The sequence below is a fragment of the Chironomus tepperi genome, unplaced genomic scaffold, assembly GCF_022539635.2.
Source record: "Chironomus tepperi strain 1889 unplaced genomic scaffold, CSIRO-AGI_Ctep_v1 contig_450, whole genome shotgun sequence".
Taxonomy (NCBI): Eukaryota; Metazoa; Arthropoda; class Insecta; order Diptera; family Chironomidae; genus Chironomus; species Chironomus tepperi.
In genome coordinates, this window is record NW_027226572.1 from 707,228 (window position 1) to 850,467 (window position 143,240).

Genomic DNA, 143,240 nt, shown 5'->3' on the forward strand with positions numbered 1-143,240 from the left:
AATAACAAGCCTGAAGAAATTTCAACACAAAAAAAATCCCCCAAAAAAGAAGCAGCAACAGCAATGAAGTAAAATATCGTGAGATTTCAAGCAACTAAGCATGCAAAAAAATATTATTTATATCATAGTAGGTGAATATTTATCATTTTAATTAACCAAGCAGCATGCAACAGCAGGTAATATAATTTCTATTGTTGTCGTGCTTTCATGCCACAATCGCAATTTCATTTTTCAACGCAAACTGTAGCTACATATTTACCATCTCACTCACTCGACAGTCGAGAGAAGCTTAAGCAATGGGAAAAATGCCAAATGCGTCCTTAAATATTTGATGTGATTTATTCAGAGATTTTTTTTTTATTTTATTTTCTGTGGAACTCTCATTTCAACATTCCAATGGCTGTGATGTTAAGTTATTCTGTAAAAATTTCAACCAAGTGGAGCATCATTAAAGGCGTCTCGTTCACAGCAGCAAGAAGAAATTCCCGAAACATTTTTGGCATTCAATAGCCAATTTTCAAGCTTGTGAAAACATCTTTCGTGCCGATGTCCCATTCCCTCCAGTACCTTATTATTGCTGCTAAAAATTATGTGTATCTAATGGTACTTTTCAACCCACAAAATCGTACATCCTAAATTTCCTCTTTTTTCCTTTTTACCGTATAAACTTCTTCAGGCATGAATGAGCACGAAATGGTGTCATCATTTTTATGATGGTTAATCCGATTTTTTTTTACCGAAGCAGTAAGGAAATTTATTCCGACATGAAAGATTTAACGTGAAATTTACGGCATTTACATATATTTCGTTTTCTCTTTCTTACTACTGACTGCCACTGCCTGCCTGCCTTGCTATTAAAGATTCCGTTTTTTCTCTCTCAGTTACAAATTCACTTTACGAACTGCGAATTTTCATTTTAATGTGATGTGAACGATGATGGCATTTTTTGGGTATGAGGTGAACTTCCTTTTTAACATTTTACCACCTCCGCTTGCCACCTCATGTAAAATAAAATAAAAAAGATGAAATTTAAAACTTTTTACTTTTAACTTTATTTGGCTGGTTCTTGTTTTTTGGGGGTTTGGATTGAACAGGTACCTGTTAATGGTGGAAATAGAAAGGTTTTCTTCTTGGTATTTTGTCTTATTTTTGGCATGATTGTTGGTATGGGGAAGTTTATTTTTTTGGAAACTATTTTTTTGGCTTGGATTTTTTTGGAACATATTTTTTTGGAATTTAATTATTTGGAACATAAAATTTTGGAATATATTTATTTGGAAAATAATTTTTTGGATTTGTTATTTTTTGGAACGGATTTTTTTGGCATTATTTTTTTGGAAAATAAATTTTTGGAAAAACCTTTTTTGGAAAATATTTTCTTGGAAAAACTTTTTTTGGAAGAGATTTTTTTGGAAAGTTCAAATCTAATAAATTTTAGCTTGTATTTTCATTTGTGAATTATTTGTTCGGCGGATTTTTTGCAATTCAACAGTACTACATTAATGTACATATTTTATATGAAAAGTTCTCTAACTTTCAGTAAACAGAACAAAGGTGACTTTTACATTACTAGATTTTGGTTTTGGATAGAGTATTTGACTGCGATATTACTGGATCTTTTGTTTTAAGTTTAAAAATGACTCGGATTTAACTGGATGTTAATTTTTTGGTCTATAAGTGATCAGTATCTTACTGGATTTTGTTTTATGGTAGGAAAACTGATATATATTAGTCAATTACAGATCGCAGGTTCAAAAATGCGCATAAGTCCCTCGATCGACGACTTTTGCAATTTTTACAAAAGTTTCATGTATAATAAAAATAGCCAAAAAGATATTATGTCTCGGTAGCGTATTTGTTATTCTGCTTGGTTGAAAACTCTTAAATTTCTGTGTTCAAACATAGGCATGAACCTAACTGACTTTTTATTTTCCAATCTTTATTGTTTTATCCTTTTTTAAATGATGAAATGAAGGACGGTCTACCTTAAACTTAAACACAAGATCTACTAAGTCACTTGTCAAATACTCTGCCAAAAACCAAATCCAGCAATGTATAAGTCACTATTGTTCTCTTGACTGAAAGTTAGAGAACTTTTCATATAAAATACATTAATTTAGTACTGTTGAATTGCAAAAAATCCGCAGAACAAATAATTTACAAATTAAAATACAAGCTAAAATTTATTAGATTTGAACTTTCCAAAAAATCTCTTCCAAAAAAAGTTTTTCCAATAAAATTTTTTCCAAATAAAAATTTCCAAGAAAATATTTTCCAAAAAAGGTTTTTCCAAAAATTTATTTTCCAAAAAAATAATGCCAAAAAAATCCGTTCCAAAAAATAACAAATCCAAAAAATTATTTTCCAAATAAATATATTCCAAATTTTTATTTTCCAAATAATTATGTTCCAAAAAAATAAATTCCAAAAAATTCCGAGCCAAAAAAATATTTTCCAAAAAAATATAGTCCGCCTGTTGGTATTGGTAGTGAAGTGCATTTTAGGTAGTTAATGATTTTGATGAAGATGACTTGGAGTTGTCGTGGAGCTCATGGCATGGGCGTATTCTTCCAACCATGAAAAATCCACAAACCCTTCCTTCGCTCCATAATTTTTGACACTACGAAGTCAAAGTAGAGCGGAATATTCAGGCACTTTTAGGATATCTAGTATATCTAGGGTACCGATCAGTATTTAGACGAATCTTCAAACGCGAGGATAAGGCCTTTATGGTCGAATGGTTAGGCAGCAGTCAAGATAGCTTCAATTCTACCGTCTGTGAGGACATAGGTTCGAATCCCATGAGCAACCCGACAATACTCTCAATGCTTGTGAAATTAAAGATCAGGGCAATCTGTGTCCCGAGATACACTAGTAAGCATCCAACACTTTTTGGAAATGCCACGAATTTTATGCTTTGTGTGGTTTCGATCATAGCAGTCACACCAAGGTTTGTTGAGAACAATGAAACGTTGCGCACCAATGTTATGGATACTATACTTAGACATTAAAATCAATCTAAGCCTAGCGTCTACTATATTACAAGCTAGGATCTTAGACACTAACCATGGTACTAACCCACCAATCCACATCACCTGCTCTCCTACATAAAGTATATAAATATGTGAGAACAAAAAATTTTTTATTCCACTCTGACATTTTGATGCAAAACGAAACTTTTACAATGTAAGTGTATGATGATGATGACTGTGATGTTGGTATTTTTACTCCGTACGATAATAATATTCAAACATGTGTAACAAATTTACATGCCTTCCAGGATTTATGCACGTTAAGAATTAAAAGAAGTTAAAAATTATTTGTAATTTTTATTTTGTAACATATGAAAAAATTCTTATTAAGATGAAGAAGAGATGGAAAGTTTTATCATCTCTTCTTGTCATGCTCTTTTTTTTAACGTGGAGTTTTATATTGTTTTTATTTTATTTTCTTGTGCAGGGTTAAAGGATGTTTGAGCATAATTATTAGGAGTTTACAGGTTAAATTAGGAAATTTAGTCAAATTTCAAAGTTGCATATGATCTCGAGCTGCATAATGAAGTCGCTAGGTAGCCGTGTTATTGAGCAGACCTGAAGGTGCCCTGACAGCTGACTTCGACCCACTTTTACGGGAAAAAAGAAAATTTCCGTATCATGCTATTCGGGGTTTAAGATAAATAGAACTTATGCCTTCAAATTTGCATCTAGTTGAACTATAGGTAGATGCAGCCACATTTAGTATCTGAAGATTTGTTCAAGATTAGAACCCATGATGACTGAATCACTATCAAAGCAAGACAGTAATTTCTTAATTCTTTAAATTAATGATCCGCAAGCCATGCTTCGCCGCACATAATCTTACCCAAAATCTTCAGATGTATCGCAAAAAGTATACAAAATTATGCACGATTTGTATAGTGTGGACTATTTTGTGCTCGAAATAGTTTCAGAAACACAAAATCAGACACTAATACAGAACATAATCTGTTTTTTGATCGATTGGTCAGGCAATAGACCATACATCACTTTCTTGCAAGTACGTGGGCTCGATTCTCGATTTTTAAGACATTAAAAGCTTGACTAAACATGCTTAGTCCTCAAATTTTCAAAAACTTCAAAAAATGTAGTCCAAAAATCAAGAGTTAAAAGCATCTATGCAGTCAACACCCCTGCCTGAAATTTAATATATTCTGTCTTTTGGCTGTGAAAGAAAAGAGGATTAAGATGTTTTGTAATGAAGCATGTATGTGTACTGTAATAAAGCTTTATATTCATAACAACAACAACAACAAAAAAAATATAATAAATCTATATGGAAACGCTGCGACAGAGAGAGAGAGAAACTTTTCCTTTCATCTTGTGTGCAGCCTTTGTAGATGGAAATGATTATGACATTTTATAAGGACAAACATGTTTCCTGAAAATATTCCTTTGTGAATGACAAAATTGAAATTCTTTTATAAAGCAATTAAAATTCAGTAAAAGTTGAAAATATTTAATTTCCATTCATGGAGCATAAAGTTATTGAGGAATCGAATTCTTTGCCTTATTACAATCTGAAAAATTTATTGCCTTCGAGCTGAGATTCTCAGGAAAATTATCTCATTATATATTTAATATATTAATACTAATTATCATAAATTTTCATTGCAAATTTAATTAATTAAGGAAGTATCTAACAAATACCTTAATATTCACGAAAAAAAAATGAGCGAATCTTCTTACTCAATCCTAATTATTTTTGTGCCATTTACAATCTCATCCCACCCAAGTCATTCAGATATAATGTTGGTAAATTAGTTGAATATATACATCTATACATGATGAGAAAACATTGTGTCTACATTTATTGTAATATATTTCGTCATGACATCGTCTTGGATGTATACATAAGCTGAAGCAACAGCAGGCGGTAAGATTTTATTCTCATCTCTATCTCTTCCTTGATCAGTTTGCATGTATGCTTAGAAGAAATGTTTTAGATTTGAGGCTCATTTTGGGTTTTTGAAGAAGTAATATGGCAAAAGCGGAAAATATGTGGCTGGAGCCGCACTTAGCTTAACTCCACCGTGTACTAAACTCACCTTCACGAGGTGGACCAATCCATATTGTGGGGCGGAGTCAAACTAGGCTCTGTTAAGCTTGAGTTAATGTCTGTAATAACCTGTGTTAATACAGGGTGCATTGGCCCAGCAAGCCGCTATCTTTAACCACAAATTAAGAAACCAATGGAAGGTCATGGATCACAACTGATCTGTACGACAAGGAAAGTAAGTTAGTAGAAGAAGTAGTGGAGGAAACAATGATGGTGTCATGGTTCTATGAGGACATGCTTTTTGTCTGTTAGGGAAACAAATTATTTTAACTTCGATTTTAAATGATGCATCGTCTGACCCGATTTCTAAAGCTGTGTATCAATTTCGAAATATTTTTTTCAGTACCATTGGTGATATCAACTCCTAATTAGGATTATGAAAGTCAAGTCTCAGCAACTTGGCAAATCGGTTGTTATCGCCAAGTGGTTCTAAGTATACTTGCTTAGACTTCTGTCGCTTCGTCGCCATGGCAGCAACATTTCAATATGATTGGGTGATAATCGGTAATATAGTCTGAGAGGATTTATTATGGGTCAATGAATACTCCATATAGGAAATGGTTTAACTAAATATTGTGCAGTGCTTTCTAACAACCCTCGGTAGTTCAGTAGGTAAGAGCACTTAATATGCGATTGAGAGTTCGTAGGTTCAAATCCTTATCAGGCTATACCTGTAAAGTATATTTTCTCTAAAACCTTAGTACTAGTAAGATTCTGATCAATGCATTTGTTATACCTTCGGCGATGCAATTGTGCAGAGTCGTAAAACAAGCTGATTGCAATAGTAGAAAATGAAAATCGTATCAACAGTACCTGCAATGCAGAGTCATGTATAAAGCTATAATGAAAATGTATTTTGGAGTAAACTTCAAAATCAGCTTCTTACGTTAAAGCCATTAAATAACAATTTTTATTAGATCAATCATCAATGATCGTCTTACATTGATCTATAACCACAAAATGGAACAGCATTAAGCATCCAATAAATTTGCAGCATAATAAAAAAACATCGCTTCATCCATTCTAAGTCTTACTAAACAATGTACTTATTTCTCCGTTTATAACAAATATTATATTAAGGATATGTATGATGACATGTGTACTACTTTTATTTTGACATATTTTATGCTGTTTCTACAGCAAATATTTGCCTGTATATATTTATTATGTTTTTTTTTTCTCTTCCTCTCCCTTCCCTTCTCGTCGTTCATTTTTATTGTCTCGCTTAGCTCTTTATGCTTTTTTATTGTTATTTGCTGTCAACATGAATGAATCAATTTACGATATAAATAGATAATTGAAAGGCAGTCGATAAGTGACTAAAGATTGAAGTGTGTTAGAATTAGTATTGTTATTTGTGTATTTAAGGGCTGACATGCTGTTAAGTGTAGTTATGGGTTTGAAATTATATGGCGGTGGATTGGTGTAAAAATGAGAAGTGGGAGATGAATTTAAAGCTTTGGGAGGAATTTGTGAAAAAATATGTCATACAGCAACCATCACCACCCACTTCTCTTCTCCACTTCTCAATTTCTACCATTAAAGGTGTTCATCAAATTGCTATTTTAAAGAATTTTTGAGACCTTAAAATAATTAAAACATTGAAAACATCTGTTATTATATGTCATATATGACGTAGGATGAAGATGTAGACGTTAATATCATGGACGCATTTCATCATGTGAACTTCAATAATGAATATAATTTAACAATAATGAATAAACCCGGTTTAATATTACTGAAAATTCTAATTTAATTGTAAATTTCATTACCAATTGAAACTTCTATGGCTTCAAAGGACGCAAATTCACACAAATTTTAACCATTAATAAAAGACAGAGATTGCAGCTTAAAGCATAGAAACAAACTGATTCTATTTTTAAATTTGTTTACGATTTTTTCTCATTTCCTTACAAACAAGACTTAATGCTTGAATTAAAGATGTTCAACTGATTTGTTTCTAAGGCACAAGACATCAAGCATGCTATGATTGAGCTCACTAAATTGAGCATCATAAAAATGAGAAGGAAACGGCCACCATGTTGCCTCTACATCTTGACGTAAACTCTGAGGCAAACAGTGTCTTAGGGACTAGGTAGTGCTTATATAGCGCCCATATACCGATTACAACACTATTCGGTACTTAAAGCATTTCAAAGCCTTCTGGACCTTTTAGATTGTTTTGCATATCACAGGCTCAAATTCTATCAAAAACATTTTTTTTTCTTCAGAAAACCAGAACTAAAGTCGAGTTCTTCAATACAAAATTCAACTCAAGTGTTCAAGCTCTCCCGACATCAATCAATTAATTCCTCAATAATTCATTCCAAAGAGATTCTAATCAAATAAACATTGACAGCTATTATTGAAACATCACATCTGATTACCCCTTAAATCATCTCCTAAATACAAATAAAATTTATTGCATCCAAAACAAAAGGAAGAAAAAACTTTATTCCAATCCATAAATCTTTCCACATGACAGAGAGCATCGTCACTTATGTTAAGGAATTGACCTTAATAACCGCTTGATTTTCCCTCCTTTCTTCTGTTCATTACACAGAAAAAAATATTCTAAAAAACTTTCAACTATGGATAAAAACTTTCAGGAACTCATTTAAAATAAATCAACCGTACCATACTTAAATCATAAAATTCCCATAATCCTCTTAAATTAATTTTCACCAAATAAATTGCTGTAGTGAATTACGGAATATTTTTTAATAGTTTTATGATCAAAACTTTTTATTTTGTGAGGAAGCCAGACAATGGAAGTGAAATTTACGTAAATTCTAGATCCAAAAGTCAACGATAAGAACGACTACCTTCAATGCCTGCACAAGAACTGACAAATAAACTCAATTTTCAATTTTCATTCATAAAACAGCCTTAACAGCACGCAAACTCACCACAGCTGGATGATCGTGCTTCATAGACACGAAGCAGCTTTGTTCTCTCAAAATACCCGACATCCACATGTCTCACAGAACATAGGAAAAGAGTTTCTCTCAACAACAACAGCATGCTGCCTCAAAATACTCTTTTTTTTGTTATGTATTCAAGTGTAATTGTCATGATGAATAAGAGGGGAATGGAAAGGCAACAAATAAATAAAATGAAACAACAAGTCTCATGAATTTATTATTCATTTACAGAATGAAAGGAAAAAAAAAAAATTATATACTTTTTCTCTCCTCATTTCGCTTACTCACTTATTCGCAATTCAATTTGTATTTTGTGCTTATAACAATTTACATTAAGCACCATTTCGTTTGACTTTAGATCAAAATTTTTTCATTTTACTGTTATGAAATTATTTATGAGTTCTGTTTTTTGGTATATTTTAGTTAACTGGATGGGTAATGGTGAGCGGTGAGGATGAAAAAGAGGTAAATTAGTTTTGGTGCGTCTATTTGGATGGGATTTTTGTGAATTTTTGACTCTATTTTGACTTTACCAGTTTCTTGTAGTCGATGACTATTGATTAAAGGTGTTTTTTGACAATATATTGCTGACAGCGGTTTACCATCTTAAGCATTCGATTTTTCAGTCTCAATGTCCAAGAACAAAGTCGTAAGGTAATACTCGAGCGATACAATCGAAGAAGGCTACGTCAAAGTGCTTGTTGCATTTATATGGCTGCCAAATAAACGTAGCTGGCTTCCATTTGGTGTTATTAAAAGAGCTTTTGCGGAAATGTGAAAGCTTCATGGTGGTGTCACTCGGGAAGCACTCGGGTAATCATGTTGCATAATACATAGGTTGTAATCATAATTATGTTTTCTCCTACAACAGGTTCTATGCTGGTCTATATGATTTCGATATTAGTAATAAAATAGTATGTAATAAAATCAACTAAGCTCTAGACACTCGAAGAAGGGTAAGGTTCTTATAGACATCAGGTACTCTAGCAGGCAAAGAGTAAAGTAAACTGATGATGATTGTTTCCTATTGATCCACTGTGAATCGTAGGGCGCTAATAAAGCGATTGAACAGGTCTCTGTTCCGGGCTATAACGGCTACTTCTGCTAACTTTTGTTGTTGTTCTGCCTCCTTCTCTACTGTTGTACACCAAGTAATTTTCCTTCTGTAAACTGTGTGCATGCTTAAATAGTATATTTAAATAGAACAAGCTCTAAAAAGGATGCTTTTACCTGTCACGGTTAGTTAGACTTTAAAGAAGACACATGATCACTTGTTGTCTAATTATTTATCGGCGAAAAAGGCGTAAACTGAAATTTTGGGACGAGGAGGGTGTATTTGGAAATTATGAATATGGGACGCCAATTTTTGTTTCCAAAAACCCTAGCAAATTGGAGAATTTTACCCGATAAGGTTGATTGACACCCATGTATCCGCACACACCCCACTATCTCCCTGGATACGTTCCTGTTCAACGATAAAGCTTGCTTCAGGTGCCATCTAAGTAAAGTCACTAGCTAGTAAGTCCAACGGTAACAGGAAGTTCACCTAGCATCAACTGGGCTAGAATATCTCACAGAATCTTAAAATGCGCCTCTTTCATTATTTCCTGAATTGTAATTATATTCAATCTTATTTTAAATGCCTCTTATTTCCAAATGTTTATAATAACATCATCAGCATCATGTCAACAAAATGAAGAAGAACACAAGCAAGCACACAGCAGCAAAAAAAAATAAACTATTTTATTCTGAATAATTCAACAGTAAACCTTCATTTGTTGACGGTACTATTCAACAATAGTACAAAATCATCTCATCAGTTAACGGAGGGGTTTTGTGTGGATGTGGAAAATTAAAATTAGAGGGGCGGAATTACGTAATTCAACATGACAATTTGAATGATTTACATTTGAAAGGCATTTGAGATAATTATAAATGCAAGCTTTTGTTTCCAATTTCTAGCTTTTCATTTTGACATGTGTGAAACTTGTTCATTTTGTTAGATGTAAATGCTTGAATAACTTGAAAAACATTACAGAATGATATGGTTACATGAATTGAGATGAAAACAATAAAGTGTTGATTCTTTGTTTGACTTTAGTATTATTTTCACCTTTTGTTTGAGTATAATTTGGTTATTTGGTGGCTTTTTGATGGAGCAAATGAAAATTTGGCTCGATAATGAGCTTAGTGTTGAGCTCTTGAGAGTAATATTGATTCTAGGAAGAAGTTGGAAGCTTCTATTCATAAAATTTGTTTCCTTTTACATACTCCATATGATGATTCAAAATAGAATTTGACAAGGAAATATATACAGCTTAAGATACACATACAAGTCGTAAAATTAGAGTAAATTTGATTGTACTTGATACCAACTTAGCTTTATAAGCTCATATATTTAAATTTTGTCATTTCTTTTTTACATGCTTTTATTTGACTTGCTCTGTCTGTCTTTCTGTCTTTCTGTCTTTCTGTTTAAGTATTGTAGCTTAATTTAAAGAAAATGGATCAAAATAAAAGACTCTTTTAAACAGATGGCAAGTCTCGTGGCAGCACAATACAATAAGCCTTACTCTTCGTTATAAAAAGGGTTAAAAATCATCCTCCACGAAGCCGTCAGGGCAACTTTGCGTCTTACTGGTCTGGTGACGTAGCACTGCCCTTATGAACAAGTTGGGCTATTCGGAAGTTGCTTCTTTAATTGGATATAAATACTACAGACAAGAAGTCAGAAAAAATAAGCTAAATTTATGATGAGTATGCAGACATATCAAGAAAGCAGCGGAAAAGCGGCAACAGTCAAGTGGTTAGAGCGTCGGACTACCGTTCTAACGATCCGAGTTCAATCCCAGGGAAAGTCTAGTTGGATTCATATGCTTTTTTGCTATTCTAGTCACACCAACTAAGTTTGTTTGATTCGCGACACAAAAATCATGGCTAGGTACGTTGCATGCACCTGGGTCATGCACCGTGCAGAGTTAGGGAATTTAAACTGAATCCTATGGCAAGACAGAATTACTCCGCCGACCTGGTGCCGAATTTTTGATCCTTTAATCAATTTGTGCTTTTCGGCAGAGCTTTTGACATTTAATCACGTCTTCAGACATCTTCAACTAAAGCTTAATTGCTTCTAACTCCAAAAATCAATTCAAATCCACTCAGAAAAAGCTATCTCCTGTAAAGAAACTGAATATCTCAAAAATTACACCCTTTGAACTTCAATTCAATTCATCTGACGTCAATTGTCATATTACAGGTGCATCCAAATGTCACAAAAATCTCAAAATGTTAAATCGTTGAATAAAGACAAATAATAGAATTCATACTAAGAACGTGAAAGTCAAATAAAAAGAAATTTGTTATTCATAACCCAATTTGAATTTTTCATGTCTCAATTACCATAAATCTTCAGCACGGATTTTTTTTCCTCTTCTAACTTATTGTGCAATCAATGTTTGTGGAAAGAAATTGAATATTGTGAGGAGAAAAAAAAATTAAAAAGTCAATGTTGGAAGGATGAAGGAGGACAGAATGCAAGAAAATATTGAATAGGATCAAAAAATTCTTTCTGATTTAACTTTAATTGGACAATTCTTTTTTTTTTTGCTTCCTGACTTTCAATTCGATTCATTTGCTCGATTTTTTTCTACAAGCTCATGTGCTTGGCAGCAGAGTTGTAAGGCTGGCAACTGTGACAGGCAAAATCCGTACAATTTCCTGATAATTTGTAAGGATTCGTACGAAAAACCATACAAATTATCACAAATTTACACGGTTTTTGTCTGTCACAGGTGCCAGTTTGCAACTCTGGCAGGATATAAAAATATACAAAAGAGTCATGAACAGCAATTGAATTTTTTCTTGATTTGAATTTAATTTGATGGCTTTTTTATATCTATTTCATTTGTTTTGTTTTGTTGTTTTTGTTAAACATTTGAATAATTAATGTGTAATTAAGTCTAGCGGGAAAATTAATTTATTCAGGGACAGAAGCATGACTGGATGTGGTTTTATGAGGGAAGTCTTCCTTTTTATACATATGTGTCAAAATGATTATTGAAATGAAAATAGTCAAGCGAGCGGTACAATTTGAACCAAGAAGTAGAAAATTTGAAAAAATCTAGTATCATGCCGAATTACTCTTCCGAAGACAACGTGCCTTGCGAGGAGACAATATCCATGTCACAAGTGTATTTAGGGAGGTTTTGGTATCAGATCTTCCCGCATCCCTCTTTTTGGCAAAAAATTCTTGAATTTGCTCTGGTTTTTCATGAAAAATTTCCAAAACCAGCAATGCATTTTCCTCTGCCCTACTAAAAAAGACTTTCTAGCAACACCCTTGCTCAATCGGCAAATCCGGTTGTTTTCGCCAAGTGGCAGCCACTTGGCTTTAAGTATACTGCCACCTCGTCACCGTTGTGGCATCATTTCAATATGTGCCGATCGGGTTGATTCCATTTGAAGAATAAGGGAACAGTATGATGAGAACCAAGTCCCCTTGGACCGTACCAGTTGCTCACTTCAAGCTGTTTCGATCCCACTGCTGAGCGTCCATTTATTTGTTCTAATTGTGCTGTCTTCCAGTTTCCTTTATTTGTAGACAATCTTTCAAAGCATTCGTTAAAAGCTCCGTCCTTCTTGATTTGAGTTACTCGGGATAGAAATGTCATCATCAAATTCAATGTAGCTTTTGTATGTTTGCTATAAAATTTCACATGCTTACTATACCAAAGTAAATAATTATATCACTCGTATTAAAATTTGATGATTCTAAGTTGATGATGCAAGCACATAGAATCTTTATAATCACAATAAACTCCAAAAAAGGTAAATAAACTTTTTCATTGACATCTAAAACCTTTAAGCATAGCTTCAAAAAAAATTGTCTTATTTACAAAACTCCATAAGGTGCAACATTGTGCAACATTTTCTCGATGAATAAAGACACTCATCATGTCTCGTAAAATTAAACATAAAATATACACAAAATTTTGTCATGAGTAAATGCAAATAAATATGCAGATCTGAGGAGGGGGATTTAAGGTATAGGATATGGAATATAATATTAAATGGTAGAAATGAAGATGCAATTTGTATAAACAATACATGTTCATTGAAAATAATTTAGTGTCCCACTTGACTTCCCACTCAGATCCATCCTCATGAGCATTGAATTTATGAGACCAATTCTTTTTATATAAATATATATTCCGTAAAGGTAGACTGCACTTAATACTGAATAAATATTATCCCTTAGATGCTTTTCAAAATCAAATTTTACTATCAATATATCATGCTGTGCCAGAGGCTCAATTCTACATCCTCTATGCTCTATTTCTCCCATGTATTTTATATCTCTAATGTGAATATAGCTTTCCGGGGATTGTGTCAGGTGTATAGAGAGTGCTATGGAGATTTGTATTAAATGATAAAGTACACATTTGTGCACATTTTAAGAGAGGTAAATTGATACAAAATTGCATTAAAATTTTGATTTATGATAAGTTCTAATGAGCTCTATTTACTATATTTGCTACATTGTATATCTATGTTATGTCGTGGCTTGTTATGAGACATTTATATTGAAATTTTCTCGTAAATATTGAGTATATTGTAGTGAAATTTCGCTAAAGGCTTTGTGAGAAAATCCATTGATAATTTTTGAATAGAAAATTATGTGGATACATGGAATCGAGTGTTGCATGTTCATAAATTAATTTAAGATAAAACTAGTTTAATTTAGTTATGTCTTGTAACTCATGCAACAGCTTTAAACATTTATTTTGATTTCAATCTTGTAGATTTGTTGAGTAAAGCTCGATTTGTGTAGAATTCCTTTATCCCGAGTGGCACATAAGAAGAGGCCACGTTGGAGTCACCAATTATGGCGAACAGGTGGTGACTGTACTGTCCAACGGATGTCTGAATGTGCTCTATAGCATGAAATTGAACATGTGCATGAGTACCCTATTTGCATACGCCTTAGGCGACTGTCTATGTTACAGCACCGCCACGGAGGTTTTAAGGCTCCATTAAACCTCTTTTTATTAGCACCAAATGGAAGTTGTCTATTTTTGGCAGCGATAAGGACTACAAACGAGTTTCATTTTGTAATAGACAATTAAAAACTGTTGGATCTTAAGTTCAGTTTTAATGTAAGCTCTCTCGTTTCAATTCTATAGTCAATTACAAAGTATCCAGGTCAATTTCATCCACAAAAGCCCTCTAGGGTGAATTTACAGCTCTAGTTTCAATTCTCATCCTAACTACATCAGTCATGATCCGTTCTAACATTTTACATTGCCTAATTCAATATTCAAAAAGCTCATGGGATTACTGTGTGAGCAACGACACAAAAGTGCTGGGAATTAGAAACTGGCAGAAGTTATCTAAAGACAGATCCAGCTTTCGACGAATTCTAAATGCGGCAATGGGCCCCCGTGCGCCTTCGCCAAGGAAGTAAGTAAGTAATTCATAATTCCCGTCATTAAACTGCTAAACTTAAGAAGTTGAAGTCAGAGTTGGTAGGACTTTGGTGTCCAAAAAGTCCGGACCACAGTGGAGGCGCCTCCACATTGGAATCGTGCCAACTCAGGCCGAAGTATCTAAACTACCGAAAAATCAATTGGTCAGTGATGGGTTTCGAACCTGGGAAGTTCAAAATTCATCAGCTCCTTTAATGACCCGCACCATGCCTAATTTATCTATCAAGTTCTAATCTTCTATCAAGTTAAAAATTGTTGTATTTTGGCATTTCAATTTTTAATTATTTATATTACCTATTACATCATTAGAAAGTCTTAAGACACAAAATAAAGAACATTATAATGCATAAATCATGTCAAGTTGCTAAATAAACTCCGTGAAAAAAAAAAAAGAAATTGAACAATTTCTAAACAAATTTCGTGTCGAGACTTTCAAGAACCTCAAACTCGTTGAAAAACTTCTTCAGCAAGTAAGTACAGTACATGAATGACAAAATCAAATTTTCTATCGCAACACTGCTCCAAAAAAAGAAAGTTTCCCAACATCTCACGAGATGAGTACACGAAGGTAAATTTGTGCATCATTTGAATTCATGTGCTTTGATTTGTCATGTAAGTAAAACATCAAAATTGAATCTAGAAACATAAGTAAGCATAGAATAAGAAGTAGTGTAGGAATTAGTTGAGATTGGCAGATGAGCTTTTTAGATACAGACAAAATCTGGATTCAGGCAGAATCTAACTTTTTTCAAGGATTTGATCTCGAATTCAAAATCCGGCACCAGAGCAGCAACCAGTCCGGCTTGGCCTCGGTGTTGCACCGGATTTGCCCACTGACTTGAAACTTACAATGAACATGGGGCAACTCTTTTGATCATTTTTCCGCTTGTAGTTTACATAGAAGCATCTTCATACAAGTCATTTGATTCCAATCGATTCTGGTCGGTCTTGTGCTCCATATAAATAACATTTTTTATTCTTATAAATAACATTTTTTATTCTTTTTTTTTTTTCTAATTGGTCTTTTTGTAAACTTTTTTTTGACCACATTTCAATTGCTCAAAGCAAACATCATGTCATATTACGAATCACTTTCCATTAATGTATTTGATTTAAAACCGACGAGGTTGATATCAAGTTAGACTCTTTTTTGTTCCGACCTATGTACTGAAGTAAATAAAGGATTATATTATTATTGTGCTCCAAAAGCAACTTGGCGTAGAACAGTAATGTGGGAATGTCAATTAGATGTAAAAACAGAGAATTTGTACAGACTTTGTGAGGTAGCCAGTAACAGAGTCAGATGGGAGGCCTTTTGTAATAACCAAGTCGGAGTATGGTTCTTGAAGTAAGTAAATATGATTCTGGCATGGTGCTTGATTTAAACCCAATCTCGTACCAAGTCAGAATCATGTGGGCAGGTCTGATGTCTGGATTTGGATTAATCAACCGACTTGTACCATTCGGGCTGCAAATGTCAAGCTAATGATCGCTTGATCGGCGTGCTGAAGGTGTAATGATTAAGTTCCGAAGAGCGAGCCAATACCCTACCAAGTCAGCAATTTTGGATCAATTGGATCCCACTTTGAACCCGACATAACATGATTATGATAGACAAACAGCCAAACTACAAACAATAAAAATTCAATTCCTTTTAAACAAATACGCTTAAAATTACACAAGATTTTTTCCACTCATTCCACCCTTCCATTTCATGCATGAAAAACTTTTTGTCAGTACTCAGTCGAGAAAATGTTCAAAGTTGTTCAAGTCTCTTTTTTTTTCCTGCTCATCTTTTGCAATTTAATTTTAGATGAAAATTATTTCAAACCTCATCATGTGAAGATGAGATAAAAACTTCACACATCGTTCACATCACGCACCTACCCAAATGATGGTGAAAGAGAGCAACACAAGAACAGAAGCAAAAAAAAAAATCCTGAAATCTGAATAACGAGCATTAAAAAGTTCCACACCGTATAAAATCCTATCAGACATGATTCAAATCTAATTTCTCATCAACATTTTTGCTGTTAACGTTGATGTGGTGTTAAGAGTTCATGAGCTTTCGACAATAAGAGGCTTAAAGTATCAATTCTTTCTCACCTTTTTGCACGTATTATTTAAGATTTTATATTGTTCAATTGGAAATTTCTTTCCTTCTTTTTTTGGCAAATGTGTCAACGGGAGGATCTTAAAATTTGTAAAATGACATTAATTTAAGCACGTTTCTTAATTCTGTTCAATTTGCTTATTTATTTGCTATAGCTTTGCTGATAGGCAGAAACTGGTGTTAATAGCTTATGGAATCATAAGACAATGATTTGATGTACTTACGTAGTTCTTACGTGATGGAGGTTCAATGCCAAATAAAGTCTAATTTTCGAAGCTCTTTTTTATTTTTCCGTTCTAGTTCCAAAGCAATGATTGTGTGCAATTTTGTGGTGATTGCCACATAATGTGTATCCATTTCTAGTTATGTCCACAATGATACTTTTGTAATTTTTGTCAATGTAGTTTAATTAAAACGATTTCCTCACGAATTTATACCTAAATAAATGAGATGTTTATTTTTCCGAGTTCAAAAATAGACTGAACATTATACCTTTGTAAAAAGGGGGTTTCAACTAAGTACAATAAATATTATTCAAATATCAAATGAACGTTATGAAAATGAACAGAAGTAAGGAAAATCAAAACTGCAACTTTTTATTTGTTATTAGGTATTTTAAACACAAATCTATTGAACAATTTACTTCCCGAGTAGACAAAAATACATTAGAGCTGGACAAATTCACATTTACCTTAACATTTTGAATCGATTTCCTTTTTAATTTTGTCAATAGATGTTGGAGGGTGATTCATACTGATACAATTATTATTGTCAAACCGAGCATCTCTAATGTTGACAATAAAGTTGAATATTTTTGAATCAATTTTGTTTAAATTATTGCTATAAATCCACAATACTTCAAGATTAAGATTTCCAGACAAGTCTTCAAATGTCAATTTTTCAATTTTGTTTTCAAATAAAAACAATTGCTTCAGCTTAGTAAGTCTTTTTAAATTTGGAATGACTCGTAATTTGTTGATTGAAAGCGAAAAATATTCCATATTGGTTAAGTCATCAAACGTGTCATAAGGGACATAGGTCAAATCGTTCCTTGATAAAGACATTGTTGTCAAGCCTCTATAATTTTGGAACTCATATCGACTGATGTGTCTTAAATTTGCATTGAAAATATACAAGTCAGTCATTTTTGGAAAATGATCCATAAATCCAGTTGGAAGATAGTTGCTAGTGACACCATCAATTTTAACAGCTTTTACTTCACATTCACAATTTTGAGGTTTTCCATTAATTTTTAGCACATTTGTGTTTTCTTCATTCACTTCTCCTGTAAAAGATGCAAAACAGGTTTGCTTTTGTCCCCAACCATTCCAATCATATCCTTTATATTGACAATTAACATCAATTGATGTTATTGGAGTTGCGATTGCAACTAATACAGCAACTATACATATTCCTTTTAAAACCATGATGATACTTCTAAAGATTCTACAATGAAACTGATTCAATAAAGACTTTATATGCAAAATTTATACAAAAATGTCAAAAAGAGAGTTTTACTGGAGTGATGAGATGATAAGAAAACAATTGATGATGAAATAAAATTTTAATACAATCTGAACTTTTTTCAAAAAAAGAATTAACGATTATATTAAAATTTACATATATGTTCATTCCAGAAGCATTATCGCGCAATTTGAAAAGAAAAAGTATTAATCATACAAAGTCATCAAACCTGACAGCTAAAAAAGTCAGCTTTTAGGTACCATAAAAGCATGCTCTTTGCCTGTCAGGGCACTTGTCTCTCCATTTGTAATTTATTATCGGATATCAATTATTATAGAAATTAACAATTAGCATCAAAAACAATTCTTCTAAACAATTTCTCAAAACTTGCAAATGAGTCAATGTCCAATGAATGTTCCTTTCCTTCAACCAATGTTTCACAGTAGTCTTCAATTTTACTTTTGGATATAACATTCAAATAAGCTTTCTCGATTGCTCCTAAAAAGGTAATAAATTATATCAATTTAGGTATTGGAACCAAGATCAACACATGTATTTCATGTCAGCCAGATGAAGACCACTGTGGCCACCAAGTGGCAGATAACATGAAAACTGCAACATGGATGCCACATGACCACCACTTGGCTGACATGAATAATTTGTGTCGACCGGGAACGATGAATGGACAAAAATACGTTATAAGTTATACGGCAAGTTAACATCCACTAGTTGATGACTAGTTCTATCGTATTTTTGTTCACTAGTTAACTCAGTGTACAGTAAGGATATTTACTTTTAATTGATATTCCCTTAGTAGGTTCAAAGTTGAATGTTGAGTCGTTAATATTTTTGCAGACTAATTTTATCGTAAATGCTGTTGGAACTAATGACACCTTATTGTTAGGCTTGTTGTCAACATTGAAATTTATGTTAAAATCAATCAGCATATTTTTAAATTTGGCTGTAAGTTCCCCTTCAGTGTCAATTTCTTGCGGGATGTTCAGATCTTCAACACCAGACATCTTATCATTATTCTTTGTGGTAAATTTAGCCTTTCCATGACTCACTATATGAAGATCTGGGATTGAAAAAGTACCAATTGCAGAACCTGTTGTCTTGTCTGGATTTACTGACATTTTTACATTCACGATTGATGCTCCCAATAAATTGCTTATTTCTGTGTCATACATTGTGGCTGATCCTTCAGCAATATCCACATTAAAATGCATCGTCTTTTCATCAGCAATCTTAATTGTATTAAACGAGTTCTTCTTTTCCATTCGTTGAAAGATTTTCAAAGTATTTCCAAATTTCTCCTTGATGCATTCACTATCACAATAGTTACAAGGACCTCTGGTACTTTGTACTGCAGAGATGATGGCAAATAATAAAAGTGCAATTTTAATGACTGGTACCATCTTCACGAATTGGGCTCTGAATTGATACTGAATATGCCTAATTGAAGTAGATATTAATAGTCTTTAACATATTGTTTGAACAGGTGAAATATTAATGACGTAATCAATTATTATTGAATATTGAGGTAAGCCCGAGTAGAACAGGCTGGGATTGGTTATTCTTATGCCTAGTTATTAATTTGATATTTATGGAATTTGCCATAAAATATGATTGTAACTAAACATACAGCCGATCAGCTATACGGCTGTAACTAGACATTCGGTCGTCTAATTTTACGGCTGTAACTAGGCATCCAGTCGTCCAATTTTACGGCTGTTACTAGACATCCAGTTGACTAATTACACGGATTCAACTAGACATACAAGAGTCTTATTTAAAAACTGTAACTGTACATCTAGTCGACCAAAAACACGGCTGTAACCAGACATGCAGTCGACCAATTACACGACAGGACTTTAACTAGACATCCAAACAACCAATTGCAGCCTGTTGCTACTCAGAAAGTCTGTAACTTCTACACATGCATTTGTTCATGATGTAGAATTAAAAACAGACATATTGAAACAAACAGATCAGAGTGCTATATTTTTGCAATATTATTGATTAAGTTACCTCCTGTTTTCAATTTTATAGTTGTCCTTGTCTTTTGTCTTTTACTGGATCTTAAAAAAATGGTTAAAAACTGTCCACAAATTAATATTGAGCTTAATTGATCAATTTAAATAATTTTTAATGATTAATTACCTTTGTTAATGGCAGTGAATTATAGTTAATGCTTATGTTTGTAGTCTAAATCATTAAAAGTTGAATTAATTTAATCACACAAAATCTTAATTGTCCTGAAGTTGGCTTCTGTATCTTGAAGTTGGCCTCATTTTGTATTTTACTCAGATTTTCAAATAAAATTTGACTGTTATATTTTCAATTTTCTACTTGGGAGTCTTAAAGCAATAATGGTGATCTCTCAATATGGAAGCAATAGATATCAACCTTTTCAGACTTAAGGACAGTCAATAAACCTTTTCAATACCTTCATTATATGAGGATCATCTCAATAACGTTCATTCAATTGTCACAGCTCTCCATAATCCTCTATCTGAATAGTTCGCCTAAAACTATTCAACATATGATCTCATTTTCATTATAGAATTCTATATCAAATCAATAGTTCATATGCCACTGAATAAAATCACATTTATCATCCAGATGAATTCTATTTTCATTATCCTTTATTCACCTTTTTTTATTAAAATCTAAAAAGATGAGAATGTACATGTGGAGCAGCAGCTTGTAAAAATATTAAGAGTATGAGAAGAGCAGAAGAAAATGCAATCAAATCAGTGATTTGCACGTGCCAGATGTGAGCAGTTTTCGCTTCTTTTGCTATCAGGTATTTTATGTTATTTAAAAAAAAGAAAGAAGGAAAATGAAAAGAAAATTCAAGCTTTTTCATCTGTTAGATACGATAAAATATGTCAAAGATCTATCGAAGTTCATTGAGTCACTTGATGGTATTTTAGTCATTTTTAGGATCAGTTTTTGTGATGCTTGATAGAATGTAGTCGATTTAAATGACTAAGGCTTGATGAAAAGCTATAAAGCTTAAAAGCTCGAGACGCATTTAAAAATTTCAAAATAACGGTTTTTGTAAAATTCAAATTTAAAGTTGAAAAAAATGTATTTTAATTTAAATATTACAAACTCGTTAAAATTCAAAGTAACGATTTTTCAAATTTCAAAGTAACGGCTTTTGTAGAATTCAATAAATTACTTCTTGGCCATTTGAATTTTACAAAACCGTTAAAAATGGAATTTCTTGATTTGCAAAAAATAAGCTCCAACATGCACCGAAGTCTTATTTGATGACTTCATTACATTCTTCTTTCTGCAATTTTAACCTTTACAAATTTGCAAGACTGAAAGAATGTACGAAAGACGAATTCATGTTCGCATCGTCACTAAACTAAATTGAGCTGTCTTGTTCAGCATGTTTCTGTGATATAAAAATTGTAGTCGATGAGAGAATGTTTCATCACGTTTTATTCTTTCATTCTCACTAAAAAAGATGAACGTTAATTACATTTTCACTTTACCCCCCTTTTTTTCACAAAACTACCCCACGTTTCGATGGATGAATGAAAAGAATATGGAGCACAAAAAAAAATGTCTTCATCATCAACTTTTTTTTTTCTACGACTTCGAATGAACGTGAATCAATTTAATTAATTTTTTTTACTATGCATCATTGCATTGCATTCCATTGAATTGTCAGTATCATTCTCAATTCTTGTATATGTATATTATGGGTATGTTATAGACTACAGTACATTATTTGACTGTGGTGCATTGTCCTTTGAGAATTGAAAAATTGAGCTGAAAAATAACGGATTTTTAAAATTTGAAATTTAACGGCTTTGTAAAATTCAAAATTTATTGTATTCTCTTTAAATTTTACAAAACCGTTAAAATCTTTAGAATTATTAAAAATTCAAATTCTAGAAAACCGTTAAAACTTCCAGAATCATTAAAAATTTAAATTTTACAAAACCGTTGAACTTCCAAAATCTCAATTTACTGCCTCAGTCACCCATATCATGCACGACTCCCAAGAACTGTAAAAAATTGAAAAAGACATGAACAAGAAAAAATCTTTGATGTGCAATGTCATCAGTTTTTATTTTAAAAAACCTTTTTTTTTATTTCAAACTAAAACTAATTGATGGTTCAGTGTCTAAAGATGAGACGACAGGAAGGAAAAAAGCAGACAAATGAAATCATTAGAAATTAATTAACGGCTTCCTTCTTCTCCTTTTCATCGTTATCATCGTCAGCATCTGCTTCCTCATGATCCTCTTCTGCTAACACAGCAGGTTTCTTTTTCGATGTAAATGTTTGTTCTTCCGGCACGTATTCGAATGGATTAATTTTCAATACCTCATTGGATGGTGGACTTTTAAGGAAGACACGAGTGATGAATTTACCTTCTCGTTTCGGTCTCATTGTATTGATATCCTTTAATAGTTGAACTAAATTATCTTCTAAATGCTTCTCATCCATATCTAATGTGCCAAATTGTGTCGTAATTTGTGCAAAATTTTGCTGATTTTCATCTTTTAATGCACTGTATGTTATTCCGTTCATGAATTTCTCAATCATTTCCTTTAAGTCACTGCCTAATGTACCACTCTTTGGATTTGGAAAACGTCTTTTCATTAAACCACGGACATGAACCAAATCAGGAAGGATGTTATTATGGGCAATTATATATTGATACTCTTGAATTGAAAGATCTCCATTCTGAATACTCTTAATTAATCCAACATCACCGACTAATGTTGCACCTGCGTTCTTTGCGATATCGATGTTTTCTTGCCCTTTCGCCAATACTAAAATCGTTCGTTCCTCGCCGTGATCAAACTTGTGATTTATTGGTGCCATTCGATGGAAATTCTCAACAAATCTTGTCGGTTTATCGCCTTGCATGTTTAACTGAATTTCAGCTATGAGTCCTGCATTTGGAACATTGTACATTGTTGGATGATGAGTCTCACGATGGAATTTTATAGCATCTTGAACTGAAAATACTGGATATTGACAATATTTTCCAATCCAGACATCATCTGTGGAAATTGGCTTCCATGAATCATCAACATGCTTATTTATTTCTACTTTAACTCTGAAAAAGTTATGTCATCATTAATTTGTGCCTTTAAATAACAAAATTTGTGATTTTTCTTACTTTTTTCGCAAATTATGTGGAATGAATCCAACTTTCTTAATTTCTACCTTAACTTTCTTCTTGCGTGCCTTCTCACGTGTTCCTTTACGTGCCGCCTCATTTGTGGCACTCACATACAATGTTCTTACATTCTGTCGCACTTGATTACTTAAATTAATTGCATTTAATAAATTTGGTAAATTTCTAAGCATGTTTTGACTTTTTTACACGCTTTTTAGTGGATGTTTAATGACTGGATTTTATGTTCGAAAAAGATAATTAATATTTCGAACTATTGTATTTGTTTTTGTGTTGTAAATGTTGCTCAATATGCTGTAATTAATAAAAATATGATTGAAGGAATAAATTTTAGCCAACTTCAGGTTGTTGAACTTTTCAAAAATTCAAAATTCAAAAAAACGTTAGATCTTAATTTATTAAAATCGTATTAATTAAAAATTTTGTTGGCTATACTTTAGATGTCTAGTGGTTGTTGTAGATGTAAATTAATCAAATAGGATTATTAGAAGCGTATTCATAAAAGCCGATCAGAACTTTTATTGATTTTCGAAAAGGGGTGTGAAATATTTCGAAATCAGGGTTGCGAAACCGTCAAACTGTCAAAAAAGTCATCATTCAATACATATTTATTCATTGTGCTATCAAAAGTTAGCAGATAACGTATTAATTGTTCAGCATATGAAATCCAGAAGCCTGTCATAGTCAGGAACATCATAAAACATTGAAAATATGAAACAGTGTCTGTTCATTTTCCACCCCTGAATGTCAATCGCCAACAAAACAAAAGTTTTTTGATCTCTTCCTTAAAAAAAATTAAAATTAGTAAATTTAAATAGAATATTATGGCATCGGTAAGTTAATTATAGTTTGATGCATACAGCAAATTTTGATTATTCATTTTTCTTGTAGGTTCCATTGCTTGAGGATGAATTTGGCGAAGAATTCAATGATAACACATCATCAAGTCGATTGAAGTAATTTACAATAAATTTTTATTGCCTAAAAATCGTCACTAAATAATTATAAACTTTCTTTCCAGACATCCATACGTCACATTTTTTCATATATTTTTCAGATCTTTAGCCATAGTCTTTTATCTATTTTCATCGTTATTTACCGATAGTTTTATAACAAGTTTCGTATTTATAGTCCTGCTGCTTTCGGCTGATTTTTGGACAGTAAAAAATATTACAGGAAGGATATTAGTAGGTCTTAGATGGTGGAATTATATTGATGACGAAGGAAAATCCATTTGGGTATATGAATCTAGGGTAAGTGCTGCTAATTTGCATTTCAATGTCGTGATTTTGTTGTTGCTGGATCTTCTGTCTCACATTTTCAAGTGCAAATTTTATTTTTGCATTTTTAACGGATATTTTAAATTCAAAATATTAGCGTTTGATACAAAAGTGTACCAAAACACTATAAATGTTATTGAAATTATATGGTTTTCAAAAATTCAAATTCTAAAAGTTCGTTAAAAACCGAAATAAATCCGTAACGTCCGTGCTATCTAATGCTTCTAAAACTGTAAACTGTCGTGACATTAACATTATTATCAATTAGTTTATACCAAACAAAACTATCATTAAAGAGCCGGCAAACAATTTCCGACACGATAAAACATTTTCTAATGTCATACATTTTTGCAGGATAAAGCACAGCAAATAAATCGACATAATCCAAGAGAAGTGAGAATATTTTGGCTGGCCCTAGCAGTTGTTCCAGTTTTATGGGCCTTTTTCTTCATTGTGGCACTTTTCGGACTTAAATTTAAGTGGCTTGTTCTAGTCATGATTGCATTGACACTGAGTGGAGCAAATCTCCACGGATATATAAAATGTAGATTTGGAAGTAACTTAAAAGATGGTGTTAAGGCATTCGGACAACGTGAATTGTTGAGAAATTTCTTAAGTCGAGCACAGCCACCCGTAAATCAACCAAATAACACAGGCATTGTGTAAAGCACATCAGTAATAGAAAAAAAGGGATGATTTATTATGCATTAATAATATTAATAATATTTAAAATACATGTAAAAATTTTTATCAATTCGTAACTGATTTGAGATATTCAGAGTATTTAACTTCTTGTTGTTGCTGTAACTTTTTCAGCTTCTTCTGTTGTCCTTTGCTGATTTCCTTGCCTTCATTGTCGTGTGTTGGCAAGCCTTCTTCATCAAATGCTGAATATTTATCAGTTTGTGACTTGAACATGTCTTTCGGATTAATTTTACGCTGTTCCTCGCGTTCCTTGTCTTTAAGACGTTGAGCTTCGGCTTTTGCAAGCTGTTCTGCCTTCTTTTGCTCCTCGCGTTTCTTCTTCTCTTCCTTTTCTTTCATTAATGTCTCACGATCGACAAGCTTAATGACTGACTTGCCTTCTTTATCCTCTAAACGGACACTTAAATTTGGTAAAATTTCATCTCTTAATTCGTCGCATAATTGAAGGATTTTTGTAGCTTTTACTTCCAATGCACTTTCACGTACGACTTTACGGAAATCAGCAAGTGCTGACAAATATGGAATTAGAATTTCCTCCTTATTTTCACTCTCACCATCAGCTGTTTTTGCTGGAAATCCAATAAACTTTTTATTCTTATTGGAAATTGCACCGAAAATTTGAAGCAGTTCTGTGATGTAAATTGCAATTTCCTCAAGCAATTGAACATTGACAGCTGATTGAATGTCACGGATGTAAATATTTGCATGTGAAATTAATTCACGGATTGAATCAAGTGCTGATTTTGTATCAATATTGTCACACAATGCAGCATGAACAGCTTTTTTCGTATCAAAGAATTTATTACTTAAATCCAAGTCACGTTCAGTGTACTTCTTCATTTCCTTTGTTTTGTACTGACGAGCCAAGTCCTTGACATTAAGGAAGAATTCATTAAGAAGCTTCTCATATCTTATGGCAATTTCCATTGTATTTGCACTATAATCAAGTGTATCCTTCCATGAATGTAATAAGAATGCAAAGCGAATTTGTGTTGCTGTATGTTGCTTCAATGCTTCCTTAATTGTGATGAAGTTCTTTAGTGATTTTGACATTTTGCATCCAGAGATTGTCAAGTGACCAGTATGAAGGAAATACTTGACCCAACCGCCTTGGTCATAATGAGCTTCACTTTGTGCAATTTCGTTGTCGTGGTGAGGGAATTTTAAATCAACTCCACCAGTATGAATATCCAAGTCACCTGAAAAGATTTAGATCAATTAAATTTTCAATTCCAAAATAACGGTTAAAAATATTTTGAATTTAGAAGGTTCAAAATTTGATCTTTGGATTTAAATTTTACAAAACCGTTAAAAATGATGAATTACCTTTAAAGATTTCAGCAGCCATAGCAGAGCATTCAATATGCCATCCTGGTCTTCCTAGTCCGAATGGACTTTCCCATGCTGGTTCACCTTCCTTACTATTCTTCCATAAAGCAAAATCATTTGGTGATCTCTTTTCAGATCCACGATCACCGCTCAAATCACCTTCGCCTTCTTGCAACTGTGCTGTATCACCAAAAGCTTCAGGAACTAACTTAGCGTAATTATGTTGCTTTGCAGCATCGAATTTAGCTACATCAAAATACACAGAACCGTTTGATTCGTAAGCATAGCCATTAGCGATAATCTTTTGGATGAATGTAATAATTTCAGGAACATATTCAGTAACTCTTGTCAGTACGTTTGGTGGCAAAATATTCAATGCCTCCATATCTTCATTATACTCATTTTCCCAGAATCTTGTGAGCGTCTCGAAGATCTTCTTGTCTCTTACAGTAGCACCGAATTGAGAATCTAACCAGTCACTAATTGGTGATTTCGCTGCTTCCTGCAACTGTACTCTAGCCTTTGGAATTTCTTCATCATTCGCCGACTCGACTGCTTGACGTAAACTATTTTCGGCTGCTTCTACGCCTGCTAAAATCCTATCCATCATAATTGCCTTATCTGGATCTTTATTTTCGGCTTTTTTATTACGAAATATTTCCATTGATGTATTAACATTCTCGATAAATTCCTCGAGTGATACATTTTTCTTTACATATTCTTCAAACAGGAAGTTCTGCCTTGCACGTCTTATAATTTTATCATCAATATCAGTTATGTTCATCACAAAGTAAATTTGATAGCCGAAATAGTCAGCAAGGACACGGCGTAAAATATCAAAAGAAATGTAAGTACGGGCGTGGCCCATATGACTTGCATCATATACTGTTGGACCTGTAAATCAAAGTCATATATAGACATTACTGGATCTTTTGATTAATTCCAAGAAATTTTTTTTTTCTTACCACATGAATACCATTTTACAAGTTTTCCATCCTGTGGATTAAAAACCTCCTTCTTCCTTGACAAGCTATTATATAGCCTTAGTTTAGGGATTGTATCCTCAGGAGAAATCCACTCTTGCTGCTTCCTCGACATTTTAATTCAATAAATTAAAAAATTTGACTAAATAGTAAATCACCGCAAGTAAATGTGTTGCTGACGAAATCACTGGGTGATAGATTGAAATGTTATTAGTTATTGATGCTCACAGCGCAATTATGACTCATATAAGTAATTAACTTTAACTTGTTTTGTTCAAATTTTATGTTTGATAGAGATTTGATTTTAATTGATATTTAACTGTCGTTTCAAATTTGAAAATTGACTTTTGAAATTTTTCTAACGTAATTTTCGGAACCAATTTTAACTGGCTTTTTGATAGATTTTCAGCTTTCTAGGATATTCATAAAGTAGTTCAATGCTATAAATACAATATTAAGTTGCTAGAATTAACAGAATACAGCTAAGTAATTAACTTTGGACAACATGACAAAAAGTTGCACAATGGAAATAAATTTCACATAAAATGCTAATTTTAAATTTTCTACCCCTTATTTTTTATAAACAAACCAAGTTGCATACCCCTTTCTCGAAAAAATCAGAACACTTTTATCTGTCTTATAAATAATTATTAATTATAGCAATTATTCGGTTCTTTACAGTCCTAATTTATAATTAATCTAGTTAAAATGAGTCGAGAGCTGTCACTCGCCAATTTGGAAATATATTTGGGTACGTAAATTCAATAAAATTCAATAAAATAATAATTTTCACAAAACTTATCATTCAGATCAAGCAACAGATCCATTAATGGACGAATTTAATTTGTCTGCTGTGGATGCATTTTGTTTATTGGTAAAAAAAGAGCCGGAATTGAACGTACATGCCACAAGAATTTTAGCAAACAAAATTCAGTCACAAAATGTCAAAGAAAGCCTTTATGCTTTAGATTGCTTAGAAGGTAAATATTTTACGGCTCAATTAAAACATGATTTATAGCTTTGTATCCTTTACAGAATGTATGGATGTACTTGGAACAAATTTCCAAATTGAAATCAATAAATTTAAGTTTTTAAATGAATTGGTAAGTATTGATTATGGACAAAGAGCTTTTTTTCGGCGATAACAATCGATTTTTCTCTTTTATCTTCTTCTTCCATAGATTCGTTTAGTCAGCAAGAAATTCCTCGGTGATAAAACTCCGCTGGAAATACAAAATAGAGTGAGTAATGTCACTTTTATGACTTACTATAATTACGATAATAACATAAACATTTTTACAGATTTTAGACATTCTATTTACATGGACTGACAAGTATCCTGAACTAAGCAAAATAAAAGAAGCATATACAATGTTGCGTACACAAGGCGTTGTTCATGAGCCACAAAAGAATGTGATAGCACCAAGTAAGAAGTCAACAGACAGCACATTAAAATTAATGGAATCAGAGAAATTTAAGCGACTTCTTCAAAGTAGAAATCAAAAGGATATTGAGGCAGCTAATTTAATGATTCAAAATATGGTACGTGATAATGACAGACGTATTCAGATCCAAAATCGTCGACTTATGGATCTTCAAAGTGCTAACGAGAATGCACTTTTACTCAAGGAAATGCTCGATGAAATTGACGTCAATAATGCTAGCGATGATATGCTAAGTACAATTCAGGAAATATACAAAAATTGTTTAAAATTGAAGCCAACTGTTTGCCGATTAGCTGAAGAATCACATGATTCTGAATCCTTTATGAATAAGATTTTGGAAACGACTGATTTAATGAATCGAACGATTGAAAATTATACAGCAATTATTATCAATAAAATTCCAACTGTAAAGACAATGAAAACTACAACAAATTTACTCGATGTAGCTGAAAGTTTAGGAGAAGCTCCAAAAGTCCAGGAAACATCAAATGGAACGCTTAGTGAATTAAATGATATATTTTCAACATCTGAAACAGCATCTCCATTACGTGCTCAAATTGATAACATTTTATTGACACCACAAGTCATGACGTCACAACAAGCTTCCAATAATAGTAACATTGATATAATGGCACTGATAAATAGTCATAAACCGGCAAATAAGACAATTAGTGATGATTTGTTTGGAAATTTTACGGATTCGTCAATTAAAAGTCCTACAAAACCAACACAACAAAAAGTTAATGAGAAGCCTAAAGCAATGCTAAGTGAATTGGATTCAATTGTTAGTGGGATGAAGACAAAACTCCTTGTAGGATCTGAAGAGGAAAGTACCTCACCAATTGAAGAAGTTCCAAAGCCTGTCAATGACGATGATGTGAAAAATTTAATTTGTGAAACTCCACAAAGTGAAGTTCCACCTTTAATTGCAGAAAATTTATTTGTTCCGCAGCCACCACAAAAGGCTGCATTAAAAGACATTATTATAGATTTATCTAACATCCAGCCAAGCGAGATTGAAGCACCACGAACAATTTTAGATGAACCGAAAGGCCTAAAAGTCGTTGTCAATTTCACTAAAGACCGGCCAGCAAAAGACGTCGTTGTACTGGTCATTTCAGTCATGAATCAAGGAAGTGTTGCAATTAATAACTTTACATTTGATGCAAGCGTATCAAAACCATGCAAATTAAGAATTTTAGAAGCTTCAGGACGAGACTTGCCAGCTGTTAAGCCTTTTAAGCCACCAACAGAAACTATAGATCAAGTAGTATTATTACTAAATCCAACACAACAACCTGTCAATATGATTGCTATACTTACTTACAATATACAAGATGACGAAGACGAAGAAAAAGTTTCAATTGAAGTTAAAGACATTCCATTTACTAGTTAGACAGTTTTTTTTTTTTAAATTATTATTTTTTTGTATGCTTCATATTCGTCAAGAAGATAAGAGAGCATTAATTGATCATCATGCCTGAAAAAATGACTTAGTTAGTGACTGAAGAAGAAAAAAAAACATTTATTATTATTATTTTATCTCTGTCTAGATGTGTTTTATCTAATAAAAGAACCAATTATCATTATTATAACTATAATGTAGTAATTATACAATTATTTTTTCAGGAGTTTGAAGGTCAATTGAAAAATTGTTAATTTGTAACGGAAATATTCAAAAATTTGTGAATTTGTATGGTTTTTGTGAAATTGGAATTGAAAGGTTTTGAAACATTTGATAAGATTTTTTCATTGTTTCATACATTTCAAAACATTTGAAAGGTTTTAATTTTCAAATTGTTGGAATTGTATGGTTTCTGATTCAAATTTTAAAAAGCCGTTAAAACAAAATTTCAATTTTCAATCATCAATCCACAAATTACCCAAGATTTCCAAACATAGTTCAAACCAACAAACATCCATTTGACCTTTTTTGTCTACCAGATTAATTAAATTAACCATCCAGCGATGGGAACATAGATACAGCTTCACAAAGATTTGCTTTTTTTCATTAATTATATTCACTTTCTTGTTTCGATAAAAAATGATAAAAGAAGAAGGAAGGAAGGAAAGGATTTAATGTTTTTAGTATAATATATGCCTTTATGGTCTCACAACCACGAAAAAATGTACAGTACGATAAAGTTCATTGACACTCGAATTATTTAAAATTCGGAAAATGTTATTGATCGGTTCCATTGATCCACAAACTTGTGAACCAACATTAAGAATTTAGGACGTAATTTGTGAATGACCTCCCAAAAATTTAATCACAATTATTAACAACTCTTAATCTTTAGTACAAATTTTGATTAATTTATGACTTGTAATCAGTTTTTGGGGATTGAGGCAATCAATACTATTGTATAAGGGGTCCTCGGTTTGAAAAATTGTGTAAATTTAGAAATGTCCCTTAAATGACCCCGGTGTCAATGCATGAGACCATAATCATTTGTCATTATACCTGAACAACTGTAGTTACCACCAATAATGTATAAAAGTTAGTTTTAATCAAATTTTTTCCTTAGTTTTTTCGTTTCAATAATTATCGCACTTTTTTCATATTTTTCTTTATAGCAAAATCCGATTAATTTGTCAACTTTTAACTTTTAAATGCTGTGGAGCGTCCGCATAAGTAAATTTTAATCTAAATGCTTCAGCCACCAGTACGCTAATGTGAGAATCAAGCCAATTGTGTGTTGGCAGATTTTGTAAGAGAAGCATTAAGCCCTAAAATGAGATAGAAGTTTAGTTAATTCTGTCAGGATTCAGTAAATATGATTTAAATCTAAGGATTAAAAACTAATCCAAAGCATACCTGAAAATCTTTTTCCTGTAAAAGCTGTTCCCTCCAATGCAATAAGAATGCTGCACATACATACAATTGAAATACAGCAAAGCCATCGGATTCAGCGAGATATGTGTCCCATAGTCGAATTGTACAATAAAGTGGAAGTTCCCGTGTCAGTAAATTATTCATCCAGCGAAATGAGAATTGCAAATAATCAACACCGTGACTTTGCAAGTGCTTATGTAAAGTTACTGCAAATGGAATTTATGGCACAATTAAGTTAATTGCATGTATTTAAATGATATGGATGTGCAAATTTACCGTCAATTCTTTGTATTAATTCCTTTAATTGATTCACCTTCTCCTGTATGCCTAATTGCGCGAATATGTAATTATCCTGAATACAATCGAGGAATTTACTAATGCACCAAAATGAATCAGCTTCAATTATGTCTCGTTGCTCAATCGGAAGATCCTCAAAACGATATGTCTCTAAATCCTTTTCAGTTCCGAGTTGCTCTTGCAGAAAAACAATGAAAAATGGCGTAACTAAATCATTTATACCTTGAACATATCCAGAAGCTGGATGTCTAATTGCCCAAATAAAGAGAATTCTCTCAAACATTTCCTGTACGAGTTGTTGTTGAAATAAAGGAACATGGGGGTTCATACGTGGTACATCGATGTGAATTTGTCGAAATGTATCTTGTTGAGATTCATCTCGTGCATCAGCATGAAAATATTGCTTGACTAATGCTTGATAATCAATCCTCTTTCTTTCTAATACCGAATTACGTCGTTCTAGTGATGTTGGTAAATATCCCGAAAGTAGTCTCCAAATTACAGCCCTCATCTTCCTTGGCACTCCCGACCAACTTAGCTCTTTAAGAGCTTGCAAATTTAACAAATCTGCTTCTAAAATTGCTGAAAATTTCTCTAATTTTGATTCTGCGTCGTCTTTAATGGACATTGATGTAAATTTTAATAATTGTGGTCGACCTGGGTATGAATTGAATCGTTGCCGTAGACGACTGTTAATGAAAAATAATATTGTGTTAATTTGTATGTATATATTGATAAGAAACTGCTAAGTTCATCGGCCGTTTAGAAACTTTTTAAAAAAATAACCGTCATTTTGGATTTGAATTTAAGCTTTTAGATCGGTGAATTTTAAATATATTTTGACGGTTATATCTTTAAATTTTCAAAAACCGTTAAAAAGCTAATTATAATTTTAGTAGCTTAGTATAAGGAAGCAAAAATCAACAATACCGGCTAGTTTTCATTCCTTACACATCATAAATTTATCATATGACTCACCCATATTCTATATTAGATGTTTTATTATTTACAGAAGTTGATGCATTTTCATAGACCGTCGATAGCTTCCTCTTATCATTCGTGTCATCAGAATTGTGTAAATCATGATTATTGGCATCAATTGTGGCAGTAATAGTGATGTTATTGTTTGATGACGTAGAAAAAGAAGAATTTGCCTTATGAACAACAGCAATCTGTTGTGGATTTTTGTGTGTTCTGGACGAATTTTGAGCTGATCGTCGGGCTAATTTTGGATCATCAGTTGACAAAATACAGTATTCCTTAGTCAATTCATCTTCCGACAATGTCCATGCATCCGATACGGACTTTTGATAATTTTCAAAGGATGCCGACGAATTTGACGTGCCTCCTTTGCCCTTAATAAGTTTTATGTCCTTTTTCGGCGACGGTCTACCAGGCACAGTCCTATTACTACTCTTCCAGAATGAATTCTCATGATTAGATTCCATTATTAAATTTCATAAAATAAAAGTTCTTCTGAGCAACAGGAGAAAATATTACGAAAATGAAAATTTTTACAACAAAAAAACTTATTTAAACACTTTTTCTTCAAAATCCGAACATCGGACGATATCAACAATAATTAAAATATGTGTGGCACTATCTATATCATATTATTAAGTTAATTTAAATGTATTATAACACGAGAATACTCGATTTATTATTAAAAATTTTATTTTAATCTTTTTTATTTATCAAAGCAAAAATTGTCTAAATATATATGGACATTGCCGGATTTTAGTTGACTGTGGGAACTAATAGATTTCTATAATTTCACTGCTGTATGAAGATGTCATAAAAGCTTTTGTGCTTTTGCTGAAGTTTAACTCAAATTTTATTTATTTCTTTAACATGCCTGCTGTGTTAATTATTCAATTCCTGAAAAATTCAAAAAAATCATTTAAAAAAAATTCCTTATTTTTACGGACTTGCCATATTTGAATTTTATTTGACCGTTAAAGATTTATGAGCTTTTTTAAAGCATTTATTGCGATAGTAAAGCAATTAAACTTAATTATCGGAAGTGAATATTAGAAAGTGCACAGCAATCATGAAATTAAATGCGGCAACTGCTCTTTATGACCAACTGCTTTTTATGACCAAAATCAACTTATTAAGTATTGATTAAAAGCTCAATTAGAATCTTATAAGAACCAAAAGCTCATAAATTTAAAACTCTTAAATATTTTAATTTATACCCTAAAATTCTTTATTAAATACAAAAAATTTACACTTTCTGGTCATTTTGAGTATCTCGATGACGCTTTGCAATTTCCACTTGCTTAACTCTCGCATACGCAAAGCTTCCTAAAAGCACAATCAGGTTTGAAATCCACCACAAAAATGACTTAACTTCATTAAACCAGCTTGTTGCCAGTATTGTCTGTGCACATGCCTTTGCTGTTCCTGAGATATTGTGAGTCAATGGCGATGTCACCTTAATTTGTAAAGAAGTCACGTAGCCTATCAAAAATCCACAAATTCCGCTAATTATCATTGTGGTCCAAAACCAAAGCTCACCAATAAATTCATAGTTCAGAACTTCATGCAATTCACCATTAATAATTATTAATGGCATAAATAGGAAAACGGAATAAACATTATTGTAGTAACTAAGCAACCAGACTTCCCCGTTCACAAATGGAAGTGTCTTCTTCGTATAAATTGAAAACATTGATAAAGCAAGAGATCCAATAATTCCAAAAATAGTTCCAATTAATGAGAATGAGTCAGTCAGCGACTCTTGATCTACACCTAAATAAAATCCAGAAATTATCACAGTACAGCACAAAATGCTTTTAAAGCTTTGCTTCTCTCCAAGCAGGAAATATGTCAATATGACATTAAAAATTGTCGTCAACGATCGTCCAACATAATAAAAAGCTACAGATACATATTGTAGACACAAATTGTTCGTAGCAATCATTGTCGTAAATAGAATCGACAGCGGCATCACATTACTAATTGTATCGGAATCAAATGGACGTGCTTCTGGTAGATCTAATCGAATTACCGACGGAAATTTGTGACTTAAATATGTTGTCGTGGCACATATCACAGTCGTCACAACACATTGAAACCATGTCACAAATAGTGTCGCATTCAGCTTAACTGATTGTCCATTAAAAAGCTCTTTGTTGATGAAGACTGTTGTGATTGATATTATCCTGAAAATTGACATTATTAGTCGTTCCTTAATTCAATTCAATAATGTCAATGACTCACCAATATGCAGCAACAACGAGAAAAATTCGAACATATTTCTTCAATAAACTTTCTCTTGGCGCTTCCAATAAAGAATATTTGGCACTGCTTTGATCCATTGATAAGGAATAGTTTGTGTATATAATTCTGACGTAGCTTAAACCGCAAGTTTATTGATAATAATGCACACCGCAGAAAGCTTGACTTTCTATTGAAATTATTGTTTACTTTAAAGCATTTCCAACACATTTGTCACGATAAAAGGGTATCACGACCATAAAAATATTAAATAATTATCGTGACTTTGTTTACTATCCAAATTCTGTCATTGCAAGTAGGCTTGAATATCAATTTGCTTAGTTCCGTTCAATCAGCCTTACTATCTTATCATTGGTATGTCCTGATAAAGAATTTATACGTGCTATAAATTTAGTTGATCTAATAAACATTAAAGCTACAGTTTAGTTATCAAAAAAATCAAATAAACTATATTTAGTGACCATCTAATTTAGGTAATATAAAATTAAATTTAACATTAGGTAGTTATATAAAAAATACAGCACAAAAAATCATTGGTTAATGATGCCTCAGATCAACTGTTATTATTTCCTGGCTATATCCCCGAACAGCACAATGTGTTCGCTAGTACACCGCTAAGTCATCATATAAGCGACAAGACACAAGGTTGCTGTGATGTCACTGTGACAGTTGATTTCGATTCATTTTTCTAGCAAAAAATGCGGTTCACCGCATTGTGCCGCTCGGGATGTATACATACTTTAAACAAAAAAGAGTTGTGCACTCTAGCGAATTGAATAGAAATCTATCCTATATTGTTTCTATTATATGGACATATGTCGCGAAATATTAGCATACGTGTTATTTTGTAACACATTTCTATGCCTTCTTAGATCATCTTTTGTTAATGATTAATTGAGTTTTTATTGCTGGGAGTTTGAAATGTGTTTGGAATTTGATGTTTTTGGAAGTTGTTTTGTGGATGTCTGAATTTTATATAATATAATGCATTTTGAGCCGATTTCTAAGGTTTAACAGCCCTAAAGGTACACGATGTAATAAGGAGAAGAATTATCCCCAAGCCGGCTTGACGCTGTAATAAAATCGGATTCCGAACCACGACAGTCATACCGGCAAATAGACACTAAATGTCGCCACTTTCCATCGTGTGCCTTTCGGACTAAAACCTTGAAAACTGAGTCATGCACTTGATAACTTTCGGTAGTTGACACATTATGCATTTTATAAGTTATTATTATTAATTTCCGGCTTTTACTTATTTGCACTATCACAATCACTAATTAGGCCTTTCATTTCCTTTTAAAACTCAATAGAGGTAAGTAGATATGGAATAGTTCTAGTGCTATATACTATTTCTTCGTCTTTAAATGCAGTGTTCGTTTATAATTTGGTAAAATTTAATTGCTAGTCAATCTGAGCCATCGAATAGTGTTACTTAAAATTTAAAGCTTCTGTGAATTATGAGCATCTCTGTGACGTTGAGCCATTTCCACTTGTTTAACTCTTGCATATGCGAAACTACCCAAGAGTACCACAATGTTCGAGAACCACCAAAGGAATGACTTGATTTCGTTGAACCAGCTTGTTGCCAAAATAGTCTGTGCACATGCCTTTGCTGTTCCTGAGATATTGTGTGTTAATGGTGATGTAACTTTAATTTGTAATGTTGTTACGTAGCCAATCAAAAATCCGCATACACCTCCAATAGTCATTGCCATCCAAAACCAGAGCTTTCCGATATGTTCATAATTTAATACTTCATGTACTTCACCGCTTATTACAATTAATGGAAGGAAGAGAAAGATTGAATAGAAGTTGTTGTAATAGCTAAGTAGCCAAACTTCTCCGTTCACAAATGGAAGTGTCTTCTTAGTGTAGATTGAATACATTGACAGTGCAAAAGATCCAATGATTCCAAATATAGTTCCAATAAGTGAGAACGTGTCAGTCAATGACTCTTGGTCAACGCCTAAGTAGAATCCAGAAATTATCACAGCACAGCAAATGATACTTTTGAAGCTCTGCTTCTCTTTTAGGAAGATGTAGGATAAAATAACATTGAAGATTGTTGTCAGTGACCGTCCAACATAATAAAATGCTACTGAGACATATCTCAGACATAAGTTGTTCGTGGCTATCATCATAGTAAACATAATTGACAATGGGATGACATTCTTAATTGTCTCCTTCCTTAATGGATAAGCTTCTGGGAAACTCAAAGGAACTAACTTTGGGAATCTTCGACTGAGAAAAGTTCCAGTCATACAGATACATGTTGTCACAATACATTGAAACCACGTCACAAATAATGTTGCATTCAGCTTCACATGCTGTCCATTAAATAACTCTTTGTTAACAAATACAGTTGTTATGGAAATGATCCTAAAAGAAAGTTGGATGACCTACTTAGAAATCAATAAATTTGGCAAAAAAATTATGCAAAAATCTTACCAATATGCAGCTACGACGAAAAATATCCTTACATACTTCTTCACTAGACTCTCCTTTGGGCCTTCAAGAAGCGTATACATGATTAATTAATTGTTAGAGCCCAATTCTTGTGTAATCGACTGTCTATTTAATTAAGGATTTTGATACTGTGGCATCTTATGAATTTTTATCATAATGTAAACAAAACAAAGCAAGTTGTGAGGTTATTTGTTCTGGATGATGCAGGCGCTGTTCCAAAAGCTTAAAGAATCGCACGGAAAATTGCTAAATATTATTAAAAAGACAGATAACTTCTAAAATCAAAGTAACCATTAACAAAACAAACTAAATTAACTAACATTTTGTAACAGTCAGACAAAAATTTGAAATAACACCACTTTTTCCAAGAAACATGCTAAATATCGGCAAAACAAATCATTATCCGAACATTCCCGGGAATATTTCAAATCCAAATAAGTCGTTACGATCAATCCGACCGATTTGTTTACAGTTGTTTACAATTTTGGTTCAAGATGAAGTGAAAGTTTTTTAGTCACTAAAAAAATTTGTTAAGTGCGTATACTCAGTGTATTACTGAGAGTTATATAAAAAATTTGCATGTATTATGCACTGTGATAAGATAAATCATCCATTTCATTTCAAATTCATACAGTATTAATAAATTTATTGCACTCGATTGGTAAGTCTATGCATTAAAACGAGTTTAGAAGAGAATTCAAGGTCTTCAGGACATTAAAAATCTTATTTTTGGCTACACGTAGACACGGGGCAGACGTATTAGCATATATTTTGCGGCAAGTGACAGTTTCGCGTGATCAAAATAACAATAATATTAAAGATCCAGAAAGTTGTTGATTTATATAAATTCAGGAAGTTGGAGGCAATTTGTCTACCTAAGCAGAACATTCAGAAACTTATTTTATTAATGTAATGAATGTACGTGTAATTATTAGTCTGTATATACCGTGTAAACTAGTAAATTTTAAGAAACCCCACAACATACAGTGTAACATTAAGCCTTATCAAATTTCATAATATTCTTCTGGTCCGTGACCTTACTTCTACTAACGTTCTATAAAAGACTATTTCGCTGATAACATATTATATATTTAGCTTAATTTTATTATTTCATAATCATATTCTATTCTCTCAATCAGTGGCTGACAAATTTTCGTGCAATAAAGATGTGGAAACGTGAGAAATATTCTAAAGTGAACGGTAGTTCAGAAGAAACTATGGAAACTGGAAAGTCTGACGTAACTGGAAAAGAGAAGGCTCAGGTGGCATCAACAAAGACACATCCAACAGTTTACATCGTATTTTTCTCACTTTTACTTGATTTGTTGGCATTTACGATGATTCTTCCATTGCTGCCGTCATTACTAGAACATTATAGAGTTAATGATAAGGATGGACTTTATACGACATTATCAAATAGTATAAGCTATTTTACGCAAATGGTTGGCGCTCCAGAAAAGTATACGTCAGTTCTATTTGGTGGATTTCTCGGATCTATGTTTAGTTTACTCCAATTCATCATAAGTCCGTTGGCTGGTGGATTATCAGATTATTATGGACGTAAACCAATTCTCCTTGTCACTCTCTTTGGTATAATTGGATCGTATGGATTATGGGCTATTTCAAGTAATTTTGGACTTTTCGTATTGGCACGTTTTGTTGGCGGATTAAGTAAAGGCAACATCAGTTTAAGTATGGCAATTATAACAGATGTTTCAAGCAAGGAAAATCGTGGTAAAGGAATGGCACTTGTTGGAATTGCATTCAGTTTAGGATTCATTGTCGGGCCTGTAATCGGTGCAATATTTTCACGTTTTGCTGATAAATCATCAACTGATTGGTTTGCATATCCTGCACTTTTTGCAATGTGCTTAGCAACGCTCGATGCACTTTTCGTCATGTTTTGCTTAAAGGAATCATTGCCAGCGGAAAAACGTGCAAAAACTGTTATCAACTCTGTTTCACAGGCACTTGAACACATCAGCATTCCATCATTGTTCCGATTTGATGCCGTCAAGAACTTATCAAAAGCTGATGTTGCATCATTGAAACAACTTGGTTTTATTTACTTTTTCTATTTGTTCATCTATTCGGGATTAGAATTTACTGTTACATTCCTTATGTTCCATAAATTTGGATACAATTCTATGGATCAAGCTAAAATGTTCTTAACAACTGGTGTGATAATGACAATACTTCAAGGTGGAGTTGTTAGGAGAATAAAATTAGAACGTACTCAACAAGCAGCCGTTTTCGGTCTAATACTCATTGTACCATCATACATAATCGTTGGATTAAGTGAAAATAGTTTTTGGCTCTATGTCGGAATGATTCTATACGCTATCTGTAAGTAATTATTTTCGTTTTTGTCGGGGCTAAGCCGTATTGTTTTCAATTGTCGGTAAAAGTCTTGATTTCTGAAAGTTAATCTCAATTTTTAACGGAAAAATATTTAAATTCTACAAAAATGCTTAAATTCAAATTTTACAAAACCGTTAAAAATTTCAAATCCAACAAAACCGTTAAAAATTGAAAACATCTTTAAATTTTTTTGAACTTATTTTTGCGGCTAAGCTCATTTATTCTTTATGCTTTATAATACTTCAAAATTTTCATATATTTTTTTAACTCTTTCTACAGCAACCGCCTTCGTCGTGACGTGCATGACAACGCTTACATCGAAATATGGTAGCTTCGATCAGAAAGGCACAGTTTTGGGAATCTATAGATCTCTCGGAGCTCTTGCTAGGTGAGTTTTATGACTTACATCCATTAAAGTTGATATTTTATATTTGGAATTTTTGTTTTGTTTACTCTCGCAGGGCATTCGGTCCAATCATTTCGTCGACAGCATTCTGGTCGATTGGTGCAACAACGACATATCTGATTGGTGGACTTCTACTAATATACCCAACCGCTAAATTATACAAATTAAGATTATCATAAAAAATAACAAAACTTTTGTGACTACGAACAAATTAACATCAAAGATGTTAATCGCAACTACAAATCTCTACTATGTGCTAAATTTTATTAAAAAAAATTGTTTTATATTCATGTTAATCAATAACAGCAAGGAGGAAGAAGATCAATTTTCTCTTAAGGAAGAAATAAGTCTGAAAGACTATAATTGAATGCAAATGAGTTTTGTATTGAGATGAATATATGTATGTAAAGTGATGAAATGTGAACGTTTTGTGTCTATAAACAAAAAAAAAATTTAATGATAGTGTTTTGGATTTAAAGCGAAACTCGTGTGATTTTTTTGAGGAAAAATTCTTTTTTTTTTGTTGGAATTGAAGCAATTTGAGTTGCTTTTTTGACCTAGAAGTGATGAATTTTATTTTTTTTAACAATTTTAAAATATTACATCAATCTAGGTATTGAGGAAGTCACTATTTGAAAGATTTTCCCACGGATATTTACGGTTCTCTATAGAAAAACCATTCAAATTGCTACACAGTGTCAAAATTATATCATATCTTGTGTGAACGTAGATATTTTTAATGAACAAACTTTCAATTTTTTTTAAAAAAAAATAATTGCTCAATTGTCATTAACTTAGTTTGTATTTTTAAAAATATAATTGAATTTGAAAACATTTGTATGGTTTTGTAGAAAACATTTGTAATGTTTTCGGGCACTAATGAGGTTGTAACGTTGTAAAAACACTAAATTCGCTAAATTAGAACCACACAACAGCTTTTTTTGTAAACATTTGAATAGTTTTAAATCAAGTATCATTCCATTTGAACCGTACAACATACATTCCAAACTCAAACAATTGTAGGGTTTTAAACTCAATTTAAAATTGAAAATTTAATTTAAAATATTTTTAATACCGAACATTTTCGCATGTATGTAGCCTCATATCAGTAATTTTAAGCAATCACGTGATTTAATCACTTTAAATCCATGACACTAAAAAATAATAATAAGTAATAAGTAATGACGACAATTAATGTTTTTTTATTCAAATGATAATTCCAATTCTTTTTAATATATATTTTGTATATTTTTTTTTTGTGATTTTTGATACATCAGAATTTTTTAAGAAATAATAAATAACAACAGAAAAAAATGAGTTAACCATAATTATAATTATAATAATTTATTAATAATACTACATTATATTCTAAATGAAAATCTACTTAAACTAGAAATTATAGTTGTTGTCACTTTGGTTAAAAAACATATTGTGGGAATACTTTACACAACTAACAAGAAAAGTATAATTTTTTTTACTTAATTTCCTTTCCATCTGAGAAGGTGATTTCTACACTATTTTTTTTTTGTTAATGATCGTAATGATCATAATTTTTTATATAATATTATTTTTTTCAACTTTTGTTTATCGCTTCCGAAAAAATGAAAAATTTTCAGATATTAATAAATGAATGAAATGCGGAATAGTAAGCAGGAAAAAGAAGAATAATACAAGAAGCTCCCCGATTTATCACAAAAAATTTATATAAATTAAATACTTTTTTAAGTATATAAATTCGTTCGACTTTAATTCAATTCTTTCTTTTTTGTATGTTTCTTTTCATGTTTGTGTCGAAATTTATACTGTCGGATGAAGAAACTAGTGGAAAAATTGCCGAAGTAAAACTTTTGATTGGATGATTAAGGCGCTTGTTTCCTCTACTAACCGATTTGGTGTAATTGATCTTATGTAACTGATGCGGTTGGAAGTTTATATTATCTTAGTGTTCTTGATGCTTATAGATCGTATTTGGGATAAATAAACTATGTGCGTTGGATGTGAGCCAATAGAACATTTTCAATTGAAATTTATATTTTTGAATTTTGACGCAAATTGATTTTGCATCTTTTTTTAACTGAATGCACTTTGGATGCGAAACTCCTTTGCATCTTTTATTTACTGAATGCAGTTTGGATGCGAAATTCCTTTGCATCATTTTTTTACTGAACGAACTTTGGATACAAAATATCTTTGCATCTTTTTTTACTGAATGCACTTCGAATGCGAAATTATTTTGCATCTTTTTATTAAACTAAATATTGTTACCCTTTTTGGCATGCTTCAGATTAACTGCTAATCATTTCTGCATCTTAATTTGTCTAGACATTTTACTTTCATTTCTTTTGTCAACTTTAATTAATTTTGCATAAATTTTCAAAATTTTCCCATCATTTCCAAAAAAGTTGCACGCAATGTTTATTTTTCTGCACACCTCCGTGAAATGTTAGACATGACAGCATGTCGCAACTGACAAAAATTGAAAATCACCCAATTATAATAAACCATAACTTCCAGACAGACAAAATAATTATTCAAGCTCATTGTATAATAAAGAGAAAATGTGATAACAAAAGCTATAACGAGAAATTGGAGCTTGGCTCCCATATAAAAGGCAATGATTTATGGGAAAAATAATGAAATAATGAACGAAAAAGTCATGAAATAATAAAAAAATAAAAATTAGATTCTTCTATAAAAGCCTCAATGAAGTGAATACTATGAAAGCGACTACTAGGAAGCTAATTTGAACTTTTTGGGCATTCGAGCAAAATTTATCACGAGTTTCGTGAAAGCCTTCATCACAAGAACATCTTTTATTAATGCAAGATGAGTGTGCTATAACGCAATTCTCATCTGATTCGCATATTCCATTAAGTCGAACAGATGACCAGCATCTCTGGAAGAAATTGAATGATATTTCAAATGTCACGAGTTCATCATTCGTTGATGAATCTTTGATTATCCTTACAGCATTAATATCATGATGATCTTTTTGGCATACGCATGTACCATTTGTACTATCACAAATAGCATTTGGTATCGATGAACATTGCATGTCCTGTTGACACGATTGATAAATTGATGTGGCAAGTGGAAGGCACAATTGATCATTATCTTGACTACGTATATGAGTTGGTCTACACTGACATGTTCCTGACATACAGTGAGAATTTTCAACAACACATTCATCATCTGTAAAACATTCCTCATTTAAATTAATATCTCGTAAACATTTGGATTTATTTAAATTCGGATGATGCCGTCTAAAGCAACGACATTGACCCTGTTGACATGTTGTCTTATCCACTACACAATTGCTTGTTAGTCGGCAATATTCACCTATTCCTATATATACATACATATGAGAAAGAGATGAAAATGTAGTCATAAACATGCTTGATTGATTGATTATATCCAAAAATATGATGTTTTATGACTTACTTGATGAGTTGAAGCATGCATTTTCGGTTATGACATAATGGGAGTTAGATTTACATGAGCACTGTCCATTATTACAAAATGATTCCTTTCCCAATCGAAATTCACACTGCTCATTCATATAGCATAGTTCCCCATAATCTGCTATTTCTATGCATTCTCTCGTTTTGCCAGATGCCTTCATAAAATATCCATTACGACAGACGCATTGGCCTTCCATATATTCGTACACACCTCCACTACGTGGCTCACAGATCGCATTTGTAGGGCATTCTGAGGTGTCGCGGCACACATTACTTGTCCCTGAAATAAGAAATAGCATAAAGTGTAACTAAATATCGTTTACTTTTTATACAGAAGATAAAATTTGTGGTTTTTTGTAAGGTAGTGAGCGCATTATTGGATATTGTAGATTGAGGTTAAGGGACGGGTAAGAGTAGTATTCAAATTACAGGTTATGGCTTCAATTTTTCAATAAAATTATTGCAATTTTTGATATTTATAATTAATATCAGGTTTAGATGATTATTGTGTCATATGGTTGCCACTTTTATGTGCCTAATTACTTACTTCTAAACTCGGAAATTTGCTTAATTAAAGTAAAAATCCTAAAATTAAACTTGAGGTGAAGAAAATTTTGTCCATGTGCTTTTTGAAAAATTCAAATCTGTTAAAAATTTCAAATTTTTGGGGATTTTTAGCAACAAGTCTAAGTAAGAAATTCTTTAAATTTAAATAAAGACTCAGAATTGAAATTTCTGCAACATCAGTCGCCAAATTCTCAAAATACCAACAATACTTTTTTTTTGCATATCAGTACACAATGTTATACATAATCAACATATTTCAATCGATTCAATGCAAATTATTAAACATTTTCTTCAAAAATTTAAAGTCATGAATGAATTGACGAGTCAGCATGACAATTTTAATATACTTATGCACGTATTTCACCTCAAATGAGTACAAAACAACTCAATAAGGTACATACACACAATTTATTCAAATTTGTTATTCTTCGAGATCACATCGTCCACATGTGAGAAATTGAATTTGATCATTCACATTTGTTCTCATTGTGTTTACACAGCACATTTGGTTTTCAATGAAATTCTTTTTTTTCTTTCAATTCATTTTCCTTAATTTGCGCTTGACGATTATAAGAGTATCAAATTATATTTTGTGTGTACCTATATTCAATAGAGTAAATGTATGTGTGCTGGTTACTTTTTATGAGGTTTTATAGAATAAATGCTTCAGTTTTGGGTTCTATTGATGACTGGATGTGTTGAAAGATTTTAATCTTATTTTATAGTTAAACAGTGGCTTTTAGTTGCTGTTGGCTATTGAGAATGACGTTTGCCACTTTTTTGAAGTACATTTTGTAATTCAGTTCATTTTACATGGCTTACTTAGAGAAAAAATTGAAAAATAAAATCCGAAGTGAAGAAAATAATATCACGTGTTTTTCAAAATTAGATAATCCGTTACAAATTGAAATTTCTCAAACGTAACTTCCGATTTACATTTAATTTTTTAAAAAGCGCCACAAACGACCTCAACAAGAAAATTTCCAATAATTATTTTTGTATATTTCCGTGAAATGTTCATGACATATTAAATTTCTATTGTCTTATGATGTACACATGTTTCAAGTTGAAGAATTTACAGGTGGGATATAGCAAATAAATATGTACATGCACAATATTTTTTTGAAACAATACAGACAGCCCCAGAAAGGGATGTGATAAGAACACACAAAAAATATAAAAATAACAATAAAGAAAATGCAAAAAAAAAAATGTTGAGTGAAACGAAAGCAGTCAGACATGCTGTAAATAAGCAATAATAGAGGTATAATGTGACAAGCTAATCGGCTTTTGCGACCAAAAGCAGGGGAATAGCAAAAAAAAAATAACATTTTGGTGAATCCATTTAAATTATCTTTTTCTACAACAACAAACTATATGCTTTATATTTATATTTTTTTAAGGGCATCAACTTTCACCTTGAAGTTTTTCATGTCACGACAATCAAGACTCTTTCTTTGGCGCTTTCATTTAACAAAAACAGAAAAAAATGAAAAATACATGAAGCATCATCATCATCTGTTTTCTGTTTAACATCATGCCCGATATAATTTTTTTTTATGTACTAAAAATGAAGAGCACAGCATAAACATAATTTTACATACATTTTTTTCTCACTTAAGTAAAGTTCAAAAATATTTTCTTCGCACGTATTTATGGAAACATTTTACTTATTTATTTATTTCCATTTAATTCACGCACACAGTTCATTTATTTATTGCATTTTTAATGGAGGAATTAGATGCTAATGTGTATGATTTGTCTGTCTGTCTGACTATATGTTGTTAAATCTAAGCCAAATTAAGCTATATCAAGAAGGTTTATTGTTCAATCGATGTGTGCTATGCTTTAGGATAACAGGACAGAAGATCTTTCTGATTGATTGGTTATTCTATTAGAATTAGCTGAAAAACTTTTTGAAGTGGGTTACGTAAAGGTTACGTTACGTAAAATTACGTAACATGAAATTTTAATGCTCTCAATTTTTGAGCTATAATTTAATTAAAAAAGAATCTAATAACGTGTTAAAAAGGTAATTAAATTCTATACTTTTCAAATGCGCCCATGCCATTCATAAATGATCACTATCTATGCTAGTTTGTTTTGTTTAGCATGATGTATGATGGGAATATATGGGAATCGAAATGAATGATCGGCGAAAAAATTGTTTAAATTCCATAAATGAAATTTCATTGTCGATACTGATGCGTCAAGGGATAGAAACCTAAGAAACAATTGGAATTTTATTCAAATTAACGTTATTGACGACATGCTGTTTAGCACTTTTTAATGCTAATTAAATTTACAGAATATATTTATTTGTTTAATTATACAGAAGCATGCGCCACGAATAAGTTGTGATAAAATTTCTTCAAGCTATTAATTAATGGAAGGTCAATAGATATAACGTTTCTATTCTTAGCTAATACTAGGAACTATGAATCATGAAATTAGATTAATATTATTTTATTGATGGGCTTTATTTGCGAGGTCTATGATCAGTTTGATTTATTGTAGCGAATACATTTGTTTTGAAAATTTATGGACCCTAGATATGCTCTAAAAACGGAGGCTATATTTAGTCATAAAATAGCTTTTATTATAATTAATAGTTTGTCTGTGAAATATTTGACTTTTGAGCTGAATGATCTGTATCTATAAAAGATCTGTGTAGATGAACATTGGTTTCTCAGATAAAATATACTGAATGAGTGTATGAATGTCATAAGTCAGGAAGAGATTTCGTAACTGTGGTTGGATGTAAATGTAATTAAGAATTCCTTACGGATTTTATTTCTTTATTTTTTGTTTATTCTTTGGAGTTTAAAAACAGAATGAATTTTTATATGAAAAGGGGTCTTCAACTATGTAAAATAAATATTATTCAAATCTCAAATGAACGTTATAACACTAGGCATTAGAGGATCGTTATTGGTATTGCTCAGCATTTTATGGGAGCCTTAAATACTACAACAGCTAAATATCCATAACATTCCTTCAAATTTAAAGAAATTCCAAAACCGTTTCTTCCTCAACCCAATATATGCCAAACACGTGACTGACGAAAAACATACAGTTATGAAATTCCACGAAATACCTTCGAACGATATTTACGTTAATTTTTTATGTAAAAAAGATAAGGAAGAACTTCCATTCATTTAAAGGTCGTTTCGAAAAAAAGAATTGGTCAAAGAGCACGCAATGTTATTGCTACCTAAAGAATACCTGAGTGTTATCAATATGAGGAACAAAAGCGATCAGTTTTTAAAAGGAAGGAGGAAACTTCCAATAATACCCACTGATTGAGTTAAATTGCCTCAAGTATTACTTTTTGACTACTGTATAAAAGTAATAAATGCATGTCGATGAGTGCTTTTTGAGTAGCATCCCATCCCACTCTTGAATTTATCGCTTGAAAGAGATCGTTTAGATATAATGTCTATGATTGTTAGCCTGAGGAAAGACTTGGCTAGTATTTGAGTTCGGAATTGGAGGGAATTGAACCCATGACACCACAACAGGAGGGGGTAAAGGGATCTGGTCTATTGCTTAGCAATTCGGCCACAAAGTCATTAATATCGTTTTGACAGATTTGCCTATATATGACTCAAAATTCTAGATTTGGCTATATGGATGTGGCTTGTAATATTACATTTACATGGCTCGATACTCATGATTTGTTTATATACGACTCTATACCCTCCGATTCTACGGTATTCAAAGGAATACATATATGTTATTTAGATTTAAAGATCAGAGGATGTTTATCATAAGCAAAGAGCACATTAGATCACCTTGGTACCTAAGATTGATAACAGATAGATAAGAACATCTAATAATCATACATTTTAGATGGACTTATATCTACATCACTTATAAACGACTCCAAAAAATAAATAATATATAAAATATTTTGTATTATGCTAAAACTTACGTCGTTTGCTATCCATTATTCCACGATCATCATAAGTTAATGACACGATGACGAATTGAAGTAGAACTAATAATGAATTCAATAGCGGAGACTTCATCTCTTTACTTCAATTACTCTTCTTATCTTATTTTTCTTATATATATTTCTCTCTTTTTCTCGTTTAGTTCACTTAAACTTCCAAATAATTTCAACTACATTTTTCAGTCTCTGCTTGGGCTTTTCTTTTCTTCTCGCTTATTTCTTCACTTTTTTTTTTCACTCAATTCAATTTGACTTTGTAAAATGTTTATTGACCGAATTGATGCTACATCCTCTATTGCTTGCTTTTAAAAAAAATTCGTGTATAATGTAAGAAGCATTAACTCCGTTTTTCTTCTGTTCATTCCGCTCGTCACTTACTTCAATAACACAAAAAAAGAGATTTTTTTTTTGTTAAAATAACATTAAAAATACAAATTTTGAGACTCTTAGATTCTTTTCTATTAGATGTATAGGAATTGGGGAGCACTGATGAAAAATTTATGAGTGCCTATTAAAATAACGAATTTTAATAATTCGAAACTTCATTTTTACGAATGCTTCATTTTTCCGAACATATCATTTTTCCGAATAATTCTTCATACAAATCTTTATAATTTTTAAATTTTAAAAAACCGTTGATGAAATCAAGCATTTTAATTTCGTTTATAATATATTTTACAATCAAATTATCTACTTCTACACCTTAAAAACGATTAAATTAGCTTAGTTCTTCAAAATAAGAAGATAATTTAAATGTAAAATATATTTTTGACGAAAATAAAATGCTTGATTTCATCAACGGTTTTATAAAATTTAAAAATTATAGAGATTTGTATGAAGAATTATGGGTGTTTCTTTGGATAAATTTTTTCAAAATTTTCGACTTTGAATTGGTTTTTCTCATAATCTGGTAATTTTATAGCTCCATTCTTTCTACACACTTACGGGATTTGTGCAGATCTTTATTTATGTACAATTACTTTTTACCGTCATGCTTTATTTAATTAAATATTTCAATTTTTATGCCGGTTTCTCGGAATCAAAATATCAAATTCCGACATTCAACATGAATTTTTTGCACTTTATTCTGCATGTCACTATGGTTGACTTACTATTTCGAGTGTAATTCACCTAAAACTATCGTTTGTTGCTCTTTAAACGCTGCAAAAATCCTTAATTAAAGAGAAAAATTGAAATTTTAGTGATTCCGAGAAACTTTTTTCCTAATCCGTGAGAAAATTCATTTTTTGATTTTATGTTTTTATAGGAATTATAGACTAACAATACAAAATAAAGACAGATTGAGATATTATAATTAATATTATAACGAAATTAAGAATTAGTTAATTTGTTTAATAAGTTAAAGTAATATTTTTCTATGAAGCAAATTTTGTAGTTTTTGAGACACGAATTAGACGAATTTGACTTATCCAGAGAATCACCCTTATTCGGAAAAATGATATGGTCGAACAAATGAAGCTTCGCAAAAATGAAGTTTCGAATTATTGAAATTCGTTATTTTAATAGGCACTCAAAATTTATGCTTGTCAGCTGTTTTGCTGTACAAAATAAAACCTTGATGACATCAATTGATGTGAATAATTTGCATTTGTACAGCTGAGCTTAACTGAATGTTGTTAATGTGCAAGATTTTACACCTTTTTTCCCATTATAATCTTAATTTAGAATCAAGACTAGTCGTATAACTTTCAACTAGCTCTACATGCTAATAAGACCTAATTAAGTCATAAACATTATCTGAGAATTGCTCAAGTTGAAATTACAGATGTTTCACTCTATGACATCCTATATTGCCCTATATGAGCAGATAAAATAATACGCAGTAAGTTACAGACGTTCAAATTGAGGTTCGGTCAAGAACCGCAGACCTGCAATTGCTGCATCTTTAATGCACAGACCTGCAGTTTCCGGCTGTTATTTATAGTTAGTCTAAGGCTGCTGATGTGCAATTTTATGCAGGTCTGCTGTTTTGGACGATCCTTAGTTTAAATTAAATTACAACTGCTTTTTGACATTCAAATTTTTCCCTAACAATGCTTGCAAAAACATTGAATTTTTTAAATTGATAAATTACAGAAAATCTGCCTTATTTGATGAGCAGCACGTGACTGATGTTAATTACAGTATTGTTATTTATATGCTGCATTAAACTCACCCATTAAATCAGTCGTAAAACCACAATTAGCTTGAAATTAATGAAAACTGATAATTTTTGTCGAGCGAAAAATCGACAGAAAAATAAAATTCAAATAATTTTAAACCGTTAGACCAAAATTCCCCAAATTTTTCGTCAGTGTCCCACAGAGATTTTAGATTTCCGATAGAAGAAATAGAAATGAAGAGGACCACGAGAAGAAGACAAAAAAAAACTTTTAAGTACAAGCTAAATAAGTAAGTAAGACAGTGAGCACATCAAAGTCTATGGGATTGCGCAATAATCACATTTTTGTATTACGTTTCATTCATTAACAATGAAATTGATTTAAATTCTCCGTGGAGATTTTTTTTGTCAGTGCGATTTATAGTTTGCGATATTATTTATTCATTCATGCAATTTTTATTTTAGCAAAATCGTGAAAAAAGGGAAAAATAATAACAAAAACTGCCACTCACGTTACTTCTAATCGATAAAACAACAAAGGAAAAATACTTTTTATGTACACGGCAAAGTTATGAATATGCACTTGTATGAACCTTGAATGAATGACGATTTGCGACAATACAGAACACGCAATGCGTACGGCTTTTTTCTCTTTCTGTAAAGGCTTTTTCTTGCGGAGAATCTATTGATGCTATTTTTAGCATTTTATTTGCACAACTGAGTTATTATGGTAAGTTTGGTTTTGGTGGGCGAATGGAATGCTGGATAAATCCATAAAAAATTATGAAAAACTAATATTGTGATTGTAAATCTGTAAATGGAGAAAAGCTGCTGTATATGGGCGACAAAAGCTCATCTTTACCGGCTTAATAGTAGATGAGTAACATTAAATTAGGTATTAGAGGCAATGAAATGAATTTTTATTGATTTATGATTTTACAGAACCGATAAATTTTCAAATCTTACAAAATCATTGAAATATTCAAATATTACAAAACCGTTAAAATATTTAAATTTTACAAAACAGTTCAAATATTCAAATTACAAAAAAACGTTGAAATTATTCAAATTTTAGAAAAGTGAAAATTTTCAAATTTTACAAAATCGTTAGACTATTCAAATTCTACAAAACCGTTAAATTATTTAATTTTTAGAAAAGTTCTTCTGAATGCGCGCATCGATTCTGTATCATCGGCGAGTGTCTTTGCATCTCATTTTTTTACATTTCTTACAATTTGGCTAATACATCAATAATGAATAAAAAAAATCTTTTTCACCGTTTTCTTCTCTTTATTCTCGATTCTCACTTACTACTTACTTATTATTGCTATTTTTTTTTTTGGAAAAATTAGACGAGAAATGATGTGGAAAAGAAAAGAAAATAAAAATCTCAATGAAACAATAATAATAAACAGCAGTAAAGTAAGTAAGCTAATTTCGTGTGGGAATATTAGAAACGACAATTGAATTAACCGAAAAACATAAAAATTGTAGTCTTTTTATGTACTATAATTAACTGCTTGTGTTCATGAACTAGTTTCACCTTCTTTTAACTCCTTGTCGATTTTTTTAACAAATTGTCGTGAATTCACTTTTATGTCTTATCAATTATAATAATTGGGGACAGTTTTCTTCGAGCTTTTAATTTAAAAGCTCACATATTTATGAATGATTTCATGTTACGCGCGATTCCCGTGATTCTGAGGTAGTGTCAAGTTATTCTTTTATTGCCTCAAAGACACATGCTCACGATAAAATAATAATTGCGTAGTAAGACCTTTTTTTACGACTAAATTGTTTCAAGCACGACCAGAGACTGACTGTTTTTCCTTTGTGTAGCATGGAATTTTTCAAAATACGCTTTTGATCCCACTCTGCTGCATGCTGTATTTGTATCAAATTTCAAACTGATTTTTAAGCTGTTTTACTGCATCTGATGTGGGTTTTATACATCAATCCTTATTTATTTCATCAACTAATTTTAATTGCTTCATAAAAAGTCATTAAAACACTCTAATTAAGTAAATAGAAAATCACAAACTCAATCAGCCGCATTCACAAAAATAACGAACTTTTTTCAAATTTTTTAACAGTCGCATTCACACTGTTTACCTCTTTTCGGCGACTACCTTTAACATTCTTCTATAAATCATTTAATTTATCCAGAATGCCCAACGTTCCATTGATAGAATCAGCAGATGCTTATAAAGCACAGTTCAAGTGAGTATCTAACTATAAATGTGACTTGATATGCTTAAAAATTGATGTGAATTTTATTAAAATTTGTTTTCTTTGAAAATTTTTATAGTTCTGGAACCAACCATGTCGTACTTTATGGTGCTGAGTGGGCCGAGCAATGTTCACAGATCTTGGCAGTAATGGAGCAACTTGCTAAGCAAGATGCTTACAAGTCTGTCAAATTTCTTAATGTTGCCGTTGAGGAATTGCCAGAAATTGCCCAACAACATGAGATTGAAGCGGTTCCAACAGTAAGTAATACTATTTTATCATGTAAGCTTCATGCTTAACTAACTTGCTACTTTGCACCAGGTCATTTGCTTCAAAAATCAAAAGGCTGTTCACAGAATCGATGGAATTGACATTGCAGACTTAACAAATGCATGCAAGACATTGGCAGGAGTTTCTAGCACAGCAGAAGACACAAAAGGTGGATCACTTGAAGATCGTCTCAAGGCACTTATCAATAAGGCACGTGTTATGATTTTCATGAAAGGAAACAGAGAAGCTCCAAGGTATGAATTAGATTTTCATTAGATTAGAATCATAAGGTCATAAGTCATTAGAAGAAGAAGATTTGTAGCTTATTTTGAATTTAATGTTGTGCATTAATGTTCAGTTTGGTCATTAATTGCTGGATCTATTTCTGAGAAAATGCTTCATTTTGAAAACATTTGGATGGTTTTGAAGCACATTTGTACGGTTTTATGTTGAATTTTTATGGTTTAAAACGGTTTTAAAGTTCAAATTGTCAAATTACGTTAAATTTCTTTAAAAATAATTTTCATCGTACTTAATACTTTACGTGATGCGCTTTAACATGACCGATTTTTGCAATTGTTGTTACTTCTACTAATTCTTATGCCGCAAACTATTTTCTATTTTTAGATGTGGATTTTCAAGAACTCTTATACAGATCATGAATGAAACGAAAGTAGATTACGAGACATTTGATATTTTGCAAGATGAAGAAGTCCGACAAGGACTTAAAACATTTAGTGATTGGCCAACATACCCTCAAGTTTATGTAGATGGTGAGCTTCAAGGCGGCTTGGATATTATCAAGGAAATGCAGGCTAGTGGTGAATTGATGAAGATTCTTAATCCAGAAACCAAGTAGATACACAGCATCGACCTCAACAATATGCATTTTTTTCTCAGTAAATCCTCCTTAAATGAATAAAAAGGCTTCAATTTTTTTTTGGTTTTTATAATTTATTAATATTATTAATGTTTCTTTGATCAGTGATTTTTAAATGAACAGAATTCCTTTTTTTTATCAAAGACAATGCATCAAAAAATGGAGGAGAAAATATTAAAATACATTAATAAAAATAGAAAATGAACGAAAAAAGTGAAGCTGTTAATTATTTTAACTCTCTTGAGGAAGTTGACCCTTCATTTGTTGCAGTTTAACAGAAATGACTTCACAGATTGCATCACGAATTTGTGACTTTTCGTACCCGAGAATCTCAATTTTTTCTATTTGTTCACCTACAAAATCGACTTTACGCTTGAAATAATCCTTAGCTGAGTCACGATCCTTTTCAACGTAATATCCAGTTCCGATATCAACAATTACATTATCAATATCCTTTATGCGTCCTGGTACATACCTAAAATATAATCAATATTTAGTATTTTTCATAACTGGATGTGTTTATAACATTACATAGATCCAGTAAGAGGAATCAAAGTAGTTTTTTCTTCAAAACCTTCCTTGAATTGCTCTAAAGATTCCTTACTTGCGGCAAATTTGCCTTTTGCCATCTTCAACGTCGCTAGAGAGTCTTGAAAGATTTGTAGTTCCTGTAATAAAGGATGAAAATTTTATCACATGGATCAGATGTCCAAAAACTGCCCCGAAAAGCATAAAATTCACATTTTTTAACTTACTGAGTCTAATTGATTCTTTAATTGCGATAACTGTTGAATATTAAGCTTCATCAAATCAATCTGCTGCATGTTAGCGCCTTCATTCTGTGAAATTGTTGCCATTTTCCTTAATTTATTTAAATTTTTCTCCTCAAAACAAATTTTTTAATGCCGAACTTCCCGGGATAAATTTAACGGTTGAAATCCCTAAAAAGGGGCAGCCAACTAAGTTTTATATACATTAAATTCATAATTTTTAATCATTTTAATTTGCCCAAAAAGGCCTATAAAACTTAGTTGATTTACTGTTTCATGGCTTTATTTCGATCGTTCTTAAAAAGTGGTAGCAGAATAATATCAAGAAATATAAGAATGTCTGCGAATTTACATGAAAAAGCTGCAGAAGCTTTGGAGAAAATGAAGGAAGGTAAATATCAATTTTCCACATTAATTACACTATGATTACATTGATTAATCAACTTTATAGATAATCCATACTTCGATAAGTATGCAGCCAAAATTGCAAAACTCCAGCAAACATCACCAGAAGAATTTCTGTCAAGGATCCAGAAGAAAGAAGATGAACTAAAGAAAAAGGAGGAAAAGGAGAAAAGAGATTACTCGGAACTGATGAATCCTAAGAAAAAGATTGAGACAAAATCGGAACTGCCATATAAGAAAATTGAGGACATTATGAAAGTCGAATTATTAGAAGGAAAGTCAGTCGATGAAATTAAATCAATTTGGATAGAATATCACAAGCAAAAGGATACAATTGCAGCGGCAATTCCATCTGAAGTGTTTGATTTAATGATGGAAAGAGCTAAAAAGTATCCAATCTTTATCCTTCCAATTCCTCGATCGCAAGGCTTTGAATTCATCATGTTCCAGTTCGCTGCCAATACAATTCATTTTACTCCTTTACTTTGCTATCAAGTTCATAAAGAAAATGCACCAGAATGTCTGAATATCGTTCATTACACAGAGTTTAAGGATAAAGGTGTCGTCTTGATGCGTGGAGAATATGACTCAAAAGTCTTGACCGTCCAAGAAGCTCAATGTCTTGCAAATCAATTTAAATTGTACTATTCGGACAATAATCCAAAGAAGCTGGAACTTCTGGAAACGTTCACAAAGACACCTGATAAGTTTAAGCACATGGATGTGATTAAGGAACTAGAAAACTTGCAAATTGTGTAGTTTTTCAAAAATAAAGTTAAATGAGTTCTGGAGGAACTAGAAGTAGTGACAAATACTGAAAATATAGAAGTTTCAATTGACTTCGTTGCTATAAGATTGATGTCCCATGATGGCTTTCTGCAGATTTCGGATCAAATTCGTAGAAATTTGGGTCAAATATCCTTCATGCTACTTACAATATTCAAAGACATATCTCTTGAGGTCAAAATCAATCAATTTCAAGCTATGCTCAAAAAATTTCATTCACTATATATCAATTCCTGTGGATAGCAAGATTATTCAAGAATGTCATAAAATACGTCAATATCAATTGCATCAATTTTAAAGATAAAGTTCCATATAACTTTTTTTATTGAATGTCATTTGAATAGTTCAGCAATTATTGAAACATTACATTTGTTTAATAATAGTTATATTATAATTATTAATTAATGAATGAATTATAAACATATTAGGTTCAAGTTTATATCCAGATCCAGCCCATGTATGAGAGAGAAAACAGTAAGTAATGATTTTTATGTTTTGTTGCAATTTATTTAAACTGTTCAGCTTTCTTGTTGTTGAAGATGCTGAAAGTACTGTAAAGAATATGTAAATTAGACTGATAAAACTATGAGATGGTTTTGGGGACGTTCACAAATGACATGTTATGGTGCAGGGGTAGAGATGTGTCTAGAACTGTATATCGTCATTGTTTGTTGTTGCTGAGGATTCTAGGAACCTCAATTCATGATCTACGTCATTTATGAACGAACCAAAACACTTAATTTAATTAAATCCCCAACTCATACCTCAGGATTTTCCAGTATGAAGCGGAGGACATTATTAGTATATTCCTTTGTCAAGTAGTCATTATTTCCACGCTTTCCGAATCTATATAAATTAGATAATAGCACATTCTCGTTAATTGCCATATAAAAACTTTATAACGACAGAAAAAAAATAGTTTCTACGTGAAATGCCAAATAAGCATTCAGACAACAACCCATGCGTCTACATTATTTTTTTATTTAATTTAATGTAACGATTTTTCCACTAAAAAAACCAAAAATTAAGCAACGAAAAAAAAATGAAAAATTTAACAAAATGACCACCTTGGTGTTCTTGCATGTTTGCGATCTAACTGTTCGAGCATTTCTAGAACAAAGGTTATAGATACTCCATCATTATGCTCATAATGTCTGTAAATGTAAGAAAAAAGAAGAAAACAGGAGAAAAAGAGAGAAAAAATCATCCACCACGTGATTTTCATTGTTTTTTTTTTAATAATTTCAAATTTTAAGTTTTTTTATAAAAAAAAAGTCTTATTGAGAATTGAGTGACCTGTTAAGCTGCTTTGTATGTATCTAAATATTTATGATACACTGTTCATTAAGTATAAAATAGAAGCTTTTTAAGTACATGAAAGCAAATTGGATCTCATGGGGGATAAAAGAATCTCATCAATTTACAAAAAAAGGCATTCAAATTTCCATTAAAATTATTGCCAAAGTCCTGACTATTGTTTTGTTATTTTTGGGAAATTTGCAGCATGAAATTAAATTTCATGATATTCGATATAGCATTTCCACAGGGATTTAAAATTTTTATCACATGCAACAGTGCGGTGGTAGACAAGTGACACTAAAATTTAGTTTAAAAAAAGAAGCAAAAGATAAGTTTAATCCTTAATTTAAAAATGTGCATTTCTACAATTGGTGATTAGGAAAGTTTAGATGAGAGTTGGTTGTGCTTGATGTCTAACTTAAAATTGGTATTTGCCATTGATCCTTTTCCGAGTGGACAAAAATACGTAAGACTTGTCATTAACTAGTCGTAACGTATTATTATCCACTCGGGTTTGTAATTGTCCATTGGTAATTGCCAGCTTTAGACACCCATTGGTAATGGTCCATTGGTAATTGCCAGCTTTAGACACCGTCTGAGGTAGGCCATGAATTGATCTGTACCGTCAACGAATTAAGTTAGAAAAAATGACTCGTCCAAGAATTGCAGGGCTATATTTCTAGCATTTTAGAATTATAAACCTGTAGCTTTGGACACACTTTTCTAAAAGACAAACTGAAGTGACTTGGACCCTTTTTTCTCATTAATGCTAAATTTCAAAAACAATCAACTAAATTAAACTTCCGATTTTTTTTGCAATAATTGAATATATATCGTTGTTTGGCATTTATTGTTAAGTTTCTTGTCTAAAATTTGCAATCGGAAATTGAATTTCAAATTTCAAATTTTAGTCAAAACGTAGCAGAAGTAAGCAGATTTCAATATCCTGCTAATTCAATATCAATTGATTGTTTCTGAGTAAGGGAAATCTTTGTTTATGGCTATTATATAGCCATGGGAAATTTACTAAACCTTAGCATATCACTTAGACATTTTTCGGCTCCCAATATCTCAGTATTGACAGATTTTGATGATGGAATATTATATCTAAGCCTTTAGCAGAAAGTCTAACGTCTGAAGCTCCAAGAAATGAATTTTCTCCTAAACCTTTCCTGAAGCTTAAATGTGCTGCCTTAACAGACAGAGATCATGCTTTCATATTACAGAAAAAACAGTCTCTGCCTGTTAGGGTTGGCTGATCATTCACGTACCATTAGAATTGTTGTTGTGTATAAAACTAAGAGCAATACATTGTGTACAAAAATGAAATTCTAACTTCTAAAATTACCACTCAAAAACCATAAAATTAATTAAAATTTGCATGCTTTTTTCCAACCTTCATACATTTTAAAAATGTAATCAAACAAACTAGTCAAAGGAAGGTCTAGCTATCGCAAAAATGCACAAAAATAAATTTTCCAGGATGTAAAAACAAAAAAATAATGAAATACATAAAAAAGTGTGAATTGTGGATTAATAAATAATGAAAAGTTTTCGCTTTCATCATTGATCAACGGATAAATAAAAAATAAACATTCTACACTCATCATCGTGGCTTTAGACGGGTAGATGTGAAAAACAGAAGAGTGCAAAATGAAATATAAAAAAAAAATATTTTTTACCGCAATGAACATTGCAACTTAATAAAAAATTCATTACATAAAATGGTAGTAGGAATAATCTACATTTATAAAAAAGCAACAAACATTTCCGGATATATATTGATTAATAATGAAAAAATAAGAAGATATATATATTGAAATGTATACCTTGGCCTTGCAAATTGAGCATGCTTTGACTCAATGTCTTGTAGATATCGTAGTGCATCGACAACATTGACTGGATCACCACTGTGGTCTGGATTTGGATTGCCTGAACTTTCCATTATTTTAATGGAAATTAACAAGACAACCATAACTGCAATTGATAAACGTTTTGTGGCTAATAATGACTGCATCTTTTGTAGGTTGCTTTTTTTGTATCCTATGAATAATGTAAAAAGATAATGGAAAGTTGTTCATATGAAAATTGCACGTGACATGCAGAGTGACAAATTGAATTTAAGTAACATATATTGTGGGTGAACGGATATGAATATGAAAAAGGTGAAAAGTGATACACTTATGTATGGTACAACCATAGAGTTATAGAAGTAATGTAGATATAATCTAATCAATATCAACTATAAAAAGTATTACTGTCTTCTTATCATGTTTGAAATGCATACTAGAATAATATGATATATTATTGTTTCCTTGAATGTAACAAGAAGCTTGTATCAAGTCAAATGGTAAAAAGTTGAGAGTTTTTATTTATTGTCAATTACAAGGCTTGCATTTAATATTTAAGGAGATATTTATTAAAATTCATAGTATCATCCTTCATTCCTCTTGCTTGATCAATTGGAAAAGTGCAATTCTATCTCGAATATGCTCAAAACTTAATTTTGGTACTGTACTATAAAGCTTTCTTTATAGTCTTTGACTGTATTGCAGAAAAAGAACGTTTTTCCAACACCTTGTTCCAAATGAGTATCGAACCCGCGTCCTACGATTTCCGGTCGTATGCTCTTACCTCTAAGCTATTAGGGATTATCCGAAGTGCCTGGCAGAATGCTAATGTAAACTATTATTATATTTTAAAGGCTTCTAGACAGTGTTTAATTCTTTATAATTATTGCGGCTTTTCATGAAAAGTCCAACAGAATATGAAATGGACTCAACCATACTTGAATAATTTTGAGACTAAAAAAGCAATGTCAGTTGTAATTTATCTTCAAAATTAAGTTTAGCAGATATTTTCAATTACTTTTATGAATTTTTCTCATAATATTAAGAATAAATTTGACCTTATCATCACGCCTGATTGGAATACGTGACATTTCAACAACTCTTGATACATTTTTTCAAAAAACTTCTCGAAAATTGGTAATTTGAATGATATTTAAGCTGATTGTGGTTTGACATTAAATTTTTCAAATAATTATCCTCGTTGATTTTCCATGAAAAATTTTTTTTCACTTCTTATTATTTAAAAACCACTTGATTATCAAGTTACAATGAATATTTTAATTACAATTAATAATAATTTTGAGAATTCGTGTAATAAATCGTCATTCATGAAGTCGTATGGAAAATAATCAGGTTGTGTGAGAATTTATTGGAAACTTTAATAGAATATTTATTGATAACCCGAGCAACAAGATACAGTGAGTCACATTTGTCAACGGAATAATGGGTTCAGGCTCCGATGGGCGGGACATGTTGTTAGAAACCCTGTTGAAGCTGTTCATTCAGCTTCTTTAAGTCAAATATTATTCATGGCAAAAGAGCACGAGGAAGGCTCAATATATTGTTGTTGATAGAGATAGCAAGGCATTTGGTATCGGTAATTGGCATACGGAAGTAAGTTAACTATAGAGCCAGCTTTAGGAGATGTCTAAGGGAGATCATGGATTGCAATTGATCTGTACGATTAACGTACTTTAGCATACACGTTTGTTATGCTGTTCGGGTAACTAGCTTATGCAGATTGTTAGAAGGAAAGGTCATGTTTGGCATGCATTTAGGATTATTTCTAGAATTTCTGTGGTATGCATTTAAATAATCTATTTTGAAATAAGAATCTTTTAATTTCAATGTTATGAATTAAAACATTTATAATCTTTAGTAAAAGGTCATATTCTAATTGAATATCTAGTTGTGCTCGTATTTCCAATGCAAATCTTATTCTAAGGTTTCTTAATATTCAAATTCACTTTGATCTAGGTCTTTCTTCATAATTCAAATTCATAAATTTTCAAAGAAAAACCCAAATTAAATTTTTACACTCAGGTCATTGCTTTTTAATTACAGTAGATTGATCAAATTAGAGCAAATAATTAACACTTTTGCTGTTCGCAATTTGGACACAACCCTTAATTTTCATCATTTATTTTATTTACTATCGCCAAACACGCAGATCCAATAAAAGCCTCTTTTTCAACATATAGGCAAACAACATAATATTCCGTAAAAATAAATTTTTTATTGCAATTAAAACGATATTATGTATATATTTGTCCCATAAGCACACCGGCATTTATTGTCATAATTGTACAAAAATGATTTGAAGCTTATCGGTTGGCAATCAATGAATCAATTAATATTTTGAATAAATTGTTTATTGAAGATAATGTTTGATTTATTGATAGCAATTTTAACACAGGTTAAATTATATATTATTTTAAATTATTAAAAAATGGTTAATTAATTTTGTCGGGCAATAATTTTGGGAAATCGATGAGGTTTGGATGTTTAAATTCGAAGAATAGCTTATCCAATAGAAGTGTTGGTCAGAGTGGACCTGAGGGTATGGCACTATACAAGAGGGAGGAATTTGAACATTCACCTCCATTTACGTACATTTGCGAACCGATAGAAGATTGAAACGAGAGCCTAAATTTATTCGAAACCTAGTTATGAAAATTGTATTCTTGATCTCAGATCTCGAAGTAGACTCGGATTTTGTTCGAAAAATTCGACAAAAATCCATATTAATGCTCGAAATCTACTCGAGTTTTTTAAGGAGTCGAGTCGGCTTAGTTCGACTTTTCCATATAAAATTAGAGTCGACTTCCATGTCTCCATGATCCTACATCATAGTCAATATGAATTATGTTAATAGTTTTATCTACAAAATGAATTATTCCTGACAGTAACGTAGACTAATAAATACAATTCAACATAAAGTATATTCTAAGTTCAAACTTAGAACATACATTTGACCTTTCCCACATTTATGTATGCATGTTGCCATACATAAATAATCCCTAAAGTTTGAAGTTTTTATTTATTAATATTTTATATGATATTCTGGTCAGCATAATGACGTTGGTCAAACTGTTAATGACGTTAATTATTTGGAAGAAACATGAAAATATTAATTAATAAAGTTTTGACAAATATTAACAGTGGGGAGGCTAAGTACATGACTATTAACAGAACTAGACAGTTCTGAGATTTGATGTTTGAATTTAGTTTGTTACGTACAGCAATTGCTAAGATATTTCAAGAATTGACAGAATTTAAAGCTTTTAAGCTTTAGTAACACCAAAAACTTCTTCTACACTGTCCTTAATTCGTGTACCAAAATGTTTTCCAAAGAAGAAATTGCTTAACGCAAAATAAATTTTTCTGTGTTATTTAAACCAAAAAACTTGACAAACTTTCTGCTGTGCCTCTTCCTACATCATATTCTCATAATCCTTTACCATAAATGTGGCATTTAAAAGCTTCTTATTGATACTTTTAAAAGGCATTTTTGCGGCTTATAACTGCTTTTAATCACAACAGATTAGAAAGTTTTAATAGCCGAGTAAATTAATTTTATTTTTTAAAAAGGAAACAATAAAGTTAACAGTTCAATAAATACCCTCATCAGTCCATCGAGGGTGAATTGTTTAATTAAAAAGAAAAGAATTCTTTTTGGTCATAAATTAAGCAGAATTATGCTTAGTCACTTTATTTTTTACAATGGAATTTACATGGAAAGTTCTTGTTTGAAACTCTTTTCTTTTTTTGGGGTTGATTGCATGACGCGCGACTGTTAAAGGAATTTTTTTTTATGTACAAGTTGTCTAAACAGATGGCTTTATGGCTGTAAAAATAGTTTTACGCAATTTCTTGTGAAATTCGTCACTAGAAATATATTTTTTTACGCTAGATTTCCTTTTAAACTCATTCATTGCTTCTTCTTGTTGAGTTAATTTTTATGAATGAATCTGAAGGACTTCTTAAAGGTTTTGGGGGAAATGCTTTTTGGAAATTTCATGTAGATATAAATTTAAATGTTTACAAAATAGAAAAATGAGTACTTTTTTGAGATGTTTGCATAAATTTAAGAGATTTTTAAAATTCTGATGAAAAGGTTAAGCATTGTTTATCTCAGTTTTTATTGCTTGTAGGTAAAATATCAATTTCGAATGATTGATTATTCATTAAACCTAATCAACAAAACAATTTTCACGATAGAAAATGTAAATATTGTATTTCTTATGAATTTAAGGTTGATGTCTGTGAAATGAATGCAATAATCTAAAATCGAACTCAAAACAATGATAAACAATTTTCTTATTCTGTTCACAGGGAGTTTCTGAGAAAATTCGGCACATTTGACAGATTACCTAATAATGCTTGTTATATCAACAAACAAAATATCAGTTCCTTCTGTCTACCTTCTGTCGGCTTTTTAAACATTATTTCATAATTTTGATTAAATTTGGAAATTAATTGTTGAATGCAAGGATTTTTCTGCCGATTTAAATCAAAGCTGTTAGGAATTAAGGCTTTTTCTTTTTTTAAGAAAGCAAACTATTTTCACTTTTCAGATCATTTAAACTAAGAGCTGTATTAGGTAATTTCGCGACTAATAATTTGTATACTAGTGAAAGTGTGCTAGAGCTTTGCATTCAATTAACCATCATTTTATAGTGAAATCAGAATCATTTTTTTGATATCATTACTGCCTGTAGCCCACAAAGAAACTTAGTGAGCCGCGTTTCCACTTCATATGATTCGAAAAAGGACAAGATGAAAATTACCTCCTGTCGAGTCTCAAACCAATGATCATAAGGTCGGTTTTGTAATAGTAATTAGGTACCGAACAATTATGCTACTGAGCCACTACAACTCATCAAAATATAATATGCTTCAAAACTCATGCTAATGACATGTTTTCATGACAAGTCAAATGTGGGCTAATGTGATACAGAAATATCTTCATAAATGGTTAATGTATGATTCTACAAACATTTTAATCGGATATTTTTAGTTAAATTTTTAAAAAGACATTTTTGAGGTTAAATACAGAAACATTTTCAAGTCTTTGAAAAAAGTTATAAAGTTAAAAAAGTTAATCTATTAAAAATGAAAATACATCTGAATTATTTAAAAGTTTAATAATTTATACTTCTAGTTCTTTCTTTTTTTATAAATTACAAATTCTTTTAATTACAAGAATTTTTTTCTTTTTTTAAATTATAAATTCAAATGTTTCACAAGAAATCAAATGCATATTTCTGAGATTTTCTTTCTTCGTAGTGTCTTAAACATACCTAATCGATAACTGATAGTGGGATGATGAATTTATTATCAAAATGAGTTTTAAACCTTTATAAAAAATGTTTATTTAAATGATAAAAGTTGGATAATTTGAAAATTTGCAATTAATTTCACAATATTCATTAGAAGATTAAACATTACAAATTCATATCGCGTAGATTTTTATCATAATTTTTTTTGACACCTAAAGACTAATTTAACCGTAAAAAGTGTAATTTCATAACGGAATAATTTATTGTCACAGGTCAACTAAACAGCAATTAACAAATTTTTATTCATTACTTTTCATTTACACGTTATGAATTTTTCATGAAAATTAATTATTTTTGCATTTCTTACTTGCTTTTTATACTGAGGGGTTGAAATAAATTAAAAAATTATTAAAATTTCACTATTGCTCTTTTCTCACTTTTTTTTAAAATAAATTCTCTATGTATTTTTTCGTATTTCTGTTTTCTTGTGATCCTTTCACTATCACTGAATAATTTCAACTGTTGAACATTTCCTCACGATACGGCCAATTTATAGCATATTTTTTTTTCACATTGCGCTTTTTTCCGAGGGTGGTGGTGAGTGAAAATAAAATAAAAATTGTGGATGATAAAGACGACTGAGCGAGCGAACAGAATGAAAATCGATGTATGCGTGGAAGTGGATTGCTAACTGAATTTTTTTGTCATATTTTTGGCATTCGTGGCTTATTATTATTTATTTTTTGCGAGTCAAATTAACATGTAAAAGTAAATGATCTGAATGCTCCTAAGATAATAATTAAGATGAGGGATGGCAAGCGACGCCGTTTGGGAATATAAACAATTTATTTTTTTGACTAAATCGCTTTATAGTCAATAATATTGGGAGTTGGCTTGTAAAGATGCTTATTGATGACGTCGGTTGGATGGTGTTTGAAGGCTGTGAGAAGCTTTGAGCTTTTGGCTTGTAAATGAGATTCGTTGATTGGTAGGACGGATATAGACAGGTGATACAGCAAGTAAGGACAATGTGCAACCTGTGTGTCATCAACATTTTTTGGAAATGTGATGAACCATATATCGTGTATGGTTTCGGTCGAGGCTTAACACCAAGGGGTACCGCGAAAAATAAAAGGATTTAGGGTATGGTAGCAACTTAACTCGCTGGTGGAAGTTATAAGATATAGGGATGATAAAAAAATGCAACAATAGACCGGCGTGACTGAATTTGAGTCAAAATATGTGCATTCAGGACTCAAGTCAGACTTACGCTATCTATACTATGTGTCTTTCGGGACTACGTCAATGCTAGATTCATATTAAAGGAATTTTAGGCAAGAACTTTAGGCTATTTTAGATGCACTTTAGTGCATTTTAGATGCACATGCCTGCAGATTTCGATTGTACCTTATAGCTCGTACAAGGATGCAGATCTGCATTATTTGTCTGCACGCCTGCATTTTTGGACGAGTCCTTATTTATATTAAAGTAATCTTGGATCAAACTTCAATTTTCTTAGCATTTTACCTGGAGTGTGTTGAAGTTATGCTCCTATGAATCACCTTCACATGTTAATGACTTGTAGTTATTTACAAAATTTAAGAATCTTCGATTTACACATTTAAAAACATGAAAAAAATGTGTATAATTGATTATATTTTCTTCTTTTAAATGCTGTAGTTTTTGTATATAGGATTTACGGATATAACTGCTACAGTCCATCAGAATATCAGATTTTTCAGTAAGAAACAAATTCAAATGATTAAAGTGTGAAATCTACGTAGGTAAGCATGTCTCGTGACTTTCAATTCCTATCACGCCCTTTAAGACAGTTAAATATCGGGTGCATGTTTACTCGTGCATGCTCAATGTTTTTTTATGCCGAAAATTTTAGACTTTTTATTGGGAAATTTTCAATTTATTATTGGCATTTAAGAAGAATTATTTCATAATAGTAATACTTTTCCCAGCAAGATATCTGACCTTTAAAATTGAAATTATAAACAAGTTTACGATACAGACGCAGTACCTTTTTTTCAAATTTACTACGGATCACTTTTTGAAATTTAATTTTCTATGAAATCTAAGTTATATAATGTAAAATATATGTTTCAAGCAGATAATATCTTTAGGTATGAACTGCTTATGATAAGAATGTCGATCTACTTGACCCAGTTTCATTGATCAAAAACATGCCTGATTATCCTGTCGGTTCATTGCTCTTCAATTAGTTAATTTTGATTTAGAAATCATAAGATTTGCTTTTAATATTTTAAAAACTTCAGATTAAGGTGTCTTAGAGTTTAGTTGTGCCAATTTCTGTTTTTGAGAATAGAATACACTTAAAGTCATTTTGATATAAAACCTGTTCAATTTGAAGTTAATGAAAAATATTATAGTTGTTAATTATTATAATTTAAAACCTCTTTTTTGTTATCTAAACAGCATAATACTTCTGTCCCACCGACACAAATATTTGACTTTATATTACTGGCTCAGGTACATGTAAAAGACAGAAAACATGTGTGTGCTAGTATATTGAACTTAGTATGATATGACAATGATGGATTCAGGTAGTGGTGGGCAGCATGTGAGCCACCAAAAGCTTTTGGAAATGGTTTGAACCGCATGTCATTTGCGATTTTTGTCTAAGTTTACCAAAAAAGTGTGCAACGAAGTTAAAGATTGTCCACCACTAGAGTTAGGGTACATGATGAACTCCTTTTCATATCCAGTAGCAAGGTAATGGACGTGTCCTTGTATATGTTACTAATATTTTCTAAAGAGTCCGGTTTTCGGAGTTCAACCTTTGTCCTGTTTTCGGAGTGAAAACTCCCAAAATGGACAAAAATAAGTTAGAACTAGTCATCAACTGGACATTAACTAGCTAAAGTGTTTTTGTCCACTCGGATTTAAGTAAGTTTTCTAACTTCTATATTTTAAGGGCTTCTGAAAAAAGTATTAAACTAATCTAGCTACCCTCCTGGATAACCTTTTAAACTTTCTAAATAAAATACTATGTTGGGCGTTACTTCCATGGTTTGATAAATGTTGCATCTTGATGTGAATATGTAACAAAAAAAAATCTATTGCACTGCACATCTTGCGTCAATGCGATTCTGTTTTTTTTTATTACTACAGATGCTTTGTCTTAATCTAATAGTTTATGTTCAAAATCAATATATGCATTTGAATCCACATCATATCCTTTTATTTGAAAAGGAAAAAAACTAAGTTTTTTTCGAGTAAGTTCTAGCTTATTCCTGATTTTAAAATAAAAGGTAGATATTAATAAAATAAAGAATTGTATTTATATATTTTCTCATGTCTTTTACAGACATATGTTTCGTAGAAAATATATACAGCGTACTTTTTTTTGGTGTTAAAATGAAATTCATGTTTCTGGCATGAACGTTATGATTCCAGATGACTTTATAATCTTTGGCATATTATTCTGGGCAACCTGTTTTGAGTAAGGGCACACCTCAACCATATTACGTCAATATAGTAAGCTGTCGATAGAGACAGTAGTGCATTTAAATCTAATTCGGAATAATATAGAACCAGCTTTATGCATCATCTGAGGGACCTGAATCACAGCTCGTACGGCTATCAAAGTAAGTAAGCAAGTGTACAAACTTAGAATCTTCACAAAAAATCTTTTTTTAAATTTTTCTTAATCAATTCTAGGTTAACCATTATTCTGGACATGTTGATGGAAACCTGTGGAAGCTCTATTGAAAAAAGTCTTTTAAATCAAATTTCGTTGCCAACAAAAGAGTGCAAGGAAGGCTCAAGCATCTTTTGGAGAGAAGCTGTCGATAGAGATAGTATTGCATTTGGTATCAGCAATTGATGGCCAGCGATAGAGTCAGCTTTAGAAGATGCTAAGGGAGGTCATGGATGGCAATTGATTTGTATGACCAGCGGAATAAATAAGTAAGTATTCAGATTTCAGAATATCAGTGCCTCGACACACATGTTGCCCACCACTGAAATCTATATGAACTAAATGGCTAATTACTGCAACTTCGTATTTTTTAATAATCCAATCCAAGTACGTCATTTGAAAAATTACCGAGATTAACAAAGAAGTTTTGCAAGAAAAAATCTCAATTAACTTCAAAAAATTATTAATTTGACGTCATAATCTTTACGTAGGAGAAAAAACCCAAAAAAAAGTTGCAAAGAGGATTTAATTATAGCTTTTTTTGCTGCAATGAATCAATTATCAATAGACTTATGTGAGACAAATGTGGATACGTCATTAGAATATTACAAAAATACTCCAAACATTTAAAATAGGTCATAGACTACAATCAATATTATGAATAATTCAAAAATTTAAATTAAAGTTGAGATTCTCCTTATTTTTCCAAAATTATCAAGTAAGACATTTTCCGATTTGCATGAATTTTACTCCTTGCAATTCAAATAAATTCCAAATCATTGAATCAAAAACTTTTTAGGTCAAAAAGCACAATTTATCGGAATCAAATTGCGTTATTTAACGTCAATACCTTTTTATCACAATTATTATTATTATTTTATTTTGTATTTTCTATTACTGAATTGCATAAACTGTTTGATTTACAATTTTATTATTATAGCTGCAGTAAACATGAGTAATTTCGAGGCGGGGATATTTAATGTAATTAATTTCTTATCAGAAATCAATTTTAATTTATCTCAATATTCATTTCCGGGTTTTTCATACGTTTGTGCCTTTTGTTAATGATAAGGAAATGTTGGATATGTGGCGCTATCTATAGAAAAGCTCGGGAAAGTTTGGCATAAGATGGAAATTTTCAAAAAGGAAATTTCGTTACGGTTTTTCATAATTTTCGTTTATTTTTGTGTAAGGTAACCTGAACAGCACAAAACTGTTAATAAGTCCAAAATCCGGCCACAGAACAGCGTGACTCTTACTTGGAGTCGAACTTAGATTCGATAACATCCAGATTCACCGATCCAAAGTTACTAGTACCGGATTTCGGATTGATTAACCGACTTGTCTTATTCGGACTATTGAGAAATGTTCATTAATTTGGCTTTTTATCAAACAAATATGCAAAGTGTTTCATCAAACGTCATAAATAAGCTGAAAATAAGCTCCGTATCCAAATCAATAGACAATAAAACTAAATTCAATTGAAATGAGGTTTCGTCCAAAAGTTCAACATTAACAAATTGATTTTTTGTCTTTCCCGTGCTTTATGCGCAGACTATTTATGAATAATTTCGAAGAATTATTAAATTTAACGATCATTAAGGAACATTAGCTACCAAAAAAATCTAAATTCTAATGATCAAATTACCTTTAGCTTCCGTTATGGATCTTTATGTGATCAAGTTTTATGGCCATTCAATTATAATCAATTTTTAAGGTTCAACACAAGACATTAATGAAATGTTTTCTTCATGAACTTGTATTTTTGATATTGACTTTGTGATCATCGGATATATTTTGCACATAACCTTAAAAATATTTAATTTTTTAATGATTTAATTGTAATAGGAGATTAAAAACTTGTTAATTTTATTGTAAGTATATTTACATTGTACTCATAGGTGATAATGCTATCGGCTGATTCCGTAAAGTATAAAACTTTATGATAATTTTATTAATTTTTTGTTGTGACTACTTTGATTTGAGTCAATTACATCAAGGTAATTATTCGATGACTTTAAATATTCAGGATTAATTTATATGTCATAAGACTTGCTGGGAATTTAAAATAATATTAAAGAATAAAATTTAGTTTGTCATTATTCTTAGTAAAATGATGCGTAACTTATTAAAATATAATTTTATTGAATGAAGATGTTGCAATGGTAATTATGGTGAAATTTAAAAATTCAAGCTTTGACATTTTTAAATACCTTGACTCTAAAAACTTAACGTTTTTGTAGATGGTCATAAGAATGTCAGAGGGAATTTCAATGATGGGAAAGATCGCGAGTTTGTTACACCGTCAATTGGTTTGCATTTGCCAGATGAATCCGCAAAGGAAAATATGCTTCAAAGCTACATGGTACTCATCCCCTAATCATAACTAAATCACGAGCCATAATTTGCATTCTGTAACATAATTTTCACACATCGCACATGTGACATGTCCCCATTCCCACATAATCGTGGCGTAATTTCCAAACGTTTCTCAAATTTATTTGATTCATTATCACTTCAATTTATCAAAATAAGTACGTCTAATATTTTAAAAAAATAAATACAAGTGATAATTGTGGAAAATATTTGGGGAATCAACATCATTATAACAGCAATGATCGCATCAAATATCTTAATCATCATTTCTAAAATTTTATATTGAGTTGATTAGAGGCAGGAATGTTCAAAATGAGCTCGTCAGCTAGTTGAACACTCTAAATCAGTGGTGGACATCATATGTGCCCCCAAAATGTTTTGGAAATGTCATGAAGCTCATGTCTTATGGGGTTTTAGACGAGTTCAACCAACGAGGTGTGCTTCAAAATACAAAACGTTGCCTACAACTGCTCTAGATATTTGAACTTGTCAGTTGTCAATATCAGGTCTCGTTTCAATCATTCACTCTGTTACTATGTTGTAACTTACAATGTATTCTTCTCGCTTACTAATTACGCGATTAATGACCCGTATCATCATCTCACGTTTCCCCAAAACTGTTATTCTGAGAAGCTGAATTATTTGAATGTCTGAAAAATGACTAGTCTGATGGTGAAATTTGAATCCAAGAGTCAAAATTCAACAACAACTTTTATGATTCGCATCTTGCCAACTGCGCTAAAGTACTTTATTTTTTTTAGTGATGTACTTGAAATCGACGACAGATCTTTAAGTCTGACTTTTTAGATGACAAGAGAGCATCTAAAGAACTCATGGATAGAAATAATCGATCGAGATAGTATTGTGGATTGGGAAGTGGACACCAGTGATAGAACTAGCGGGGGAGGTCATAGACCACATTTGATCTGTAAAGCAAGCAAAGTAAGTAAAGAAGATACTTTTCGACCCCCCTCCAAGTCCCTTCCTAAATGCACTAGGGCATGGCCGTCTCGAAATTCCCACTCAGTAATTTGAAGTTAAAGGCATTTTTCTCCTTAGTACGACTTTTAAGTATCCATTTTGATAGCTATTATTGTAGAAATTTATTCCCACTAATATGTAAGAACCAAATGACACCTCAGACATTCTTAGGTTCTTATATACACCTCAGACACACCACAAGTCAACGAGACAGATAAATTAAACTTATTTTCTCAATGAGAGCTTTATTTGCCTACGTGATTTGCCTCAAAAAATCCGTTCCACACATAAAACAAAAAATTCCCATCACATTTGCGTAAATCTTCTAAATTAAAATAAAACAATTAGATTCTTCAGAATCAGCCGTGTTTATTACTCAATTTTTTCAAATAAATCATTAGAAACCAAGAAAGAAAAAAAGAACAGCAGCTCCGCGAGAATATGCTACGCGTGTTAAGCTCTATTGACTGTAAGGATGAACGAAAAGAGAAAAAAAGCTCCCCGAGAATAACAAAAAATTTAAATGAGAGGAGAGTATAAAGCAGTCTCTCAACTAGAAGCGCATGTTGGCTTTTCGTACGAAAAATTCATTTGAGATTATCGCAAACTGCAAATACGATTGATCGTTTAGCTCACAAGTCGATCATTCATCTTTCCTCTCGTGTGTGTCGTATGCTTTTTAACTTAATTTTCTGTAGATTTTTTTACGGAGCAAAAAAAAGCACAAAATTGAGTAGCAATGTGAGTTTTGTTGATAAATAAAGAAGAAAAAAAAATTATTGTGTATACTGATCATGAGAAAAAAAATAGCGCAGTTTTGCAGCAGCATTGAAGCAATAAAGATTTTTTTTTTGCTCTAAGAAATATAAAAAGCCGGTGAAGAACGATCGCATCCTACCATAGTATCTCGAGAGTTTAAATCGACAACATCTCGCGAATTTCCTTGTTTTTTTTTTTGTTCTTAAATTAAAATTAGAATTGTTCTTAGTGAAATATTAAAAAGATTTAAAAGTGACAAAAAATAAATTTCTATCAGTTTTAAGATTGAAAAATAATTTCAAATTTTAAAAAGTTTTTGAAATTTAAAAAAAAAAATATATTTCAAAAAATTTAAAAAACATATTTTAAAATTAAAACTAAATTAAAGTTTTACTAAAAAAATATTAAAAAGTTAAACTGTTAAAACTGAAACTAGTGAATTGAAAATTATTAAATATCATAGACAGTTAGTGATTGTGTAAGGATAAAAATTCGACAGAACTTTGAAAGTTTAATTTGCAAAAAATGAAATCGTTTGAAAAGTTATCAATAAAAGTTTAAAAATTAGATATCATTAAAATTTGAATTAAGTAATATTCATATTTTTCTGCAATTGCCTTAAAATTATTGAACAATTTTTTTATTTTTATAAAAACAGAATTTTTTAAATAGAAAAACTTTTTTTTAAATTTGACTAAAATGAAAAATTTAGACAAATAAAAATTTAATTATTTTCAATCTATTTTTTTCAAAAATTTTAAGATTTAAAAAAAACCCTTGAATCAAAAATTCTAAAATTTAAAATTCTGAACTTTTAAATTTAACTTTCTAAGTTTTTAAATTAAAAATACTATTTTCTTTTGAAATTTAATTCAAACTAAGTTTCAAAATTTATTTGATTTTTCTTTAAAAAAATAAATAAAATTTTGTTCTGAAAGTGTCAGAATTTTCAAAGATGTTCTAACATTTTGGTTTTATAATTAATGTCATTAAATTGTATTTAAACTCTAAACAATGCAGCAATGTTATTTGATATTGTCAAATTAAGTCTTAATCTTTAAAAAGAAACAAATAATATGATTGACTAAACAAAAATTCCACGAAAGAAGATCAAATTCATGCAAAATTTATGCACTTATTTTTATTAAGCAATCATAAATACTTTTGAACTGATTCAAAATTTTGTGAACTATTTGACAATATTTTATTAAATATTGATGATTTTTGGGGAAATCCCTATGAAGTATAATGCCATGCCATTCCATGAACAAGTGTGAATCAAGTTCATCAATAATTTCAAGATCATTCAGTTAATTATGTGAGAGTGTTTAAGAGATAATATAGCCAAATATTTCTCCATATCCTCTCTGCAAAAAATATTAACAACGATTAGTAAACAAATAAATTAAAGAAAAAAATAATTGCTTTGCGAACGCGTAAAAAATTAATTAAAATAAGCTTGAAATTTAGTTTTTTAAAATTTAATGTTGCAAAAGTGAATTTTTAATTTTTAACTTTTAGAAAAAAGTTATTAAAAAAAAAAGAAATTTTTATTCTATTGCAAATTTAAATTCTAATTCTAAAATTTAAATTTTTTGAAATTTTAATAATTTTAATTAAGAATTTAAACCTTCTAATCTTGAAAAAAAAAATTAAAATCAAGAAAATTATAAAATAATATTTTAAATATGCTTAAAAGCAATAACCAGTTTAAGCACGTGTGCTGAAAAATGCTACTGGGTCAAAAAACTCTTATTTACCATAATACAAAATATAAAAACTAGAGTAACATGCAAAAAATTTCAATTAGTTAATGCATTTCGTGAAAAAACACGCTTGTATAGAAATATTACATAAGAATATTGCCGGCAAAGAGTAAAATCGTAATGTGAATAAAATAGTATTTTGTTCGAGTAAATGAAGAAGCACGAAGATCTTAAAATGGTAGCGTCAATGGTCAAGTCCTTAAAAATGACTTTTAGTGAAAATAATGATTTTTTTTTGTAAACTGAATTTTTTTAAAAATACGATAAAAAGTTTATGAACTAGATATTTTTTAAAAAATTTAAATTAACTATATATAATTTATTAAATTTAAATTTGTTAAAAATTAAAAAAAATTAAAAATTGAAAAAAAATTTAAATTTAAAATCAAATTAAAACATTTTACGAAATAAATTGAAATTTCTAAAATATTAAATTTGATAAATTCCTTAAACTGAAATTTGTTAAAATATTAAATTGAACTTTAAATCTTCAAAAAAATTCAATTTTTCAATTCAAAATTGAAACTGAAATTTCTTAAAATATCAAATATTTGATTTACAAAAAAATTTTAATTCAACTTAAATTTTCTTAAATCCAAACACTTTTACTTGTATATTTACTACAACTATAGTCATTAACTATTAATTTTATGTTTTACATAAATGCAATTCAAATCAATTCATTTCCATCCCATTTTCGAAATTAATAGCTTATAACACCTTGATATATATATTCAAAATAATCAATTTAAATATCTTTAATAGTTCTTATTACGATTCTTAAAAATCTCTCATAAATGAGATTTTTGCACGACGATTCATAAAGTAACACAATGAATTATTCAATCTATTCAAAAATTGAGGCTGTCTCGTTTTATAAGCATCAATTTGCAAAAAATTAGTTTCATTACATTTCTTTTAATTGTTGCTGAATAAAAGCTGTTACAAAATTTGAAGAAAATTATTAATTTTTACGTAAAAAAGGTGAATTTTGATGATATTAGTTAGCTGAGTGCCATGCAACCGTATACCGTGTGCGGTTTTGATCGACTCTTACCACCAAGGTGTTAAAAGGTTGCCACCACTAAGCCTAAGTCAATAAAATATTCATTCTTAAAAAATTCTTCAATAAAATCCTTAAATTGCATGCAAAAGAATCATAATTCCAATCAAATAGAGTCAAAGCACTACATTGAGTACTGCAATCAATTGAATGCTAGTAGGCTACAATTTCAAGTTTAATAAAACGTCATTGGCATTCATCGGTATTACAGCCTAGTTAAGTAAAGTGTAAAAAATATCAATACATAATATCATATTTGCACAATAATTATGAACACATGATTTAATTTAATATGAACTAGAGTTAGAGTCTTAAGTGATTTGTATGTGAATGGTTTAATGCACCACAGAGCATTGAGAATTAAAATGTAGTGTATAAATTTGATATGACCATTTAGTTGGATTATTAACTTTTAAGGAACTACTTAATTGGTTGGGGATTGGATTATTGAAGGACAGTTTTTGGTCAGAAATATACATGAAGGTCTACATGCATGAATGCGATACTGATCAGAAACTATTAAAGATCTTTAACTCCGCATCCTTGTTGTAGTGTCGCAGGTTAGACGAATCCACCCTAAAAAGCACAATCTGTTTCGTAATGCGATTGTTACCTTAATGATGAAAAATGCGATTTACCACATTGTGTAGCTCGGGTACAGTATTACCAGAACTCAAAATCCACCTGAATTTTATATAGAATTGAGTAGACAAGAGCTCAGAATAGATTAATCAATTTCCTCAACATGTGTAGTACGACACACTAGAATGTCGTCAAATGCGATTCTGGTCAAGGCTTACCACTAAGATATACCATGAAAAATTAAAGTTTCCTATCACTTCCTTGGCTTGAAATGTGATACACACTAGAATTAGGGCATGTCCAAATCTTGGTTTCAATGAATTTTCGAGACCGTGACCAAGATTACAAGGGAATTTTTCAAAAAATTCTCTAAATCGTGATTTGGAAGTTTTGCCCTAGCAGAAAATGAGTTACTTCTTACTTCCTTGGCTGGGGCGCACGGGGGCCCATTGCCGCGTTTAAAGAACGTCTGTAGACAGCTCTATCTTTCGATAACTTCTGCCAATTTGGGATATTGAGAACTCTAGCGTCCTTATCAACACAACCAATCCAGGACATTTTCGGTCTTCCTCTTGATGTGTAGACTAAATGAGCGTGTTTTTGAGTATCTACAATTAAAATAAATAACTGAGGATACTCAATTTTGCGAGCATATTTATGCAATATTTATGAGCATGATTCTTGGCTGTTCAGGTTGGTCTCGCTTAACTAGAACAGGGTCTTCCAATGCTTACCCTGCTTCCCCTGCATACATCTTTACACTTTTGCATTCTAAATACCTGATTGAATTGCAGACCTTGAAGACAATTATCATTTTTGTTATTTATATAATTAAAACTGTTGACAAACTATATTTTATTAATATATTCTCATGTATAACTAATTCAATATTGTTTTTTTGAAATTTTAATTACTTCTTGTTCAAAAATTCCGACAATTTTCTCAGAAATCATTACAAATTTACCCTTAAATGTCCATTCTATATCAATCCGCAATATTAAGCTTCATATTCCTTTAGTCATGGTTATTTTAAAGCCAAAGTCCATAACGAAATTGAAATTGAAAAAAAAAGTTTAAGTTTACATTCTAAAGTACATATCATTTAGCATGTAATGACGATAATGCAACTAATACAGTGAAAATTTAAGATTGACTGATCCAAAAATAAATTTGCATTTTTTTTTTTTTTTGGGAAATTACCGTCGATGACAAATAAAGGAAGTTTTATTGACTTATTTTGATAAATAGATACGCTATTAGAACTGGTCAATATTTAACTACAAATTTTTTTGGCTGAATCATTAACAAATAAAAAAAGATTTTCTGTGAATCATTGGGATTGCTTGTGGCAGACAACTTGTGGCTTCTTAATTTTATTATTTGATGAATTAATGAGTGTCAATAAATATTCAAATTATATTTGACAAATTTCCGTAACAATAAAAAATTGGATTTACTCATTAATTTTTTCAATATTTACGCACGACTGTTATATGCGTTTAAGTAAGTCGAAGTGGGTCGGTAACGGAATGGCTTCGTACTTTGGGATTCAATCATTTCGCAACGACCCAGCGATCATAGGTTCGAGACTCGGTATGGGAACCCTTTCCAAATGTTCTTTTTCGAGTCATATGAAATGAAAACGCGGCTCACAGTCTTCCTTTTATAGGCTACAGGCAGTAATGTCGCCAAAGGAGTGGTTCGGATCCCACCGACCTGTGTAGCCTTTGTACCATCAACTGTGTAGGTTTAGGTTTGAGGACGTGAGTCGAGCCACCTCGGTGGTTGAAAACTGCTTCAAACTGTCCTTTTTCGAATCATATGTATTGGATATGCGGCTCACAGTCTCACTTTATAGTCAGACAACAAGTTTACAATAACGTCATCAAATGATTGGTTCAAATCCCAATTTAAACTGTAGTCTCTGTTTGAGCTCAGTGGCTTGTCGAGCCCCTCACTCGTTAAACTGTCCTTAGCCTTAAGACATATGACACATATGACTTAAAGCTCTGGATCTCTCATATCTAAATATATAAAATTGATTTTCTTACCAAAAGTCATGCTTAATATGTAGATGCATTTTACAAATACTTGAGGTTAATGAGAATTAACATTAATTAAATTCAAAAGTGGTTATTTTAGTATTACAAATCCATAAGCATCTCCACGTGAGTATGACTTAATTCTCATGACAAAAAGTATAAAAAAAAATCTTGTCAATATCACTAAACCATAATGTGTACTTGTTAATGAATACGATAGTTATTTTTAAAAAAATCTCTCAAGAACAACTTGTTGGAAGGATGAAATCAATATCGTTGATTGAGATTCTTAGAAGTTGAGCATGCGTTCTTTTGTAATCACGTGCAAAGCTTAATTCTCATGTGACTCAAAGTCACTTGAAATTGCTAGCTGAATTAAGGTTAGATTTATGGGATTCCCGATGTCATAACGTTTGGTTTTTTTCAAAAATGTCTAGTGAAAGGATTGAACAATTAAGCTTGTATAATATGCTCGATTATGACGTCAGAGATTAGAATCATGTGATAAATAAACAAAAATTCTGTACCGTTAAGTTCTTGTCCTCTGTAATGAGTCTTGTAGAGGAGTTTAATTAATTAGAAATTGATTAATTTTGATGATTTTAAATTAATTAGCTTAATAAGATCAATAGTGCAACACCGCATTCATGAGATCAAAAATCAGAAGATTAACCTGTCAATTATAGAATTAAAGCAAATCTAGATTTAATGATTTAAGAACTACTTATTTTAATGTCATTATCTGAATTTCCCGATCGATTTTGCTTGACACAAACTCATTGTGATATTCAAGAATTGAATTTTTTTTTGTATGAATCCATTCGATTGGCATAAATTTAGCCGGGGTTTTGAGAGTTTTGATCGAGATTGAAGAAGTTCTTCCTCAAGAGGGGGGAAAGGGGTTCGAACGCCAAATTCTCTTCCTCTTGAATTCGTTCCTACACTTGAATCTTAAGTTTCCTTCAAAAAATTCAATTTGGAAAACTTTAGAAGTTAGAATCTTAAAAACCCTTAATAATAATAAAATACTTAATAGGGCGTATTTAGGGAGGAGGAAGGTTCTTGGATTTTGGCGGTCAACCCTCGATTTTGATGTAATAAATCTTCAATTTGCTAGAATTTTGCGTAAAAAACATGCCCTAAACCAATAGAGATAGCTTTTCACCAATTTGACCCTAAAAATCACACGGCTTAGAATAACCGAAATTCCTGCTCCGAGCCGACTTGACTCCGTCCTGAGTCCGCCCTGGGTTATATTTTCGGTCATATGCTTTTTGGGTAAAATATTGTAGAATACAAAGTTTGTAGAAATTAAACTAAAATTAAATTTGTGATGGAAATTAAACCAATTAGTATAAAACCTACGCAATTTTGTTATTCTATACAAGAACAGCAATAACTCGTTTATATATTTTTGCCAATTTATTTTAATAGTGAATTAGGTGAATTTCCTTATTGATTTACTCAAAAAAGTATTCATTATTTGTTTAGAACCGTTCACTTATTACGTTACAGCAGTGGTGGGCAACCTGTGTGGCGGCACAATAATTTTTGGAAACGCAATGAATCGTATGCCGTGTGCGGTTTGTGATGAGGCTTGTCACATAAAAGGTTGTCTGCCAATGGAATATTTGTTGTAAGCTTTTTCTGGAAAATCTTGAAATTTCCATTGTTTAAATCAGATTTACCCTACCCCTCCCTCTTGAACGTAATAAGTCAACGTCCTTTAACTGCGATTTATAGGTTAAGAAAAGGTTATAAATCAATTATCCATCAATTATTGATACCAAAGGTGAGAAGCTTAATTTTAATTATAGTTGAATCAATTCAAACAAACAAAACAAAGAATTAGAAAAGAATTAATGCAATTTTTTGATTTAATTTGAGACCTTTTGACACTTTTGACGAGGTCTGCGGAGAATTCGAGAATTTATAAGCTAAATCTGATGAAATTGGCGCCGAACTGATTATTTTTTGCAAATAAACTTTTTAGTTATGATTAAATTTTTGATAACAAAATTTATATTTTCTAGACTAGAAATTTCCACAAAATATGACGTAAAAAAGTGAAAAAAATACTATCTTCGTAGTGTAGAGGAGATTCTGCGATCAAAAAATAATTAAATTAATAGACAAGTTCAACGAAATTATTTCAAGAAAACTACAAATCCAGTTCAAAATTTCAAAATGACTCAAAACAACACAAAAGCAATTTTATCTCAACATAAGATAAGTGAGTATATTTTGGTTTTAATTATTCCTGTTTATTATCTTTAATTAAGGTGAATTTAGTGTTAAGTAATATAAGCATGTATGGATGTAATGAATGATGGATAGCATAAATGCGTATTAAATGCGAAGAATTTGCGTATTTTTTAAGATGAATTTTCTCCTTGAAATTGTTGGTAAACAGCATTTTTAGTGCGTTTTCGCGTGGTTTGCTCCACGTGGATTTCATTCTACTGAGGCACTTCATTGTGTAACCCTAAAAAATTGAGATTACTGTCAATTTATGCACTTTAGTAAAGTTCTTTATATTTAAGCTGCATAACAAACTGCCTAGGGTTGGAATAATTCAGACAACAAGTGACAAAATAAGCTGCACAAAAAGTTGCAAAAAGGAAACAAAAATGACAAATTGACATTCTTCTTGTTCGCTTCCTGTTGCTAATCATAATTTTCTTAAACAAATCTGCTTAAGCACGAAAATCAACTTTTTATCGATATCAAAAATTCGATATTTTATTAACTACGCGATTTGAGCTTCGTGACGATCAAGTTAAATCAGCCACCAACATTTCCTACATTTTATATGCACAGGCCTGCATTTATCAGTTGTATATTAAAGCTCGTTCAAGGTTGCAGTTCTGCAGTTAACCAAAATTCTTCAAAAATTCCCCAGATTTATCAATGAACATTCAGCAAATCGTCATATTTTCTAGACACACCCAACAAATTTCGCAGAAATTCGTAAATACAAAAAAAATTAAAAATTTACATTTGATAATCAAAATGCAAAACTATCAAATTATTAATTCACATATCAATCATAATAAGTGAGACTAAAAATATTTCAACTCAAAATGAATAAATCACTTCGATACATATGGACAAACCATTTATGCATTCAAATGAGACACGGAATGAAAAGAAAGAGAATGAAAAAAAAAATAAAAAATAAATATGAATGAAGTCTTTTGCACTTTCCGTTTCAATAGCGTAAGAGCTGCGATTGTATCAAAATGAAACCAACAACAAGTAAGAATTATAATTGAGGATTATGAAAAGAAGTCAAGTCAACGGGTAGCTGTGTAAAAAAAAATTTTTGTAGTCGATGAGTTGTATTATTTCAAGAAGCTTTCGGACTGTTATAATGATGGCTAATAACCTTGGCGATAATTGATTTGAAGGATTAATCTATAAGTCAATAAGTCTTTTAAGTAATATTGTGTCAGATTTTTAATGAACGACAAGGATTAGATGTATTGTTAAGCTTTGTAGTAACTTGAAACTCAATGGCTTTTTGAGAATTCTGAATTATAGTATAAGAATAGGCTTAAATGCAAATAATGTTCTGTTTAAGATGGTTTAAGTGGACTAAAATATGTTAGAACTTGAGTTCGACTCCTACTCTATCATGATAAAATATTCTATTAACCATCAAATAAGTATCATTTTCGAAAATGTTGGTAATGCTAGAGCAGTGGTTCCGCAACCTTTTATTTTTCACATAACACCTTGTTTGTAAGCTCGCTAGCCGAATTCGATCACGACACACGATTCATTGCTCTTCCAAGAATTTTTGGTGTCACACAAGTTGCCACGTAACTCAAGTTGCCACGGCACATAGGTTGCCCATCACTGTGGTAGAGTTGTTATAGTTTGGATCATGAATCCCCAACCAATTCCCTCCCCTCTTTCGTAAATAGCATTCCTTCGCCTTAGTACTTACTATCATGCTTCTATGTGGAGATTACATTACTACAAAAGACCAGCAGCATGATTTACCAGCAGTTTGGTTAATATGACAAGGATACTTTCTTAATAAAGTCATAGGCTATAATGTCATGATTGTTGGAGTCAGTCCATTGTTAAAAGACACGCCGTCTTCAAATTTGTATTCATCTGAACATGTGCGTCCATCAAGTGACCTACTTTGATCCATATTAAGCATGATCACCCCACAATCTTGATCAATAACGATTACCCCTTCTAATATCTTTTTTTCAAAATAAATCGCATGATTATATTTTTTTTCGACAATTAAATACCAATCAAGACTCACATTAATCACACAATTTCAAATCAATTTCATATGTAAATTTTTTTGTTCGAGACATGACTTTGAATGTCTGTGCCTGATTGATGTGAAAGTGCACTTGAATTTCATCACATCCAATCATTTTGAGAGATAATCGTAATTTTTAAATGTGACTGAATGATGTCCTTGAAATTTACTATTAAACGAAAAAAAATTATCAATGCAGTAATCAGAAACAATTGAATACAAATTTGTATAAACAGAAAATAATAATCAAGTCTATCTAAAATTGATATTGAATTAATGAATTGAGCGATTTGAAGAGTTTTGAATGATTTTAATCTTTTGTTATTGTTGCGTCTATGACATTTTAATATTGTGCAGGGTATATTTAGTGTTGGGGACATTTGATCTGAAAAATTATTGAATTCTGAAACTTTAAGGCTCGAAAATTTCTAAATCTCAAAATTCCGTTAAATTTTATGGTGAATGAGCGGAATGGAATCTGGGGTGTCGAGCCATATATAGACGAATCTGTCAGTTCAAGAGCAAGGTTTCTGTGGTCGAGTGGTTTGGGAACAGATCGATAACCCAAATCACGTATTTTGTGAGTACGTGGGTTCGATTCCCATCAAAAACGTCTCAAATTTGAACTTAAAACACATCCTTAACATGAAAAAATCTTTGCATTTGTTTGCATCCCATGTCTTTACCAACAAATACAAAATGCATCCATTTGTTATGCCTTATAATTATTCAGTTATACTTCACAGATTCATTGAGAAATTGAAGGTTAAGGTCCGTTGATCTTTGAGAATATTTCTTGATCATTTTAATTATCTTTCTACGTGTTTCGTACCTTTTTCTTGCATCGTAAAGAAATGCTTTTCTCCTCTTTTTGATGCTATTTTTTGTGATATGATGTTAATGCATAGTAAATGGACGACACTGATGAGTTTCTTGCACTCGGTTTTATTTACGTTATTGAATCTACATAAAGTAGCATCTAGTAGAGATTTAAAATTAGTTATTATTAACATTAAGAAATTTCTCTATACACACACTTGGGTATTTCCTTTACAATTTCACAACAATCGATTCCATTTTTTTATATCGCCAACAGCGAAATTCTTTTTCACATTTCTCAACTCATTTGTAAAATGAAGCGATAAAAGTCACATATAAAAATGCAAAAAATTATAAAGGATGATGGCACAACATTATTAATATGCTATAAATTAATTAAACATAGGCATTATAGTTAACATCTTCATAATAGCCTTAAGTTTAATGTTTCATCCTCGTACGCGTGACGGCTTCTTCTGCTTTTTTTTGTGTTGCTCCTTCAGCTTCATTTTCAAGGTAACTGCATTGTTGATGTTATGCTGTCTGCATGATCATTTGTCATAGGAGTTTGATCTTTTTCATATTTACATAGATGTTGTTGCTGTATCTGCGTATGATAAACGTCATTGATCATGGATAATAGTCGGATATTATATTGTGTAGGACTTTAAAGATGCCATTAATTTTCCACTTTAATTTTTCGGTTTCTTGACCTGCCTGACTAACTAATTTGCATATTGACTGTGACTTTTATCACGTTTGATTGATATTTTTAAACTTCGACAAGTCAAATGGAAAATCCATTGAAATTTGACGCATTTATTTACTATTGTCTAATTAATGCATTGACGCATGCATACTTTTGTGAAGTAATAAGGAAATCAAAGTTTGGAATTTCCAGAATTGACAAAATTGTGTTTGTCAATGGTTTCCATATTTTGTGGGTTATATATTAATCTAAGATAACGAGAATTTGTGTGTCATTTGGGGTGAATTCTCAGGAAAGTTCTTAGCTCACTCGGTTTCCATATTTGGGATGAATTACAACTCAGGAAAGCCGAATTTTGCCTCGGTTTCCATATTTGGGATGAATTACCCCTCAGGAAAGCCGAATTTGGACTCGGTTTCCATATTTGGGATGAATTACCCCTCAGGAAAGCCGAATTTGGACTCGGTATTTCTGAATTACTACCATGAAAGCCGAATTTTGCTCAGTTTCCATATTTGGGGTGAATTACCCCTCAGGAAAGCCGAATTTCGCCTCGGTTTCCATATTTGGGGTGAATTACCCCTCAGGAAAGCCGAATCGTTTTCATAGCTTAATTTTCCCTGTCCAAATCATGAAAAACCTCTCGAAAAATTCAAATGTTCTTTATTTTCATATTTGGAGTGAAAAATTTTGTAAGCCAAATTTTGCCTTATTTTTCTTAAATTAAAATTAAAAATTTCGGAAAAGTCTAACTTTACCTCAATTTTCTTATAAAAATTTGAAAACCCCTTGAAAAATCAATTTTTCACTTACATTTCCCAAATATGAAAATCATTCAAATCAGTTTGTGTTGATTTGAAAATTGTACAATTTTGTCAGTTTTGTATGAAAAAATTGTGGAAATTGTACAATTTTTACAATTCGTATGGAAAAAATTGTGAAAATTGTAAAAATTGTACAATTTTCACAATTTCGCAATTTTTGTATGAAAAAATTGTAAAAATTGTACAATTTTGGTTGAGTGTATGAGCCTTGACTAATTTGCATATTGATTGTGGCTAAATGTGACTTTTATCACGTTTGATTGATATCAACCTTGGAAATATCCACTGAATGACGCATTTATCTACTAGTCTGATTCTACATAGTTTTATGAAGATAAGTAAGGCTTCTGTGGCCGTTATATATTAATCTAAGATAACGAGGTGTGTGTCATTACTTCAAGTTCTAGCTCATAGTTGAGTATAACAAACTAGTTTGTTTCCTAGACTGCGCTTAGCTGGGTCTTTACTATGAAAGCGTGCTCTTTGCTTGTTTGCGAATTTTATTTTTAACTGAGATGAGCGATTCTGTCCAAATCATGAAATTATGTTGAGATTATATTGTTAAGATTCATTTTTGGGATATGATCAGAGTGGTTGTAACGTACATTTGAGATTTGAATAATATTTATTATACATAGTTGAGCACCTCTTTCTAATGAAAGTCACTTCAAGTATTTACTTATTTAAGTACAGATCTGTTATGATCCATGGCCTCCTCTCATCAAGTATCAACCTTAAATATCGAATCATAATATAGGTGATTCTACCAGTGCGAAAGCAAGGCTTCTGTGGTCGAATGATTAGGCAACCAATCGAATAGCTAAGCAATACTAGCTTTAAGAATAGGGAAAAGGGTTTGATTCCCACCTGATATCGATCACTCAATCATTATGTTGAGCACTGTCAATATGATATGGATTGCCACAATGCCCTTAAGTCTTAAGACTCCGATGAGCCAATTCTCATTTGCTGCACAACTTTTAGAATAATAAGACCATTTTTGCTTTGATCATGTTCCAATCAGGTCAACAAAACTAATTTCAGCCTCAAAAAGCGCTCATTACAGCCACACCCAACAATCTCCTTCATCTTCATCAAAAGCTTTCCCACCTTAAAATCATAAAAGAAAACGATAATAATTTATGTGCATAAAGTATGAATGAAGACGGTTAATTCACACTTGAAAGGAGCAACAAATTGTCAAACTCATCATCCTTCTTTGCCTACAAATCGATTAAAAATAACGACATAAAATTCTACAACCGACATTAATTACAGAAAATTTACCGCCTACGGAATAATAAAAAAATAACACGAGTAGCTCTAAACGTGGTTCTAGTTGATCATATTAATAATTATAAATCAAAAACATTGTTGTTGTAGAATTATGACATGAGAATGTGACAAAGACACTAAATACTGTTTATTTATGTGGTTGCTAAATAGTTGTTGAGTATTTAATAGAATGTGTGAGGGACAGGATTGTAATGAGGGTAATTAAGGGCTGTTTGTTTGCATAATGCATTGAAATTACCAACCCTAAGGGGTATTCTGAAGGTAATAAGTTGATGGATTCTTAAGAGAGGTCTGATGAGTTTAAAAGAGAGGTTTTATGGGATTTTATATTGATTTGAGTCGATTTGAATCAACTCATCCATTCAAAAATTGAATTTTGGTTCCTAACTCTTAATTTGGAAGTCTATAGAAGGGCATCGTGTACTTAGGGCAGTGGTAGACAATCTGTGCGCCGCGTAACCTTTATGCCGTGCAACCTTTGTGTCGCATAACCTTTGTGTCGTGCAACCTATGTGTCGTGCACCCTATGTGTCGCACAACCATTGTGTCGTGCAAACTATGTGTCGCAACCTTTGAGTCGCGTAGCCTTTGTGTCGCACAACCTTGTGTCGCCACTCAACTAGTGTGTCGCTGAACACTAGTTTGTCGCAAATAAAAATTGAAAATGCCTTGAGGCTTATGTCATGTGCGTCTTATCAGCTCAAGGCTTACAGCCAGAATATTTCGTGAAAATAAAAGGTTGTCCACCACTGACTTGGGGCGAAACGAGGGTTTTGGGAGGGATGACGAGGTTGAGATTTACTGAGATTTGTTAAAAATTGGAAGAATTGGGGGTTTACGTGGTCAAACAATCGATTTTTTACGTCACGTATTAAGTGAACACCCCCGGAGCTAATGTTGACATGATAATTCAAATTCTAAACGACCGTTAATTTATTCAAATAGATTTTATCATTCAACACATTACAAATTATTGTTTCTTAATTGTTGCCAATAAAAGGAAGTAATTGGATTGTTTAAAATCATAAATTACAATAAAGACAAGCTATTAACAACTTTGATCAAACACAAAAACGTGATTTTTCGAACAACTGTTAAGAAAATAGATAAAAAAGTTATAATGCGACACGCCTTTACCCAGAAATTCCTTAAGTGCGTATTTACAGCCTGTTAAATTTGTAAAATGCTAATTAAATTTCATACAGTATAACTTTAATTGAATCACTTTTAAGGTAGTAATTTTGACATGTGAATGAAATTTTAAAGAAAGAACAGAAATTTCAATATTTATTACATTGTAAATAATTGGCATGAAAATTCTAAAGTTGTTGATCGATAATTACTAGATTGAAAGCTTAACTTCATCAACTAGATCAATCACGAGGAACATTTCAATTACATACCCGGATTAATTTAAAATTAGATCAATAATTTTCAATAATTTGCATTATTATTCAATATAAACCGTTTATTATGAGCTATAGAAAATACTAAATATTTACAAATCTATCAATTATCGAATATATTTTGCTTTAATTAAGGAACAAATTTGAACTTTTTTATTTGATTGATCAATTTGCTGCAAAGTTTTATTGACAGCAATAAAAAGTATTGAAATAATTTGTAGGTTGTTATTTGATTATCAATTCATAGTTGTTAAGTTCCTGTCAAGTTTATATTAAGCTTTGCGTTTATTAACTGATTTTATAATTATTCGATATAATTGACACGTTTATGATTTTACGAGATCTAATTACTGGAATCATTTGCTTTACTCCCTTTATAATCTAACTGAGTGGTAAATCACGCGGATAACACCACGTGTTTGCTAGGGCACCGATGCGTCTCATTATTAAAGTTAAGATACAAAGTAGTAGACTGATGGAAGCGTGACGGCTTATTTTGATCCATTTTTACTGTAAAACATATGGTTTAACACATTATGTTGCTCTATATATGATGAATGCCAATATATGATCGAGAAATCTAAGATGATCAGAGGATTTTCACAAAAAAATCTGGACCCTTTTGGAAAATATCGAGAAATTTAAAAGTTTGGTAATAATAAGAGACTTTTGGACTATTTTGAGGTTTATTATTCAAAGAACTAGTTAAATTACGTTAGAATCAAGCATTACATTCAATTAAATTCATCAAGGTGCCGTCTGGACTCCTCCGTATTAATTTGACGTACGGAAATAATTAGTGGCGCGTGTCTTATCGACGATGTTATTTCGTTTGAATTCCTCACCTCAAAATTTAATTGTTTCGATTTACACAAAGTGATTTGTTTGACTAGAAAAGTATTTTGTCACACGAATTAAACTAGACCTTCCTTGAAATCAGGGTTGATTGGATATGAGGCCTGCCTTAACTATCCATTGGAGCTGCTTTTTTCTGCAGCTCACAGTTCACACCTCACCATAAGTTTCACCAATGGAGTTCATCCAATGATTCATCTCTTGTGGGAATCGAATCTTGCAACTCTCGATTGTCGGTCTAAGCTATGGACTTTACCGATGAATTGGCAATTTCCCAATACATTTGGCAATGTATGAACCATTCTTTCTCATCTTTTGTTGCCTGAATTCATATTCTCAACTGATTTAAAAAAAATATACATATTTTTACCAAATTTTACGATAAATACTCAATTCACCAAGTGTTAGGATATTCCAGCTGTTCCAGTTTTCAAGTACCGAATCACTGTTCTGCTGCGCCATCGAGCCACATCAACTTAATGTTAAAAAAATTCAAAACCAATTCTAAAATCATTTTCTGTGAAATTTCACGTGCCATTAATCACTTCATTCCTGATCAACACCAAAATTTGTTGATCTTCAATAAAAATCAGGCAACAGAGCCTACAAAAAAGATTAATCTGACGCACTATAAAACAATAAAAAGATTATCGAGTCGTTATTGACTCCTTTACACCGACAATGATGCAACATTTTTTCAATAACAAGTGATTATGAATGTTGTGATCAGGAATTCAGTTGAAGATCACGTTCTGTAAACATAACAATGACAATCGGGGGATTCTAAAAAAAGACATAATAATCATCAGCGCCGTCCACTACAAATATTTCCGTTATCATCTTGATCAGCCACTTGATGAAGTCACTACGACGTCAAACTATGTCAAGCATGCCGATTACCACGTATAGTCTTTAATTCTTTACGCAAATAAAAATCGTTTGACGGCATTAAATTAGCAAAAATTCTAAAGTTTTTTTGGTAATGCATTGCTAATAAGCTGCACATGCTGTGACGAGATGTGTCAAATTCCATCAAAAATGACTAAATTTTATGACAGTAATCATCATTCTAGACTTTGAAATTATCAAGAATGCTCAACATTTTAGTATCAAGTCATTGAAAACGAGTAGATACTTGGGGAATCTGCAAAAAAAATCTACGCAAACTTGAAATTTGAGATTATTGTTTATTAGGCATACAAAAGAGAAGCTTTGGAATAATTTTATTAATAACTTTTCCTTAATTATTGTCTCATGTGTGTTCCAAGAGAGCACATGACGTAGAAATTGCCGAAAATCTGACAATTGGCCTGGACATGCAGTTCAGTCGACATGGAGCCAAATTTTCGGGCTTCCAGAAGCAACATGGCAAATAAATGACCGAAATTCAGGCACTCTGTTAGCATGAACATTCCAGAGTCGCCATTAGGCTGGATTTTCGCACTCCCACAAGGCACATGACATAGAAATTGTCAAAATTTAGACACATGACACAGAAATGGCCGAATTTAAGGCACCTGGCGTAACCAGACCAGAGTTGAGTCGGCATAAGGATTTTCGGGGTCTTGGCAACAACATGACGTAAAATTGCCAAAAATCCAGCCCCTCAGCATGTCCTTGGCCAAATGTCATCTCAACACTGGCCTAAGGTCGGATTTCATTAAATCTGGCAAAAACCCAGAATCACCTTGTCCAGGAGCCTAATCTTCCACCATTTCTACCCCATATCCCTTCCGTCTTCCAATTTATCCCTCATTTAAAAATAGATCCATCCATTCACACTACGAATCATCACTGATCATATTGATAAACACACTGTCTTTTGTCACTATTAATATATTTTTTCATTAATTCAAAAAGAATTGACATTGATATTTTGCAAGGTTTTTACCGTATGTGACGATTACGCATCGCTGTTGTATGTCCGCATATTAAAAAATATTTACTCCACAAAGAAAGGTGATTTAGCGAACAATGAAAGCGAAAATATTATACTCAGTTTATTGACCAATGACGACTACCAAGAAAATTTTTTTATCGACATATTGTAATGACATTGTGAAAATTAAAGTGAAACTGACTGGGGATGGGTGTTGATGATGTCTATAAATAGTTGGATTTAGGTCTTAATTGGAAAATTTGGGCATTTTTAGGGTGATGGAGACAGTTCGGTAGAGTAAGCATGCGTATGCTGTTCTAGTGACTCTCTTTCAGTGAAACAAGGGCTGTATCACATCAGACCCGAGCAACACAACAGTCACTAGGGCACGTATTTCAATACAACGTATCTAGCCACAATTTGTGTGTCGCGAATCATAAAAACCGAGTTGGTGTGACTAGAACAGCAGAAAAGCATCCGAATCCAACTAGACTTTTCCTGGGATTGAACTCGGGTCATTAGAACGGTAGTCCGACGCTCTAACCACTTGACCATTGCCGCTTTTTCACTGCTTTTTCCACTTTTTCGCTGCTTTCTTCGTCGCTGTATTGAATGCAAGATTTATGGCAGTGTAACAGCTGTTTTTGGCTAATTTTGATGCCGAAAAGAGAAATTAGCCGCACGGAAGTGAGCAGCAACTAGATCTTTATATTGAAAATGGCTCTTAAATGCTACATTAATGACCATACAATGACAAATCTGACAAACCAGACATAACATTCAAATGCTCCCTACTTGCTACCTTCTGTAAATTAAGCAACTATAAAAATATATTAATTTATTTACTTTTCTTCTAAGTTCAAGAGCGTAATTCACACCGAACGCGGAAGAATCATGAAAAATATTGCAAAATTCTCCATCTGTGATGATAATTTCTTTACTTATCGCAAATAAAGCCGATAACCCATTTAATTATATAAGAGATTATATGCATATTAAGAGCATTAACCTACCGCAAGACGAAACTTAATGCGTAGTCGTTATTATCTATGTGATGAAATTCGTAAACAACTTTTTTTTTTCGCATGAATCGTATGTGAAGAAGCAATTCTTAAGAAATATTTTAAAGTTCAAAAAGTTATACTGTATTTCAATCTATAACAAGCAATGTGTCGTGAATTGACTGTAGTTAAGCAGTTAGTTATGAATATAAAGTTAAAAAGTTAATAAATATAATATGCAAATAAAACAATTATCGAGTTAGCAAGATCATTAACAAAATGAAGATTATAGAGATTTTGTCAAGGTGATATCATACAAGTTAGAAAAGGAATGTATAAAGCGCATATGAAGATGGAGTGTTATGCTTAGTAAGCTGATTTAGTGAATTTATATACGCTAGTTTAATAGACACACGCAGAAGTCATAAAATGCCCTCTGGAAAGCGTTCTCTACTTTAATTTATTAGTTTATTGCATTTGAAGGTAGAGTGGTCCTTAGCAAGCCGATCTAGTGAAGTTATGAACTGTAGCTTGATAGGGACACACCCAATCCCACCTGGTAGTCGAATAGTGTGCTCTAGAGAGCTTTTTCTTCATAAATATACTAATTGAGCGCATTTAAAGGTAAAGGGTTTCCTTAGCAAGCCGATTTAGTAAAGTATGTAGGCTAGCTCGATAGGCACACACCCATACCACGTGGAAGTCAAAAAGCAAAATCTTGAGAGCTTTTTTTAATTAAATATACTAGTTAAGCAAATTTTAGGTAGAGGACTTTAGCAAGCCGATTTAGTAAAGTTGTGAACGCTAGCCACGTGGAAGTTAGGCAAACCGTTTAAATTAAACCAAGCGAAGTCCGCTAGGCAATGACAGTCACTTAGATGTCAGTTCGAATCGATTGCCAAGCAGACGCTGCTTGGTTCTAATCATATAGTCCTCATGACTGCTGTTTGTACAACATTTAACTATGTACCGAGATTGTACATTTCAGCCTCCTGAGACATGTTCAATTAAGGCTGCTTAAGACCATATTAAATGTCACAATATTGCTAGACAAATGTCTTCTTAAACTGCTTTGATTATACCATAAACTTTGCAAACTTCAGCACTTCATCCGTCCTTGATCATGACAAATTAAATGCCTATCAATACCCAATCAAACCGCATCAAACTCACTCATCAATAAAATCAGCTAAGAAAGAAATAAGAGCAAGTGAATGATACATGCGTAGAGTAGTGATTTGTAGTGATTTGTGCAACATAACAAGCACATAATGATCACTTAAAATGAAGCAGAATTAGTCAATGATTCATGGTCTCTCACCACTCTCGACCACCATGAAGACAAGTTGTGAATATGCAAGAATATGACTATATATTGATTAACATATTGACATGAGTTCATTTTTTAACAAGAATAATATTCGCAAAGAGAGATATTGGTCAACTGACCGTGACCAACATGATATGGATAGGTTTGAAAGAGAAACTTAAATAATTCTCATTCGTTGTCATTTTCATAAAATGCACAGCTATGTAAACATTCAGCTGCTTAATAAAACTGGTTTTATAAATATGGGGATATGTTACTATTGAACTTCGAATTTAACTCTATGTTTTTGGTTCGCATACTCACTTTTTGCATACAAATTGTTTGACGTGATAATTGTCATGATTTATGATGTAAATGGTTTGTATTGAAATATTGTAGGCACTTGGGGTCGGGTTGTGGATTATGCTTTGTGTGTTTGAATAAAAGAGGCTATTCTGGTCGAAGTGGAATAGGCTGCGATGTAATAGGAAGTCGACTCTAATCCAAAATGGCGAATCGGGTGTCACCAACTGCGAACGACCTTCGTCTATGGTATGTGTCACGACTGCCATTACCAGGTGTCGTCGTCAAGACGGCACTGCCGATAGCAGATATTTTCGGCCAACGGTCGCTGTTGAATGCGTATTCGGCGATTGCTGTCTTCTCAATTGCCAATTTAGCTCTAAATAATTATGGCAAACTCGACAAATGCCAGTTCGATAACTAGACACAATGTCGGCTACCCAGCCTGTCCCACTCTTGTTTAACTGCAGCTTAATGAGCCTCAGTTTCAGAAAAACAGAAGCGATTTGTCTCAACATCTCACATTCCCCTAGACATCACTTCCGAACAAACTCTTGCATAATTTTTATGATTCTTTATAGTCAAAGCTCCATAAAATCTCTTTGTATGTACGTGAATTCTTAATCCTCTACTGTTCTGACTTGTCTTTATGTAGACGATGTAAACAAAACGTATAGCACGTGAAATTGAATTAAAAATGCCGCTCAGGTTGCTTTTCATTGTGTGCATTATTATTACATTGTTTATTTCATTTACTTTACAGTTAATTTAGACACAAAAGTTTTACTTTTTATTGTTATGAAAAAAAAAAATTAAAATGTTACGATTCATTTTATTATTATTGGAGTATGAGAGTGATTTGTTAATTTAGCTGCTTAATATTAGAATCAATTATTACTTTTGGAATCAATGAACCTCTAAAAGTTGTGTAATCGTTTTTGAAAATCTAGTGGAATTGTTTATTCGGAATGTTTGAATGACTCAAACAAAACTGCTGTCAAAATATTAGTTTAGTTAATAGATTAGTATTGTCTAGCTACTGGACTCTAGAATTGCTTATTTACTAAACTTCTGATTAAGCTCTAGCCAGTGTCTAGCATAATCTAGAGCAATGGTGGATAACCTTTTACTTTTGGTGGTATGTCTCGACCGAAGTCGCACACGGCATACGGTTCATGACATTTCCAAGAAAATTGACTGGTACACTAGTGATTGCCCACCACTGACCTAGAGCTAGGAATTGCTTTTGTCTAAGCACTGCCAAAGGATGAGGGTCAGGCCAAACCTAGACAACGGCAATGCCTACCTCTAAGCTATGCTAGACACAAGCAAGAGCTTAGTAAATATTCAAGAAGTGTATCAGCTTTGCGAGCCAACGCGGATAGAAAGTCTACCGAGAAGGACGAACTTCGCTCCGCATAATTTTCAACCTTCAGAGTCTCATCGATAAGTCAGTGTTTTGACTGCATTTCTGGGATAGACATTAGATTAAAAATATTTACCTTTACCTGTCAATTTTTGAGATATGCTTATCAGTGTTGTGTTAACATTATCAATTGAGAGGAACCTTCAGCTGTCAAACAATCATTGACTTTCCTGGGATCAATTATTGGACTTTCCTGGGATCGATTATTGGACTTTGTGCAAATCCTATTCTAATTATAGCTATGAACTTGACATTTGATAAACTTGTTATGAAACTTAAAGTTTCCCGGAAAGCACACGGCGGAGAAATGATTGAAAATCTAGCCTTAGATAGACTTGAATCAAGCTTGAGAACGGATTTCATTGAATCTTGTCTGGGGCTAAAGTCATGCTATCCTGGGGCCTGATTTTTGGTCATTCAACACCATAGGCCTTCCAAGTTTATGATTTCTCGATGTCGGAACCGGGAAATTCCGGAAAAGTTCCGTTTTAAACCAGAGTTGCTAAACAAGTACTTGTGACAGGCAGAAACCATACAAATTCTTGATAATTTATATGGTTTTGTAGGAAAAAACCAAATAAATTATCAAGAATTTGTATGGTTTTCGCCTGTCCAACTCTGTTTCAAACTTGTCCCGAGTCCATAATTGTAGACTAATCCCAACCTATCCCACTCAAAAAGTGAATGACAGAACTACAATTGAAATTCTAAACTTCAATTCCATAACATTTACGTAATATCTACGCAACCTTTAATAATTCACAGAACAAACATATAGAGTCAGAAATACAAAAATATTGATCTAACTAAATATATTCTTGATCGACCAACTTACGCAAAAGACTCATAAATGGTGATCTAATTGTAAACTCTTGATATTCGTTCTGATAATGACTATTGTACATCACAGTTATTTGAAATTGGAGTGGATTTTTCGGTAATTTCTGTGACGACAATTTACTGTTTGCCGACGCACATACGTTCTAGCTTACGACACCTAATTAGTGATCAAAAATGCGGATCAATATATACATCAAATGTAAATATTTGCAATGATCTAAACCTATTACGTTAATCCGATAGACTAAGTCTAATGAACTTCACTTAACTTACAATAATCCTTACAAGCCTATTATTAATTCTATAGAACACACTTTGTGGTTTTGATTGAGATTCTTTATAACTTTTATATCTCCATTCATTCATTTTTGAGGTTAAGGATGAAATGCAAAGTCAAGTATTTATTAATGCAACATGAGTAAAACAAATTAAATTCGTAAAGAGGAAAAACGACTTTTAATTCCATAATGCCATATGTATGAGCAGAGGTGGGATGTCAATGTCGGCTTGGGCCAGGGGTGTAGCCGGAAAATTTTACTAGAAGAAGGGAAGGGGAGCTGAATGTACTCCAATGCTGCGACTCTGGCTTCGTCCCAGACTAGGGCATCTGAACGCTACATAACCCAGGTTGCATCAATGCAACATATCTAACCACAATTTTGTGTGTCGCTGAATCACTTAAACCAAGTTAAAGTGACTAGATAAGCGAAAAAGAACTCGAATTCAAATAAACTTTGCTTGGGATCGAACCCAGGACCTTTGAGTCGACTGTCCGACTTTCTAGCCAAGTAGACCATTCCGGTTATTTCACTGCTTTCATGTAAGCAACAGTTTGACTGACATGTATAATTTGTGCCGATCAAGATCGTCATTCCAACCCGAACTTGCCCGAGTTGCAAAACAGGCACTTGTTACAGTCAAAACCGTACAATTTCTTACAAAACCATACAAATGATCAAGAAATTGTACGGTTTTTGCCTGTGACAGATGCCTGTTTTGCAACTCTGATCCCAACTCTGTCATAATGCAGTTCAATCAATATGCAACTGTGAAAAAGATCACTAAAAAACATCATAAAGTAAACGCTATTAACCTTGATCTTGAGCGTCCGACAGTTTTTGCCCACTTGTCGTAATTTCCAGTTTTTTTTTCTGCACATTTTTTTTTTGTTTGTTTGTTTTAATTTATTTAACTTTTCATTGAAACAGATATATTTAAAAATAAAAAAAAGACTTAGCAAAAAAAATTATAAATCTATATTCGCAGCTAATTAGCTTATTGGATGTGATGATATTAATGATGCTGAAAGCAAAAGTGTTAATATGGAATAAAATACGGTATTAGTCATATCATGTGTGGTATTATTGAAATGAGTTTTTGTGAATGTATATGTCAAGTGGTAATATGAGAGGATTTAGTGTGGATTATCAAGTGTTTTATTGAATTGTTTGGTGAATTTTTGGAATATTTTGCGTGTGATATTGAAGAACATTTGAGTAATTACAATAAATAATAAATTTGGGGGTTCTAAAGTAACGATTGTTTGTAATTTAACGGAATAAATATTAAAATTAACGGATTTTAAAATTTGAAGAATAACGACTTTTTAAAATTTTGAAAAATAACCGATTTTTGAAATTTGAAAAATAACGAATTTTTAAAGTTTGAAAAAACACGTCTTTTGGATACTTGAAAATTAACAGCTTTTTGAAATTTGATATTTAAAATGTGAAAATAGCCACTTTTTGAAATTTGTTAAATAACGGATTATTAAAATTTGAAAACCAACATTTTTTGAAATTTGAAAAGTAACAGATTTTTAAAAATTAAAAACCGCCTTTTTGAAATTTTTAAAAATTACCGACTTTTTAAAATTTTAAAAAATAACGAATTTCTATAATTTTGAAAAATTTGAAAATTTGCAATAAAAAATTTTGAGGAATAACAAACATTTTGAAATTTAAAAAATAACAAATTTTCAAAATTTGAGACTTTTTAAAAATTTAAAAAATAACGAATTTTTAAAATATAAAAAAATACCGAATTTTGAAAAATAAGAATTTTAAAATTTAAAAAATTTTTGAAATTTGAAAAAATAACGGTTTTTTTGAAATTTGAAATTTTTTTTATTGGCAATAAGAATTACAAGAATTTTCCACAACATTTTTGAAGTATTGAGTTATTTATTACTAAGTCCATTGGATTTTATAGCTCACTACCCAAAACAATAACATTCCTACACCTTCCCAACATGTCTCCCCATCTCAACATGGACAGCTAATTGCAAAATAATTATTTTAAACTGAGAACATAAATCATTCAACAGAATTAAATTCTAAATTGAGAAATTAATAATCTCTTTTTTTATTTCCACAAGTCGTATTTCATCATATCAATTTCAATTAATTGCACGTCATGTAACCATTTATTGGATGTCCGATATGCTACTGAGAGCAATTTTTATTGCAATACCACGTGCTTTTTTTAGCATCAACGGCACTTGAAGGAATTTCACTTTTTTATTGTATTTTTTCTATCTTTTTATGTACATAAGCTATTATCGTATGAATGTGATACTCAACTACAAGATTACTTCATTCTTGGACTTCTCATGCTGACTGATTGTTCATATTCTGATGTGAGATGTCTGGAATGTTAAGAATTTTTGGGAATTTTTTGGAATTCCGTTAATATTTGTCATCATCTTGCAGCTTATCTACCCAACCTTGCACATTCATATCTAAAAATAATACACATTATTTCCTTAACATGCTGAAAAAAAGTTCAAAAACCTCACATTTATTTTACATTTCTTCTTTCTACAGGTCTCATAAAGTACGGCATTTCATCGCTGATTGTAATCATAACTTCATGTGCCATAGCAATCATTGATCCTTTAGAAAGAATTATTGAAAGTGTAAGTATAATTTATTATCATATGCCTGATCATAGGTCTATAAACTTATGGGGTGTTATGTGGATGATGTAGAGGTTTCTGAGATGCTGAATTGTTGGAATGGAGATCTTGTAATTGCCTGTCAGTGGTAAATCATTAGTAGTTCAGTAGTTAGGAGCAATACAGAAAATTTGTAACTTATGTAAGACAATTTGCCATTTAGTCGAGGAGCTCCGGATAGCTCAGTGGTAGGAGTATGTGACTGTTAATCGGAGGACGTGGGTTCGAGTCCCAATCAGGATTCGATATTCGGAATCGTACTTTTTCTGTTAGATTATGTCAGATCATGTCCATTCCATGACTAGAAGAAGAGATTTTCCAGTCAAGTATGCATTTTAGACAGCCTACGTTTAAAACGTGGAATTGACACAGAGTCAGCATGATTACATGCTCGATATCAAATTTTCAGCCTTTTTCTCTTACCATGAGGTGTTGAGGTAGAATATGCTTGGACTTTTGACTCGAAAAACCCTAGCAATTTAGGAATATTGTTCAAAGAGGGGTGAAGGGGACCCCAAATCTAACCCTCCTTCACACTTATCACCTCACGTTACCCTACCCACTTGGCACTGTTGTAGTTAAGTAGTCATGAAATCAGTTTAGCTCCCAAATTGCCAAAAATTCAAGTGTTACTAAGAATATTGCCCAAAGAGGAATGAAGGGTTCGATCCCAAGTTCAGCTCTCCAATCCAGCATTCTCTACACTACCACTTACCATAACACACCCTAGTATACTTAATCCACCAAATTTTCAAAAATCTAACAATTTTCTAATTTTTTTTCTTAATTCACAGCAACTCCAAGTGAGGCCTGGCACATATCTCTACAATGTGTGGGAAAAGCCACCACTAGAAGTATTTTTAAAAGTTTACATATTCAACATCACAAATAGCGAAGAGTTTCTAAATGGAAGCGATAAGAAACTAAAAGTTGAAGAAGTCGGTCCATATGTTTATCAGTAAGTTAAGTCCACTTATTGAGTCCATTTTCTACCATTAAGTACGTTTTTACAACCTACAGGGAATTTCTTATTAATGATAATGCAACATTCCATGAGAATGGCACAATGAGTTACGTGCCAAAGCGACATTGTGTCTTTGTACCTGAACGATCGATTGGTGATCCAAAAAAGGATTTTATTTTGGCACCAAATCTTGTTGTACTTGCTGCATCAACGGCATCAGCAAAATTATCGACATATGCTGCGTTCGGTGTGTCCATGCTGATTAAGACAATGAATGCAAAGCCTATAATAAGACTGACTGTTGATGAATTTATGTGGGGCTATGATGATAATTTAGTTAAATTAGCAAATAATATTGTACCGAATTTTATTACATTTGAGAGATTGGGAATTTTGGATCGGGTAAGGATGATAATTTTGATGCCTGATGAGGGACATGAGATTGATGAAATGGCATGTTGCACCATAGTGGACGACATGTTGCACCATAGTGGACGGCATGTTGCACTATAGTGGACGGCATGTTGCACCATATTGGACGGCATGTTGCACTATAGTGGACGGCATGTTGCACCATAGTGGACGGCATGTTGCACCATATTGGACGGCATGTTGCACCATAGTGGACGGCATGTTGCACCATAGTGGACGGCATGTTGCATCATATTGGACGGCATGTTGCACCATAGTGGACGGCATGTTGCACCATAGTGGACGGCATGTTGCACCACCATGTTGCACCACATTGGACGGTGGACGGCATGTTGCACCATTGTGGACGACATGTTGCACCACATGGACGACATGTTGCACCAAAATGGACACCCTGATGCTTTGTGCCACAATTCTTCTACATAAACTTTCCTTAAACTTCACTCTCCATCCCAACAAAAATACCATTTCACACTCACATCCCTCCCCAGGCAATGTTCTTCATTGACAAATCATTTTGAACTTTACATTAATTCACAGCTATTCGATGAAGGCCACAACGTTGTTTCAATGATTTTACCAGAAGGTATTGAACTGTTGAATAGAAAAAAGCTTCAGGAGGAGAAAGAGAAGCATGAATTAAGAATGAAAGAAAGGCAAACAATGGAAACAGAAGAGCATGTAGAGACGCTTGAAAATAGTATTGCATCGGCATTGGTTGCTGAAACGGCATCGGATGTTGAATATGATGACGATTATGATCGATTTAATGAGATACCAGCGATGGATTTGAAGGTTGAGGAGCCAAAAGTGATTGAGGATGAGAAGCCAGTCAAGGAGGAAGTTAGGGAATATTCGATAGATAAGTGGAATGGCTCGCCGGGACTGAATGTTTGGGGCTACAACAACACTGATAAGTAAGGAATTTAATTATGTCAATTGACTATCTGTAGCTTAATATCTCTCATTCTACTCATAGCAACCATCCATGTGCAGTCTTGCAAGGTGCCTACGACGGAACTTTATTCCCAAAACGTTTCAAAAAAGACGATAAATTCTTCATTTACCGCAAGGCTTTCTGCCGTAAACTAGCAATCCATTATTCTCACACCGCAAAACTCGATGGTATTGAGGCGTATTGGTTCAAATTAGCTGATAATGCATTTGATGATAAAATTGATGATCCGGAAACTATTTGTTATTGTAGTGGAGAGAAGACGTGTCCAAAACGTGGTTTGGGGAACATAACACCTTGTTATTATAGTAAGTATGAGGCATATTATTTGCAAATGGATTATCAACATTCAATTTATGTCGATTTCTAATTGAGCTGTCATTAGTTTGGCCTTCGGGATATTTGCAAAGTGCGTGTTGCAAATATTCTTTTGTATAGGAAGGATTTAAAGTATTTTTGGTACTTAGACTGGTTCTTAGACTCAACCTAGACTCGACCTAGACTCAACCTAGACTCGACCTAGACTCGACCAAGACTCGACCTAGACTCGACCTAGACTCGACCTAGACTCGACCTAGACTCGACCTAGACTCGACCTAGACTCGACCTAGACTCGACCTAGACTCGACCTAGACTCGACCTAGACTCGACTAGATCAGACTAAATACAACTCTAATCCATCACTAAGTCACTATACAGCTAAAACTCCTTAAGATTACCCAATTCTAATCTCACCAACCTTACCACTTTTAGATCTCCCAATTGCCGTATCACTTCCACATTACTACAATTCCGATCCATCACTTCTGACAGAGATTGACGGTCTACATCCGGAAAAAGAGAAACACGAATCAGTGATTGCAATGCAGCCTGTAAGTTAATCAATTTTTCTATTGTCTTCAAACAGCTTATTTGTGCATAATCGTAATTATGTTGTCTGTGCATTTATAACATTTTCTATTTATGTCTCATAATCCTATTAAGGAATTGAAAATTGCTGGATTGCTGCAATATCAATAATTTATGTAGTTATGATTACAGTAAATATTAATGTCTGTTATTCTATAGTCGTATTTATGGGATATTAAAAGTTGGCCGTATGATAATGGAATTAAGCATTGATGCTGTGGATTGACTTTGTTGGGAAAGTTGGAGTTAGTGGTGTTGCTGTTGGGTCAAGGACAGGGATTGGGAATGTCTGGATGGGATTCAAACCCATGTCCAACCCATGAAGTAATGAGATTCGAATCCATGTCCAACCCATGAAGGAATGGGATTCGAACCCATGTCCAACCCATGAAGGAATGGGATTCGAACCCATGTCCAACCCATGAAGGAATGGGATTCGAACCCATGTCCAACCCATGAAGGAATGGGATTCGAACCCATGTCCAACCCACGTCCTATGACATTTGGACGCATGCTCCTACCATTGAGCTATCTCGGGATACTCGATTGTTTGGCAGTCGACTGTCTATATCCCCTTTACTACTGCATCCCCATTCGTATACCACTAACATCCCATTCCAATAATCTCAATGCCTAACTATTGATTTCCTGGAATATTGACACGTTGTCACAATCATGTTGGGCACGTGAAATTCAAATATTTTCATTAATTGTTATTCAATATTGTCAATTATTCATTTATATGATAATTAAAAGATACACTTTGTGGAGCACGTTACACATAAAAAAAAAGAATCTTGTTCAATTAAACACAGATCAAGCTGCTGTATTATTAGTTCAGATTCATTTATAATTTATTTCATTTTTTTTTTACAACCTAAAACAGAGAATGGGAGTTCCAATTAAAATAACTTCACGTATTCAGCTCAATTTGATGAATGGCGAGACAAAGTTTAATACACAAGTGAAGAGATTTGACCACTTGACGGTGCCAATTGTGTGGATTGAGTGTGTAAGTTGAAAAAAATAGAGGTTGTTCACTTATGGTGTTGTGCATTTTAGGAATTGTGGCTGTAGCTGTAATGGAGAATGAGTGCATCTTCATGGTATGGTGATTGGATCATGGTGCTATGTGGATGTGATTGTTGTACTACCTCTACCATTACTGCTGTCTCTAGCCTTACCATTGCCCAATCATTACCCTTACCTCTACCCTTACTACCTACCCCTAAACCCTTACTCCCTACTCCTACCTTTACTCCCCACTCCTATCCTTAATGCATATCCCTACCCTTCGTCCCTACATACCCTTAATCTCAACCCCTACCCTTACTCCTTATCCCTACCCTTACTCCTTATCCCTACCCTTACTCCCTATCCCTACCCTTACTCCCTACTCCTATTCTTACTTCATATCCCTACCATTACCCCTACCTCTACTCTTACCATTACCTCTGCGTCTTCCCTTACCCCTATCTCTACCCTTACTCCCAAGTTATGCAAATGGGTATGAACCAAGAGTAGAGGTAGGGGTAGGGGCAGGTGTATACCGAGACACCAAATCCCGGACACCTAAATCACTGCCAATACTCTGCGAAAAGGAATCTTACCTTTAATGCTCTGAGTGCCATCACCTGTGAACAACCCCACCCTTCCTAAATCCACAAAAATTCTAATCTCACCTCTCATTTCAGGCTGTCGAAAGGCTCCAGTTCTCACTCAACATAATTTTAATAACAGCATTCATAATCCTACCGATCATGCAGAAGCTCATCATTTACATCCTAGCATTTATTGGAGCAGCTGGTATTGCCCTTTGTGCACTCAAATATTTCCTATTTTGTGACTTACCGGATAACAAAAAGTCAATAAAATATACAGCTGTATTTCCATACATTAAACGTGAAATGGCTAAATTTGAGGAAAAGGAACGAGACATGCTTCAACGAGTGGATTCAGTCTAATGAAATGGAACATGATGTTCGTCACGTTTAGCAACTCAATTTAATGGAATATATGCCAACGTCTTCATTCCTTTCCCAATATCCTGCACTTTAGTTTAATGTATAGTCGTAAAAAATTGTGATACTTTAGGTTTTTAAGCAGGTTTTAGGTCAATAATTGTTTTTTTTTTATATTTTTTAGTTTTTAAAAACTTTCTATAAACTTCCTATACAAAATTCAATAGCTTTAGAGCTTTTAAAGCTTAACAAAATTTGAAAATGTGCAATCCGAATTCTGACAGAATTTTATAATTTTATTGAAAAAAATTAATTTAATTATTTATTATTTTATGAAAAATACTAACTTAATTAATTTTTAATTTTTTTATTTGTGCGACGTAAATTATAAAGGATTTATGCTTAATTTGTTTATAAGTGTGGTGTCGGAGAGCTGAGTGGGAGTTGAGGCAGAGTTGCAAAACAGTCACCTGTGATAGGCAAAAACCGTACAAATTCTTGATAATTTGTATGGTTTCGTAGCAAAAAACCAAATAAATTATCAAGAATTTGTACGGTTTTTGCCTGTCACAGGTTCCTGTTTTGCAACTCTTTTGTCAGTTTTGCCAGTGCTAAAGTAAGACCTTTGTAGCTGAGTAATTAAACCATAGAACTATGAAAAGCTCCAAGTGGTCACTACCCACCTACATGTAGCATCTACATGTCATTAAAATAGAGACAAGTACCCTAACAGATAATAAACGCACTACTCTAAATGAGCGTGCTCGTGATAATACTCTGTCAATATATATATCAGCATAAGCTACTTGTCTGTTCGGCATATAGGCATGGCCATAATTCATACAACGCTCACGACATCACAACAAGTGCTTCGGATACTAGCTTTATATCTTTTTTTGTTAGACTTTTTGAAGTCGTACTTAAGGATGATGGCAGAAGCTTCGCGAGGAGACTTCTGGTAGGGCTTTAGTTGACTACACGTGGGTGTCACGTGAGTGCTACAAGGGTGCCACAGAGTGTCTCATGGAGTGTCATGTGACTGCTACGTGGGTGCCACGACAGTGCTACGTGGGTGCACATATGGGTGTCATGTGACTGTTACATGGGTGCCACGGAGTGTCATGTGACTGCTACGTGGGTGCCACGTAGGTGTCACGTGGTGTCACATTAAATGTCAAAATTAGTGATTCAAAAAGTCTGAATAATTTGTTTATTTTTGTCATGAATCTAGAATTTTAAAATCAAAACGAATCTCAATTAAATTCTCTAATATTAAAAATAATTTAAATAATAAGTGGAGTAGGAGAGCATAAAATTGACTCATAAATTTAACAACATAACGAAACAGGAAGTGACATTGTGACAATAATTAAGAACAAAATAAAAATTGAATAATTTTTTTATATATTATTTAAAAAAATCTCTTTTATTTAACTTTATGAATTAAATAACATGATTTAATAAATTAAAACAAAATCAAGCTAATCACTAAATTATTAATGTAATTAAATTGCAACAGTTGATATAAATTTTTAAATTTTAAATTCATATCGCACTTAATATGAATAAATAATGGTAAATTCGATAAATTATCGTACAATAATTGAAAAATCATCAACAAGCCAAAATAAATAATTTAAATTCTCAAATTTTCCACTTAAGAATATTTTTACAGTTTCATAAAATTATGAAAATTTTCATTTAAATATATCACATGTTGCATATACAATTCATTTTATTGCTCGTGACAATTGAAAATATTTTTCATTATTCGAAAATTACTTAAAATTATTAATATATTTGTTCTAGGGTTGAATAATCTTATATTTGTAAGGTAACAATTTTATTTTTGTTGTAATTTTTCTAAAAAATGGCAAGAATTTTTATGAATGTGGTTTGTCAATTTTAGAAAGTTAAAAATTCTTATTTTAATTTTTTTTAAATTTAAATAAATTTATGAATTTGTATTTTAGAAAAGAATCAAATCAAAAATTGAAATTTAAAAAATTTGAAATCTTGAAATTTAAAATTAAAAAAAAATTTAAACTTTTAAAATTTAACAAAATTTGAATTTTGAAGTTTAAAAGTTAACAAAAATTAAAATTTTAAAATTAACATAAATTTGAGTTTTGAAATTTAACATTTAAAATTATTTAATTTTTTTTGAAATTTCAAATTTAAAATTTGACTTTAAAATTTAAAAGTTAACAAATGTTGAAATTTAAAAATTAACAAAACTCAATTTTCAAAATTTGAAATTTAACAATAAAAGTTTTGAAATTTAAAATTAAACAAAAATTTTGATTTTAAAAATTTAAAATTTAACAAAAATTTGAATTTTGAAATTGAAAAAAAAAGTTTAACATTTAAGAAAAATTTGAATTTTTAAATTTGCAAAAATTTCAACATTGAAATTCAAAATTTTATGAAAATTTGAATTTTAAAAAATTTCAACAAAATATTCAATTGACAAACACATTCTTCAATATTTTTATAAATTAATAATAATACTGTCATCAAATAATACTTAAAAATTATTAACATTTAAAAAATACCCAAAAATCTCCCCACCCTGCATCAACATTTTTCAATAATTTCTGATAAATTCCTTCATAATTAATTTTAATTCATATGTTCTGGCTTCTGAAACAATAAACCTACAATTTATATACATCCAATCATCATTATTCATTCATTTAAATTTTCATATTCATTCACACGTAATATTTTCATCCTCATATGCCCATCGTCCACACACATTCAACATGAACCGCATCAAAAGTTCATTTCCATTTTAATTATTTCGAATAACATTATCGATCCAATTTCGGTAATATGCAACGTTCGTAAATACATCAGCATATCCTTCTTTTGCACATCCCGAACCGAAACTCGTTATGCCAACGAGTATCCAAGGACCATTTTTATCTAATTTACATTGAAGGCCGCCACCTGCAAAAAAGATTTTGGAGATGAATTTATGTACATTTATCTAAATTATTCAATAATATTACCTGAATCGCCGATGCATGAGCCACCGGTTCCGTCTAGTCGTCCCGCACATAAATGCTGTGCGTTATTTAAGGACACGTATCCTGAATAAACATCGTCGCATCTGTATTGAAATTAAAATTGATTGAGTTTTAATGCAATGGGAATATTAACGGTTGTGAAGATGACCTTGTGGGTGATTTTGTGGGAATTTAATGTTTTTTAGATCAAAATTTGAAAATTTTAAAATTATTAAAAATTTCAAGATCAAATTTTGAAGAATTTCAAAATTTTCAAGATTCAAATTTTTGAAATTTCAAAATTCAAAATTTGAATTCAAAAAATTTTAAGAAGATCAAAATTTAAAAATTTCAAGATCAAAGTTTAAATATTGCAAGATCAAAATTAAATATTTTAAGATCAAAATTTTAAAATTTAAGATCAAATTTTAAAAATGTCAAGATCAAATTTTAGAAATTTCAAGATCAAATTTAACAAATTTCAAGTCAAATTTACAAATTTTAAGATCAAATTTTGAAAATTCCAAGATCAAATTCTAGAAATTTCAAGATCAAATTTTTAAAATTTCAAAATTCTCAAGATCAAATTTCAAAAATTTCAAGATCAAAATTTTAAAATTTCAAGAACAAATTTAAAATCAAATTTTAAAATTTTTAAGATCAAATTTCAAGTTTAAGAATTTCAAGATCAAAATTTCAAATATTTCAAGATTCAAAGATTCAAATTTTAAAAATTCCAGATCAAATTTCAATTAAAAATTTCACTATCAAATTTTCAAAATTTCAAGATCAAAATTCGAAAATTTTGAAAGATTTCAAGATCAAATTTTTAAAATTTCAAGATCAAAATTTAAAAAATTTTAAAATTTCAAGATCAAAATTACTAAATTTCAAGATCAAAATCTCCCAATTTCACACAAAATCCCCAAAAGCAACAAAATCTTCATCCATAAAATATAGCACAAATTCCTTACTGTTGCATGTTGTGAATCGGAACATCAATTTTCAATAGAACATCCGACAAGTCACCCCTTTCCATCCACTTTCCCCATCCAACTGTCCAACAGTCATAATAATCGATTGATGAGCTCGTTGGCTGCTTATCCTTTGCACTCATAAACAATTCATAATCCTCAGGATTTGTTGGCCGACGATGCAAAAATTTGTCATTTCGTCGATGATTCTTCTTCGGAATTGACGTCGAATTTCTCGTAAATTTACTACTGCTCATAATTTTTGTCTTATTAGCACTGCTGGCATCATCAGATCTTAATTTAGTTTTTGGACTTTCCTTTCTTGCAATCTCATTTCGATTTACTTTTTTGATTTTATCCATCAATGACTTAACATTCGATGACGAATCCAATTTTCTTAAATAATTTTCATTTCGATCAAGATTTAATAAATTATCATCATTATCATTCCATTGGATTGACGTTAATTTGGTAGGTGGTGGTCCATTACGTGTCGGATTGATTTTGGTGTGACTCGATGATGGCAAAAAGATTGTTCGGACACCCGATTTTGGTGATAAATTTGCGGCTCTTGAGAGCTTCATGAGAACTAAAATTGGAAGAAAATATATCAAAAATGTGTAAAAGAATTTGAGGTTAGGGGCTGTTGGCTTGTTACGTAACGAGGAGAATTGACTTTTTGACATAAATCATTTCTCTCCCTCTCTTCTCTCTCTTCCCTCTCTTCTCTCTTCCTCTCTTCCTCTCTTCTCTCTCTCCCCTCTCTTCTCTCTCTTCTCTCTTTCGTCCCTCTCTTCTCTTTCTTCTCTCTCTCTTTCCTCTCTTCCCTCTCTTCTCTCTCTCTCTTCCCTCTCTTCCCTCTCTTTCCTCTCTCTCTCTCTCTCTCTCTCTCTCTTCCCTCTCTCTTCCCTCTCTTCCCTCTCTCTTCATTCTCTTTCCTCTCTTCCCTCTCTTCCCTCTCTTCCCTGTCTTAACTCTTTTCCCACTCTTCTCTCTCTTCTCTCTCTTCTCTCTCTTCTCTCTCTTCCCTCTCTTACCTCTCTTCCCTCTCTTCTCTCTTTCCTCTCTTTCTCTCTCTCTCTCTTTCTCTCTCCCTCTTTTTCCTCTCTCTCCCTCTCGCTCCCTTTCTCTCACTCTCGCTCCCCCTTGCTCTGCCGCCTCCCGCTCTCATCGTATCCCCATCTCTTAAGAACGTTACGTAACAAGTGTACAACCCCCGAATCCACATACTCACCTAAATCATTTTTAAAGTGTCGATATTTTTCATGCATAACAATTTTATCGACTGGAATTCGTTGCTCGTAGCCCGTCTCAACTTTACGATTGTTTTCACCAAGTACAACTGTCCATAGGGCAGGTAGTGGCAGGTTGAATAAATCACTGCGGATATAAAAGAATTGTTATTACTGATTTTGTTTTCTGTGTTCAAATGAAATGGAAGAAATGCTTTAAGTTATTGAGATTTATGGTGTTAATTTATAACTGCTGTGCGCTATGGATAGCTTGGATTTTTATTTTTATTTTTTTCGTTGTTGTTCATGAGAGATTATGGAGGAACATTTTTATAGGCAATTTATTGGATCTTTATCAAAAGAGTGGAGATTTGTATTTTTTTGTGAATTATCGGAGAATTTATGGAATTTTAATGTTTACAGCTGTAAATGGCTTAGGTAAAACAAACAATCAATGTAAAGAAGCTTAATTTATAGTTGAAAAATTCGAATTCAGATTGTAAGATTGAAGTTTAAGCTTAAATTATGGAAATTAAAGTCAAAAATTGAATTTGAACTGTCAAATCTAAGTTGTAGTTCAGAAATCAAACTATAAGCTCAAAGTTCAATCTTCAAGTTCAAAAACTGAATTTTAAAAAAATTACTAAATATTCAAAAATTGAACTTTGGGCTCAAAAATTGAACTTTGGGTTCAAAAAACTAACTCTTAAGTTCAAAGTTGAACATATTTAGTTCTAATTTATATTTTAGATTCAAATTTTTGAAATTAAGATTTGAATTTTAACCTTTGAGCTCTCAGACTTGTTTTTTTAGTTTAAAAAAATGAGCTTTAGGTTGAATTTTGGAGTTTTAGCTTTTAGAAATGAAATTCAAGCTCAAAAGTGAACTTCAGATTCGAAAATTGAACTTAAAAGTCAAAAATTGAACTTCAAGTTCAAAAGCTTAACTTCAAGTTCAAAAATTGAACTAAAAATTTAAAATTTGATCTTAAATTTCAAAATTAATTTTTAAGGTTCATAATTTGAAAATTTTAAGTTCAAACATTAAATTTAACGTTCAAATTTGATCTTCAAGTTCAATTTCAGAATTTATTAATCAAAATTAATCTCTAAACTCCAAAAAGTCATCATATTAAGCATGTCACTCAATTCACAAATCTCCAAATCTAATTACTTGCACTCCACTAACCCTCAAAACCCCCAACATTAACCTTGAACCTTTTTTTTCCTCTTAAATAAACTTGCAATTTCATTTCATGACCACAAATCTCAATTTCTTTCATCTCACATCTCCATCTCAGTCCCATACTCACTTATGAACACAATGTGCACTCGACACAACCCAATATTTATTTATAAGCACGCCACCACACCAATGACCAATGAATCCAAGTGATGGATGTAACAATTCCAACGATGCTTGCCATCCAAATTCACCATCGCGTGTTGGATATCCATACATAATTTTTGGTTGTCTTGCTGTTGAATTCCTTCGATGTTGATGCTTATTGGATTTCGATTTGGCTGCAAAAGCTGAGAAATATAAAGAAAATATAAATGTAAATATTAGCAGATTAACGAGGAAGAGAAAGGAAATTTGAAGCTTTATGCTGAAATGTTTTTGTCATAGCATAATGCGCATCTATAATCGTGATTGTCTGCATAACAATAAGAGAGTCAATAATAATAATAAAATTTCAAATGCCAAAAAGCTTTATTAATGATGAAGATTAAAGGTTGACGTACAGGGGGGTGTAGCCACCTCCCCCCTCTCCGAGAATTCGAAAATTTGTTGTAACGGTTTTTTATTTTCAAATTTTTTGTTTGTCTTTTTTAAAAAAATATTCAAAAAATAACGGCCATGACCCCTCCCCCTACTCCCCTAGTGACGTAACTTTTGAACAATTTCCCACAATTGAAAGTAAAGATCGTTAGCATTTCAAGCTTCTTAACTGTAGCTAAATAGACATTTTGATACTTTCACTGATACATTGCCGTTGGTCGTATCTCTCTTTCTTTTATTTTTCCTGTTCATTTTTGCACTGTATGGTGCATTATTGGTACTCAATGGTTCAACATCAAATGAAATGAAATATGCACATTACTTGATTTCAACTGCTTGAATTTATTTTTGTTGAAGGAAATGAAAATTATTTTTATTTTTTTTTATGGTGCAAATTTCTCTGGAATAGAAAACTATTGATCATGTTATGTCATGATGATCAGCTGTGGGGATTTTAAATTATATATGGTTATTATTATTTTGTTTTGTAGATTGACAGGTATTGGAAATAAAAGTTTGCATATGTAAATGTCAGTGATGGACAACCTCATATTTCATGTTGCACAACTTGAAGATATGCCTCGACCAAAATCGCACATGGCATACTGTTCAGGGCATTTCCAATCAATTTTAGAATTCATAAAATTGCCTGGCATAACCCAAGAGATACGATGCGGTAAACTACATTTCTTTGCAGTGAAATGGAGTCATGGTATCGTCAAACCAACTTCCGCGCGTCTATGGGATTTAAAGTATTTCCAGGAAGTTATGACTCTGAATCGGTACCGCCTTTTCTTCCCTAGCCATTCAGATCAGCTGTGATTCAAGGCCTCTCTCAGTTGAATTTAAAACTGATTATACTCTGGCCAATTTTCAATTTCAATTCAGTGTGTCAATAGCCTCCAAGAATTCTTTGGCCTCTCTCGTACCTTGTTATTAGGTATCAATTTCGGTTATAATCGGATTTAAGATCAATTATTCGAGTTGTGCGAATTAGGTGTGTCTGCAATAATTTCAATCAAACGCTTTGTTTTTCTCATTCAATACCTGATCTGGAATGTGATTCCGAGAATGTCGATAAAGTTTGTATAGTCAAATAACCCCTGATAGCTCAGTAGTATAAGCATGTAATCAGAAGTCGGATGAATAACGAATCCCGACTGGAACGTTAGTTCGAGTCCTACAAACGGATCTTGAGTCATGTGTTCAAGTCTCATTAACGGAACCCTGAACTTGGGTTCGAGTCTCACTCCGAACGTGGGTCCGAGTCCCACTCTGAACGTGGGTCCAAGTTCCACTCTGAACATGGGTTCAAGTCCCACTCTGGATCCGTTATTCAAAATTCTACTTTTTCAATCAGATCAACAGCAACTGAGCTCGATTTAATGAAAAGCTTGAATCAATAAATTTGAAAAAATAACTCAACACTTTCATTTCATAACCTTTAAATGCAGCAAATGCTGAGCCAAGTGTGAGAAATATTAATTATCACAAACTAATTGCGCCTTAAATCAAATCCAATAAATCCCGTACCCAACTTTCCTTATTTTAACATTTTCATTTAAGAAGTGAATTTATTCACTTATTCATGTAAAAGCAATAATCATCATCATCATCATCGGTAAGGCAATCATTATTGTGAATTTCGTTCAATTAGAAGTACATACAGTGTTGCTGCTGCATAAGAAACAATCGAGAATTTATTCCGATTATGAAATTTCATTCCTTTATTTCTCTTTTTTCTTCAATAACTAAATAAATCCATTAACTATAGCTATAGCTTTTGTTGTTGTTGTTGTTGCTGTCTATCTCGTTATTTCCATTATTACTGTAACTAAAGCAACAATGCACAGTGCTCTATGAATTTAATGAGTTATTATATTTCAATTTTTTCAGCTACCAGGCTACTTCAGACAGCAAATGTTTAATGAATGAAATTATTTGGATCATAAAGATAAATGGCTTGCATGCTGTGGTGCTGAAATGTTTCACTAACACTTCCAGTCTTTATGATTGATACAGCAATGTGATGTGGAAATTTCATATTTACATTGTCAATCAGAGCGACAGTTCGTGATGGTGAGTAAACTGATGCCACATGATTACCGTCGAGGAAGATTTTATAGCCGCTGATGCCATGATAGTGCAGGACACTCCAATGAATTATGGCGCCAAAATTGTTACGTAATGGAACTACATCGGTGATGGATATGAAAAAATTTGAATTACTTGGCACTAAAGTCATCGATGTGGATGAATTGCTTGGAACTAGTGACATGACGCTTTGGGATGGTTTGATGCCTTTATCGATTGGACATTTGCCACAATTGCATCCATTTGGACATGCTCGTGATGGAAACCAAGTTTCTGACTCGTCGTCAGTCTTGTCTCGGTCATTTGTCACATCGTCGCTGCCACGTCGTGTAATTGATTGTAATGATGTAATATAATCAGCTTGATTGTCATTTGATTTGATTAATTCGATTGATGATGACTTGTTGACAAGCTTGTTCTGGAATATTACAATCTGTGATGGAACTGGATCGGAATTTTCAGACATTAATGCTTCGCGGAGATTCTGTGGAACTAATTCGTCGTCTAAATCAAATAAATAGTTGCGGTGGAAGTATTTTGCTGTGTTTAATGATTTTGAATAGTAGAGCTTCTCGGTTAGGTCGAATGACATTTTATGATGGAATTAAATTGCAGGAGAAATTTTTTGTTTGTGATTTTCAAAATTTGAATTTAATTTGTTTTAGAATTCCATGGTTGCTGTGATTATTTTATTTGAATGATCAAATATTTAAATTTCAACGGTTTTTGAAAATTTAAATTTTAACTGAATTCAAAATTTTTAATTTCAACGGTTTTTTTGAAAGTTCTAATTTTAACGGGTTTGAAAATTTAAATTTAACGGATTTTAAAAATTTCAAATTTTAACGATTTTAAAAATTTGCAAAATCCAAATTCAAAATTTTGAAAATTCATATTTTGAATAAAAAGGATTTAAATATTTAAATTTTAACAGATATTAGAAATTCAAATTTTTACCATTTTTGAAAATTCAAATTTTATTTCTATTTAAAATTTTAAATTTCAAATTTTAAAAATTCAAATCTCAGCATATTTTAAAAATTCTAAATTCATCAATTTTCAAATTCTAAATTTAAACAATTTTCAAATTTTTACGGTTTTTGAAAATTTCAAAATATGAACTTCAAATTGTTGCTATGATCATTATTTCAATGATTTTTAGATATTATTATAAAATCTTCAATTTTCCCTTGATTTATTCCAACTTTCATAAATCTCCATACCTAAATATGCACAATACAACTGCATTGTAATAAATGACCACTATTTAAATAGCCTATTAGCAAGCTCATCCACAAAAGACCTTCACAAACCGTCAAATTAACATAAAATTACCTCATTCATGGTGATTCCTCCCCAAAAAACATCATTACTCATCCAATCAATCAAAAAAAATTTTTAATCCATTAAAATATCAATAAAATTTTCTCATAAAATGCAATCAAATTACACAGCTCGAATGGCTCATCATTCATTTCACTTTCAATGGTCATTCCGCATAATATTTTATGAAATATCATCATTTGACCATCCATCGATGATTATCATGCTGTGCTATATTAAACATCAATTACAATGAAGCTCTTTGTCGTCATGAGCACGACAGTAAGTGGAATCGCTATAATAATAATTACGAAATTTCTTCTACAAACAACATCCAGCTGCTCGTCTTCTTCACCATGCTGCCTGCCTGACTTTAGTGCTTGTAATATTTGTAGAACGATAAGCATTCATGATGCACATAAGTTCATGTGTTACTACTTCATAATCATCATCATCCTCTTCTGTCGTATTTCCCCATACTCATTCGTTGTCATTGTCGATACTATTAAGGGAATTGTCAACATGGATGTGAAGAAGTTGTTAAACGTTTCCGATTACGCCTCTTAGTTTTCTGTTTCTATGTTTTTCTTTTGAGCTTTGTTTTGTGGTAGATTGAGAAGGTTTGTTGACGGTTTGGAATTGTTTTGGCATTGTTGGTCAAAAAAATGAAATTTTTAACGGTTTTTGAAACTTGAATTTTGTCGAATTTAGAATTTTAAATTTTAACGATTTTTCGAAATACAAATTTTTTCCAATTTAGAATTTTTTCGAAATTCAAATTTTTTCGGTTTTGAAACTTCAAATTTTATCAATTTTTTGAAATTAAAATTTGTCGATTTTCAAATTCAAATTTTGTCGATTTTAGAATTTCAAATTTTTACGATTTTTCGAAATTTAAATTTTGTTAATTTTAAAATTTCAAATTTTAATGTATTTTCGAAATTCAAATTTTGTCGATTTTAAAATTTTGAATTTTAACAATTTTTCGAAATTCAAATTATGTCGGTTTTAGAATTTCAAATCTTAACGATTTTTCGAAAATTAAATTTTTTTCGATTTTAAAATTTCGATTTTCAACAATTTTTGAAGTTCAAATTTTGTCGATTATAAAATTTCGAATTTCAACGATATTTCGAAATTCAATTTTTTTTTCGGTTTTAGAATTTAAAATTTTCGAAATTCAAAATTTAACATCTTTTTAAAAACTTAAATTTTAACGGTATTTAAACTGTTATACCTAAGAATGCGCTTCTACTTCCTCATCATCTCCCCAACTTCCACTAACTTCTTTTCATCTCTTTACAAACGATAAAATGCTTAAGATGTTTGACTCTTTTTCCTTATGTGAATATTTATCTAACACATAACAACGGTTGAATACTTTAAATACAAGCAGAAGAAAATAAGCAGAAGTAAAAGAAGTAAATGACAAAAGACCACAAAGCAACATTAATTTTCGCTTTCATCTAATTTCTACAGACGGTAATGAAAATTATATTCAGTTTTATGCATAACATGCACGGCAACTGCTTAACACGCGCAAACGTAAAAAAATACATTAAAGTTGTGAGAATATAATGCGGCAGTAGCTTATAATCTCGTAGTTGATGTAATGTTTTTGATTTGAGGTGGAATAAGAGGAGATAACCGCAAAAACAAACAGGTTAAAAGTTTGTAATTAAATTGATTTATGGGCGCATTTGGATGGGAAGCTTCTGCGTCATAATAAGCCTCAAAGGTGACTTCAGTAACAAAATTTCTGCTTCAAAAGTGACTTCAGTGACAAAATTCTGCCTCAAAAGTGACTTCAGTAACAAAAATTCTGCCTCAAAAGTGACTTCAGTAACAAAATTTCTGCCTCAAAAGTGACTTCAGTAACAATTTCTGCCTCAAAAGTGACTTCAGTAACAAAATTTTTGCCTCAAAAGTGACTTCAGTAACAAAAATTCTGCCTCAAAAGTGACTTCAGTAGCAAAATTCTGCTTCAAAAGTGACTTCAGTAAAAAAGTTCTACCTCAAAAGTGACTTCAGTAACAAAACTTCTGCCTGAATAGTGACTTTAGTTACAAAATTCTGTCCCAAAGGTGACTTCAGTAACAAAATTCTGCCTCAAAAGTGACTTCAGTAACAAAAATTACTTTATCTGAGCAATTTAAACCAAATTTTCAATGAAAACCGCTCAAATAACACTCAAGATGATTTATGGCATCCAAACCACCCAATCTGCACATCCAAAGCCATAAAAATAAATGCACAAAACGGAAATCGCTATGAATAAACGCAAAGTTTTCATAGAAAACGAAGCATAAAATCGATAATCAATACACAACATAGCATATTAATATCCAGAGAAATTGAAAACTGTTCGAGTTATTTTAAACCTTTTAAGTCAATTAAAAGTTACATGCACAGTACAGCATGAATAGCAACAACAAAATTATTATGTACGCATCCCATCCGCGTGTGTCATTTTAATGCACTGAATAATTGATTTTTATTATCCATTGTTGATTATGTGGTTAAAGGGCGGTTCCATTTTATGCTGTTTAATGAACTGAGAATGTTGAAAATTTTGTAATTTGTAAACGGGGTGCAATTAGTTAATCTCTAGGTGGTCTTTATCCTCTCATTTAGCGGAAGTATTCAATGAAAATTTTGATTTCATTTGCTTTGTATTGTTGTGTTGAAAGGGATTAAGCTGCTTAATTGAGGTTGTTTTGAAACATTTGAGTATGGATTTGAGTTTTAAAGCTTTAGAATTTATAGAAACTATTTTTGCTTCAAAAGTGCGTTCAGTAACAAAATTTTCTGCTTCAAAAGTGCATTCAGTAACAAAATCTTTTGCTTCAAAAGTGCGTTCAGTAACAAAATTTTTCGCTTCAAAAGTGCATTCAGTAACAAAATCTTCTGCTTCAAAAGTGCGTTCAGTAACAAAATTTTTCGCTTCAAAAGTGCGTTCAGTAACAAAATCTTCTGCCTCAAAAGTGCATTCACTAACAAAATCTTTAGTTTCAAAAGTGTATTCAGTAATAAAATCCTTTGCTTCAAAAGTGACTTCAGTAACAAAATTTTTCGCTTCAAAAGTGCATTCAGTAACAAAATCTTTTGCTTCAAAAGTGCGTTCAGTGACAAGATCTTTTGCTTCAAAAGTGTATTCAGTAACAAAATCTTTCGCATCAATTGTACATTCAGTAACAAAAATCTTCTGCTTCAAAAGTGACTTCAGTAAAATTTTCTGCCTCAAAAGTGCATTCAGTAACAAAATTTTTTGCATCAAAAGTGCTTTCAGTAACAAAATCTTTTGCTTCAAAAGTAACTTCAGTAACAAAATATTCTGCTTCAAAAGTGCGTTCAGTAACAAAATCTTTTGCCTCAAAAGTGCATTCAGTAACAAAATATTCTGCTTCAAAAGTGCATTCAGTAACAAAATCTTTCGCATCAATAGTGCATTCAATAACAAAATTTTTTGCTTCCAAAGTACGTTCAGTAACAAAATCTTTTGCCTCAGAAGTGCGTTCAGTAACAAAAATCTTTACATTTCCTGATCAGCCTCATTTTAATACCTCAAAAATATTTATATGCCCAAATACTGAACATATTATATGCATTTCCTCTTCTGTTTCTCATGTTAATTAATTTCTCTTTTCTATGCCATGCAATTTCAAAACTGTGCAGGCATTTTATATCTCGTCTCTAATTTATTCTGTAGTTCCGCATATACAAAAACTAACATAATTTTTCCACATAGCTGTTTGCCAAAAAAATAAGCATCGATTCATGCAACTTTTTCCTGCGGTTTTAGGAATGAAATAAAAAGAGAGTCGGAAAAAGATACAAAAAAAAGTAAAGCATTGAGTGTAAACATATAGGACCTTTAACATTTATTGGCATTCAACCAAACATTGTGTTTCCTATGTGCATTGGAAGCTTTATGCTGTGCAATATGAAGTTCTTGACATTGGGGAGATTGTAGAGTTGAAAAAAATGCAAAACGTTGTTTATATTTATTCAAATTTGAAGTTATGGCATGCAGAAGTGTTGTTTTGGGACAATTTGAGAATTTTTGAGTTGTTTATTGAAAAGTTAATCTTTTGAATTTTAAGGAATGAATTATTGATGTGTTAAATTTAGGTTATGAATAAGAATAGGTAATGCTTGAGTTTGGTGCTGTATCAGACATCTTAATAAGCCACTGAGGTGTCTTAACAAATATCGAGTCACATATAAGTGAATCTGTCAGAGCGGGAGTAAGGCTTCTATGGTCGAGTGGTTAGGCATCACAAATGATATCTGTATCACTCTTTTATGAGTGCGTGGGTTCGATTCCCTTCTGAGGCCAATCTCAAAATCATCATATAAATTGTGGTCGATATAACAAGGTTTTGCATAATGCTCACGACATTACTCCCAATCAGAAGAAATACGGTGTAGCAAAACGAGAAGTCAGCTCTTATGACACAATGAGAGTCTAGCCTGAAGTCTGATTCTATCGAATCTGTTCCCAGATTAGTGTCAAACCTACCTAAAGCCGTATTTTCGGATTTTTGGCATTTTCTACATCGTATGCATTGAGGATCTAAAAGCTTGTAGCTTAAGTGCTAGCTATGGTTTCATTAGAGCAGCCAAAGGGAAGACAACTTAGGTGACAAGTGACAAAATTGGCAGAATTGTGACACAAGAGTTAAAAATGTGACCAAAGTGACTTACTTAGTCATCTAAGTTGTCTGCCCTCCTGGGAGCAGCTAAATCTGAAAATCTCTTAATTTAAACTAGCTCTTTGCCTGATTCCTGAATAATTTGGTCAATTCTATCAAACACAATAACTAGAAATAGTTTGAAATTTACCGAAAGTCGCATGTTCAAGTGTAGCTCCAAAATCCATCAAAAGTTGCTTAACTAGCTTTTGAACCTCCATCAGCTTCACAATTAGTCACTTAATCCACAATTCCCTTCATATCTTCACCTAACATCACCACCATCTCATTCCATTCGATCATTAGCTCAACAAACCTTAAACAAATCCATTTATACCGCCACTAAACAACTAAGTACCAAGATCAACAAACGATAATTAAGATCAGATAAGACCAATCTTATTAATTTAAGTTACAGCAAAAATTACATAGCAAAATCAACAATTTCATCGGAATTAAACAAAGAAAATTCATTAATCGACATCTAAACTGGTTGGAATATTTTCGATAAAACAATCGATCATGAGATACATGCTACTTTTATGGTAATTGTCGATTGATCAGATGAAAAAACTTTCAAATACATAAATACAACACCTTTTATGTTTAATGAATTATACATAATCCTACAGATATTATGCGAAAGTACGGAAGTTACTATTTAAATGGATAATCTCATGATCGAATTTGTAGATAATCTATGTTTAGCATTTTGTGGTGGAATTGATTTATTGAAAAATAGTAATAATTGTTCAATAAGTTGTTTTAAGCAGGTATGTAATTGTTCCATCCGGTAAGAGATATTTATGTCTTAAATAATGAGCAGTCTTTGGGGGTTTATTGGGTAATTTAGATGGATTTTAGATTATTGAGTAAGAAGGTTGAGTTCGAGAATGTCGTGAGGCATTGTGTGAATCCTTGAAATTTGGACAATAATCTAGTGTGCCGCGTCACACAGATCACCCACCACTGATCTTCATAATGATTAAGAAAATCGGTCTTCGATGGGAATCGAACCCACTTCCTCATAACAAGAGTGATTCACATAGTCAGTCTGTTGCCTAACCTCTCGGCCACAGAGGTATTCCACACTCTCTGACAGAATTGCCTACATGCCTAACAGACAATTAATAATGTCTGCATGCTCTTTGGAAATTAGAAACTGGCAGAAGTTATCTAAAGACAGATCCAGCTTTCGACGAATTCTAAAAAGCAATGCCCCGTGCGCCTTCACAAAAAGTAAGTAATGTAAGCATGCTCTTTGTATGTTAAGGCATATGGCTCGATAGCCCCAGATACCACTCTGTTCAGACAACACAAATAAATAAAGCTGTTGCTGCAATTTTTCTAGCTTTAATTAGCAACTTGTTTAATAGAAAATCATACTTAATACAAATTCAATAACTCTTTTAAGTGCCAATCTAGAGCTGCTGCGAAATACAAAGTATCAAGCTACCTGGCTTCTTTAGCGACCGGTTTCTTGCTTACATCCTTGTAATTTGCTCTAGTTTGACTAGAAAATATCCAAAAATCCAGCTTTTTATTTCTATTTCATCTCATATTTCCAATATTCAGCATATAAATTCACAACTTTAACATCCCATCCCCAAAACTATCAAAATCATCTTCTCTGTCAACCCTTTACAACCAATGTCATTTCCGGTATCTCCACAATGTTTTCCTACCCAAAAAAAAAACTCATATTTTATGCTAGAGCATCGCAAGCCATGCCGAATGAATTATATCTTTTTTACACCAGACATAAGAACACGTAAAACTAATTATAACATCAATTCCCATGACCCAAAATGATAAATGATACAAATTAAGGATTGAGTCGTGAGTACAATTCCAGAATTTGGATGTGGAATTGTTGAGTCTAGTGGGAGTTGTTGAGGGATGATGTCCATAAAGATTGATGGATCTATTGAGCCTCTTCTGTTGGAAAGGGTTACTGGGAATTCTTGATTTAGGTAAATGAGTTATGATGGCTGTTTAAAGCAGGGACATGAGGAGGGACTTCAATTTGCTAGGATTTGATGCTTTTCAAGTCAAAAGTAGTAGAAACGAAGCTCACAGCCTTTATAGGCTGATAAAAATGATATCAAAATTGTAGTTCGAATCCTATCGAACTGTAGGTCACAGACACTTAGGAGAGTATACCAAACTAATCATTTCCTGGCTTGATTTAACTTGACTTAATAAAACTAGACTTAACTCAACTTAACTCGACTTTACTTGACTTGACTCATCTCCACTCATAGCTCAACTCAACTCAACTCAACTCAACTCAACTCAACTCAACTTGACTTGACTCAACTCAACTTGACTTGACTTAACTCAACTTGACTTGACTCAACTCAACTTAACTTGACTCAACTGACTCAACTTGACTCAACTTAGCTCGACTTGACTTGACTTTGATTTACTCAACTTGACTTGATTCAAATCTACTTGACTTGACTCGACTCGACTTGACTTGACTTGATACGACTTCCACGTGCGAAAGTAACGCCGGCCTAATCGATTAACCGACCCGTGCTATTCAAGATTAATCTAAATCAACACTAGCATGCTGGACGTCATTTTCAAACGACCTTGAACCATAAAACATCCAAAGACCAACAAGAAGATAAATTGGAATCAAAAAAACTGTTCAAATAAATCGAGCCTGGATGAACGAGACAAAAGCACAACAAATGTTATTACAATTTATTGATGATATTTCCAATGTCTTGTTTTTCTGCTCATTTCATCCAATTGTCAAGACGACATTTATCTTGTTTAGTTTCGTTCGCTCTTTTCACTTTCAGTTTCAATGCCATGTTCAAGTATCTTTTTTCCTCATTCACGGAAGAAGTGAATTTTTTGTTGTTTCAAGCCACAAACAATTGTAAGCGGCTGCACAAATTGTAAGAGGAAAGAAAAAAATGAATGTAATGCATGGCGATAAATAGCAGTTAGAAAGAAATGCCATTTCACAGTTTTTACTTCTGTTGTTGCTGCTTATGTCGCTTTTTCTTCTGTAATTTCTCTATTCGCCGTACTTGCTTGCTACTAATTTAAATGCTCTTTTTCAAAATTTCTTTAGCTTACTGCTGCAAAAAAAGTATTTTAATTGCCATATCAAATTATGGCTTAACATCGTATAATTTACGGCACTTTATATTTAGTCGCACTGATTAAGTGACTAATAAGTGAGATAGTTGACTGTAATCGAGTTACGTTTGGAATTTATCGTATGACTTGTTGTGATTTAGAGTATTTTTTGTGCTTTTGTTAACTTTTCCTTGAGGCTGTTTTTGGTTAGGGGAATTCCCATCGGCAATGAAGTTGTGTATGATGAGATGTGGACAATTTACTGAAAATCATTGGATTTCTATGATTTATTTTTAATGGTTTTCAAGTTGGCATGACTAGGCTGGCTTAGTTCGGCTCGCCTCGGTACGGCTCGGCTCGGCTCGGCTTTACTCGGATCAGCTCGGTTTTACTCGGCTCAGCTCGGCTTTACTCGGCTCAGCTCGGCTTTACTCGGCTCAGCTCGGCTCGCCAGGGTACGAATCGAATTGGCTCGGCTCGGCTCATCTCTGCTCGAGTCGAATCGATACGACTTGACTCAGGTCGGCTTGGCTCGACTCGAATAAACTGGGCTCACTCTGACTCGATTTGATTATATTTGACTTGACTCGATTTGACCTGATTCTACTTGACTTGACTTGATTCGACTCGACCTGATTTTATTTGGTTCGACTTAACTCGGAATAACTCCACCTTGCTCTACATGACTTAACTTGAGTCTCGACTTGACTCGACTCTGCCTTACTCAACTTGACTTGACTTGAATCGACTCTACACTAGCTAACTCGACTTGACTTGACTCTATTAGAATTGACTTGACTCGATTTGACTTGATTTGGCTTAACTTGAGTCAATTCAACTTGACTTGATTCGGCTTAACTTGAGTCGATTGACTTGACTTGATTCTGATTAACTTGACTTGATTCGACTTAACTTGACTCGATTTGACTTGACTTGATTTGATTCTTGATTTGATTTGACTAAACTTGACTCGATTTGACTCATCGACTTGACTTAACTTGGCTCGATTAGAATTGACTTGATCTGGCTTAACTTGAGTTAATTCAATTTGACTTGACTTGACTCTCAAAATTCGAACCAAATTGCAGCTCTGGAGTTCTGTCGTGATAGCTTTAAAAAGCCCTTCTCGTGTTAAGCATCAAATTCAGTAACTAGCTATTCAAATTAACACCCAACCAGTCAAATCACCACATTCTCTACACAAGCATATACATTAACCCAAAACTATCCAAATTAATTCAAAACTCACTCGACCAAATCACAACACTGACAAGACAGACAATAAAAATTAAATAGAAATGAGCCACTATGACTTCATCTACTGACACTTTTATAGCTATATTGTCTCAAATTACCGAATTTTTTTAATTTCACATTGTACACCATCATCATTAGCGGCATAAATGACTCATAATAAACTCTCATCTTCATAAATCGCGCGAATTTTCATTTAATTTGTATTTTTATAGCCCCAGTTTGTGGAACTGAAGATTTAGGCTTAAATAATTTTCACTATTCAAATTAAGCGTCAAGTACGAAAGATGAATACAATTAGGTGCTGATTACATCACATTAAATTAGAGAAATGAGTAAATTTAGCCGAAAAAAGTGAGAGGAAAGAAGATTATAGACCAGCCCAATGCAGCATGCTCACAGCAGTTATTTAAGTACTCAATTGTTTAGATTCATTCAATTGATTAAGAAAGTCAAGCCAAAAAAAGGGAAAGTATTTAAATTGACTACAATTGAATTGACTTTATCGTTAATTGATTATCGATATCAAATGCTGTCCAATTTGGTCTTTTTTTTTGTTGTTGTTTATGTAACTTCACGTCTTATTGAACAGCTAGTGAAGTGAATTAATGCCTGTTAAATCACTCAATTGACAGCGGAGCTCCGCGAAGTGAAGAGAAAAATGTTTGTTAATTATTAGAATTATCCATTGAAAGTAAGAGTTTTTACTTTATGCCTTCCATACGCATTCCATTGTGTTGAGTTAGGTTTGGGAAGTTGTTCGTGAATGAAAGGGAATTTTTGGGCGTTTACTGTTTCTTTTTGGCTTGTTTACATGTAATGTCGTATCTGGGATACCGAGCCATATATAGACGAATATGTCAGTGCGATAGTAAGGCCTTTGTGGCCGAGTGGTAAGGCAACAAACCTGATATGTATATCAATATTCTATTAGTACATGTGTTCGATTCCCACAAGGGGCTGATCTTTTAATCACTTATATAGAGCGTTGTCGATATAGCAACGATTTACACAATGATTACTGCATTGAAGGTTTGTATTTAGAGGACAGAATGTTGTCTTATACAAGAATAGCACAAGTCGGGTAATCAATCCAACATTCGACACCATACCGACACGACTCTGGAATGGTGTCGGATTTAAACTGAATCTGATAACAAGTCAGAGTCACTTCGGCCAGGAATTGGATTTTTGATCGATTATTCGATTTGAACTATTCAAGACAGTCCAATAAGTATCAATCAACTTGAGTAGTATGGTCCCTTCGTCGAGAGGTTTGACCAAGAGTACGGTCCCTTCGTGGAGAGGTTTGACCAAGTCCATGAAAATCGACCATTTCAATTGGGATTCATTGCTTCCTTTAGATGACGCCTAAAGCTGCCTTTATCACAAGCTACATCTTCCCAACTCCCAATACCAAGTGCATTCCTGTCTTATACAACAACAACCAAAAGGTATCCAAATTAGACACCATACCCAAACAGACCCCCCAAATTTTTAAGAAATTTTTGGGCGGTTCTCAATGGTCAGTTTCACTCTCTTTAATGCTCTTGTTAATTTTAATTTCGTGTAAATACCTGCTTTATGGGAGGTTTTTGAGTCACTTCCGAAGATTGATGAGTGTTGCTGTAGGTTAAATGACTTAAGCTTAATATCTAGGGCCATTTAAATGGTGTTGTGATCTTTTCATATAATAATAACAAGTTGGCAGCTCTAATGACAGTAGACATTAATCATCTTTAATGTTTTAAAATTGTAAACAAGATGAGACTTCCTATGGAATGTTTTGTTGATTGTTTTTGGAACAAGATTGAATTAATTTTGTGGTTTAGATTGTTGTAACTTGAAGTTAGGGTATTGTAAGTATTTTGGATTGTATTATTGAAATCGTAAGTAGCTTATTATGAATGATTATTTAGAAAGGAACTCGACATGATGTCGCAGTTTATTGCATAACTGTCATTAATTTGTGTACGAATCATTTGATTTGTAAGAATTGGACATAAGTATGTCTGGAATGTATGTTGTAAGTGTTCATTAAATGTAAAAGGCTTTATAAGTTGGAAATTAAATTACCGAACATTTTTTTACAATTTTATAATGTGAAATTTAATGGAATTCTGTTAATGCTTCTTTAAATGAATTAGCTGCTTGCTTAGAAGTCACATGACAATATGGACCAGGTCTTGTGTACTCAGTTTTAAAGAATTAACGATCAACAAGTCATATGGTCACTCTCTGTCTAAATTTCAAACTATTCTACCAAACCAATGCATTCTTGTCCATAAATCAAGTCACACATTGATCAAAACTAATAACAAAAATCCCCATACCCAATAAAACTTGCTATAGCTTGCAAAACAAAACTTCAATAAGTCAAATAATTCTCTCAGTTCATCAAACTTCATATCCATAAAGAAAGTACATCAGCATAAAAACTTATGAGCATACAGAACTATGTCCAAACAATTTCTTCATTGATATTTAAATCCATGATGTCAACAAGCAGCATAAAATAAAATAGTTCATAAGAAGATGCAAAAAAATAAAACATTTCATTTTATTTCCATAAAGAAACTATTTACGACAAGCAACAGCATCACAATGTATAGTTACAGTGGTGGACAACCTTTTATTTGTTGGGGCACACATTTTTGGTAAGCGTCGATCGAAACCGTACATGATAAAAGGTTTTAAAAATTGTTGGCGACAATCTTGTGTGTCGCGACACACTAGTGTGTCGCACCACACAGGTTGCCCACCACTGATGCATGCACACTGAAAAAATATTGAAACAACAGTTCTCAAAGTGACAAATCAATATGTGGATCCAAATGGAAGCACAACAAAACAATGAAAATGAAAAAAATCAGCATAAAGTTTCAAAACGAAAGGAACAAGAAGAAGCTGCAGACTTCATAATAACACGTGACACAATAACAATCATGTTATGTTTACATTGATCTTGTATAGTCGTACATAAGTATACGATAAAGATAAACATAAAGCATTGTCAACAGTCAAGCCGGGGCAAAAGAAGAATACGACAGAGATGTTTATGTCGCTGTTGTCTATGCGAAATAACTTTATTTTTTTCTTTCTTGTAAGCATGTTTTTGAAGATGTTAATGGAGTGGTACGTTCAGTTTATTATGTCAAGTAGGTAATATGAGGATGAAATTGGTTTGTTGTGACAATGATTGGGATTGTTGACTGGTTGAGTGAATTTATTTAGCAGATGATTGAGATTATGTGATGTAATTGCAGTCGAGGTAGACTGTAAGGTTGATTTTTGACGTGATTACTGTATTATCAGCTGTAGAAAGTAGAAAAATACCATTTGGAGTGATCTTACAATTTGTTATTGTGGATGGCTGCTTGGTATAGCATTGAGAACATCTTTGGAGAATCTCAAGAAGTAAAGCTAAGAGCTTAGTCTAAAATGTACCAAAGAATACCCTAAATGATCGCTCTCAAGTACCTTTAGGATGTATTAAGCCTTTAAAATCCATGAAATACTTATTTTTTTGCTTAACTTTAACAGCGCAGTGAGTTTCGTAGGGTACAATTGAGTCGCCGTTTTTAGGGTTAAACGTGAAGTTGCCCTGACGGTCGATTTGGATCTATTCTTGGTTCCATTCAAAATGAGGCTTGCCGGATTGTACCTCTCGGGTTATAGAATAAGCGAACGACCAGTTTGACTACACAATAAGACTTAATATAGCATTTTTAGTGGTCCAATTTATTTTTCTTTAACTTCCACTTCTTACGCCCCTTTATGGACCAAGGAGCAGGCAACTCAGGTGACAAGAGACATTGAAAAAGACTTAAATGAGTGCATGCCCTATTTTGAACAAAATTCTTAAATTTGCTAGAATTTAAAAGGCAAAATCCCAACTCGACCCTCCCCTTCCTTGAGGTGCGTCTCAGGAGGCTAGCTTCTAGATTCTCTTGTGGTACACTACCCGAGGAACGAACAATTTAGATGACAAGTGACAAAATTGGCAACAAACCACATTTGATCACCAGAGTAGTCCACACCCTGACATTACTGTGCTAACAATTCAATTCTATTGATTCTACAACATATTTATAATGTTATGTTAATACATAAGCTACTCATTAATTCACAATAACTTAAATTAAGCAATTTTGATCCAGAGCTATGCTTGAACATTTCGCGGGTAAGAATACGAAAGTTTCTCTTGCTGAGTCTCGAACCCATGACCGCTTGGTCGGTATCACAATAATTAGCTACCCAAGTACGAAACCATTCCGCCACCAAGCAACCTCGACGCACAATAACACAATAGCATAAGCACCTTTAACCATCCAAAACCTCACAAAGCAAACCAAACTCATCTTTTTACTGCTACTATTACATGTTTTTTCATGCCTAATTTGGCATTCATATTGCTCTGCATATGCATCTCATGAGAAGTTTATCTCTTTTCGGTGCAATGCAGGAGAAGAAGAAAGTTTTGATGCTCACAAAAAAAGTGTTTTTATAGCATGGATAAAACATGTAAAAAGTTATGCTTTAAAATTGATGCCTTTTAAAAAAAATTTGTTGACTTTTTTTATATGAAGGCGTCGCGCATACTTATTGTCACGTGTCTTCCTACATGCTATGAATTTCACTATGATTTTGCCAAAAAAAAAAGTTTTATTATTGCTTCATCACTTTTATAGCCACGGCTATTGTCACCTCTTATGAAATATTCAGCAATTAAAATGTCTCTTATGGACATGAAGCCATGATGTCTCAATTTTTATTCACATCGTGTTGTCGGCGACTTTTCTTTTCATTTGCTTGCCTTCCTTTACTACCTCTGCATGTGCTCCGGTATTGAGGCTTATTAGTATAACAGTTTAGCATAAGAATTTCACTTTACCGTAAACAACAAATTGAAGTTTATGCTAATTTTGGTCATGACTTATGAGAATAAAGATAGATAATTATATATTTTGTTGGATTTAATAAGGTATGTATGTGGATTGTGACTATCGACATTGTTTTTGTAATGAAAATGGAATAGTGGAATGTTGGACTGGTCGGAGAAGATAGAGGCTTGGAGAAAATGTTGCAGAAATTAAGTGAATCATTGAAGTCATGTGCGACTGTCGTTTGCAGGTGATAGAGTCAGCAACTGAGTTAGATGAGAAGCTTTTCGTGGAGGACCTAACCCTAACAGGCAAAGAACATGCTTTCATAGTACATAAAGATCACTAAGGAACCTAAAAGCGGTCTCTTTGTCTGTTATGGCAACTTCCGTGTGGGATCTGGAAGATGGGTTGGGGTCAAACTCATTCTTTTTTTGAAAAATGGACGTCATTTGTCAAAAGCTTCATTATTGACAAACGACCAGGGACAGTTCCATAGAGTAATGCGAACAAATGAATTTTAAACCTATTTTGGACATGAATTATCAACCAAGTCTCCGCAGCTCTAAGTTTTGAGATGTTCAGCCCGATCACTGAGCCTATTCTAGAAGAAAGATTTGAATTTGGGACGTTATAAGCAATATATAGCTCGAGAACGACCAAAAAAACGCTCAATATTGCTTAACATCCCAAATTTAATTCTGTCTTCTAGAAGAGGTTCAGAACTGGGGCTGAATATCCCAAAACTCAAAGGAAGCTGTGGATAGAGACAGTATTGCACTTGGAATTGAAAATTGGCAGACGGAAGCCATCGATAGAATCAGCTTTATTCGCCATCTGAAGGAGACCGTGGATCACAATTGATCAATTCCGGCCAGCGAAGTCATTACTTAATAGTCAATATATTCATAAATCTGCCGGAGCAAAAGTAAGGCTTCTACGGCCAGACTGCTATTCAATCCAAAAATTATGTGAATTCCTAGTTCGATTCCCATCAGAATCCTTCCACAGAACTCCAAAAACCCAACAATAATCCCCTAAAAATTCCCTCATTTATTACCTCAGCTCGTGCCAAGTTCTGACATTCATTACTTTTCACAAACCCAGACAACTGCTTTTAACGAGGATATAAAATAAATTTATAAAGTGTAAATTCTTCTGTAGCTGTAAAATTTTAACGTCTATTGTCTGCGAAATAAAAAACTTAAGTAAACGGTACCGAATTTTTTAGGAATGTTAATTTTGTGTAAAAGTAAATTGGATATGAATTTTATGTATCTAAAAGAATTATTTTCGTGATTCATTGATAATTGGATTAAGGTATGTAGTTTGAAGTGAGTATTTTTGGGGTTAGAGTGTGTATGGTGTCTAATGTTATTCTTCTGAGATTGTATGGCATAGTTCAGTGGTAGTCAACCTCAGGGTGAATATTGTGGGTAACCACTTGGGAAACCACGTGAGTAAGTCTCGTAGCCGAGCCTCGAGTGGAACCGCACACAGCATACGCATACGGTTCATTGAATTCCCAAATCCAAACTAGCGTGCAGTGGCAGACAGGTTGCCCACACTGGCCTAGTCGGTAAGACAGCAATATGTCAATTGTTGAAAAGACGTGGATGATGCCATAACCAGATGTGTCCTACCAATGCCTGATTTGGGGGAAGGTAGTTTTGGTTTCAAGCCCTTACGTCCCCCTTTCCCCAGAGACAGGTGCGTTATTGAGGAGAAGTTGATGGTTAGTCCACTGAAAGTTAGAAATAGATGGCAGTTTGGGGATCAGCAAACATATGCATGCACCCCTGCATCTGAGGTGGGTGGGGGAGGTTGACATCAAAACCCCATTCCTTCCCTCTTTTTCCCAGCTTTGGAAAGTTTAGCCTTTCAAGGTCTCCACCCAAACTCAACATTCCAAGCAAATAAAATTCCAAATAGACATTCCTCAAATCTCACAAATTGCCTCACATTTTCTCTCAGTTCCGCAAAAATTCCACAAAAAAATTGGCAATTCATTTGTTCCGATCCCTAAGGCCCCCAAACTCCATCCTAAGAAGCAATTCCATATAAAATTATTCATTCCTCAGTAATGATTATTTGAACGATATTTTTATGCAGCATAATTAGCTTCGAGCATGACATTCAGCATCAATTTGTTGATTATGATTTTCTCTCATGAATCATGTCCCCTATTATTATTTTATTACCTGAAGAACTTGTGAATCCAATAATGATGATTAAAAATGTCAGGAGAATCGAATGTACATTTTGCATGATTTTATGGTTGATTGTAATGAAATTTTTGCAAGATTGATGTGTTCCTGGGTTGCTGGCTAGCTTCTGGTGAATTTTTGTTGGTAACTTTGGGAATTTTTTTTTTTTTGAGGTTATGTTGACATTAACCCGAGAGTTGGGCTAGTGTTAATGTTTTGATTGTTTTTGATACGAGATTTTTAACTTTTTTGAGTTTTAATTTTAAAATTTTCATTTAGTTTTTTTGAATTATTTTTTAAAATTTTTTTTAAATTTTCAGTTTTTTAATTTTTAATTTTATTTTTTTATTTTGATTTTTAAGTTTTTTTAAATTTTTTGATGTTTTTAATTTTTTGTTTTTCAATTTTTTAAATTTTAAAATTCACAACTTTTAAAATTTAAATTTGGTGTTTTATTTTTGTTTTTAAATTTTTTTAATTTTATAAAATTTGAGATTTTTCAATTTTCAGTTTTTAATTTTAATTTTATTAAATTTCAATTTTAATTTGATTAAATTTCAATTTTATTAGATTTCAAATTTATTAAATTTATTTCAATTTAGTTAATTTCAATTTAAATTGATTGTTTTTCAATTTTTCAATTTCAATTTTTTAATTTTAATTTATTTTAATTTTAGTTCGATTAATTTTTAATTATAATAAACTTTCAATTTATTCAAATTTTATTTTCAATTTATTTAAATTTTAGTTTCAATTTATTTAAATTTATTCAAATTTAAATTTTGAAATTTTGAGTTTTATTTAAGTTTTTAAATGTTCAGTTTCATAAAATTTTAATTTTTACTGGTTTTCAATTTTTATAAAATCATTTAAAATTTTTAAATTTCAACTTTCAGTTTCATTAAATTTAGAATTTTCAACTTTCAATTTTAATTTTTCAATTTGTTTTTTTTAATTTTTCAATTTTTCAAATTTTATTTAATTTTATATTTTACTATTATATCACTTTTCAAATTTAAATTTAAAATCTTTATTTAATTTAAATTTTTTAAAAAAGTTTTAGTTTTTTTTTCTTGTTATTTTTTCAAATTTTCAAATTTATTTTCACAGTTCAACGTTCATAGTAAATTCCCACAAGTTGCCATGTGTCCTCAAAAAATGACTTTTTTTTTGTTCACAATTCTCTCTCAAAAAACATTAATTACAAAAGTTCATGAATTTTCACATCAAAATCACCATAAATATCCACATTAATATTCTTATGCAATCTCTCATTATTTTCTTAAATCCGCGCACATTTTCGCTTCCGCTTAACTATCAAAAAATACTCTACAGCTGTAAATTTGCAGACATTTCTTTATGATTATTTCCCTCTTTCTATTCAAAAAAGCACGACCGTTTTGTCGAAAACACAACAAGAAACTGAAATAAAGACCCAAAAGGCGGAATCGAGAGAAGAAAAAAAAAAGTAAAAAGTTTTTTTTTTTTCATCTTCTGACTTTTTTGCATTTTTTTTATTCATTACTCTCGTTGTTGTTGCTTACCATGCCTTTGCTACTGCTGCTTTTATTTTCAATTCAACTGCAAAAGCGACCGAGAGTCGTATGAATACACAAAGTAGCTGTAATAATGATAAACTTTTATTTTCATTTGTGCGCAACATGTGTGTGACATGAGAGCAACATGTTGCATACAACACGACACAAATATAGCTGTTATGTGAGATTTTACTGACATTAACTTATATGAAGCACATAAAAATCGTATTTTTTTACATCAAAAGATTAAGTCATTAGGTTATATGCGGATTTAGTGGCTTTTTGATGGATATTATTTCATATTTTTTTGCTGTTTTATGTGGTGTATCCAATATCTCTTTATTGTTTTTGTTTCATTAATAATAATTACTTTCAAATGTGCTCACATCATTAAGAGGGATAAAGTTTGAGTTAGGACGATGAACTGAGGCACTTTTATTAGATAATATTCTTTGATTATTCAATGGTATTACTTAGAACATTAGGATTATGAGTTAATTAGTGATTCTGTTTGTGAGATTGAGAATTTTAGATCATGCATTTTTGATAGTCGTGGACAGGGTACGAATACTTGTCATTAAGGCAACACTCAATGGAATGATTGGAGGTCGGGAATTCTGATGGGAATCGAACCCACGTGTTCACAGAAGACATGATTATAGGTGCCCTTGTTCTGCAGTTAGTCGCCTTACTGTACTACTCGGCAGATTTCCCTACATATTGCTTACTAATCTAAATTGCAATTTGTCGAATTTTCACTAAATATTAGTTTTTATGTTGGAATATAGACCAATATCTATCAATTATTTAGTTTGGTCAAGTGACAGCAATCGATGAATGAGTTTGCAAAAAGCTGCAGATTTGTTAATACAGGTTCGATTCCTATGGAATTCATGAACATTTATGAAAGGCAACCAGGCAGGTGTGACTCATGCGTGGAGTCGGATTTGGTAGGGTTAAGTCTAGAAACACTATGGTGGGCAACCTGTGTGTCACGGCACACTAGTGTAATGCCAAAAATGTAAGGAAATGCCATGAACCGTATGCCATTATGCTTTCTCGAAATCCCGGTCCCGGATAAATTTTCGGGATTCGGATCGGGATTAGGAAATCCCGATCCCGATCCCGGTAGCGAGAAAGCATAATGCATTGCGTGGTTTCGGTCTAGGCTAACCACCAAGGTATCTACAACTGAATTAAGGGATCATATTCTGATGGGAATCGAACTCACACCTTGACAGAAGAGAAAGTTACAGGATTTCTTGTTCTGGAACTACCCAGGCAACCCAGACCAGCATGGCTGTGGCGTGGAGTCGGCTTAAGTAAGACTTAGTCTAGGGAACACTATTATTCACGCTTTGTGCCTTTCTCTTTCATTAACATCAAATCAAACAGGACATAAGCGCTAATATGACCAAAAACATCAATCTCAGATGAACATCTAAATGCTTCCTTTTGTTTCATTAACACTTTTTTTTCCAATTTTATAATGCAATAAACATTTATGAACCCCATGAAAATATAAATATATAAAAAAATATTAAGAGATTCACATAAATCTTAAATCTCACTCTCATAATTGTATATTGATCATTTTCAGCACAAACAACATTACTAAATGAGGAATTGCTGATTATATCGTCATTATTATTGTTATTATCGACGGCATGCTTTATGAGACTCAGTCTGAATGATTGTTAGGCATGGACGTATCATTTTCATAATATAATACATATTCGTGGTTTTTTTTACTCTTTTTTTGCCTTTGCAAAAAATCTTTTCTTTTTCTTTTATTGATCCAATATGTGTTGGGATTTAGCTCCGTATTGGTTAGGGGATCTTAACTTCCTGGTTCATGTGAGAGAGTTTAAAAGTTTAGACAATTTTTGAATTCTGAATTTTTTGAATTTTTTAAATTTTAATTTGAATTTTGAAATTTAATGAATTTTGAATTTTGAAATTAAATTTTGAATTTTGAAACTAAAAATTTGAATTTTGAAACTCAAATTTGAATTCTGAAACTTAAATTTGAATTTTGAAACTTAAATTTTGAATTTTGGAATTGAAAGTTTAAATTTTGAAATTGAAAGTTTGAATTTTGAAATTGAAAGTTTGAATTTTGAAATTGAAATTTAAATTTTCAAACTTAAATTTGAATTTTGAACCTTAAACTTGAATTTTCAAACCTAAACTTGAATTTTGAAACTTAAATTTGAATCTTGAAACTTAAATTGGAATTTTTAAATTGAAATTTGAATTTTGAAATTAAAGTTTGAATTTTGAAATTGAAAGTTTGAATTTTGAAATTGAAATTTAAATTTTGAAATTGAATGTTTGAATTTCGAAATTGAAAGTTTGAATTTTGAAATTGAAATTTAAATATTCAAACCTAAACTTGAATTTTAAACTTAAATTTGAATCTTAAAACTTAAATTTGAATTTTTTAATTGAAATTTGAATTTTGAAACTTAAGTTTGAATCTTAAAATTTACATTTGAATTTTTGAACTTAAAATTTGAAATTTTCAAATCAACAATAAAACCAAAGTAAGTCGACAACATTTCCGCATACCCAACCGAATACCCTAACTCTTGATTAATAAAATACACAAAAGTTCAATGATTTATTAAATTGTTTTGCGATCTTTATTAGCTTTTTCTATCCATCCAGCGAAAGTTGATTTGTTATGATATGCCTTATGTGTTACATACATCCGAATTGTGTGTATATCCAATGAATGAATCAACGAAAACTGAATGAAAGAGGATTGTTGGTCGAATAAAAATTGATAGATAGAAGCAGCATAAGCAACAGCAAAAAAAAAGAGATTATTAGTTATAGCTACAAAGTTAAAGGTTAAATGACTTGCTAATTGACTTAGTACTTTATAAATTGTCTTGTTATAAAGTAATTATTTGAGAAATAAGCTTTCATTTATTTTAGAAAAATGAGTTGGAAAGTCTTCGGTTTTGAACGCATTTTTTATCAGATCAAGTCGGGTATGATGGATTAGAAATTCTCACATTGTAAAGGATTTGTGTCAGATATTGAGAGATTTTTTAAAAATTAAATCTGATGTTTCAATTGATGCTGAAAAACTGTTGGTTTTGAGTCTGAATGGGTAGCTTTTCGGGCTTGTTTTGAGACTCTGGGTGATGAATCTGCTGGTTGATGCTTGGCTGGACGATACATAGAATTGATCAAAATATCCTACTATGTCAAGGGAACCATAGAGACTCTCTTTTAGCTACATTTCTTGAATTTTTAATTTTTCCAACTTCCGCGTGTAAATAGGTATGTACGTATCTCTAATTTTTGTTTAAATCTTTGAATCTTATAACTAAATGTAGGCACATCAAAAGCGTATTCAGAAGGGGATTTTGGGGGATCAAACCCTCTTTACCCCTCCCCCATTTTTTGTATTCTGAAATTTCTTAACTTCCGCGTGTAAATAGGTATGTACGTATCTGTCATGTTTGTTCAAATCTTGTGACTTAGGTTCATTAGAAGCATATTCAGAGGGGGATTTTCAGGAGTCAAACCCCCTCCTAACCCCTCCTCTCAATATTTTGCGATCCATACAAAATTCAGAGCCGCTTCCTCACAACTTTTACTATAGCCCTGGCTTCATCGCTTGAATTCTCAAATGTCTTAGCTTCCGCGTGTAACAGGGATTCCACTTACAAATCGAAGATTCTCGTGACTACACATTGACACAAATATCCAGCAAATCTACAATAATCAACCCAAAATGTCCCCAATCTACCCAACAACCCACAAAAACACCAAACTAAATTGCATTAATTTTCATCATCAAATAAATCATAAATAAGAGGAAGAAAATTGGAAAAACAAGTTCAAGAGAACATCATCCAAGTTATTAAAGAGAAAGAAGACAAGACAGGTAGGAGGAGAAATTAGCTGTTATAGCACACATCAATCAACGGGTTGTAATCATAACTTTATATTTTTCCTTGTTCATAATATGTTATCGTGTAGCAATTTGTGCTATATCATCGATGAATTAATGATTAAGAGAAGAACTTAATTTATTTATTATGTTGATTAATTTGATTAAAAGTTTTGATGATGGATGGAATGTCGTGTGCGGTGACTACATTGTTGCTAAGATGCAAGAGAGGTTAATCTTTATTGAGATTGAATCTTGAAATAGTCAAGCTAAGATTGTAGCTTAAAATTGAAAATTTGAATTTTTGAAAATCGTTAAAATTTGAATTTTTGAAAACCGTTAAAATTTAAATTTTTAAAAACTGTTGAAATTTGAATTTTTTAATATCGTTAACTTTGAATTTTTGAAAGCCGTTAAATTTTAAATTTCTGGAAATCGTTCAAATTTGAATTTTTTAAACTGTTAAAATTTGAATTTTTGAAAATCGTTAAAATTTGAATTTTTTTTTAAAACCGTTGAAATTTGAATATTTAAAAACCGTTAAATTTTGAAATTTTCTAAAAAGCGACATAATTTGAATTTTTGAAAAATTGTAAAGCTTTGAATTTTTGAAAATCTTTAAATTTTGAATTTTTGAAAACCGTTAAATTTTGAATTTTAAATTCTAAAACAGATTAAGCATAAATCACCCAAATGACCATCAACAATGTCTCAACGATCACAATTTCACATTCAATTCTGAATATAAAAAGAAAAGAAATAAATTAAGTCATCAACTGTCGTCATTTAATTCAAACATGACAACAGACATGCTTCATAACTTTATTATCATAACAGTCCATAACTAAAAAAAAGCTCACATCATGTTCATTATTTTTCTTTCATTTCCAATTCATTTCTTTCAATATTTTTACAATAAAATGTGAATCGCACGCGAGCGAGCATTGTAAATTAATAAAATTGTAATCTCCGTCTCTAAACTCAATAATGCTTTTGTGATTTAATACATTCTGCACATACCTAATATGTGGACAAAAAAAAAAAAGATTGTTATTATCTGTCATTTAAAGAAAACGGACGTGAATTTAAAACAATTCAAAAGCATCAAATAATAATTGAACATATATGAAAGAAGTTAAGTTCATTAAGCAATGTCAGAAATGCTGAATATGAAGAAAGACATTTAGTTGGAAATGCATTTTGGGAGAGATTGGGTATGGCGCATTTTGTTGAGATTATTGCAGCACGTGACCGAAAGTCTCAGGGCATGAGTTTGAGTTCCATTTGTATGACACAGTGGCATCATGATCCAGGGTATACCAAAACAATGTACCTAACCACAAACTGAGTTGGTGCAACTAAGAATAGCCAAAAATCACCGAATCCGACTAGAATTGGCGTGGGATCGACCCATGGTCATCAGGATCGGAACCACTATGCTAGCTGGTACTTTGTTGGCGTGACTAGAAACAGCGAAAAATAACCTAAATTTGATTAGAGTTTCCCTGGAATCGAACCCGGATCCTTAGGGTCGGTTGACTAACACTCTAACCACTACGCCACTGGTGCATTTTCGCTTCTTAATTGGTTTGACAAGAAACATCACAAAAAGCATCCGAATCCAGCTAGACCTTCTTAGGGATCGAACCCGGATCATTATGGTCGGTAGATCGACACTCTAACCAACACGTCACTGCTGCCTTTAATTTAAGATACAAATTTATGCTAAAACTTCATAATATAGAAAGCAAAAGAAGGCTTATTGCCTTTAATAGACAGGATCAAAGAGATATTTTGGTGATTTACCATTTTAAATTATAGACAAAAAAGCTATTATATTCCGCCTAATATAGCCTATAATCTTCCTTTTTTTCGCACAATCTCTGTGTTTTAAAATGACCGGTCGGTCGACGATCGGCGCCCGAGTGAGAAAAAAAATGGTTTTATTGTTGATGATAATTTGAATTAATGGACAGTTATAGTGTTGCCATGACGAAGAAGAAAATGTTGTAGTGCTACACAATGACCATTATTTAACTAATTTCATAAGAAAGTATTTTCACTTTCATTGCCATTGTAACGTAATTATTCCATCACATTTTATTACTTACCGCTTTATTTATTTATCTTTGCTCTTTTTCTTCTCTCTTTTTTTCTATTTTTTTTTTTCTTTGTTATAGATTATCGAATAGATCAGTGGTGGGCAACTTGTGTGCCGTGAAACACAGAATCTGTGGTAAAATCAGTGGTGGACAACCTTTGTGCCGCGATACACTGATTAATAGTGGACATACCTATGTGCCACGACACACAGAACCGTGGTGGGGAACTTGTTAGTCGCGACACACAGATCAGAGGTGGACAACTTAGGTGTCACGACACATAGATCAATAGTGAGCAACTTATGTGCTGCGACACACAGAACAGTGGTGGGCAACTTGTGTGTCGCGACATATAGATCAAAAGTGAGCAACTTGTGTGCTGCGACACATAGAACAGTGGTGGGAAACTTGTGTGTCGCGTGTGACAACGCGACACACAGAGGTCAGCTTGAAGGCAACTTGTGTGTCACGACACTCAGAACAGTTGTGGGTAACTTGTGTGTCGCGACACACTGATCAATAGTGAGCAACATGTGTGCTGCGACAAAAAAAATCAGTGGTGGACAACCTATGTGTCGCGACAAACAGATGTGTCACTGTTTTAATCGATCTTACCACCTAGGTGTGCCGCGAACTAAAAGTTGCCCACCTCTAGACTAAATGTTGATTTTTAAAGTCTTTTTTTTACCCACACTGCTATTTGCGGTATTTATTTAATTTTCTCTGCGAATAGAGATACTCATAATTGAACTATTAATGTCTGTTTATGTTTTGAAAAATAATTTATGGAAACATAATGGGCGACCATAATTCTTGTACTTAAGGTTTGAAATGATTATGATGATTTGATTTATTTAATTTTTGGTTGATTAAATGGTGTAAGTTATTGTGTGTTGATTGAATTTTTGGTAATTTTATGGACTGGTAATTGAATTTATATTTTCGTGAAAAATTTGGGCAATTAAGGAAAGGTTTGGTAATTTTGGAAAATGCTGCGTAATTAGTGTGAAAATACGTCATATTGAGGAATAATTGATCATCTTGGGTAAGAAATTGATCATTTTTAATGAAAATTGGATCATCTTGGTAGTAAATTTTGTATTTTACGTAAAAATTTGATCATTTTGGTCAAAAATTTAGTCACCTTGGTTGAAAATAAGTATTCATTTTGAAACTTTATTTAAAATGGTCATCTTGAGAAAAAATTAAATCTTGTTAAAAAGGTCGATTTTGAGTAAAATTTCATTATGTAAAGTTACAAAAGTATATAAAATTGATCATCTTGTTGAAAATTGGATCATCTTGGTTGAAAGTTTTGTAATCTTAAGTATTAAATTGGTCATCTTGGCTAAAAGTTGCATCATCTTGGATGAAAAATGAGTCATCTTGGTTAAAAGTTGTGAAAATTTTCTTGGTTGTCATATTGGTTACAAAAATTAATCTTGGTTAAAAAAATTTAAGTCATCTTAGTCACATTTGATCAAATTGTCCATCTTGGACAAAAAATTGATCATCTTGGCTGAAAATTTTGATAGTTTGAATTAAAAATTGGTCATCTTAGTTGAAAATTGAGTCATTTTGGGTGAAAATTCCAAAATTCCTAATTGGTCATCTAGGGTAAGAATTTGATCGTTAAACTTGAAAATTTAGTCATTTTGGTACAAAATACTGTCATTTCACATAAATTACAGTCATTATGACTAGAAATTTCCCTACAATTAATTTTTCCCAACTTCAACACTCACCAATTAAGCTCAAATCATCAAAATCTTAAATACACAGATTTAAAATAATCCAATTTCATATTTTCATATAGGTAGCTTAACTTTAATCTCCAAAATCTCTTTAATTGACATCTAAATGCACTTAATTTTCCTAACAGCTTCCATAAAAAAAACACCTTTTTTATTGTTGTTAAATTTTCACTTCTTCATCTCATCATTTTCATCTTCATTTCACGGCTTCTACATTACTCTCGTAAATTAACATACACAATTTTTTTATTATATTATTAGGAAGGCGTTATGCTGATTCATTGTCGAAAAGATTGATTTTACGCTTTGTTTATTACAGTGAGTTTACTTTAAGAGTCCATTGTGAGTTAATTTTTATTTCTTCTTGTTTTGCATGAGTGCGTGGGTATTTTTTTATATTTTTGTGCTGCTTACTGTGAGGAGATTCAAAGTCTTTTTTTTTTATTATTATACATTTTCACCGTCTAATTCCTCAGCATCATCACTTCAAGTTCAGACGTCTTCTTATCCGTTTTATGCTTTCCATTTAAATTGCGCCCGAGTGACACAAATGAAGAAGGTCGTGGAGCTTTTTAGGCTCCAAATGGAATTATTAACAAAAAATGGAAGCCGATGCGGCTTGGCGTCCATATCCGGGTCGGCACATATTGAAATTTTGCCACCACGACAAATTTGGTTGTTTTTGCCAAGTGGCTGTCACTTGGTTCTAAGCATACTGCCGCCTGGTCGTCGTGATGGCAGCAATCAATATGTGCCGATCGAGTTTGGCTGCAAAAATAGGCGGCTTCCATTTGGTATTAACAAGTCTTAATAAAAGAGGTTTAGCGGAGCCTCAAAACTCCTTACCGGACCCTTCTTCATTTGTGTCGCTCGGGACGATGAGTTAAATTTATTTTCTCTCTAAAAGCAACTGGAGGAAGATTTGGAAAGAAAAAAGGTATTTAATCGTGAAATTTTGTGATGCCTGACGTTGCATAATTCCTAATTAGCCTCTTTCCTTTCTTAAAAATATCCAGACAACGTCCTTGCTCCTGGAAGACGGTCGATAAATAATTCTAGACATTTTAAATACAATCTACAATTTTTGTTCCTTAATTTGGGTTAAATTTTAAAGAAGAACGAAAACTTCCGCAGATGTAATTTATTGCTTAACAAGGAACGTTTTTGTACGTGGGAAATTAAATTTTATTGAACGTTTTTTAAAGTTTAAAGATAGAAATTATCGCTGTTCATTTAGGACAATAACAATAAATAAAGTCTCTGAGAATCAATTTCATTTCAAGGAATTTTAAACAACAATTTGAATAACAAGACAATTAACATTTAGTTAACAATTTTAAAGGTGATAAATTGAGATTCTTAACATTTGTGCTCAAAAACATGTACTTACTTACTTACTGGAACCATGCTCCGATGTGGAGCCTAGGTTTCTACAAAAGGCCTTCCATCTGACTCTGTTGCTGGCCTTATCACAAAGTTTGTACAAATTCTCCGTCTTTGCATCTAACTGACATTCTTTTCCTTGTGGATCCCTTGTGGATTCCAAAACAAACTTGTGTTTCTTCCACCTCGTTCACATTTTCTACTGTGTTGCGTTTTCGAAGTGTGTGACCTATCCAGCCGTACTTTCGCATGAGAATCTCGTGATTAATGTCCTCCTGGCTCAAAAACATATACTTGGTATGTTATTGGCGGTTCAAAACCCTTATTTAAAGAAGATGTTGATAGAGGTAATATTGCCTTTACTTACTTAGTTACTTCGTTGGCCGTACAGATCAATTGTGATCTATCGTCGTTATAACCATTTGGAATGGAAATTGGGAAGCGGTAGTCAGCGTTAGGATCAAAATTGAGCTATACGACCTACGGCTATATGTATTATCAAAACATAGTTTAAATATCAGTGACATTACTGAATTATTTGCTCTACGCACGCCATTTACACTTTAACTCCTCTACTTAATAAATTTTATAGATTATTGATGTAATTTCATGTTAAGATCAAATCTAAACAACTTGTTGTAATATCAAGAAAATGTATCAATCCTTAATTAATGTCTTAATAACGTTACAAGAAATGATTAACAATTCATGACCAACATCAAGTACTAAGTTCTTTATTATTCTTTATTAAGCTAGTTTCAGTATATCGAAATGTGTCGCTAGAACTGGATTTAATTTCTAAATGAAATGAAAATTGTGAATTATTTCATTTTCTGCAGTTTATTCATCAAATTAACATCTACAGCTAGTCTGTTGCATCCAAATCATCTTAATCAAGACATTCCAATAATTTCTCAAGTTTTTCATGAAGTTTTGGATGCATTCTTAACTCCACAACAAAATGAAGTCATAATTTCGATTCAAGATTCAGATTTAGTAATTTTGGTGGATATCCTGGATGATTTCTTGAAAAACTCAAATGAAAAATTATCATACAATGTAGAATGGATTGATGCAGACATCGAAAATAAATACTACTTGAATCGGTCGAGCATTTTACTGTTCAAGTCAGTCCTTAATTTTACAAATTTTGACTTCAACACGAAAGTCATTCGGCATCAAAATTATCCAATAAATCACTTTGTCTACATCCAAAATCTCAGTTTAAAGGAATTAGAAATGACATGTATGGACGAGATCTACAGCAAGATTGAAGTCTCATTTATGACTTTATTCCATAATGCATTTTTCATCATAAATGAGCAGCATGATGTCTTATTAACGTCAATTGAATATTTCAGTCCTTTCAAATGTAACGGTCCAATTATTAAACTTATCAATGTTTATGTCAAAAAGACAATGAAATGGAAGCAGGAACTAAGAAGCTATGAGAAATTCATGAAATATTATGGATGTGAACTTGTCATGATGGTTCCAACTCGTAGAAATAATGAGACTCAACTTTACGTGTCGGGATATTCAATTTATAGACGTAAAAATGACTTTGATGTTCATGGAATCGTTCCTGTACTTTTCCAACTTACAGCCAAGTATTATAACTACACAGCTGAATACATACCTGTAAAGATCAAAGAGGACTGGCTGACTAATTACAATCTAGACAATTACATTTATGATGATGGATATGACAATAAAATTCCAACAGTTTTCTTTGAATTTATGAGCATTCATGGCATTAATTCTGCGATTCGAACCTCGACTGTTGCAGCTAATTCGGAAGTGATTGTTGTTGTAACTCCTGCGGACAAATACACGTCATTTGAGAAGTTCTTCTTTACATTTGCAATTGAGGCTTGGATTCTACTCTTACTTACCATTGTCCTTACTATTCTACCAATCATGGCCATTAACTGCTCATCTAAATCTGTCAAGAAGCTTGTTTACGGCAGGAAGAAGTCACCAATGTGGGACATAATCAGTGTATTCTTTGGAATTCCTCAAAAAATACTACCAAATGCTAGTTTCCCACGATTTATGCTGATAATGTTAACATATGTTTGCCTAGTTTTTCGGATATGCTGTCAGAGTAAAATCTTTGAGTACATGATTAGTGAGCCTCAACGATCGCCACCAAAAACAGTATCAGATCTTCTTGAAAGGGATTATGATGTGTTTTCAATGGAGGGTAATCAAAGTCTTTCAAGGATTAAGCAATGGAATGAACGGTAAGTAGCAGTCAAATGCTGTAGATTTTAGGTATGATTCTAAAATGGAGCCGGGTTTTAGAGTGAACTCTTAAAATTTAATGAAATAGCATAAGCTAGTGATATCGTTCTGACTCTTCAGTTTTGACTGTTATGTCCGATGTCCCAGGTGCAGATGAGGCGAACCAGAATCTAATTGTTATGGTGCCGAACTGTGCATCTGCAACTATGCATGATGATCTGGTTAGCAAAATATAATCAGTTGTACTGACGATGGATTACCTGGGTTATCTAGGATTATCTAGCTATAAAATGCACTACGAACATTCAATTAAAAAGTTTGACAGTAAGGGCTAATTCAGATTCTTCAGTTATAACGTTGCCCATCTAGTGTGGGTTATCTGATAGGATCAAAATAGCTCAAACTAACCTTAAAATTGTCCATAAATTTCCATTCATTAACTCATATTCATCTATTTTTAGGATAAATACAACATCAATCTCACCAGTCGAATTTACAAATGCCTTTCTGACTCAATCTCAAAACTCATCAGCTAAAATGGCACTTTTTGTCGACCAATTCTTCCAATACAACATTGAATCTGCCGAAAGTAAGCATTTCCACTGGAATCAACTTGAAGACACCGTCCGGTACACAACTTATGAAGCATTTTCGTTCCGAAGTTATGCATTCTATTATCGAATGTTTAAGACTGTCATCGACAGGTTAATTCCATCTGGGATAATGTATCGGTTGATTGAGCAGAATTACTCAAAGAAATGGAAATTTGAAAAGATTAAGGAAGATCCAAAAAGGTTTTTGAGTCTTAATGACCTTTTGTTTGCTTTTAGTATTTTGCTTTGCGGCTGTTTGATCTCACTGTTATCGTTTGCTGCTGAAAATCTAGTCAGACTAAA

At 32.1% G+C, this 143,240-nt stretch overlaps 16 protein-coding genes across 23 annotated transcripts; 6 read left to right on the forward strand and 10 right to left on the reverse strand.

Annotated features, from left to right (window-relative positions):
* Positions 1-18,372: 18,372 nt before the first annotated feature.
* Positions 18,373-19,533, reverse strand: LOC139098655 (uncharacterized). Its single transcript, XM_070650900.1, has 2 exons — positions 18,874-19,533; positions 18,373-18,578 (listed from the first exon to the last, which is right to left on the reverse strand). The coding sequence occupies exons 1-2, from the start codon at positions 19,496-19,498 to the stop codon at positions 18,421-18,423; spliced, it is 783 nt and encodes a 260-aa protein (XP_070507001.1). The 5' UTR covers positions 19,499-19,533; the 3' UTR covers positions 18,373-18,420.
* A 2,616-nt stretch (positions 19,534-22,149) lies between these two features.
* mRpL1 (mitochondrial ribosomal protein L1) lies at positions 22,150-23,466 on the reverse strand. Its single transcript, XM_070650902.1, has 2 exons — positions 23,239-23,466; positions 22,150-23,175 (listed from the first exon to the last, which is right to left on the reverse strand). The coding sequence occupies exons 1-2, from the start codon at positions 23,427-23,429 to the stop codon at positions 22,284-22,286; spliced, it is 1,083 nt and encodes a 360-aa protein (XP_070507003.1). The 5' UTR covers positions 23,430-23,466; the 3' UTR covers positions 22,150-22,283.
* Positions 23,467-23,869: 403 nt separating this feature from the next.
* On the forward strand, positions 23,870-25,297 carry LOC139098687 (uncharacterized Golgi apparatus membrane protein-like protein CG5021). Its single transcript, XM_070650949.1, has 4 exons — positions 23,870-24,089; positions 24,148-24,212; positions 24,278-24,509; positions 24,891-25,297. Exons 1-4 carry the CDS (start codon positions 24,081-24,083, stop codon positions 25,200-25,202), a joined length of 618 nt encoding a protein of 205 aa, XP_070507050.1. The 5' UTR covers positions 23,870-24,080; the 3' UTR covers positions 25,203-25,297.
* CysRS (cysteine--tRNA ligase, cytoplasmic) lies at positions 25,195-27,757 on the reverse strand. Its single transcript, XM_070650948.1, has 3 exons — positions 27,536-27,757; positions 26,568-27,464; positions 25,195-26,440 (listed from the first exon to the last, which is right to left on the reverse strand). The coding sequence occupies exons 1-3, from the start codon at positions 27,666-27,668 to the stop codon at positions 25,287-25,289; spliced, it is 2,184 nt and encodes a 727-aa protein (XP_070507049.1). The 5' UTR covers positions 27,669-27,757; the 3' UTR covers positions 25,195-25,286.
* A 404-nt stretch (positions 27,758-28,161) lies between these two features.
* On the forward strand, positions 28,162-30,593 carry Gga (ADP-ribosylation factor-binding protein Gga). Its single transcript, XM_070650898.1, has 5 exons — positions 28,162-28,304; positions 28,363-28,533; positions 28,589-28,656; positions 28,735-28,794; positions 28,856-30,593. The coding sequence occupies exons 1-5, from the start codon at positions 28,262-28,264 to the stop codon at positions 30,392-30,394; spliced, it is 1,881 nt and encodes a 626-aa protein (XP_070506999.1). The 5' UTR covers positions 28,162-28,261; the 3' UTR covers positions 30,395-30,593.
* Positions 30,594-30,871: 278 nt separating this feature from the next.
* On the reverse strand, positions 30,872-33,823 carry Tbc1d22 (TBC1 domain family member 22). The gene is made up of 4 exons (XM_070650899.1): positions 33,110-33,823; positions 32,111-32,820; positions 31,817-32,040; positions 30,872-31,728 (listed from the first exon to the last, which is right to left on the reverse strand). Exons 1-4 carry the CDS (start codon positions 33,577-33,579, stop codon positions 31,594-31,596), a joined length of 1,539 nt encoding a protein of 512 aa, XP_070507000.1. The 5' UTR covers positions 33,580-33,823; the 3' UTR covers positions 30,872-31,593.
* Positions 33,824-34,316: 493 nt separating this feature from the next.
* On the reverse strand, positions 34,317-35,746 carry LOC139098679 (GDP-fucose transporter 1-like). The gene is made up of 2 exons (XM_070650941.1): positions 35,357-35,746; positions 34,317-35,298 (listed from the first exon to the last, which is right to left on the reverse strand). Exons 1-2 carry the CDS (start codon positions 35,452-35,454, stop codon positions 34,359-34,361), a joined length of 1,038 nt encoding a protein of 345 aa, XP_070507042.1. The 5' UTR covers positions 35,455-35,746; the 3' UTR covers positions 34,317-34,358.
* A 9-nt stretch (positions 35,747-35,755) lies between these two features.
* rtet (major facilitator superfamily domain-containing protein rtet) lies at positions 35,756-41,067 on the forward strand. 3 transcript variants are annotated; one of them, XM_070650935.1, is made up of 4 exons: positions 35,756-35,847; positions 38,983-40,189; positions 40,484-40,592; positions 40,666-41,067. In XM_070650935.1, exons 2-4 carry the CDS (start codon positions 39,010-39,012, stop codon positions 40,787-40,789), a joined length of 1,413 nt encoding a protein of 470 aa, XP_070507036.1. In that variant the 5' UTR covers positions 35,756-35,847; positions 38,983-39,009; the 3' UTR covers positions 40,790-41,067. The 3 variants fall into 3 exon arrangements, with proteins under 3 accessions (XP_070507036.1, XP_070507035.1, XP_070507034.1); XM_070650934.1 differs by lacking the exon at positions 35,756-35,847 and adding an exon at positions 35,951-38,504; XM_070650933.1 differs by lacking the exon at positions 35,756-35,847 and adding an exon at positions 38,546-38,761.
* LOC139098681 (GDP-fucose transporter 1-like) lies at positions 35,796-38,035 on the reverse strand. Its single transcript, XM_070650942.1, has 2 exons — positions 37,826-38,035; positions 35,796-37,756 (listed from the first exon to the last, which is right to left on the reverse strand). Exons 1-2 carry the CDS (start codon positions 37,903-37,905, stop codon positions 36,817-36,819), a joined length of 1,020 nt encoding a protein of 339 aa, XP_070507043.1. The 5' UTR covers positions 37,906-38,035; the 3' UTR covers positions 35,796-36,816.
* An 896-nt stretch (positions 41,068-41,963) lies between the features above and the next one.
* LOC139098678 (prion-like-(Q/N-rich) domain-bearing protein 25) lies at positions 41,964-52,520 on the reverse strand. 5 transcript variants are annotated; one of them, XM_070650940.1, is made up of 5 exons: positions 52,259-52,520; positions 48,573-48,970; positions 44,052-44,351; positions 43,579-43,955; positions 41,964-43,506 (listed from the first exon to the last, which is right to left on the reverse strand). In XM_070650940.1, exons 2-5 carry the CDS (start codon positions 48,667-48,669, stop codon positions 43,300-43,302), a joined length of 981 nt encoding a protein of 326 aa, XP_070507041.1. In that variant the 5' UTR covers positions 48,670-48,970; positions 52,259-52,520; the 3' UTR covers positions 41,964-43,299. The 5 variants fall into 5 exon arrangements, with proteins under 5 accessions (XP_070507041.1, XP_070507040.1, XP_070507037.1 ...); XM_070650939.1 differs by having other exon boundaries at positions 41,967-43,955; positions 48,573-48,895; XM_070650936.1 differs by having other exon boundaries at positions 41,967-43,955.
* Positions 52,521-52,803: 283 nt separating this feature from the next.
* Positions 52,804-54,312, forward strand: Grx3 (Glutaredoxin 3). Its single transcript, XM_070650944.1, has 4 exons — positions 52,804-52,935; positions 53,024-53,204; positions 53,266-53,468; positions 53,842-54,312. The coding sequence occupies exons 1-4, from the start codon at positions 52,883-52,885 to the stop codon at positions 54,071-54,073; spliced, it is 669 nt and encodes a 222-aa protein (XP_070507045.1). The 5' UTR covers positions 52,804-52,882; the 3' UTR covers positions 54,074-54,312.
* On the reverse strand, positions 54,178-55,036 carry Pfdn5 (prefoldin 5). The gene is made up of 3 exons (XM_070650946.1): positions 54,850-55,036; positions 54,626-54,762; positions 54,178-54,569 (listed from the first exon to the last, which is right to left on the reverse strand). Exons 1-3 carry the CDS (start codon positions 54,949-54,951, stop codon positions 54,326-54,328), a joined length of 483 nt encoding a protein of 160 aa, XP_070507047.1. The 5' UTR covers positions 54,952-55,036; the 3' UTR covers positions 54,178-54,325.
* On the forward strand, positions 55,033-56,097 carry LOC139098682 (ATP synthase mitochondrial F1 complex assembly factor 1). Its single transcript, XM_070650943.1, has 2 exons — positions 55,033-55,255; positions 55,316-56,097. The coding sequence occupies exons 1-2, from the start codon at positions 55,141-55,143 to the stop codon at positions 56,026-56,028; spliced, it is 828 nt and encodes a 275-aa protein (XP_070507044.1). The 5' UTR covers positions 55,033-55,140; the 3' UTR covers positions 56,029-56,097.
* Positions 56,098-56,343: 246 nt separating this feature from the next.
* On the reverse strand, positions 56,344-65,018 carry LOC139098685 (uncharacterized). Its single transcript, XM_070650947.1, has 5 exons — positions 64,854-65,018; positions 59,184-59,397; positions 57,123-57,209; positions 56,820-56,901; positions 56,344-56,606 (listed from the first exon to the last, which is right to left on the reverse strand). The coding sequence occupies exons 2-5, from the start codon at positions 59,369-59,371 to the stop codon at positions 56,574-56,576; spliced, it is 390 nt and encodes a 129-aa protein (XP_070507048.1). The 5' UTR covers positions 59,372-59,397; positions 64,854-65,018; the 3' UTR covers positions 56,344-56,573.
* Positions 65,019-72,642: 7,624 nt separating this feature from the next.
* LOC139098663 (lysosome membrane protein 2-like) lies at positions 72,643-103,858 on the forward strand. 2 transcript variants are annotated; one of them, XM_070650907.1, is made up of 10 exons: positions 72,643-72,750; positions 79,759-79,958; positions 97,506-97,597; positions 98,431-98,594; positions 98,657-99,002; positions 99,573-99,949; positions 100,012-100,295; positions 100,741-100,859; positions 101,783-101,908; positions 102,591-103,858. In XM_070650907.1, exons 2-10 carry the CDS (start codon positions 79,913-79,915, stop codon positions 102,858-102,860), a joined length of 1,824 nt encoding a protein of 607 aa, XP_070507008.1. In that variant the 5' UTR covers positions 72,643-72,750; positions 79,759-79,912; the 3' UTR covers positions 102,861-103,858. The 2 variants fall into 2 exon arrangements, with proteins under 2 accessions (XP_070507008.1, XP_070507009.1); XM_070650908.1 differs by lacking the exon at positions 72,643-72,750 and having other exon boundaries at positions 79,656-79,958.
* A 1,750-nt stretch (positions 103,859-105,608) lies between these two features.
* LOC139098671 (uncharacterized) lies at positions 105,609-112,542 on the reverse strand. Its single transcript, XM_070650928.1, has 6 exons — positions 111,849-112,542; positions 109,387-109,606; positions 108,077-108,222; positions 106,843-107,431; positions 105,872-105,972; positions 105,609-105,809 (listed from the first exon to the last, which is right to left on the reverse strand). The coding sequence occupies exons 1-6, from the start codon at positions 112,540-112,542 to the stop codon at positions 105,652-105,654; spliced, it is 1,908 nt and encodes a 635-aa protein (XP_070507029.1). The 3' UTR covers positions 105,609-105,651.
* Positions 112,543-143,240: the final 30,698 nt, after the last annotated feature.

Coding starts and splice junctions, on each gene's coding strand:
- LOC139098655 (XM_070650900.1), bottom strand. CDS start 19,498: ATGGTACCAGTCATTAAAATTGCACTTTTATTATTTGCCATCATCTCT. Junction 18,579..18,873: donor TAAGGGAATATCAATTAAAA/GTAAATATCCTT, acceptor TTACCTTTTTAG/GAGCAATCGAGAAAGCTTAT.
- mRpL1 (XM_070650902.1), bottom strand. CDS start 23,429: ATGCTTAGAAATTTACCAAATTTATTAAATGCAATTAATTTAAGTAAT. Junction 23,176..23,238: donor CCACATAATTTGCGAAAAAA/GTAAGAAAAATC, acceptor TAACTTTTTCAG/AGTTAAAGTAGAAATAAATA.
- LOC139098687 (XM_070650949.1), top strand. Junction 24,213..24,277: donor ACATCATCAAGTCGATTGAA/GTAATTTACAAT, acceptor CTTTCTTTCCAG/ACATCCATACGTCACATTTT. Junction 24,510..24,890: donor TTTGGGTATATGAATCTAGG/GTAAGTGCTGCT, acceptor ACATTTTTGCAG/GATAAAGCACAGCAAATAAA.
- CysRS (XM_070650948.1), bottom strand. CDS start 27,668: ATGTCGAGGAAGCAGCAAGAGTGGATTTCTCCTGAGGATACAATCCCT. Junction 27,465..27,535: donor TGTAAAATGGTATTCATGTG/GTAAGAAAAAAA, acceptor TTTGATTTACAG/GTCCAACAGTATATGATGCA. Junction 26,441..26,567: donor GGCTGCTGAAATCTTTAAAG/GTAATTCATCAT, acceptor AAATCTTTTCAG/GTGACTTGGATATTCATACT.
- Gga (XM_070650898.1), top strand. CDS start 28,262: ATGAGTCGAGAGCTGTCACTCGCCAATTTGGAAATATATTTGG. Junction 28,305..28,362: donor CAATTTGGAAATATATTTGG/GTACGTAAATTC, acceptor CTTATCATTCAG/ATCAAGCAACAGATCCATTA. Junction 28,657..28,734: donor TTAAGTTTTTAAATGAATTG/GTAAGTATTGAT, acceptor CTTCTTCCATAG/ATTCGTTTAGTCAGCAAGAA.
- Tbc1d22 (XM_070650899.1), bottom strand. CDS start 33,579: ATGGAATCTAATCATGAGAATTCATTCTGGAAGAGTAGTAATAGGACT. Junction 32,041..32,110: donor ATTAATACAAAGAATTGACG/GTAAATTTGCAC, acceptor TTCCATTTGCAG/TAACTTTACATAAGCACTTG. Junction 31,729..31,816: donor TACAGGAAAAAGATTTTCAG/GTATGCTTTGGA, acceptor ATCTCATTTTAG/GGCTTAATGCTTCTCTTACA.
- LOC139098679 (XM_070650941.1), bottom strand. CDS start 35,454: ATGGATCAAAGCAGTGCCAAATATTCTTTATTGGAAGCGCCAAGAGAA. Junction 35,299..35,356: donor CTCGTTGTTGCTGCATATTG/GTGAGTCATTGA, acceptor GTCAATTTTCAG/GATAATATCAATCACAACAG.
- LOC139098681 (XM_070650942.1), bottom strand. CDS start 37,905: ATGTATACGCTTCTTGAAGGCCCAAAGGAGAGTCTAGTGAAGAAGTAT. Junction 37,757..37,825: donor TTCGTCGTAGCTGCATATTG/GTAAGATTTTTG, acceptor ACTTTCTTTTAG/GATCATTTCCATAACAACTG.
- rtet (XM_070650933.1), top strand. Junction 40,190..40,483: donor AATGATTCTATACGCTATCT/GTAAGTAATTAT, acceptor CTCTTTCTACAG/CAACCGCCTTCGTCGTGACG. Junction 40,593..40,665: donor TCTCTCGGAGCTCTTGCTAG/GTGAGTTTTATG, acceptor TTACTCTCGCAG/GGCATTCGGTCCAATCATTT.
- LOC139098678 (XM_070650939.1), bottom strand. CDS start 48,669: ATGAAGTCTCCGCTATTGAATTCATTATTAGTTCTACTTCAATTCGTC. Junction 44,352..48,572: donor AATAATGGATAGCAAACGAC/GTAAGTTTTAGC, acceptor TTCTTATTTCAG/GGACAAGTAATGTGTGCCGC. Junction 43,956..44,051: donor TGCATGCTTCAACTCATCAA/GTAAGTCATAAA, acceptor ATGTATATATAG/GAATAGGTGAATATTGCCGA.
- Grx3 (XM_070650944.1), top strand. CDS start 52,883: ATGCCCAACGTTCCATTGATAGAATCAGCAGATGCTTATAAAGCACAG. Junction 52,936..53,023: donor GCTTATAAAGCACAGTTCAA/GTGAGTATCTAA, acceptor AAATTTTTATAG/TTCTGGAACCAACCATGTCG. Junction 53,469..53,841: donor GGAAACAGAGAAGCTCCAAG/GTATGAATTAGA, acceptor TTCTATTTTTAG/ATGTGGATTTTCAAGAACTC.
- Pfdn5 (XM_070650946.1), bottom strand. CDS start 54,951: ATGGCAACAATTTCACAGAATGAAGGCGCTAACATGCAGCAGATTGAT. Junction 54,763..54,849: donor TAAAGAATCAATTAGACTCA/GTAAGTTAAAAA, acceptor CCTTTATTACAG/GAACTACAAATCTTTCAAGA. Junction 54,570..54,625: donor ATTCCTCTTACTGGATCTAT/GTAATGTTATAA, acceptor ATTATATTTTAG/GTATGTACCAGGACGCATAA.
- LOC139098682 (XM_070650943.1), top strand. CDS start 55,141: ATGGCTTTATTTCGATCGTTCTTAAAAAGTGGTAGCAGAATAATATCA. Junction 55,256..55,315: donor TTTGGAGAAAATGAAGGAAG/GTAAATATCAAT, acceptor TCAACTTTATAG/ATAATCCATACTTCGATAAG.
- LOC139098685 (XM_070650947.1), bottom strand. CDS start 59,371: ATGCAGTCATTATTAGCCACAAAACGTTTATCAATTGCAGTTATGGTT. Junction 57,210..59,183: donor GCTCAATTTGCAAGGCCAAG/GTATACATTTCA, acceptor TTACATTTACAG/ACATTATGAGCATAATGATG. Junction 56,902..57,122: donor AAACATGCAAGAACACCAAG/GTGGTCATTTTG, acceptor TAATTTATATAG/ATTCGGAAAGCGTGGAAATA.
- LOC139098663 (XM_070650907.1), top strand. CDS start 79,913: ATGACTCAAAACAACACAAAAGCAATTTTATCTCAACATAAGATAA. Junction 100,296..100,740: donor CATAACACCTTGTTATTATA/GTAAGTATGAGG, acceptor TACCACTTTTAG/ATCTCCCAATTGCCGTATCA. Junction 100,860..101,782: donor CAGTGATTGCAATGCAGCCT/GTAAGTTAATCA, acceptor AACCTAAAACAG/AGAATGGGAGTTCCAATTAA.
- LOC139098671 (XM_070650928.1), bottom strand. CDS start 112,542: ATGTCATTCGACCTAACCGAGAAGCTCTACTATTCAAAATCATTAAAC. Junction 108,223..109,386: donor AGTGCACATTGTGTTCATAA/GTGAGTATGGGA, acceptor TTATATCCGCAG/TGATTTATTCAACCTGCCAC. Junction 105,810..105,871: donor CTCATGCATCGGCGATTCAG/GTAATATTATTG, acceptor TCTTTTTTGCAG/GTGGCGGCCTTCAATGTAAA.